The 144,179-nt window shown below is 34.7% G+C and overlaps 5 protein-coding genes and 1 pseudogene across 6 annotated transcripts; all 6 read left to right on the top strand.

Moving 5' to 3' along the window:
• Positions 1-5,972: 5,972 nt before the first annotated feature.
• Positions 5,973-12,154, top strand: LOC132252509 (probable aldo-keto reductase 1). Its single transcript, XM_002273740.4, has 7 exons — positions 5,973-6,324; positions 7,779-7,946; positions 10,630-10,836; positions 10,982-11,154; positions 11,458-11,554; positions 11,717-11,870; positions 11,965-12,154. The coding sequence occupies exons 1-7, from the start codon at positions 6,274-6,276 to the stop codon at positions 12,144-12,146; spliced, it is 1,032 nt and encodes a 343-aa protein (XP_002273776.1). The 5' UTR covers positions 5,973-6,273; the 3' UTR covers positions 12,147-12,154.
• A 17,958-nt stretch (positions 12,155-30,112) lies between these two features.
• On the top strand, positions 30,113-31,091 carry LOC100248762 (peptide chain release factor 1, mitochondrial-like; annotated as a pseudogene).
• Positions 31,092-48,377: 17,286 nt separating this feature from the next.
• Positions 48,378-56,422, top strand: LOC100243526 (perakine reductase). The gene is made up of 7 exons (XM_002278814.4): positions 48,378-48,630; positions 49,992-50,159; positions 54,350-54,556; positions 54,705-54,877; positions 55,173-55,269; positions 55,435-55,588; positions 55,926-56,422. The coding sequence occupies exons 1-7, from the start codon at positions 48,565-48,567 to the stop codon at positions 56,102-56,104; spliced, it is 1,044 nt and encodes a 347-aa protein (XP_002278850.1). The 5' UTR covers positions 48,378-48,564; the 3' UTR covers positions 56,105-56,422.
• Positions 56,423-59,596: 3,174 nt separating this feature from the next.
• Positions 59,597-85,594, top strand: LOC100247019 (perakine reductase). 2 transcript variants are annotated; one of them, XM_010661583.3, is made up of 8 exons: positions 59,597-59,714; positions 60,636-60,803; positions 82,950-83,114; positions 83,895-84,098; positions 84,246-84,418; positions 84,537-84,633; positions 84,740-84,893; positions 85,160-85,594. In XM_010661583.3, the coding sequence occupies exons 1-8, from the start codon at positions 59,649-59,651 to the stop codon at positions 85,354-85,356; spliced, it is 1,224 nt and encodes a 407-aa protein (XP_010659885.1). In that variant the 5' UTR covers positions 59,597-59,648; the 3' UTR covers positions 85,357-85,594. The 2 variants fall into 2 exon arrangements, with proteins under 2 accessions (XP_010659885.1, XP_059598897.1); XM_059742914.1 differs by lacking the exon at positions 85,160-85,594 and having other exon boundaries at positions 84,742-84,855.
• A 31,181-nt stretch (positions 85,595-116,775) lies between these two features.
• On the top strand, positions 116,776-125,112 carry LOC100248669 (probable aldo-keto reductase 1). Its single transcript, XM_002278607.5, has 7 exons — positions 116,776-116,967; positions 118,661-118,828; positions 123,023-123,229; positions 123,378-123,550; positions 123,843-123,939; positions 124,105-124,258; positions 124,618-125,112. The coding sequence occupies exons 1-7, from the start codon at positions 116,917-116,919 to the stop codon at positions 124,794-124,796; spliced, it is 1,029 nt and encodes a 342-aa protein (XP_002278643.1). The 5' UTR covers positions 116,776-116,916; the 3' UTR covers positions 124,797-125,112.
• Positions 125,113-128,077: 2,965 nt separating this feature from the next.
• Positions 128,078-134,599, top strand: LOC100255544 (perakine reductase). Its single transcript, XM_010661584.3, has 7 exons — positions 128,078-128,313; positions 129,224-129,391; positions 132,456-132,662; positions 132,807-132,979; positions 133,308-133,404; positions 133,568-133,721; positions 134,067-134,599. Exons 1-7 carry the CDS (start codon positions 128,248-128,250, stop codon positions 134,243-134,245), a joined length of 1,044 nt encoding a protein of 347 aa, XP_010659886.1. The 5' UTR covers positions 128,078-128,247; the 3' UTR covers positions 134,246-134,599.
• Positions 134,600-144,179: the final 9,580 nt, after the last annotated feature.

Below are 144,179 nucleotides of genomic sequence, written 5' to 3'. Positions count from 1 at the left end.
AATTTAGAGGTGGCTTTTTGAGACTCGAAAAACCTTTTAGGTTTAAACTTTCTTAACAACAATGTATAGAGATATAAAATAAAATAAAATCATGAAGAAATTTGACCACTATGACTACAAGTTTGTGCCCTCCCTTGTCCCATGGCAACTCAGAAACAAAGAAAAACAAAGAAAATGGTTTTAACATTTGGGTATTACAAATCATAGGTAGCCTAATTTAATTACTTGACCAATTAGATTTAGACCTGGCAATGAATATGCATTCAAAATATTGAGTAGGTACATGGTCCTAATCTAGTTCAGTCTAACAGTATACCACTATTCCCTAGAGTAAGGCTTCGGCTCCATTAATGAGCTGGGCGTCAAATCACAGAAAAAGGAAAGGATTTCATAACCCCCAAGGTCATTGGTCATGCACGCGGCATCTACACTTTCGCCTCTAGGGACACTGAGTTACTGGTGATGTTCTTGGACTTCAGTTTCACAACTGGTAAGCTTAATGGAAGCTCTTTCGGTGTGTTTTCGCAGAACCCTGTGACGGAGACTTACAGGAAGCTGGCGGTGGTGGGAGGGAGAGGGAAGTTTAGAATGGCTAGGGGTTTTGCGAAGCTTAAGACCTGTGACTTGAACTTTACTACCGAGTGTTCTTTCATTGAATATAAGGTGACTGTGTTTCATTACTGAGGATAAGCTAGGGTTTCTGGGTGTGAGGAAAGGGTGGATGTTGCTGAAAAATCAAATAACGTATCTATCATCTCAAAGAATTTCCACTTAAAGGAACGTTTAGGAAAGTTCTCTGCCCTCTGAAACTAAAAGAAAATTGATTGATGTTGATAATGGATTCATAAAATTTGCTTTCTTACAAAAATGATTGTATATATTATCCTCTACGTACCTTTAAGCATTACTTTATCCTTTGAATCACCCGAGTAGACATAAGTTTTTTAATTAGTTGAATGAAATTTGTATTTTGTTTTAAAATCAAAAGAGGAAATGATGCATTTGGTTCAAAAGAGTACTAATAAATGTTATTAGAGGTGGATTTAAACACCATGGGAATAAGCTAGAGAGATCAAAATATTGAAGTATCATTGATGTATTTTATTTAATTGGTAATTTTGTTTCATTACTTATTACATGCGACTATCTTTTTTGTTTTTTTATCGGTCTCAAATTGATTTACACTCAACTTCAACCCACTTCAGAATCATTAATTTCAAGGTAAACATGTATCTATGGATGGATAAAACTTCAAAAGAAGATGGAGAAATGCATGAAAATTACAAAAATTGAGAGAGACAAAGGGGTGTCATTCAAACACCCAAAAGGGCATTTAAACACTCCAATTAAGCATTCCAACATTTAAAAGTTTTTTTTTTCCTACTTCAATATTCACTATATTTTAAATTTCAAAATTGTTTTGGAAAGTTTTTAAATTGAAAGTTTATCTCTAAAATTGATGTCTAATTATATAAAAACAAAGAGAAAAATTAAATATTTTAAAATTAGGAAATTCTTCATAATTAAATACCAATATTTTTCACCCCTCCTAGTGGATAAAAGGCTATATACGCTTCTATTCATCTATCCTATGCCTCACATTACTCCTCTATTTGATTTAATTAGTTGATATATAAAAAGACAAATCGAAAATTGATAATAAAGAATTCATTTGGGGACTACCTATTTACCCTCTCTCACGAATGAAAATTTCGCTAAATATCGACGATATAACGCGTATCGGGACATATGGAAACGATATTAAGTGGAGAAATATCGTCTAAGCAAAAGGCGAAATTTTGGGAAATTTGTCTCAAATTGTCGATTTTTCCTGATATTTCGGGTAGTCAATACAGGTCAACACCGCTACAGTGAAAAGCACTACAATGCCACAGTGAAAACGCTTACCTTAAACCCCAAACAAAACACTTATCCACTGCTTAGCCTACCACCGGCGCAAGTGTCCTCCTTGTTTATTGTATTGCACCAAATATATTTATATTCAAAGTCATCATATACACAAAATATTAAAAGAATATTTTAGAAAACAAATTAATTATAATGATTTTATAATTAAATAAAAAATTTTCATTTAATTGATTACCAAAAATATAAAAATTATCATGATAATTTTCTTTATAGTGTTTTTAATATCACTAATAGATTAATTATATATATATATATATATATATATATATATCACAATTTATTTTATATCATTTAATACAATTGAATTAAATGGATCATAATTTTAATATTAAATATATTTTTACATTAGACATATTATAATCAAATATCACAATATTATTATGAAATAATATTTTATGTAATTTAATAATAAATATATACTTACAAAATTCATATTTTTTATCGATGCATACGATATTATTATCAAACATAATAAATCATATCATACATATATCAAATTTTTCAACAAAACAACTTTAAATTTTATATTATACTCCTAATTATATTTTTATAAGGTTTTTCTTATATTTTCATGGATTTTGATCAATTTTTTGTTTATCGATGTTTTTTTCCAAAATATCCATCGATATATCTCCAATATATCCGTAAAATCGAAGTACCAATATATCCGTAATTGTCAATATTTTCATATTTGCCCTCTCTAAATAATTTAATAAGATTATTAAAATTTCTTTCCAATAGAATTTGATTTTCAGGAGTATATTCTTTTATCCCTACTCTTATTTTAATATATAGGACATCCAAATAACAGTTTACTTAATCAGAAAATTTAGAGAAGTAAACAAACCCAATGATGGAGTTATAATGAAAGTTTAATGATCAAAGTGGTAATGAAAGTTTAATGATCAAAGGGTACCACTTTAATGAATAATAGTTAATGCACTTAGTTATTATTATTTATCTAGTATTTGCATTCCTTTCACATACTAGTTAATGCTCTTTTCTATGCTACTATTAGTATATATTATCATGAGCCCTTTCACATGATTCCAAAAGCACATCATTTACATACTATTAGAGTAGAAGTGGGAACTCATATGAAAGAGTTAATGCGCTTGAATAAAGAGCTTTTAACGAGAGAAAATGAATGGTAAATAATTCAATGTAGGTGCTCTTTTTTTTATAAATACAAGAGAGTTCTCCAATTTATAGAAAAACAGTTATTGCACTCAAATTTAAGTGAAAGACCCTTGATCGGTTAAGCTCTAGTTGGACCAATTGGGTAGTCATTGGGACATTTAATACTCTGCAGATGATCGTTGGTGTTTTCAAAATTTGACAAGGCCTCAACTACACCTGATTGGCTAGACACCATCTACAAGAGGAGAAAAAAGATTTTTGAGTAAATTTGACCAATCCTCAACCGTGAAAGTCTAACTGGTTCCCCATTCAATTCAACTAGTTCATGACACCCTTGATCGGTTAAGCAAAAATCAACCTAAAAACATTTCAATTTTAGGTTTAATCTTCCAATTACTTGAGCATTTTATTTAAAAACCTTTATAAGACATTTTTGAACAAATTAACCATAAGGTTTTAAGGTAAAATGCATATTCACCCATTTTTAAGAACTTAAAAGTCACTTTTAAGCTAACAAGGTATGAATGAATTATATTTATAAGTAGATAAAAGGAATTTTATCCTAAGCGCACCTGTTAAATTCATTTTACATTGATTCTTAGACATCTTGAGGCATCAAGGATCCATATTTTCATGACATTAGAATCTTTTCTAGGCCTACTTGAGCTTTTTTTATTATTATTATTTTAATAATAAACCTAAAAAATTACTTGATTTAAAAAGTTAGTGTACTTAACCTTATTTTTTTGTTTCGAAATATATATATAGGAGAACCCATGAGCTAATATTATGAGAGCAAAAAAAAAAAAGTTCAAAATTCACATTTTGCATCTTCCAACAACACTTATATGTTTCAAAATTGATAATTTAATCGTATAATTAACTTTAAGCTAAAAAACAAGTTAAAAACACATTGTCTTTTTAAAACATTCAGCTACTTGTATTTTCTTATTTGAGAGCGGAATTGAACAAATTGGAAGCGCAATTGTGAGAAGTAGAATGAGACAATACGAGAGTGAAATTTAAAATAAAAAAATGTTTACAATTCACATTTTTTTAGCTTCCAACAACACTTAAATATTTCAAAATTGATAAATTAATCATATAATTAACTTTAAGCTTAAATGACTTAAAAACACCTTTTTAAAAAAAATAGAAATAATCTAGGGTACATCCAAATGAGATTTGTGTATAAAGTCATGAGATTACTTATATTGCCTTATTTGAAAGCAAAAAATAAAAGTAAAAATTGTTCAAATGTCATTTTTTAGCTTTCAACAACACTTACATGTTTCAAAATGGATAAATTAATCATGTAATTAACATTAAACTAAAATGTGAGTTAAAAACACTTCAATTTTAAAACAATCAACCAGGGTACAAAATATGAGACAATGTACAAGGAAGTAGGACTTGGGTACAACCCAATGTGGAGGCAGCAGTTTAGTTATGTATATATAAATGATAATAAGGTAAGAGAAAATTCCATAAAAAAAAAAAAAAAAAAAAATGGAAGGCCAAGGGGATTTTGAAAAACTATAATAATTTTTAAAAACATATCTTTAAAATATAGTAATTCAAAATGATTTTAAAATTCATAGCAATTGAAAGGAGTCCAATTGAGAAATAATTTTAATTGAATTTTAAAGTTATTTTTTAAAAAAGACAACTTTGATACTTAAATAGAAGTTATCTCTTTAAAAGATAACTTCTAATTGATGCCTTAAAAAAGCTATATATTTTATTATTTTAAAAATGATTAAATTATGAAATTTATATTATTTTCATTCTTGTAAAGTTATATATTTATATTATTTGCATCATGTAATTTTTATTATTTTCATGATAATATCATTATAAAAATAAATATGAAAGTAAATGGTAATATTTATTTAAGGGTTTCAAATAATGAAAAATTTTGTTGATATGAGGTTAACTAAGTTGGATCCTCTTTATGTTGTGCCACTCAGAGTTTCTACCCAAGAACAAGGGATTGGATGAGCTTTTTCCCTGCACCAAGGATGTTCAGACAAATGGTTCAAGCACGTCCTTCCGAATCTTAAGTCAGATACAGGTAGATCAAACCCTTTAAAAGAAAATAATGAATAGGTCAATTTAAGCGCGTGTACCTGGGTTATGCTTCAGAAGGGCTTTTTATAATGCTCACGAGAAAGTCATTATAGTGCTGAATAGGCACTTTGACCTTCTGTAATGATGGCAGGACAATCATTATAGTTTAGGGCGGTTGACAGGTGTCATTAGAAGTTGTGTCATGATGCAATTACCCATCGTTTCAACTTACTTGAGGTATGGAGTAGTGTGTGATAATCCATTGACGTGGACGTAAGGATTGAAGGAGATCCCATCAGCCACTCCCATATCATATGTAAATGATTACACGTAGCAAAGGTGTGCTTGAAGGCTGGCTAGAAGATGTTGCCCACTTAGGAAGTCTAGTGTCATTTGTCGTATGTCTATGTGGTTCGGATGGAAGGATCCGGACACTGGGACAGTTATCCGGGCGGTACTAAGGGGAGTGACATGTGGACGGACATGTGGAGGGGAGTTCCACAAATTAAAAAAAAAAAAAAAAAATCCATCTATAATTTAGATTTCCATGACTAAAGATAAAAAGAAATCTAATAATTAAGTTCACATATCATGACTTTTTGGAAAAGCAAAGCGATAATTAATTTCACATATCATGACTTTTTGGAAAAGCAAAGCGAATCTGCTGGCAAAGCGGGATTATTTGTTAAGAATACCTAAAGTAGCACCTTGATACTATGATATTTTAATAAATATTTTTTTTCAGAAAATTGGTATTTTATTAAATTCCGGTGTCGGGTGTGTGAAGATGGGAGAGGTGCAGATAATTTTAACCTTTCTTAAATTATTTTTATTTGAAAGAAAAATATTAGACAGATGAAAGAGAGATTAGAGGGGGTGAAGTTTAACAGTTCTCATATTTCGAAAGGATTATGAGATACTGCTGTCTTGTCTTGATTTTGTTGGCAATTGGATTGCTTAGAATTTCATCCCAAAGCTGAGATCACTGCTTTCGTCGGATGGTTGGACAATACTGAAGTGAAGTACCACGGAAAATAAGCAAATCCCCCCACATTCTCTATAAATTTGTTGCTCTGCTAACACCTTTCTACACTCAGAAAGCAAGTCTCTGCTTGAATTCCAAGGAAGGCAAATATGGGTGAGATTCAAATTCCGAGGGTGAAACTGGGAAATCAAGGACTAGAGGTAAAACCCATTTCATTTCCATCAAAAACATCTAAATTTTGTTCCTTAGTTTATTATTCTTTATGGTAATAATATTCCAAGTACTTGAAATTTGTTCATATTCAAGTGTATAAAACTAGGAAATTCACTATTTTGAGGTGCAATCCATATGAATTCCTTGATCATCCATCTTATTAGAATTAGGTAGTGGTAACTAAAAGTAGCCAGGTGTGAGGAGATGTAAGACCTGCTCCAAACCGTGTAAATATTGTCCCTTTTTGACCCAAAGGGGCTTTAAAACGCATCTACGGGTTAAGAGAAGTTCATACTTATATGGCATTAGGAACTTTCCCCCTTATCCGATGTGGGATGTCACAAACACCCCCCATGGGACACAACACCTTCGTTGTGTCCCACGGGATTGCGGGGCCAAACAGACAAACACCCCTACAGGGTCAAACAAACCCCCACATCGAGGTCAGAGATTAGTTTTGATACCATTTGTAACGATCCGCTCCTAACCGTATAGATATTGTTCGCTTTGGACCCAAAGGGGTCTTCACAACTTTAAAACGCGTCTAAAGGGTTAAGAGATGGTCATACTTATGTAGCATTAGGAACTTTCCCCCTATCCGATGTGGGATGTCACAAGAGATGCATTAACCAGAAAGGTTTTTGTACTCAGATCAGAAAGAAGCCTATGAAAGTGGGCTTTGTCTTGTATGTGAATGAGAAAATAGAAATGAGTTTAAGTTGGGCATTATCATGTATGTGTGTAAGAAAACGGAAATGGGCTGATTTGTACATTGCATGTATTCATGCGGCTGTGTTATTAAGCCTTTTTTTGTCTTCTCTATGTTTGGCTGTATGCAGTATCATGTGTCTGTATATGTACCTATGTATGTATGAATGATTTTGCCCTAATGTCGGTTTAGGACATGAGCACCAATACCAATACCTCAAAGTAGCTTACCAGAATGAATTGCAATATCAATACCAATACTAATGCATAATCATACTTTTATTTTACCAATATGAATCCAATGCTTGAGATCCAATCTTTATGGCCATACTTTCTGAAAATCTAAGACTGTAAGCACCATTTTATTTTCCTTCTTGTATTTATTCTTATGATCCTAAATTTGAAGAAATTTTGAACAATCCAGAATCTTCTAGATTCCAAAAACTGTACTCTGATAGAACTCAAAGGGATCTTCTCTTGTTCTTGTGATTTGCAACTTGTAATCAAACATGGATTTTGACCCAGTACTAGAGGCTGATAGTACTAACAGTTAAATATTACATATATATATATATACCTGGTTATACCTTGCCTATCAGCATTGTCAATTATTACTTTTTTCTTGTGCTTCCCATAGTCTAGGTATAAATAAATTCTCTTCATTATGGATTTTGAGATCATGGGAGAGATTTTATTTCTCATTCAGTTTACTGAAATATCTTTTGCCTTACAGGTCTCAAAGCTGGGATTTGGTTGTATGGGACTTACTGGAGAGTACAACCATCCTGTTTCAGAAGATGTTGGCATTTCAATCATCAAGTATGCATTCAGTAAAGGAATCACATTCTTTGATACATCAGATGTTTATGGAGCCAATGCTAATGAAATCTTAGTTGGAAAGGTAACACCACTTTCCCTTGACTTCAACAAAGTGGTATTTATACCTTTGGGCCAACTACAAAAATCTGAATATTTTTCTGATTTAATATAACACAACTTTCTGATTCTTTTATGCTGTACTGAACATTAGTCTCAGGTCTTTGTTGCATAAATAAGTATATCTTTCAGTTTGGAAAATTTTCTGAGCATCAAATTTAGCAATTGATAAAAATCATGTAGGATACATTTGAGTAGCAACACAAGGCACCACCTCCCTTAAAACTTGTTGATTTTCTTGGAGAAATGCAAAGTTTGAGGGCATCTAAAGTCCGGTTAATTCTAAAGAATACCAATAATCATAGGAAATAAAACGAAAGAATAATAGTCTTCTTTGAACAGAATTCTGAAGAGAAATTCTAAAAAACCAATTCTATAGATCAATAATAAGACCAATGTCCCCTAAAATGCAAAATACAGTAAAGTATTTACAGACAATCTAATCATAATTGACTTAGCCAAAGAAACCATATTAGGGTTTAAGAGCATCAATTACAGAATGGGATATTGCTTAAGTTAGTTGATTGACCTCTAGATAAAATCTGAAATGAATATGAATATCCTGTATTTACCACTGGGAGCCCTATCTAGGGACAAGAAAGTCAAGTATGATATTGAGCATACTATTTGGGCTCTATTTGTTTAACCGAAGACAGATCCGGAAAGGAAGGAAAATGCTAATGGTCTAGGCATGTGTCATTGTAGTTTTGATGTCAGTTACCTATGTTTTTGAACTATTAAACCAATATGGAACCAAATCAAAAGGCTAATCTCCAATTCAAAGAAGGAAACCACTTACTAAAAGGCCAACATTGATCACTTATTATTCTAAGATGGATTTTATTTGTCTCTGTGGTTTTGGGGCTCAGGATTAATTTGGAGAAAATTGAGCCCATTCGGGAAGGGGTGGAAAATGTGGAGCTGTTGGCTTTTAGGCTGTGTTATAGAGTGGGCTACCTACTACATAAGGATGCTCTTAGTGCTCAATAAAGCTTTGCTGGGAAAGTGATTGTGACATTTTCTGAAAGAGAGATAATTTATGTAGAAAAGTCATTGCGGGAAAATATGGGGAAATGGAGGAGGATCCCTGTTCAAAGGAGATTAGAAAGGTTTATGGATCGGGTCCTTGAAAAGCCATCAGCAAGGTGCATATTAGATAGCAGATTTCTGTGGGGGAGCAGTGGCCGTTCAACCAATTTTTTAACAAAGAATGATGTGGGGAGAATTCTTTGAAAGACTAATTCCCAATTTTGTTCAACCTGCACAAAGATTCCTGGATGGAGAATGGTGGGGAATGGAAAACAGGCTGAGGTGTGATTGGAATCCTAAATTTAGAATGGTTTATGGAGGTTGTGGTAGCCTTTTCTGAAGCTGTTACATTCAGTATCTATCACTAGCAACTCCAAGAATGAGTTAGTTTTGGAGACTTCTCAGAATGGTGTTTTCTTATTGAACTCCTTCTGTATGGCTTTTGGTCCTTTGAATTGTTTTTCTCTCCCCAGAAAAGAGATTTGGAGCGCCAGTGCACCTTCCAAAGTGGCCTTTTTCATGTACGAGGCAGTCTGAGAGAAAATTCTGACAACTGATCAGCTGATGAGAGAAGAGGCTGGATTTTGGTTAGTGGATGTTGTCTCTGCAAGAAAATGGAAGAATCTACTGGTCACATTTGAAACAATGGCAGTCAGGCTGTCAGTTTATGGAATTTGGTGTTGTCAAGGTATGGGGTGAGTTGGTCTTGGCCATGCAATCAAAGGAGGTGTTACTCAGATGGCATGACAGCTTTGTGGGCAAGAGGAGAGCTAATCTGAAAGATGGCCCCACTTTCATTTATGTTAGACCATCTGGAAAGATAGAACCGAAGAACCTTTACGGCAGGGAGCAATCAAGAGTGGGTACCAAGAACATCTTTATCAAAGGTATTTTTTCATGGTCTAATCTACAAATTAGAGCAGGCAATTTGAGCCCAGGGTAAAGAGTTGTAAATAGTGTTTGTCTATTTGAACTTGGTGCGCCTTATTTAATTGGCCTTGGTGTTTATTTCATAGACGGTCAGAATGTAGTTCTCTATTATGAATAAAACCTAGGTGTAATGAAATACAGAAGTGAAATCTAGAAATGCAGTTACAAATTTCCCTGAGAATTCTCCATAAGTATTCATTTATAAATATACTTATTAGTTTCATCTTGGAGTTTTTTTTTTCTCCACATAAGGCACAGCTTGGGTTTAGGTTAACTTGCAGCTCTATCACATAATTCTCTATTTTGAAGTAGAATTCACAGTTAAGGATTGGAGTATGACAACTTGAAGTTGAGTGCTGCAGTTGGCATCCAGCATGCTTTCATGGGTCAAGAACACAAAACAGGTAGCCACAAAGGGGAAGAGAGAGAGGACAAGAAAAATGAAAATCACTTCCAGAATCATGAATTAGGAAATGGAAAATATCATGCTTAGGTAGGTGATTTCAACAATGTATTTAGTGCTCTGATGTTCAATCAGGTAACTGCTGCTATTTCTCTTACCAAAATGTCAAAACAGATCAACGTCTGCAAATGTGACATTAGTTTTTGATTTTTTATTATTTTCTTGCCACTCGTTTGAGTTCTCTTTGAAAGTGGTTTATGATTTTAATGGATCTTGACTCTTGTAGGCATTGAAGGAGTTGCCTCGAGAAAAGATCCAGTTAGCCACTAAATTTGGTGTTGCTCCTGGTGACTATACTGCTGGTATAATAGTGAAAGGTACTCCTGAGTATGTTCGCTCCTCTTGTGTGGCTAGCTTGAAACGTATTGATGTGGAATATATTGATCTCTACTATCAACACCGGGTTGACAGATCAGTACCCATAGAGGAAACTGTAAGTGTTACATTTTTACTCTTTTTAATGAATTCTTAAATTTTCTTCAACTCCATGTTCAGAATGGACTTTTCTTTTTACTGCTTCAAGTTTACATTATTTTACTAGTACCTTCTTTAAAAGTCTTTTTTGTGCAATAACATAGATGGGGGAGCTTAAGAAGTTGGTTGAAGAGGGAAAAATTAAGTACATTGGATTATCTGAAGCTAGCCCAGACACAATAAGGAGGGCTCATGCTGTTCATCCCATTACTGCTTTACAAATGGAGTGGTCCCTTTGGACCCGTGAAATTGAGGAAGAAATTGTTCCACTTTGCAGGTTTCATATATTCTAGCCAATGTTCTTGCATGACCCTTTGTCCTTAGTTCATCCATGTCTTCTCTATAGTTTATTTACATGTCGGTTTCCATGTTATCCGAAATTTTCACTTACCAAGTTTTTCAGAACTTAAATTCTTTATTCTGGTGGATTGTTTGATTTTATATAATTCTAGTTGCACCGAGTCTTTATTCCTTATATTCTCCAGCTGTCTGCATCTGTCTTTACTATAATTTCAAATTGTTCTCTGTTTTTATTCAATCTCTTTTAACTATAGAAGATGTCTTTGGGTATGTTTTATAGGGAACTTGGGATTGGGATAGTTCCATACAGTCCTCTTGGACGTGGGTTTTTTGGTGGCAAGGCTGTTAGTGAAAATGTGCCTGCAAACAGTTTGCTGGTATGAATGCGGTCCAATTTCTGGCCTTTTGCATACTCTTTTGGATTCCTTAATTTTTAGTCATCATGGTAGTTATGATCCAGGTGCATTTTGATATAGTCCCTCTTTTTCTATGTGAATTAACCATGGCAAATTAATGGCTGACCTCTTGTTTGTTATCAGAGATCAAATCCTAGGTTTCAAGGTGAGAACTTTGAAAAGAACAAGATCATATACACTAAAATGGAGATGTTGGCTGAAAAGCACGGATGCACCGCTGCACAGCTTGCGCTAGCTTGGGTTCTTCGTCAAGGGGATGATGTTGCTCCTATCCCTGGTGAGTGAAATTTTTTCTGCCATACAAGTTATACCCTTGGAGGTTGGGACAAATCCTAAATATGTGCTTTTGATCCTTATTCCATATGATGTAGGAACAACTAAGATTAAAAATCTTGATGATAACATCAGTTCCTTGAGATTGAAGCTTACAAAAGAAGATTTAGAAGAGATTTGTGATGTGGTACCTCAGAATGAAGTGGCAGGGGCTAGAGCAATTGAAACACTGCTTAGCTTCTCATGGCGGTTTGCAGATACACCACCTCCAAGAGTATGAAGACATTGAATTACTATCTGTGGGTGCAATCTGATGTGCACTATTTTGAAACCATCTTAATGTGCTTCTTGGCTAAATAAGACTGATCACAGCCTAGTTGAAGTGGAGATATAATTTCAGTTAGTTTCCAATGTAGCATCACATATATGGCTATGCTGTTGGATGTTAGTGTGTTTTAGTATATATGAAAGTGATTATCTTTGTGCCAAAGCCTTGCAATAACACCGCATGAATATGATGTGGAGAAGCAGATTCATTTCTGAGTATGAATGGCCTGATAACCCTTTTGCTTTTTAGATTCTGTTAGAAGATAAAGTTGAAGCTAAAAGCATGGTTTTATAGAGGTAATTCTGAAATTATAAAATTTTCATTAGGTATAAAACAGCTTCCAGCTTGAGCAAAAATAGAGCTTTCATGGATGGAGGTAATTCGGCAATACCACCCTCCACTTGCCTGAAAAAGCCTACCTGCAAAACTAAGGCAATCCTGGAGTAGCTACCCAAGATAGGCCCTTTGGTGCTTAAAATTAGTCCTCTTCTTATCAATGGGTACCCTATATTTATTCTGATTCATGTGATTTACCATTGGTATTGTCACACCCATGAATATCACTCTAAATTTTTCACGAGTGTGCGGTGCTAAGGACCTTTCCTTAGCCAACCTTTCTTCCCAGCCTTTAGAAAAACACAGTGAAAGCAAAGTAAGAACAAGGTAATAGGGACACAAATGAGATTACGGATACCCTTCCCAACTTGTATTAAACTCACTACAAGATAAAAAATTGTTTCCCTGAGTTAAAGTATGCTTACACCCCCTAAGAATTCAGAGAATCATCCCTCATCTCTCACTCTCTCTGTTTCAAGGATGCAGGAGCCCTTTTAAAAGACCCATCCTGCAAGTTACATTTTGAATTTCAAAATTCAAAATCATGGAGCCAATCTGGTGGTTATGCAACTGGCCATAATCGCCCATAACTGCCTTGCATAACCACCCACCACCCAGATGGTGGCCTACTCGTGAACCACCCACTTGCACCAGCCATCAGCACCTTAGCCAACTACAAGTTAATTGTAGCTAACTGCTTGACTTGATCACTTGTTTGTCCTAGCTAGCTGCCACTAGCTAACTGCATTGGCTAGTTGCCATCTCCTCAAGCCTTTCTCACCAAGTTGCTAGAGAGTCCCCCTAACAAGCTACCTCCTTCCCTGTAAGGTGCCTCTTATGACCGGGTGCCCACCAACGTGTCTTTGATCAAGGCCTTCTGAACCAGGCAGCATGCACCAACCAGCTGACCAAGTGTCTGGTGCATTAGTGTACCTTCCCCACACTGATGTGTGAGCCCATGCCATGTCTAGGTGCCCATGGCCTGGGCGTGTTGCTTGCTTCCACTGTCAGGTCCAACTCTATAGCAACGAGCCATGACATTGCGCCCATGGCTGATCCCTCTTGGTGCACAGGTCATTGCGCCCCTGTGTTGTGCGTAGGCATCATGGGTGTGAGTCAGCTATTGTCTAGTGCCCCATCAGGCCATGGTATTGCGCCCATGGCTTCCTCAGTTGGCTCACTACACAAGGCTTTAGCGCCCTCGTGCCTGCATGGGGAGGAGATAGGCTGCACCAGGCCCCGTGTCATTGCGGCGATAGGGTGCACACCACACATGTCTTGGAGCCCATGTGTGCGTGTTCATGTGTCATCCATGTGTCCTAGCACATCCAAGGCCGTGTCATGGTGCCCCCTTGGTGTGGTCAAGGTTTTCCCTTGGTGCCCTCTTGAGTCGCCTACCCCCCCCCCCCCCCCCCCCTCCCCTAAAGAGCAATACGAACTGTTTTCATAGTTTATGGAGGAAACATCAATATGCTTGAGGAGACATAATAGAATATTTAAATAAATATAAAATAAATTCCAAAATAGCCCTCATAAGCCTGGTACGCGCGCGGTGCCTGTCTAACTCGCTCATGGGCTCGCTCGCGGTGCGCGTCTGGCTCGTCCGCGGTGCGTGTCTAGCTCGCACATGGCCTCCTCACTTAGCTCCTGGGGTTTGAACCACCAAACCTCCAGGCCATCCTTACTCTCTGCCTAGGCTCTCATGGGTGCAAGACCTACCCATGAGGCCCTTTCTTCCATAGTTGAGTCAAGTGACTAAAGGGCTGATAGTAGGACTATAGGAGATCCTTACGACACAGTAACACCCCTCCATTTGCTGCCCCACCTCCTCTCATTGTCACCATTAATGTTTCTATGAAAATGTGAGTGAGAAAAATATGACTATCCATGGGGAAGTACACCATGTTTCCTATTTTGACAACAAAGTTGCCAATTTTAGCAGCCACTAGAAGTAATGCCTCGAAAGTTCATATACTTCACATTCATTAATACTTCAATCACAATATTGATTAATTAAAGTATATTTAAAAAAATAGCTAAATAATATCCAAGTTGAAATATAGCAAACTCTGTCAAAATATTAAGAAATATTTTTTTTTAACATTTGAAATCATTTTAGATTTATAAAAGTACGTTTGATAGTGATTTTAGAAAACATTTATAATATTTCTAACATTAGAATGATAAAAATTTTGAAGTGTTAAAAATATTAAAAACGTTTCCTAAAATCACTACCAAATGGGTTCTGAGTTATGTTTGGTTGACTTGATATAATATAAGATGGAATAAAAAGTGAATATTATATCATATCCTGAATTTGGTTAATAATGGGATAAGATAAATTTTCTCACTAGTTATCTTATATCATATTCAATCAAATATGAAATATGATATGTGATGAAATATATTATATTAGGTTAAGATAAATTTATGATACATAGAATATCCATATCCTATCTCTTAGGTTAAGATTGACATTTTTCATGTACAAAATTTATCTTTTACATGGATATGGATATTTTATGTATCATAAATTTATCTTTTTATCAATTTTTTATTTTTTTTATATTACTTACTTTTCAAAATAAAATTTTATTATTATAAAATTAAATTGTGGTTAAAAAAAATGAAAAAATATTTATAATATATTGTAAAATAATATTAATATATGTTTTTTTTTTTTTTGATAAGTAAATGATAAAATTGTATGAAAAAAAATGGCCAAAGCAATGGCTTAAAGATTACAAAGAAGAAAACACCCCACCACTCCCTAGCTAGATGCCAAGGATGGAGGTGTAGCCTGAATCCCACCCTCAACTGGTTCCCACCCAATCAACAAAATCAGCTAAAGTCGTAAGACCATCTTTTATATAAGTTTCGTCCCCGACCAAAGGAAATATACAAAATAATTTTTAAGTCTTTGGATTAACAACTCTTCTTCCTCAAAAGCAACTTTGTTCGTTGCCTTTCAAACCGTCCAAAAAAGACACAATGGGATTGCTCTCCAAACTCTCTTCTTATTTTTTCCCATGAAAGACCCGTCCTATCCCAGAAATGTCGCCTTAACTGTGGCTGGAAGCACCCACTACGCCCTAAAAAGAGAGCAAAGCAACGCCTAGAAAGTCCTTGCCTTGGCGCAATGGAGAAGAATATGATTTATTGATTCTTCATGCCTTTGACAAAGGTAGCATCTGTTCGCTAAAGGTCATCATCTCTTTTAAAGTTGATCCAAGGTAAAAGCCTTTCCCCACGTTGCTTCCCAAAAAAACTCAATCTATGTTGCACGTAAACTTTCCAAATGGTCGATGAAGGGAAAGAGACTAGAGGGTCTGAGAGGTTGAGACTAATGATTTGTAAAGAGACTTAACATAAAACTTCCCACATTTAGTCTCTCTCCAAATCACCCTATCTTCCACTGTTTATTGAACTCTTTTCCCATCAAGGCCCAAAAAGAACCTACACACCTCATCCATCTCCAAATCATTAAACGGTCTGGAGAAGTACGGGCTCCAACTTCCCCCACCCTCATTGGAACACCACACATCTTTTACCCAAGCATCCTTGAAAACAGCTAAAGCAAATAAAGAGGGAAAAGAAACATAAAGGGGTTCATCCCACACCATCTATTTTTCCAAAATTTCACCCTTTGTCCATTTCCCACTACTAAATAGAGCCTACTGCTTACAACAATCCACTCCTTCCTAAATGTTTTCCACAACCCCACACCATACCCACCCCTCACTTCCTTTGAACACCAATCCATTTGCTCCTTCCCATACTTTCCCGTAATCACTTGATTCCAAAATGTCTCTCTCATTTGTAAATCTTCAGCTCCATTTACAAAAAAAAAAAAAAAAAAAAAACCCTTATTGAGGGTAGAAAGGCACTTTATCCCCAATCCCCATTTGCTTTTATCTAAGCAAACCAAATCCCACTAAACAAGATGAGGTTTCCGCTCAAGGGCCCCATCTCCATACAAAAAATCCCTCTGAATCTACTATATCCTCAATCTAACCTTTCTGGGCATAGAAAGCACAGACATGAAGTCAAAGAGCATACTCGCCAAAGTGCTCCAAATCAAGGTGATCCTTTCTCATTTGGAGATGTATTAGCTCTTCCATCTAGCCAATTTCTTCCGCATTCTCTCCTCCACTCCATCCATGACATGCACAGATCTATGAGGCGCACCTAATGGCAATCCCAAATAAATGGACAGAAGACTTCCAACCTTACACCCAAGATCTGTAGCCAAAGCCTCCGCTTTTTCCACACTACCCATCAGGATTAGCTTACTTTTGTCCAAATTAATTCTCAACCCCGACATGACCTCATACCACATTAGAATCCAATTTAAATACAATAATTGAACCTTAGAAGCCCCTCAAAAAACCAAAGTATTATCAGCGAAAAGTAAGTGAGACACTTAAACCCCCTCACCATCTCTACTCTTTGCCTTACAGGCTAACAAAAAAAACCTCATTTATTGCACTCCTTATGAGTCAACTAAGAGCCTTTATAGTCATCACAAATAGGTACAGAGAGAGAGGATCCCCCTACCTTAAACCCCTAGAACTTTGAAGGAAAGCTAAATAAGACCCATTAACCAGAACAGAAAAGTTGGCTTTAGAAATACACCGTTGCATCCACCGAATCCATTTCTCCCCAAAACTCATCATACTCATGACTGAAAACAAGAAGGACCAGTCCACATGATCATATGCCTTTTCTATATCCAACTTATGTTGGGCTTTGTGGAGCCTAGTTTTGTTTGATCTGGTTTGACGACCCGACCCGAATAATATTGCATGGCCTTTTTAATGGGAGATTTATTGAGGCCTGTTGGGCCCGTTTAGCCCATTATGGAACCACCTTTTGTAATTAGGGTTTTTTTAGTATGGTAGGGTTGTCGTGCTATATATATAGAGAGAATATTGTAGCCGCCAAGTTGTACTCTGTATTCTTCCCTGATAATAGTGATATCCCTGCAACTCCGTGGACGTAGGCAAATTGCCGAACCACGTAAATACTGTCTTGTGCGTGTGATTGTTTTTCTTTGGCGTGTGTTTTTTCTCTAATTTTTGTTTCTCACGGGTTGGGAATTCGGTTTAATTCCCTACAACTGGTATCAGAGCCTAGGGTTAGGTTTGAGTGGGAGCAATGGCAGAGGAAATAGGAAAGGCGTCTGGAATAGAAAAGTTTGATGGCACAGACTTTGCGTATTGGAGGATGCATATTGAAGATTATCTCTATGGGAGGAAATTACATCTGCCTCTTTTGGGGACAAAACCTGAGAGTATGAAGGCTGAGGAATGGGCGCTTCTTGACAGACAGGTTCTAGGAGTTATTAGGTTAACTCTGTCTAGGTCTGTTGCACACAATGTTGTAAAGGAGAAGACCATAGCAGATCTAATGAAGGCTTTGTCCGGTATGTATGAAAAGCCGTCCACAAACAATAAGGTGCATCTGATGAAGAAATTGTTCAATTTGAAGATGGCAGAGAATGCATCAGTAGCACAACATCTGAATGAATTTAATGCAATCACAAATCAATTGTTGTCTGTAGAAATTGATTTTGATGATGAGATTCGTGCTCTGATCGTCTTGGCTTCTTTGCCAAACAGTTGGGAGGCAATGAGGATGGTAGTAAGCAATTCTACGGGAAAGGAAAAACTCAAGTACAATGATATACGAGATTTAATTCTGGCTGAGGAGATTCGCCGAAGAGATGCAGGTGAAACCTCAGGATCTGGTTCTGCCCTAAACCTTGAGACAAGAGGTAGAGGTAATAACAGAAATTCAAATCAAGGTAGATCAAATTCCAGAAATTCTAATCGGAACAGAAGCAAATCTAGATTAGGCCAACAAGTACAATGCTGGAATTGTGGGAAAACAGGTCACTTTAAAAGGCAATGCAAAAGCCCTAAGAAAAAGAATGAAGATGATTCTGCTAATGCTGTAACAGAAGAGGTACAGGATGCATTACTTCTTGCAGTAGACAGTCCACTTGATGATTGGGTTTTGGATTCAGGAGCTTCGTTTCATACCACTCCACACCGAGAAATCATACAGAATTATGTTGCAGGTGATTTTGGTAAGGTATATTTGGCTGATGGTTCAGCCTTGGATGTTGTGGGTCTGGGAGATGTCCGGATATCGTTGCCCAATGGGTCTGTTTGGTTACTGGAGAAGGTTCGACATATTCCTGACCTGAGGAGGAATCTGATTTCTGTTGGACAACTTGATGATGAAGGACATGCAATACTATTTGTTGGTGGTACTTGGAAGGTTACAAAGGGAGCTAGGGTATTGGCTCGTGGAAAGAAGACTGGCACTCTGTATATGACCTCATGTCCAAGAGACACAATTGCAGTTGCTGATGCAAGTACTGATACAAGCCTATGGCACCGCAGACTTGGTCACATGAGTGAGAAAGGGATGAAGATATTGCTGTCAAAAGGAAAACTACCAGAATTGAAGTCCATTGATTTTGACATGTGTGAAAGTTGCATCATAGGAAAGCAAAAAAAGGTGAGCTTCTTGAAAACTGGCAGGACACCGAAGGCTGAAAAATTGGAACTAGTACACACTGATTTGTGGGGACCTTCTCCGGTTGCATCCCTAGGAGGTTCAAGGTACTACATCACCTTTATTGATGACTCAAGTAGAAAGGTATGAGTTTATTTTCTGAAAAATAAATCTGATGTATTTGTAACTTTTAAGAAGTGGAAGGTCATGGTTGAGACAGAAACAGGTTTGAAAGTAAAATGTTTGAGGTCAGATAATGGAGGAGAGTACATAGATGGAGGATTCAGTGAGTATTGTGCTGCACAGGGAATTAGGATGGAGAAGACCATTCCTGGGACACCACAGCAGAATGGTGTGGCTGAGCGCATGAACAGAACTCTCAATGAGCGTGCTAGAAGTATGAGGTTGCATGCTGGACTACCAAAAACTTTTTGGGCTGATGCTGTTAGCACTACTGCTTACCTGATAAACCGAGGACCATCAGTTCCCATGGAGTTCAGAATTCCTAAGGAGGTTTGGAGCGGTAAAGAGGTGAAGTTTTCACATTTAAAAGTTTTTGGTTGTGTTTCTTATGTTCATATTGATTCTGATGCTCGTAGTAAACTTGATGCAAAGTCAAAAATATGTTTTTTCATTGGCTATGGTGATGAGAAATTTGGCTATAGGTTTTGGGATGAACAAAACAGGAAAATCATCAGAAGTAGAAATGTGATATTTAATGAACAGGTTATGTACAAGGACAGGTCATCTGTAGTATCAGATGTTACAGAGATAGATCAAAAGAAATCTAAGTTTGTCAACTTAGATGAATTGACTGAAAGTATTGTCCAAAAAGGAGGTGAAGAAGATAAAGAGAATGTAAATTCACAGGTAGATCTGAGTACACCTGTAGTTGAAGTTCGCAGATCTTCTAGGAACATTAGACCTCCGCAGCGTTATTCACCTGTTTTAAATTATCTCCTGTTGACTGGTGGTGGTGAGCCAGAGTGTTATGATGAAGCCTTGCAAGATGAGAATTCAAGCAAGTGGGAGTTAGCCATGAAGGATGAGATGGATTCCCTGCTGGGGAATCAGACATGGGAACTGACTGAATTGCCAGTAGGAAAGAAGGCTTTGCACAACAAGTGGGTATACAGAATAAAGAATGAGCATGATGGTAGCAAACGTTACAAGGCCAGATTAGTGGTTAAAGGGTTCCAACAGAAGGAGGGCATTGACTACACAGAGATATTTTCTCCAGTTGTAAAGATGTCAACAATTAGACTTGTACTTGGAATGGTGGCTGTAGAAAACTTACATCTTGAGCAGTTAGATGTGAAGACGGCATTCCTTCATGGTGACTTGGAGGAAGACCTTTACATGATTCAGCCAGAAGGGTTCATTGTTCAGGGACAAGAGAATCTAGTCTGCAAACTGAGAAAGAGCTTGTATGGCCTTAAACAAGCTCCTAGACAGTGGTACAAGAAGTTTGACAATTTTATGCATAGAATTGGGTTCAAGAGATGTGAAGTTGATCATTGTTGCTATGTTAAGTCCTTTGACAATTCTTACATCATATTACTGTTGTATGTGGATGATATGCTTATTGCAGGGTCTGACATTGAGAAGATTAATAATCTGAAGAAACAATTGTCCAAACAGTTTGCAATGAAGGATTTGGGAGCTGCAAAGCAAATCCTTGGTATGAGAATCATTAGAGACAAGGCTAATGGTACATTGAAACTTTCACAGTCAGAGTATGTGAAGAAAGTTCTCAGCAGGTTCAACATGAATGAAGCTAAACCAGTGAGCACACCCTTGGGTAGTCATTTCAAACTAAGCAAAGAACAGTCACCGAAGACAGAAGAAGAAAGGGACCATATGAGCAAGGTGCCCTATGCCTCAGCTATTGGCAGCTTGATGTATGCTATGGTGTGTACAAGGCCAGACATTGCACATGCAGTGGGAGTTGTGAGCAGATTCATGAGTAAGCCTGGAAAGCAGCATTGGGAGGCAGTCAAGTGGATTTTAAGATATCTGAAGGGTTCATTAGATACATGTCTTTGCTTCACAGGTGCAAGTTTGAAACTGCAGGGTTATGTAGATGCTGATTTTGCTGGTGATATTGATAGTAGAAAGAGTACTACTGGGTTTGTTTTTACTCTAGGTGGTACAACTATATCATGGACTTCAAATCTATAGAAGATTGTTACTTTGTCTACTACAGAAGCTGAGTATGTTGCAGCAACTGAAGCTGGAAAGGAGATGATTTGGCTACATGGTTTCTTAGATGAATTGGGTAAGAAGCAGGAGATGGGCATTCTACACAGTGACAGTCAGAGTGCAATTTTTCTTGCCAAAAATTCGGCTTTTCATTCAAAGTCGAAACATATACAAATAAAATACCACTTTATCCGTTATCTTGTTGAGGATAAACTGGTAATACTTGAGAAGATTTGTGGATCTAAGAACCCTGCAGACATGTTGACTAAGGGTGTCATTATTGAGAAGTTGAAGCTGTGCGCAGCTTCAATTGGTCTTCTAGCTTGAGGACAGGAGGATGAGTTGTAGGGATGAGGGATCATTTCTTGGAGGATAGCGGTTTGATGTTGGTGATTGGACTAGTCTCCAAGTGGGAGATTTGTTGGGCTTTGTGGAGCCTAGTTTTGTTTGATCCGGTTTGACGACCCGACCCGAATAATATTGCATGGCCTTTTTAATGGGAGATTTATTGAGGCCTGTTGGGCCCGTTTAGCCCATTATGGAACAACCGTTTGTAATTAGGGTTTTTTTAGTATGGTAGGGTTGCCGTGCTATATATATATAGAGAATATTGTAGCCGCCAAGTTGTACTCTGTATTCTTCCCTGATAATAGTGATATCCTTGCAACTCCGTGGACGTAGGCAAATTGTCGAACCACGTAAATACTGTCTTGTGCGTGTGATTGTTTTTCTTTAGCGTGTGTTTTTTCTCTAATTTTTGTTTCTCACGGGTTGGGAATTCGGTTTAATTCCCTACAACTTACACATCACTGCCCCCTTCATTGTTCTTCAATATCGAGTTTATAACTTCATTAGTAACAAGGACAACATCCAATATTTGTCATCCTTCCACAAAAGCATTTTGAGCCTTAAAGACCACCTTACCCACCACCAACTTTAGCCTATTGGCTAAAACTTTAGCCAACCACTTATACAACCCTCCCACCAAACTAATAGGCCCGAAGTCCCTTAAGTCTTTTGTTTCCCCTTTTTTTGGGATAAAAATAAGGAAAGTTGCATTCAGACTTTTAACAAATTGGCCATGGTCATGAAACTCCCTAAAAAACCCCATGACCTCCTCATGTACAAAATCTCAAGCCAAAAGTCATAGGAAAACCATCAGGCCCAAGCTCTTTGTCCCCACAAAAGCCCTTAAGATCTTCCAACACCTCCTACTCCGAAAACGACTCCTTTAGTCTAGCTGTTTCCACAGCCTCCAACCTCTTAAAGGACATCCCACTTATGTTGGGTCTCCATCCTCCTATAGCAGACAACAACAACTTAAACTCATTCACCACCCCATCTCTAATATCATTCTCCTTTGTTAACCAAGAACCATTTATTTTGACATGGGACATCATGTTCCTCCTCCTATGAGCATTAGCCATCTTATGGAAGAAACTAGAGTTCCTATCCCCCTCTCTCAACCAAACTTCCCTTGATTTCTGTCTCCATAAAATTTCTTCCAAAAAAACCCACTTTTTAAAGTCCTCATTTGCTCATCTCCTTGCTTCCAATTCATGAACAATAAGAGGTCGGGTTAACTCTACTTTGTCCCAAAAGTTCACCTAATTCAAAGCCAAAGCCTTATTGACTTCCACTTTACCAAAATCCAACCTATTCCAGTCTCTCAATAATGGCTTCAGAGCTTTCAGTTTAGTTGCCAACACAAAGCTAGTAGACCCACTAAAACTGAGACCTTCCCACCAAACCTGCACCTTATCCTTGAAACATTCCTTCTTCAACCACATATTTTCGAATTTAAAAGACACCGGGCCTCTCCTCACTCTTCTCCCATTTAGAAGAATTGGAAAATGATCTAAAACCTGATTAGGAAGAACACACTGCACAACCCCTGAAAAGTGATCTTCCCACTCCTTCAAGACCAAAAACCGATCAAGCCTAGAATGAGATTGATTATTCAATCCACCTTTTTAAGTGAATGAGCCTCCCTTTAAAGACAAGTCCCTTAACTCTAAATCCTCGATAATTTCCGAGAATCTTCTCATTTAGTAGGTTAGTTTATCTCCCCTACTACTTTCCACAAGAAACCTAACCACATTAAAATCACCTGCCACGCACCAAGGGCCACCCTATAACCCTCTCACTGCACCTAATTCATCCTAGAAATTTTCCCTCTCTTTCTTCAACGTAGGACCATAGACCCTAGTGAAGTTCCAACAAAAATCATCCTCACAACTTTTAAACCAACAAGACACTAAGAAAGTTTCCACTTCCGCCTCCAATAACTATAACACCCTATTATCTTAGAACACCAACACTCCACCAGAGGCTTCCCTTGAGTTGATGGCCCCCCAATCTAAACATCTTCCCACACCTAGGCTCCTGACTATCCCTTTGACATCTCTTACATTTTAGTCTCCTACAAGCACACCAAATCTACCTTTTGATCCTTAATCAACGCCTTGATCACCTTTCTTTTCTCACAATCATTAGCCCCTCTTATGTTCCACAATAATATTCTTAACTTCATCACACAAACATAGAAAAACCCCGCTCACCTCTCAGCACCAACAAGACACCAACTTCAGTTAGCCAACTGAAGTACCCCCGCATTCTTTCCAGCACCACTATAATTCACTGAACACTCGATTTTTTTCAATTCACTCTCTAATCTAGAAACCTTTTGGATTTTCCTTCTTTTTCCGTCCGAATTGCCCTTAATATTTTTCATCTCTTCGATTCTTCTCAAAAGGAACAAAATTTCCCCCTTAAACCCCTCGGTAGGCATACCCAAACAACGGCAGACTTTCACGAAACTACAGTTCATTCACGAACCCAAAACACTCACCTCTTCCTCCTCTAAAACCCTTTCCACGTTTTTTACCGGCAACGCTCTCCCATCATACTCCTTGGCTCCCTCTTCCATATCGATTGAAACTCCTCTCTTACTCCCATATGCACGGATTACTCTCAACGGGTCAATTGACCCCTCTCTGCTCACATAATATGGCCCCTCAAATGCCACAAGGTCCCAATCAGCAACCACCACCTCTTTTTTCTCCCCACAGAAAGAAAAAGAAAAGAACCTCGACCCCCAAGGCCAAGAAAAGAGCAAGTCTCAGAATGGGAGTACTTGGAAGCTTCCTCTAACAAGGACTCATTTGGTCCAAACTTCCCTCTAGCTTCAGCCAATGGCGCAACACCAAGAATTACTTCAACGAGTCTCCTCTCCAAACACAAAGTCTCAACAATAGGAGCCCTAACCCCATTTAAGCCTCCAGTGACATTCATCTGGGCCAGACCTTCTTGACTAACAGTTGGAGAGTTAGATTGGCTCGAGCCCCCAAGCCCATCGACCCCTAAAACCCCTAAAGAATGACCCTTCCTAAGGCCCTCTTGGGTCACAGGCCCAATCTTAACAACAGCCCGCTGATAGGAATCCTAGGTTCCCAATTGCTCATTGTTTTTCACCTTGTCCGACTCGGCCCAAAACACTCTAGGCCCACTTATTTTCCCCCTTAATCCCACTCCATCATTTGAACAAACACCAGTATTCTCAACTACTCTCTTCCCCTTCCCATCATTTCCTACACCTACCTCGGCATCCCCGGTCATACCCCATGCCCTGTAGATCATAAATAACTCCCAACTGCTAAGCTTTGCCTTCACCAACTGGTCCCACTACTCTCTCTCCCCTGTAGTTTGCATTTGCACCCGCGATGGCCCAAAGCTACTCCCCACGTGTGAATCCAAACCTCTTTCATCTCTAATCTTTGACCACCCCTTCCCTTGCGACGACACCACCACCGACACCGAAGGTGCCACTTCCCACCATAGTTGGATTGCAAAACATAAGGAACCCACCACCAGTTGTAATGACCTGGGTAAATCTTTCCCTTCTATCCTCACTAAAAGCTTAACCTATTGAAGCTGCACAAACTTAGTTGTGTCATCATCCACAACAACCAACCCTCCGCAGTTATCCCCTAACTCCCTGAACACTTCATAGTTCCAGAAATTTAAAGGTAGCCCTACCGCCCTCACCCAACAATGATTTGAATAAACTTCGGGCTTAAAATAAGCTACATTGGGTCCCCACGTCTCTAGATTAAACGTCTTATCCTCAAAACGTTGAATCCCCATTTGCAACACTCTTTCAACTTCCTCTGCAACCTCAAATTCCGTAAGAAATAAGCCACCTCCCAAATTCGAAAAACTCACTCCCCCTTTCAAATTCCAAAGACTCATCCCTTATCTCCTTAACCAAGATAAATCCGGACACTGAGTTGCCTCTTCTCTCCATCATCCCACAAGACAACGCCCCAATTGCTCCTCCCTACTCCTCAAGGCTCCGCCTCTAAGTTGAAGCCACATTGCGTCTCCTATTCTTCCCACTTTTGTCTTCGCAACCTCAATAAAAAACCATTTTTTCTCCTCTTTCTCAACCTGAACTTCACCTCTCCTTCCTTCTTTGACACCTGCAATGCCTGAGTCCACCTTGTCTTTAGTAGGGAGAACAATACCAAGAGAACAAAGCTTGTCAGCTAGCAAAACCCATCCCCTTAGAATCCCTCTACCCTCCGGAAATACCAAACATAACCTCTTCGCTTCTAGATCACGAACAGAGTAAAGAATATACCTCATCGCCTTGTTAGCATGTCTTTCCAGTCTAAATTCATTCTCTTCTCTTCCCAACTTTTTACAATTTTCCCAAGCCTCTCCTTCCTGCAACAAACTTCCACTCTCTCCAACAAGCACCTCAAACTAGAATTGCCAAACCTTATCCAGGTGGAGAAGCCTCTACTTCTCTCTAAGATGATACCACAAGGCTTCCCCCCAACAATGTTGATCGAAATCTCAAAAGACTTCAAATCCACAGTGAACCAGCACCTACCACCTCCCATTCTCTCCATAATCCATAGTGAATCCATAATTTTATATATTGAATAAAATAATATGAAATTTTTTATTTATAAAGTTCAAATATTTTAATTATGAATGAAAAACCTAAGATCCAGTAGGGTAACACTAGAAGGGTGAATGTGTGTATTTTAAAGATTTTTAATACAAGAGTTGAAATTTACTATCCAAATAATTCATAAGTATGAAAAATTAATTAACAAGTGACACCAAAGGATTTTACATAGGAAACCCCAATACAAAACATGAAGATAAAAAACTATGGAGTCTAAGACTTTAGATCAATAATCTACTATATAATATTGTAGTACATTGTTTTACCTGACAGACACTATCTAAGACTCACTCTCCCACAATTATACCACAATTCACGTCCACAAGGCAACACCTTGAATACTTCAGTAGATTTATCTCAACTCCAAAGGGGATGCAAGTTTCTTCAACAACCTAAAATTCATTCAACGATTATTTAATAGCTTTTGGGAATATATATATATATATAGGCCTAAGAGCCTCGAAGATCGTAAATGAAATTTTTTTTAACAAATAAAATCTACCAAAATTTGGTAATTTGAGGATCAAGCGCTCAAGCAAACTTAACCACTGCTTAAACACTTAAATAAGTGTTTGGGTGTTAGCTTCAATGCTCGGGCATTTGGTAAGTGCTTAAGCACTCTTACAAATTTTTAAAAACTATTTAGAAAATTTTAGTTCAATTTTAAACTTTTGATCCAATCCCTACCTATTGAAAAACTAACTTTTGTTTACCCAAACTTTTTCAAACTTACACGTGATGTTTCGATTGATTAATCAACAAGTTCGAATCTTCAATGAAGATTAAGTCATCATTTAAAAAGATCCCAGGATAAAAAAGAACAAAATTCCGAATAAACAAAAACCATGCATAATGTCCTAACAATGGATATTGTTAAATGTAAGAGAAATTTCATTTTTTAATAAATAAATATTGGAATGTAATATAATTTTGTTTTAAATATTGAAAAATAATATAATTTCATATTATTTTTTTATTCATTTCAATAATTAAATATAAATATAATATAACATATTTTATTGGATATGATATCTTTCGATATCACAATATTTAAGAATATCATATTTCATTGAAAATCATATCCTAACATATACATTTTCTATTCAAGGAGATTTAATATCTTAGGATATATATATTTTATCATATTATATCTTGCCAATTAATCATACCATGTTAGAAAATATGAGAATATATCGGATTATGAAAACTTGTGGATAATCATCTATATTAATGTATATCTCTTTGTGACTCCCTATAAAAGGGAGATACCTCTAATGAAAATCTATTCTATTCTCTTCCTACATTCTAATTTGTCTTTCTTGTTTTCTTCTCCTTTCACTTTATAATTTTACAACATGTTATCAACACGACTAGTCTTTACAAAAGAAATAGAAGACTTTTCTCTATTAAGAGAAATAGAAAGATGTTCTCATTTTTAGAGAAATAGAAAGACTTTTTTCTCTTCTTTCTCACAAAAAGGTATGTGATAAACTTATATCATGATTTTCTATTTTATTACCCTTTGATCTCTATTTTCATTTATTTTATTTGAATACATAAATATGTATAATCCCTATAACCAGAAGTTATGGGGTAAATTATAAATTATGGGATAAATTCATAACCAAAAGTTATGAAAAATATGTGTAATTCCTATAGCCAGAAGTTATGGGGAAAAATTACAGAATTACAAATAATGATCAGAAATTAAGTATATGATCCATAATTATTTATTTTTAATTATACGGTATAACTGGATGTTATATCAAACAATATTATATAGCCAGAAGTTATAAAATAAATAAATAAATAAATGTTCATAGCCTGAAGCTATGTACAAATTTACATAAAATAATTCATAACTTCAAACTATATATTACTTTGCACATTTTTGTTATGATAAAATAATCATAGCTTGAAGCTATGAAAATATATATATATATATATATATATATATATATATTAAATTTTAATTCTTATTTCATATTTATACATTTTTACCATATTTATAATTGATAAATTTTAGGTCATTATATTTTTAGATATTGTTTACTTGAAATATTGTTAAAGCATTTTATTAATGGTTTATCATAATAATTGAAATATTTGTCTGATTAATATTATATATAGCTTTCAGATAATGTCAAACCTTACAAAGCTTGAATTTATTGCCCTCGATATTTCGGGTAAGAACTACTTATCTTGGGTTCTGGATGCTAAAATTTATCTAGATGCGATGAATCTTGGAAATACCATTAAAGAAGGAAATGACGCATCTCTGTAGGATCACGCCAGAGCTTTGATATTCATTCATTATCACATTGATGAAGGATTAAAAGGTGAATACCTTACGGTTAAAGATCATTTTATCATTGGGAATAATCTAAGGGAACGATATAACCACCAAAATACTGTAATCCTTCCAAAAACACGCTATGATTGGATGCACTTGAGATTACAAGATTTCAAGTCTGTTAGTGACTACAACTCGACCCTATTCAAAATTAGCTCACAATTAAAATTGTGTGGAGAAAAGGTCATTGAAGAAGATATGCTTGAAAAAACATTCACGACTTTTCATGCCTCGAATGTGCTCCTGCAGCAGCAATATCTAGAGTGTCGTTTCACTAAATATTCAGAATTGATCTCATGTCTTCTTGTGGCTGAACAAAATAATGAGCTATTACTGAAAAACCATCAATCTCATCCTACTATGCCTATGTCATTCCCTGAAGCCAATGCTACATCTGTTCAAACCCTTGGACATGGTAAACACAATTCTTCTCATCGTAGTGGTTCTCAAAGTAAAAAGAACAACTCAAACCACCAGAAGTGGAATAATTCAAAGGTACAACCTGAAAAGAGGATAAAACCACAAAGTAAACATGCTCGTGAGAATAAGTGTCATAAATGTGGCATGAAAGGACATTGGTCACGTACTTGTCGTACTCTAAAACATTTTGTTAACCTTTATCAAGCCTTAATAAAAGCAAAAGGAAAGGAAGTTGAAATGAATTTCATTGATAGTGATGGCCTAGTAGATCTAACCCATTTAGATGTTTCAAATTCTTTGAGAATCCTAATGGGAAAATTGACCATCTAATTGGTGATGGAAATGTTTGTTATGATTAAATGTTATGTTCTTATTTAGTTCTTTACAAATAGGTTTATTTTGTTATCATCTTTAAACACATTGTTTATTATTCATCTTTTATAGTTTATTTCACATTTTATTATTTCTTATTTAAATTCTCCTCTTTATTTATACTTGAAGATACATGGATCTTTCTCATACCTTGGTACAGCATACGACATCCAATGTAGATGCATGTCTTGCAGATTGTGCCACAACACACACAATTCTTTGTGATAAAAAATATTTTTCCAACATATCGTTGGTTAAGTCTAATGTTAATACAATCGGTCACCTTTCAAGTATGGTTAAATGGCTTGTATGACTAGCATGTGATTAATTTATTTTATTATTATTATTATTATTATTATTATTATTATTATTATTATTATTATTATTCATTTACTTATTCATTTTTTAGAAAATTGTATGAGAATTGAGATTTTAGTTTTTCCTAATTGCATAAATTGATATTTCATATATATTTATATATTTATTTCACTTTATTCATTTATTTATTTTTGTAGGAAATTGCTTGAGCTTCATGATTTTAATTCTTTTAATGCGATTGATATTTTAGTTTTAATTACATAAATTTAATTTTTAATTTTCAATTACAAGAATTTTTTTATCCTACTTTTTAAGATTTTCAAATTTTACTATTTTATTATTAATATATGGTTACTAACTTTCTATTTTCTTTTGTTTTATAGAGAAGAAGGCAGACATAGGAAAGCAGTGGGGTTTAACATGAGAAGCAGATGAGGGTTTTTTGAAACAAATTGGAACTCTTTACGCATCCTATACAACTTATCAAATTCAAAATGGGTTTTTTCATTCGACTATGGCCAAAACCCCTTTCTCCTTCATCCGCTCATACTCCATGGAATTGCAACCTCAACTTTCCACTAATCTTATTGGGATTATGGAACAAAGGCTGTTAGCGATTGAACACAGGAGTGCTTATCTTCAAGATTTTATAAACCGGACAACCAGAAGCCTCACCAGTGGAGTATGCTAGGGCTAATAAGGAGCTTCAGAAACTCAGAAGTTCAATCGAACATATAACTGAGTTGAGGAATAAATAGAAGGAGATTGATGGTTTGAAGTCGCTCATGGCCGAATGTTCAGAAGATAAAGACATGCTTAACATGGCAGTCGAGAAATTGGGTCAAGCCACAGAGAAAGAGAAAATGTTGCAGAATTTGCTGCTAAAATCATTACTTCCTAATGATGAAGCTTATAAAAGGGACTGCATTTTGGAGGGACCGGAAGAGAAGAAACTTCTTTGTTTGTAATGGACGTATTTAAAATGTATGAGAAATACTCATAGAAGAACGGTTGGAAGTTTGAAGTGGTAGATATAACTGAATCTAATCTTAAAGGATATAAGGAAGCTAGTGGAACGATCTTAGGATCTGGTGTATATGGGAAGCTTAAATTTGAGAGTGGAATTCATCGAGTTCAGCGAGTTCTAGTGACAGATAAGTTAGGGCGTGTTCACACCAATGCTGTGTCAGTTGCTATCCTCACTCAGGCTGATGAGGTAGATGTCCAGTTGAGGAATGAAGATTTGAGAATTGATACCTACAGATCTGGTGGTTCAGGTAGTCAGCATGCGAATACTACAAACAGTGGTATTAGGATAACTCATATTCCATCTGGGATGACAGTCGCCATACAAGATGAATGATCCCAGCATATGATCCACCACGCAACCTAGAAAGGACACACAACATCTTGAGATTTGAAGAGAGAGGGGTTGCCACTCATAGAATGATTTTTTTTAAAGACAAAAAGATTGCAGACACTCTGAGTAAGGACAGGGTGACAGTCCATTATTTGTTCAGTTTCCTGTTATGGTTTCCACTTCCTCAACTGGTCACTGCTCGTAATTTAATTGTTTTCTATTTTGATTCCGTTCTTAGATTCTCACTTTCTTTGTCATTTTCATTCTTTTCCCCATTTTTCTTTTTCTTTTAATTTCACACTTGCATTGAGGATTGAAGAGGAGGAATAGCACACAGATTACCATTCCACGCTCATCTATAACCAAAATGCAATCTCCCTCGCCAGTTTCAGTAAGAGTACTTGTCATCCTATCAATTATTATTTCGAATTTCATGAATGTATCAGTTGTTGATGAAGGGCTTTGTTCAGCGCCTTCGAATTCTGACAGTTATTCGAACTCAAGACCTATGTACTAGAAAGTCACGAATCCTATGCTGGCTCCTTCTCATCTTTGAGACTTTTCATGCTCTACTCGCAGTGTGTATTAAAAAAATATCTTGCCTTAATCATGCTTGAAAGTCATGTATTCAGCTCTTTACCTGAGTGGACCAATACACCAGGAGCATATTTAATCACACCAGCTATGGGATCACACTTTGTAATGTACTTAGCAAATATGCAAGGAAATTCAAGGTCAAGGCTTCCTTCATATGATGTCAAGAGATTGTTGGTTCAACTGTCAAGCAGCCGCTTCTTAAAACTCCCGATGAGGTGTTTTTTTTTAACTCAAAAAGCTTTTTCCCACACCTTATGATATTCATGTCTCGATGGTTTAAGTGGAGCTTAGGATGGCTAAATTTTCAATGGCGAATCTAATGGAATTTGGTGGTCGTTAGTGCTGCACTGAATAGGTTTTGAATAGAGATCCATGGGTGCTTTCCATCTTTGGTGGTCAGATTTTTTATGGAGAATTCATAAGAATCCATGGCTAAATTGAGAAGCTGTAGACCCTCAATTTTGTCCCTTTTTCCAGTGCTCCACAATAGTTCCTTGATGGCCCATAACTACTCATACTACTTACCTTTTTTTGAGCCACCTCGGAGATTCTGGTTGAGGGATTGTCTAACCCCTTATTGTGATCCTTGGCAGTCTTGATTTAGACTTAGACTTTTCTTTTCTTTTTAGGATAGCTTTTAGGCGCACTTTTAGGACAATACACTTAGGCATGTTTAGGTCACTTAGACAATATCTCGATCACTTTAGGACACTTAGATCCATAATAAACAGCTTTTAGCCTACGCACACTCACTTTAGGTCACTTAGGCATATTACACTTCACCTAAATTCACTTAGATACCCTTTTGCTTACCTTAAACACTTTTTAGATCACCCTAGGTCACTTATGTACCTTTTAGGTTCACTTAGGCCCATTGAGGGACAACTAAGCCTGCTTAGGTTCGCCTCAACCCACTTAGGTTTACCTAGTCTTACATAGGGTACCTTTTTGGCACATTTCGTATGTCTCACGTGGCTCGCGTGACTTGCACAAATCGTTTTTGTAAAATCACATGACTTTATTTATTTATTTATTTATTTATCATTATATTTTTTATCATTTTATTTATTATCTTGTCTAATTCCTTATTCATTTATTTTTTTTATTATCTTGTCACTTTTTTTCGTAAGTACTTGTCATTATTTATCTATTTTAATTCAATAATTCCGTTTAAAAGTTTTATTTTTATTTTTATTTGTATTTATATTTTTATTTGTGTTTTTTATTTTACTACTATCATTATTATCATTATGACTTACCCAATGATTTTATTTATTTATTTTTTCATTTGCTTGAGAGTTTTAAAAAAAATAAAAATAAAAACACCAAAGGAAGTCGTGGTTTGTGGGTTAGAAAAGCACTGTGGGGATTCAGCAATCACATCACCGCCAATCATCGCCACCGTCGAATGTCGCCGCTGTCAACGACCAAGGCAATGCACCATGTCTAGAAGTGGACCGAGATTTTCTGGAATGCGGAAGCAAGTCCTAGGCCTGTATAAAGTATTCTTATGGGCAGCACGTCCTAAATCTCCTGAAGATCGGCGACGAATTGAATCATTCGTTTTCAGCTAAATTTCGCTGCAATTCTAAGCTTGTTGATCGAAAGAATTTTCTTTACATTGAATATTTGCTTCGTCGAGGAAAACTCACTGGAAAAAGGAGATTTGCGTTCTCTACGCTGTAAAGTTCCCGTTCTTGTCAATCTAGCGTGATTTTCTTGATTTCTCGTTTCGATGTTTGGTCATGGCGATTTAGACCTTCGTTCGTTAATTTTCGTTGATTCTTGCGATGAAGATGCTCAATTCTTTATGGTGGTGCCTCCGATCTTGGTTTCTTGGATTCTAGAGAACAAAGAGGAAATTGGGGATTTTCCGTTCTTCATCAAAAGGAATGGATTTAGGCAATCGTGATTCCATGGTGTTGTTCCTTCTTGCGTGTTTCTCGTATATAGCTAATGGCTGAATAATTCTTGAATTTCTGGTTACGTATTCATGGGTCCTTAGCATTGTGTTCATTTCTGTTGGTAATGATTGTTTGCGGATGACGACTTCATTCATTGGGACAGTTTGGGATGGCTCTAGATTGGGATTGAGGAGGCTCCCGGGTTTATTCTCATGAGATGGGCAGTTAGGGATGGAATGACTCAACTTCTTGGTTTATGGTTCTTTGGTGAAATTGAAGATCAATATTCATTCTTCAAACTGTTTGTGAGGTTGAAATTGATGCCATTCTCTATCATGTTGCCACGGATTCGGGGATTCGAGAAGGAGATTTATGGGTTTCTATTTATATGGTTTCTTTGGGATATAATGGTATCCTTTATTTTGTTGTGGACGCTTGAATTGCTATAATAAATACAATACGAAGTGGAAGGTTTTATTGAAAGCCTTAGATGATGATATCCCATTCCAACTGAGTGGCACTTCACTGGCAGGCTGTCCAAAAATACTACTATCTTAATGTGAAGAAGACACAGTCTGCATGTATGCACTTTCCTTATCCATGCACATTAAAAAAAAAAAGAAATGGAATGTTTCACAGAAGGAATGTGCTACCATATAAATAAGGGTCAGAGATAAGATTTTAGGGGGGTGCAGAGATCCACACATGGAGGGAGAATATATTTTTTTTCTTTGGGGGGAGATCAAGACACGAGAGGATTTTTTTTTTTAGAGCACGCGAAGAATTTTGGGGAGCAACAGGGAACTTTACACAGGGATCGGGTTGCCATTTTGACACGTCAAGAGGGGATTTTTTTTTTCTACAACACAAATTAGTTTTCAATGGAGCATTTTTTAGATTTTTTTTAGTTCATTGGTTAATTTGATTCTTAGTGATAAATTTCCTTAATCTCAGCTCGTATAATTTCTATTTATCTCCTAGATTAGATGTTTTTTATCATTTTGGTTCATTAGTTTGAATAATTGTAAAAATTTATATTTTTAGTTCCATGTTAGTTTATTTTTAATCTATCTGTTAGTTTAATTCTGTTCGTGATTTTAATTCTTTAACCTAATTAATCCTGTTAGATAAAGTACGTATTTTTAATTTTGATTTAATTTAGTTACAATTTATTCTCTTAGTTTAAATATGTTTATGATGTTAATTTGTTAGTTTAAATAGTTTTGTGAGATAAAGTTTTTTTTTTTAATTAATTTAGTTGCAATTTATTCTCTTAGTTTAAATAGTTTTGTGAGATAAAGTTTATTTTTTTTGGATTAATTTAGTTACAATTTATTCTCTTAGTTTAAATGTGTTTATGATGTTAATTTGTTAAGTTTAAATAGTTTTGTGAGATATAGTTTATTTTTTTCGGATTAACTTAGTTACAATTTATTCTTTTAGTTTAAATGTGTTTATGATGTTAATTTGTTAGTTTAAATAATTTCGTGAGATAAAATTTATATTTTTAATTCCGGATTAATTTAGTTTTAGTTTATTCTCTTAGTTTGAATGTGTTAATGATGTTAATTCTTTAGTTTAAATAATCACGTTAAATAAAGTTTGTGTTTTTAATTCCAATTACTTTGATTTTAATTTGTTTTTTTGTTTAAATGCATTAATTGGTCTTAATTCTTAGTTTAAATAATCACGTTAACTAAAGTTTGCATTTTAAATTCTAGTTAGTTTGGTTTAATATGTTTTTAGTTTAAATGCATTTGTTGATCTTAATTCTTAGTTTAAATAATCACATCAAATAAAGTTTGCATTTTTAATTCCTAGTCAATTTGGTTTTAATCTGTTTTTAGTTTAAATGCATTTGTAAATCTTAATTCTTAGTTTAAATAATCATGTTAAATAAAGTTTGTGTTTTTAATTCTAGTTAGTCTGGTTTTAATATGTGTTTAGTTTAAGTGCATTCGTTGATCTTAATTCTTTAGTTTAAATGATCGTATCAAATAAAGTTTGTGTTTTTTATAATCTGAATGCGTTCATGATTTTAATTCAATTGTTTGATTAACCCTCTTAGACAAATTCCATATTTTTAATTTCGATTTTAGTTTAATTTTATTTTGTTAATTTATTTATTTGCTTTAGTTTAAATATATTAGTGATTTCAATTTGATAGTTTAGCCAATCTTATTAGACGATGTTGATGTTTTTAATTTAATCTAGTATTAATTATTTTTAGTATTGAATGTGTTTGTGTGTTTTTTATTTCATTAATTTCGAATTTAATCCATTTATATCCAATTTTGTAGTTGATTATAATTTTGTTTAATCAATTTAGTTAATCACGTGTTATTATTTTCGTGGCTTATGCATGACAATTTTAATTTTGATCAATCAGTATTTAGTTTTAGTGTTTTTAGAGTTTAAGTTAATTAATTTAGTCAATCACATGTTATTATTTTTTTTCATATTTTTGAGTATGGCATATTTTGGTTTTGATCCATTAATATCTAGTTCGAGTTTTTAGGAATTTTAGATAATCAATCCAGTTAATTGCATGTTATTGTCTTCCTATTTTCAAGATTGTTAAACTTTGGTTTTTGATTTACCATATTTTGTTAGAATGCCAATTTATCTTAATTGATCCCATATTATCATCTCCATATGCTAAGTTTGTTGACTTTAATCTTTGATTGGTTATTTTTTATCTTAATTCTTGCGTTTCTTGAAATCTAAATGTTAGTTTTGGAGAATATTTGTGTTAGTTTGTTTGATTAGGAAGTCATTAGTTTTTTTTTTTTTTTTTTTTGCCTTAATGATTGTTGGTCAAATCCTTTTTTTAAGGCCATTGGAAACCCATGAAGGTTGACCCTATTATCACCACTTTGATTGGCATAATTATCTAAATCTCTATTTTGTGATTTTGTTTTCCTTTGAGTTGCCTTTGTTTAATGCTTGAATATTGTATTTTGAAAATCATCTTTTTCTTATTTTTAAAAGAAACCTTTCCTCAAAATGTTCCTCCTTGAAGTGCATTTAAAAAATTCATTTGGAGTCCTTATAATAAAAAATCTCATTTAAAAAAAAATAATAATATGCAACCATTTTTTTTTTTATCGGTTTGCATCATTCTTAGTTTTCAATAAAAATTCTGGTTTTGAACAAAACATGAATCAAAGCTTGTGGTCCCAAATAAATAGGATAATTATAGGCTAAATTATTGTATATCAATTGGGGAATTGGTGAAACCCCTACATAAGAAAATCTTTTCAAAACTTATTTTTGCTACCACCCTTGCCATTTGTTGTAATCATATCTATCTATTTTTTTTAGGAATTGTATACAAGTTGTGTGTGATAATTGATTATTTCGTATATTCTAATCATTTTTGCTATGCTAATTAGATACTAAGTATGTTAGGATTTCTTATTTTATTATTTATTATTTATTATCTAACCCCGTGTCCTAAGGAATCGTATTATGAGTTATTTATGCTATCCAGGTACGCCCTCTATCACCCACTTTCTAAATTCTGTTAATATGTTTGTCACTGTTAACTATGCCAATGTTTGATAGTGTTTGGGTGTTTTGATATATTTGTCTCATTGTTCGGTTATTTCTAATAAAGTGCATGCTGGGTGATATACTATTTAAACTAACCTTTGATGTTTTATGATAGCGCTTAAAAAGTGGTCCAGGTACTTACCCTAAATCTTCTATATGATTGTGATTGGTTTTCTTGTTAGGCATGTCATTCTTTTGAAATCACCTAGCCTACTTAGGTATCTATAATTAACAAATTAATTGTCAAATTCCCCTTAACTTAGTCAGTAGAGACCTTTATAGGGCTTCGAGGGGTGCTACCTTTTAAAGGTACCTTCCCAGTAGGTAACCTGATCCCCAAACCTAGACTCGGGTTTTTCAAAGACATGTTTTTCTAAACACTATGGAGTAATTTTTTTAGGGTTTTATTTCTTATTTTATTTTCCCTCTAAAATAAAATAAAATAAGTGGCGACTCCGACTTTTCCAAAAATTAATTTTTCACGAAACAAAAGCGAGTCTCGTCGATCGAGTGGGGACGCACGTGAAAAGTGCGGGTCCACAGAAGCTTTAACCTTTGTTCTTTTAATAGAAAAATCCTTGATGGCATAGAAGATGGATTGATTGATTTATGGAAGATTATGTGGTTGTCATATTTAGATAAGGAAGTAGAATATTGTGTTAAGGACATCATGATTATATTCATTTTAAAAGGAAACAGGTAGCCACGTATTGGGGAAAGTGGGGGCTGCAAATTTGATTCTAAAAAGATGCAACCACACCATGGCATTGCATATAGAGATAGTTGAAATCTAAAACAATGAGGATTAAAGACGGTGGGGATTTTTATAGGCTTCAGCGGAGGATTCTAAGAAAAAGAGGCAGCCACATATGGAAGGATGAGGCCACTTTCGAAATAGGGACACGCCAATGCACTCTCTGAGGGAAATCACGGCTGCCATAAAAATATAAGAACAGAGGAGAAAAAAAGAAAGGATTTTTGGGAGGGGGCAGAGAGAACACACGGAGGAATTGATTTCTTTTGGCAAAGATTTTTTGGGAGAGATCCAAACATAAAGTAGAGTTCTTCCGGAGAGAACAGACACGGGATACTTTTTAGGCAGAGAAAACACGCTAAGAGAATTTGTTTTTTTAGAGAGAACACGTGGAATTTTGGAGGAGAGCGAGTGACTTCGGACAGAGATCGGGCTGTCACTTTGATCATCAAGAGAGTATTTTTTTTTTCAGACACAACACATGTTAGCTTTCGTTTTCGATAGAGCATTCTCTTTAGTCTAGATTTTAGTTCGTTAGTTTAATTAATTTTCGTGATAAATTCTTTTGAACGTCAATTCATACAATTTGTTTATTTCATTTTTCTATTTTTCTTAAATTAGATGTCTTCTTTCTTTTGTGATTGCAATTCATTAGTTCCATGCCAATTCATATTAATTTATATGATAGTTTAAATAAAGTTTGTGTTTTTAATTTCAATTAGTTTGATTTTAATTTGTTTTTAGTTTAAATGCATTTGTTAATATTAATTCTCTAGTTTAAATAATCATATTGAATAAATTTTGTCTTTTTAATTCCAATTAGTTTGATTTTTTTTTTTAGTTTAAATAATCATATTAATAAAGTTTGTGTTTTTAATTCCAATTAGTTTGATTTTAATTTGTTTTTAGTCTAAATGCATTTGTTAATCTTAATCCTTTAGTTTAAATAATCATATTGAATAAAGTTTGTGTTTTTAATTCCAATTAGTTTGATTTTAATTAATTTTTAGTCTAAATGCATTCGTTGATCTTAATTCTTTAGTTTAAATAATCACATAGAATAAAATTTGTGGTTTTAATTCGAATTAGTTTGATCTTAATTCGTTTTTAGTTTAAATGCATTTGTTGATCTTAATTCCTTAGTTTAAATAATTTTATTAAATAAAGTTTGCGTTTTTTAAATTCCTATTAGTTTCATTTTAATTTGTTTTTAGTTTAAATGCATCCGTTGATCTTAATTCTTTAGTTCAAACAATCGTGACAAATAAAGTTTGCATTTTTTTATTCTTGTTAGTTTGGTCTTAATTTGTTTTTAGTTTAAATGCATCTAGTGATCTTAATTCTTCAATTCAAATAATCATGTCAAATAAAGTTTGTGTTTTTTTTTTAATATTAGTTAGTTTGATTTTAATCCGTTTTTAGTTTAAATGCATTTGCTGATCTTAATTCTTTAGTTCAAATAATTGTGCCAAATAAAGTTTGTGTTTTTTTTTTTTAAATTCCAGTTAGTTTGGTTTTAATTTGTTTAGGCTTTAATGCATTTGTTAATTTTAATTCATCAATTCAAATAATCTTATTAGATAGAGTTTAATTTCAATTTAGTTCAATTTTAATTTATTCTATAATTTGAATGTGTTCATGATTTTAATTCAATTGTTTGATTAACCTTCCTAGATAAATTCCATATTTTTAATTTCTATTTTAGTTTAATTTTAATTTGCTGATTTATATATTTGTTTTGGTTTAAATGTATTTGCAATTTCAATATAATAGTTTAGCCAATCTTATTAGATGATGTTGATGTTTTCAATTCTAATTTAATCTAGTATTAATTATTCTTTTAGTTCGAATGTGTTTATGCGATTTTGATTTCGTTAATTTTGATTTTAATCCATTTATATCCAATTTCGTAGTTGATTATAATTTTAGTTAATTAATTTAGTTAATCATGTATTATTATTTTCATCTTCTAAGTATGGTAATTTTAATTTTGATCTATCAATATTCAATTTTAGTGTTTTTAGAGTTTTAGTTAATTAATCTAGTCAATCACATGTTATTATTTTCATATACACATTTTAGGTTTTGATCTATTAATATTTAGTTTGAGTTTTTAGGAGTTTTTGGATAGTCAATCTAGTTAATTGCATGTTATTGTTTTCCTATTTTCAAGATTGCTAAACTTTGGTTTTTGATTTATCATATTTTGTTAGAATGCTAATTTACCTTAATTGATCCCACATTATCATCTCCATATGCTAAGTTTGTTGACTTTAATATTTGATTGGTTATTTTTTTACCTTCATTCATGCATTTCTTGAAATCTAAATGTTAGTCTTGGATGATATTTTTGTTAGTTTGTTTGATTAGGAAGTCATTAGTTTGTTGCCTTAGTGATTGTTGGTCAAATCCCTTTTTTTAGGCCACCGGGGGACCCATGAAGGTTGGCCCTACTCTCACCACTTTAATTGGCATGATTGTCTAAATCTTTATTTTGTGATTTTGTTTTTCTTTGGGGTGCCTATGTTTGATGCTTGAATATTGTCCTTTGAAAATCATCATTTTCCTTTTTTTAAAAAAAAGAAACCTTTCCTCAAAATGTTCCTCCCTAAAGCGCATCTCAAAAACTCATTTAGAGTCCTTAGGATAAAAATCTCTTTTTTTAAAAAAATAATATGCAACCATATCTTGATCGGTTTGCATATTTCTTAGTTTTTAATGAAAATTTTGGTTTAAACAAAACATGAATCAAAGCTTGTGGTCCCAAATAAATGGGATAATTCTAAGCTAAATTCATGTATATCAATTGGGGAATTGGTGAAACCCCTATATAAGAAAATCTTTTCAAAACTTATTTTTGCTACCACCCTTGCTATTTGTTATAATTATATCTATCTATTTTTCAGGAATTGTATACAAGATGTGTGTGATACTTGATTATTTCGTATATTCTGAATCATTTTTACTATGATAATTAGACATGCATGTTAGGATTTCTTATTTTATTATTTATTATCTAACCCCCCATGTATTGAGGAAGCATATTATGAATTATCTATGCTATCCAGGTATGTCCCCTAACACCCACTTTCTGAATTCTGTAAATATGATTGTCATTATGAACTATGCTTATGTTTGATAATGCTTGGGTGTCATGATATTTGTTACATTGTTCGATCATTTATGATAAAGTGCATGCTGGGTGATATACTATTTAAACTAACCTTTGATGTTTTATGATAGCGCTTGAGAAGCGGTCCGGGTATGCATCCTAACTCTCCTTTATTGTGATTTGATCTTGTTTGGCATGCTATGTTTTTGGAATCATCTTAGTCAACCAAGGTATCCTCAATTAATCAATTGATTGCCATATTTCCCTCAATTTAGTCAGTGGAGACCTTTGTAGGGCTTAGAGGGGTGCTACCTCTTAGAGGTACCTTCCCAATAAGTAACCTGATATCCGAACCTAGACTCGAGTTTTTCAAAGACACATTTTTCCAAAAACTATGGAGTCATTTTCTACGGTTTTATTTTTTTGTCTTATTTTCCCTTTAAAATAAGATAAAATAAGTGGTGACTTTGAATTTTTTTTTTAAATTAATTTTTCACCAAATCAAAAGCGAGTCTCGCCAATTGAGTGGGGACGCACGTGAAAAATGCGGGTCCACAATAGGGTATTGACATCATTGGGAAGATTTCGCCGAAATCTTCCAATGGTCATGAGTTCATCTTGGTCGTCATCGATTACTTCACCAAGTGGGTGGAGGCTGCCTCATATGCGAGATTGACATTGGTTGGAGTTGTCAGTTTCATCATATCACACATTATATGTTGCTATGGAGTCCCTCATGAGTTGATCTTAGATAGAGGTGTACATTTCAGAGCAGAGGTTAACACTTTAGTGCAGAGATATGGTATCCAGTATCATAGGTCCTCTGCGTACAGGCTGCAGACGAACAAGGTAGTAAAGGCTGCGAATAAAAATATTAAGAGGATCTTGCGAAGGATGGTTGAGACTTCTCGGGATTGGTTAGAGAAGCTCCCTTTCGCATTATGGGCTTATCGGACTTCTTTTTGCACCTCTACAGGAGCCACACCCTACTCCTTGGTGTATGGTATGGAGACAATGCTACTAGTTGAGATTGAGATGGGTTCATTGAGGATAGCATTAGAGTAGTAGATTCCAGAGGTAGAATGGGCTCAGGTCCCGATTAGATCAGCTCAATCTCCTATATGAGAGGAGATTGAAGGCAGCAGACCATGTTTGAGCTTATCAGAGGAAGATGACCCGTGCATTCAAAAAACGGATCAAGCCTAGACCGCTATAGAGAGGTGACTTGGTTCTGAAGGTCATCAGGGGATTGATCAGAGATTCCAAAGGAAAGTTCAAACCCAATTGGAGCGGACCTTACTTCATTAGGGAGCTAACCCCAAAGGGCGCTGCATGGTTGAGGGATCTAGATGGAAACCGATTCTTGGAGCCAACTAACGTAGATTGGTTGAAGAAGTATTATGTTTGAGACCATGGTTGCAAGATGGGTGGCCATCATTTCGACTAGCCATATACCTTGTTATTCTCTTTTGACATATAGACCGTTGCTAGCCCATTGAGCCTCACATGTGCAACAGAGCCTTTCCTTCTTATTACCCTGCTTACATTTGTACACCGGGATAGGGGCCCTTTAGTGTATACATGCTTCATTCAAGAGTTTCATAAGCCTTGGGCCTACGGGCACATCATTCTCTCATTATTTTTCCCACCATCACACTACTGCATTCTTTCATATCTCATTGGTTGTGTTCTTCATCTCTTCTTCTTTATTCTATCTACTACTTATTTTGCTTCATATTCTCTCCACCCTGAGTGGTGATCTTACTTCATAAGGTTAATTTTTTGTTTATTCTTTACCTATTTCATAAGATAAATAAAGTTAAATTTTGTCACATTTATTTATTTAATCATTATTATTTTCGTTATTATTATTATTATTTTATTTATTTATTTATTTTAAAAATTCCATCTTTAAATAATTCTTTAAAATTTCGCTTTCCAAATTTAATTTCCAATTTCTGAAATTCCAATTTTCACATTTATTTATTTAATCATTATTATTTTCGTTATTATTTTATTTATTTACTTATTTATTTTTAAAATTTCAATCTTCAAATAATTCTTCAAAATTCCAATTTTTAAATTCAATTTTCAAAACTTCCATTTTCAAATAATTTTTCAAAATTCCAATTTTCAAAACTTCCATTTTTAAACAATTTCCAATTTCCAATTTTCAGAACTCCAATTCTCAAATAATTTTTCAAAATTCTATTTCTTCAATTTAATTTCTAAAATTCCAATTCTTAAATTCAATTTTCAAAACTCCAATTTTTCAAATAATTTTTGAAGCTCCAATTTCTTTCAAATTTAATTTCCGAAAATTCCAATCTTCAAATTTAATTTTCAAATTTTCAATTTTCAAATAATTTTCAAAATTCTAGTTTTCTTTCATATAATTTGAAGTCCACTCCAGTTCTCAAATATTTTTAATTCTACAACTTTTCATTCTTTATTAGGATTTTATCTTGTTTTTAATAAACTTGCTACCTTTTCTTTCAGGTAAACACTTTCACAAATTTTCTTTGATTTTAAAATAATTTTTCGTTTTCCTTTATTTTTAATAAGCATGAAGATAATTTTCATAATTCCAAAATAATGGAATTTGTGGGATTAATTCATGCAAAATCAATTGGGCTTTGATAGGGGCCCTACATATGAGTTTTTCTCTTCTGATTGTCGACTATCATACTTAATGGATTTGCTTGATCTTTGGATTGTTCTTTGATATATTTGCAATAATTTTGTACTTGAGCTAACCTTGTTTCTATGATAGTGTACTATTACTTGTTGCTAAGGTACGATCTCACTCCCGCTTTGCTTATTCGTATGCATGATTCATTTTATTCTTTGATCATTTCATTGGTATCCATTATTTTCCTTATCAATTACCACATTTGCTTCACCTTATTTAGTAGAGACCTTGTTATAGGGCTTAGAGGGGTGGTATGGTCTTTCACTATACCTTTCTAATAAGTAACCTAACCCCTGGACACAGACTCGATTTTTCATAGACTTGTTTTTTTTTTTTTCCTTCAGAAGTCACACTTAGGGTTTTTTTTTTCTTATTTTGTTTTTTCCTTAAAAAATAAGTGGCGATTTCAAGTCTTTTTGTAAAAATCAAAATTTCACCAAACAATTAAAAAAAAACCAGTTTTACCATCGAGTGAGAACGCATTGAGCGAAATACGGGGTCCACACATGCATAATGTCCTAACAATGAATATTGTTAAATGTAAGAGAAATTTTATTTTTTTTTAATAAAAAAATGTTGGAATGTAATTGTGGACCCCGCATTTTCACTCAATGCGTTCCCACTCAACTGCGAAACTCGTTTTTTTATTTATTTGGTGAAAATTTGATTTTTAGAAAAAATACTTGGAGTCGCCACTTATTTTAATTTTTTTTTAAAGGGAAAACAAAATAAGAAAGAAAATCTGTGTGACTCCTTATTTGGAAAAAACAAGTCTACAAAAATAGAACCTAGGTTTGGGGATCAGGTTACTTATTGGGAAGGTACGATAAAGAACGTATCACCCCTCTAAGTCCCTAAAAATGAGTCTCTACTAAAGAAGGTGAAGCAAATGTGACAATTGATGACGAAAGCAATGAATACCAATGAAATGATCAAATAATAAAGCAAATCATGTATCAGAATGAGCAAAGTAGGAGTGAAATTGTACCTTAGCAACAAATAATAGTATGCTATCATAAAAACAATGTTAGCTGAAATATAAAATTATCGCATACATGTCAAAGATCAGGACAAAAATCAAGCAATATTCATTAGGCATAACAGTGGACAATCAGAAGAGAAAATCCATATGTAAGGTTCCCGCCAAAGCCCAATTGATTTTGTTATGAATTAATTCTTATAAATTCCATTATTTTGGAATTATGAAAATTTATTCATTTTTATATTTAAAATCTTGAAAATGGGAGCTTTGAAAATTAAACTTGAAATTTGGAATTTTGAAAAATTATTTGAAAATGAGAGTTCTAAAAATTAAATTTGAAAATTGGAATTTTGAAAAATTATTTGAAAATGGAAGTTTTGAAAATTAAATTTAAAAATTGGAATTTTGAAGAATTATTTGAAAATTGAGGTTTTAAAAATTGAATTTGGAAATTGGAATTTTGGAAAATTATTTGCAGATTAAAGTTTTGAAATTTGAAATTTGAGAATAGAATTTTTAAAAATTAAATTTGAAAATTGGAATTTTGAAAAATTATTTGAAAATGGAAGTTTTGAAAATTAGATTTAAAAATTGGAATTTTGAAGAATTATTCGAAAATGAAAGTTTTGAAAATTAAGTTTGAGATGAAAATTAGAATTTTGAACAATTATTTGAAAATGGAAGTTTTGAAAATTAAATTTAAAAATTGGGATTTTGAAGAATTATTCGAAAATGAAAGTTTTGAAAATTAAGTTTGAGATGAAAATTAGAATTTTGAACAATTATTTGAAAATGGAAGTTTTGAAAATTAAATTTAAAAATTGGGATTTTGAAGAATTATTTGAAAAATGGAAGTTTAAAAATTAAATTTCGAAATTGAAATTTTGGAAAATTATTTGAAGATTAAAGTTTTAAAAATTGGAATTTTGGAAAATCATTTAAGAATGGAATTTTTAAAAATTAAATTTGAAAATTGGAATTTTGTAAAATTATTTGAAAATTGAAGTTTTGGAAATTGGAATTTTGGAAAATTATTTGAAGATTAAAGTTTTGAAAATTAAATTTAAGAATTGGAATTTTGGAAATTAAATTTGAGAGAAATTGGAATTTTGAAAATTAGTTTTAAGAATTGGAGTTTTGAAAATTAATTTAGAAAGAAATCAAAGTTTTGAAAATTGGAGTTTTAAAAATTAAATTTAAGAATTGGAGTTTTGAAAATTAATTTTGAAAGAAAATGGTGTTTTGGAAATTAGAGTTTTGAAGATTAAATTAATGAATTGAAGTTTCGAAAATTAATTTTGAAAGAAATCGAAGTTTTGAAAATTGGAGTTTAAAAAAAATTAAATTTAAGAATTGGAATTTTGGAAATTAAATTTGAAAGAAATTGAAATTTCGAAAATTATTTGAAAATTGGAGTTCTGAAATTTAAATTTAAGAATTGGAATTTTGGAAATTAAATTTGAAAGAAATTGGAATTTTGAAAATTAATTGAGAATTGGAGTTTTGAAAATTAGTTTTAGGAATTAGAGTTTTGAAAATTAATTTAGAAAGAAAATTAGAGTTTTGGAAATTAAATTTGAAAATTGAAAAGGATGAGATGTGGTAGTGGGTAGGTTTTGTTGGTGGTGATGGTGGAAAGGCTTATGGAATGATTCAGAAACAGAGCAAGTAGAGAAGTAAGGTCCCTAAATCAGACGATGGAAATTGGAGTATGGAATGCAAGGAAATATGGTTTTTCATATCATGGCTGGTTTTTATGGATAAAAAATAGAGAAAAAAAAAATCTGAGTAATGATGAAAACTAGAAATGGAGACTTCTAATAGCATCCTCATTAAATGTTGCCCCATCACAAGACAAACTAAAGTTAGCATTGGCGGCGTTTTATGAGAGAGAAGAGTTCCATGCCTCCAATACGTAAACTTGCTGACATTCTCTCATCTCTACACAACTCCACCAAGTGCCTCCCTATCGCCACTCCGAGCCTCACCGCCAGTAGTTGCACCTAAAGCCCCATCGTCGTGGCCCATAAGAGCAGCCACATCAACGAGTATTCAGCGATGGCGCCGGCCTGCAAACCCCCTTCCGTGTAGATCCAAAAGCTAGAAAAAAGAAAATCTCAAAACGAAACAAGCAACTGCAATAGTTATAAAACCCTATTTTTATCAAATGTAAAACACCATTTCATCAATTTAAACTGTGACCAACCATACGATAATGATGATCAAAATTACAAACCCACAAATGCATTTGGGCGAAACCCATTTTCAGCATCCGATAAATTAGGGAGCAAGAATCAAATAAAAAAAAAAACTCAAATCTATCAACGGCGAAAGAGAGCGACAAATCTAAGCAATGTCTTAAACAAACTTCGATGGGCGACCCACCGCTCCACTCCGATTCTCTGTTTTTGTTATCTCGGGTACTGACCCTCTCTCTCAAGCCCCTATCCTTTCTTCCCGTTCCTCTGTTTTTCCCCCCAAAACGTCCTCTATTCGTTTTTTTCACACCCTCTTCCAAAACACTCTTTGCTCTGTTTTTCTCCAAATATCTTTTTCTCAAGCCCTCCCAAAATCCCCATCAGAAAAGCTCCCTTTGCACGTTTTCTACCCGTTCCACTACTCCTCTGCTCCTTGCTCAGAGATGTCTCTATCCCAAACCACCACCGTGGTAAGGTGGTGGTGTCCTTGGCCATGCGTCCATGTAGCTCTGAGCCCTTGAAGAAGTCGGCACCCCACTCCTCCAAGATGTCGCCAGCTCTCCCGGGGTGATATGAAAATACCCTTTGGTCCAAGAGGGTCTATAGTAATATAATTTTTGTTTTAAATATTAAAAAATAATATAATTTCATATTATTTTTTATTCATTTCAATAATTAAATATAAATATAATATAACATATTTTATTTTATCTTCCGATTTTATAATATTTAAGAATATCATATTTCATTAAAAATCATATCATAACATATACATTTCTTATTTAATGAGATTTAATATCTTAGGATATATATTTTATTCTATCATATCTCTCCAATCAATCATACCCTTTTTTTTTTCCTTTTTTTTATTTTTTTTATTTTGACTAATTCCATTATTATTATATATATATATATATATATATATATATATATATATATATATATATATGCTATCAAATTTTAAATTAATAATGTTTATATGGCAAACACTCAAAATATTAAGAAATTTTTTTTATCCTTTGAAATCATTCTAGATGATAGTAAGAACTTTTCTATTTGTTTGAATATTTTTATTAATTTTTTAATTTAAAGAATAAAATAAATGTAAGAGTGAGGTTATATTATTTAAATTTTAGTATTTATTAAAAAAATTATAATACTAAAAATATTGATAATTATTATTTTAGCTTCCAATTCAACTTTTAGTTTTGAAATAAGGCAAAACATAGTCAAGAGGAACTCCTTTTGGGCCTCAGTCACAGCTCCATTTTTTCAGTCATCTGAAGTGGAGATGGACTGACTAGGAAACAAAATCCCAATGCCGTGATCATTTTGGCCATCTAAAAGTCCAAATGGGTGGATGAAAATTTGATACTTTACCTAACCCCTTTTATTCCACCAACCAAATATATAGTCTAAGTTCTAACACATCATAATTGCAACAAGCCTTACCAAATATATAGACAATTTCAGTATCACTATCAAACAGCCTCTAAGGTGGAGACAAAATGAAAAAGGGCCTTTTATACATCTTGTTTGATTTCCCTAGCAATTGTATGCCTTAGACTATGAGACTTTTGCATGTAGAGTTAATTGACCACTCAAAACATAGAATTGAATTACAAGTCCATTGAGGGGCATTCTCTATAAATTTATTGTTCTATACTGACCCCCCTACAGAGAAACAAATCTCAACTCTAAGGAAGGCAAGAATGGCTGAGGAGCAGAGGGTTGAGGTCCAAATTCCAAGAGTGAAACTGGGAAATCAGGGATTGGAGGTAAACCCCAATTCATTTGATTCAACAAAATCTAAATTTTGTTTCTTAATTTAGTGTTCTTCGTGATGGAAATGTTGCAAGTAGCTTAAATTTGTTAAAATTCCAACTCTCTGTAAAACTGGTAATCATCCACTTGAGATGCAACCCATTCCAATTCCTTGATTATCCATTTGATTAGCCTCTGTTAGTAGTAACTAAAAGGAGCCAGTGTTTCAGATGCGTTCGCCAGAATAGAGTACTCAGATTTAGAGAAGCCAGTGATCTGAATGCAATATGGATGTGGCCATTAATGCATATATGGGTATGAAAGCAGAAATGAGTTGATTTGGGAATTGTCATGTATGTGGGTGTGAAAACAGAAATGGGCTGATCTAGATAGGGTGAATGCTTATGTGTGAGCGTAAATCACCACCAATATATGGTGGCTGTTAACTTCAATATTATGTATTATTTTCTCAGAAACATGGTTTTGGACCATGGTATTTCATCATGCTTGTGTGCTACCAATATGAGCCCTATGCTTGGGATCTAACCTTCATGGCCATATTTGAGAAGCTCAGTACTCGTTGATGTTCTTTCCTGCATTGATGCATGGTTATGGTCCTACATTTAAAGAAATTTTGGGCAAGCTACAATCTTTTAGATTCCGAAAACTGTAGACTGAGAGAACTCACAAAGATCTTCTCCTGTTCTTGTTGTGAGATAAAGTTGGTTGAAGCTTGTAATCAAGCTACAATTTCAACCGAGGTATTGTGGGATGGTAATATAGGAAGTTAAATACTATTAAGGGCAGTACTCTTATGTCAGGCTATGCATGGACACAAGTACAATGCTTTCTGGGGTTTTGAAGAGAACACTGACAGTAACAACTAATATGAAGAAGGAAACTGTTATACCAACCCCTAGCAATGTGTGCCAGGTTATACCTTGCCCATTAGCATAATCCATGACTTAATATCAATGCTTTATACAGTTAAGGAACCAGTTAATTTTCCTTTAGTAATTTTTAAATAATGATAAGGTCATTCCTGTTGCTGAAACTTGTGATTTTGATCATAAATAAGTAGGTTGTACCAATTTAGATTGAATCACAATCCTTGTTACTTAAATGGATGTATATTTTTGGTCTCCATCAAGAATGTCCGCTAAAGCTGAACTAGAGAAGCCGAATTAATGCTGAGAAGCAGTATAAATCTTAAGAAAACTGAAAAAACTTCATATGGTCATTGACATTGCAATTAACCCCCTGTAGATATTCATTGAGAGATCATGGAAGAACATATGTTTATATTAATCTTACCCAATAAATGGAGAGGTTTTTATTTCTTATTCATTTAAATGTAAGATCTATTGTCTTATAGGTCTCGAAGCTGGGATTTGGTTGTATGGGACTGTCTGGAGTCTACAACAATCCTGTCCCTGATGATGTTGGCATTGCAATTATCAAGCATGCATTCAGTAAAGGAATCACGTTCTTTGATACAGCAGATGGTTATGGACCCTTTACTAATGAAGTCTTGATCGGGAAGGTAACTGCAATTTCTCACGGTTCCTTCAAAATGCCACTAATATCTTTGGGCTAACTATGAAAACCTGAAGAATTTATTTATGTATTTATTTATTTATATATATGTCCTAATCTGGAACGAATTTCTGATTCCGTTAAGTTGTGCTGCATATTGGTTTTCAGGTCTTTGCTGCATTAGTAAGTAAATTTTTAGAAATTACATAGTTGGGTCTAATTTATGATTATTTTATTGGGTTATAGAATGAATACTGCTTAAATTGGCTAATCTACCTCTGGATAAAGCCTGGATTGAATATAAACTGTTTTTTATATCTTTGGAAGCTCTGTTTAGGGGAAAGAAAGTCAAATATGATATTGATCATAATATTTAGGCTCCATTTGTTTCAACCAAAGACACGTCAGGGAGAGGAGGACGATGTTATTTATGCCATGGTGTGTCATTATGGTTGATGTCAGTTAGGTATGTTATTTAACTATTTGTCTAATATAACATGAATCAGCAAAGCTAACTCCAAAATTTAAAGAAGGATACCACTTTATATATGGCCAACTGTGAGCAATGTTTATCCAGAGATAGATTTTGTTGGTCTTTACAGCAGTTCTGGGCTCAGGATTAATTTGGAGAAAAGTGAGACTGCTCTAATGGGAAGATGGAGAATGTGGAGCAGTTGGCACTTAGGCTGGGTTGTAGAGTAGCTAGGGTCCTATCTACTAATTATCTAGGCCTGGCTTTGGGAGGGTTTTTCAAGTCCTTACCTGTATGGGACCCTGTGGAGGGTAGGTTTAAGAAGAGGCTTTCCCAAGCCTTCAAGAGTGTTGATATTTCTCTAAGTTTGGTAGAGTTACTCTTTTGGAAAATACTCTATCTAGTCTCTTGATCTAGTTAGTGCTGTTCTTTTTTATCCAAATGAAGGTGCAAATAGACTTGAAAAGATTTGGGAGAGATTTCCTTTGGGGGGAGTTGCTTCAAATGAAAGGACAACTCACATTTGTTAGATATATAGAGGTGGTTGGGTATCACGACGCCCTTGGTGGTCAATAAAGCTTTTGTTGGGAAAGTAGATGTGGCTATTTTATGTGAAGAGGGAGAGGAGGAGATGGAGAGAGAGATAAAGAGAGAGTTCGCATCGAAAATTCATGGGAAAACATGGGGAAAAGGAGGAGGTTTGGCGTTCAAGGGAAATTAGGGAGGCATAAGGATTGGGTCTTTGAAAAACCATCGACAAGGTTGAGGGGTCTTTTATGTTAGATCTCATATTTCTTTAGAAGATGGCATTTTGACCAGGTTTTAAATAAACAAGTAGTGTTTAAGGGTTTTTTTTTTAATGTCAAATTGTGCATTTTTTTTAGGATGACCTTTTAACCAAATTTTGAAAAAAGTAGTTGTGATATCCTACTTCAACTAGGGAGGTAGGTTTCTAATAGGTCTAAACTTTTCTTACTTATGTGGACACATTTTAAAGTCATGCAAGCTTTGACCTAGAGCAGATAATATCTACATGAAATAGAGTATGTTGTTACAAATAATATTAGAATCAAATCCCGACCAAGTATGAGAGTCTGTTTGTCCAGCCCTACAAGGGTGTCTATCCGTTTTGCCTACAATCCCATGAAACTAGACGAAGACGCGGTGCTTGGATGAGGGGTAATTAAGATATCCTATATTGATTATAGATAGAAGTTCTTAGTGCTTTATATGTCATGGGTATCTCTTAATTATATGGATTTGTTTTTAAACCGTGTGGACCTTGACTCTAAGTGGATAACATCTACATAGGAGGGAGTGGGTTAATATAGTATTAGGAGAAATTTTTGAAAGATTAATTCCTAGTTTTGTTCAATGTGACAGTTCAAAAAAAATGTTGAAGTGGCAGAATGTTGAGAGATAGGAAACAGGTTGAGGGTTGGTTAGGATCCTAGATTCAAAAGGGGTTTCTTTGATTGTGAGATGGAGGTTGTGCCTCGTGGTACAGTTCTTAAGTTGTTATAGTCCTAGCAATTCAGGGAATGCGTTAGTTTGGGATGCTCCTAGGAATGGTGCTCAAGGGAGATAAGGGAGGCCTAGAGGTTGGATCTTTGACAAACCACCAGGAAGGTTGATGGTTCTTTTATGTTAGATCATACATTTCTCATCAAATCATGCATTTCATTGGGGGATATCCTTTTGACCAAGTTTTCAATAGATGAGTAGTATAAGGAGTGATCTTTGAAAGACCAATTCCCAGTTTTGTTCAACCTTGCAGTTCACAAAGATGTTTTGGTGAAGGAATGTTAGGAGATGGGAAACAAGTTGAAGATTGGAGATGGAGGTTGTGCTTTGTGGTACCATTAATGGAGCTTATACCAGCAACTTTGGGAATGAGTTTGTTTGGGAAGCTTCTTAGAATGGTGCTTTTTTAAGAGAAATCTTTCCACAAGGTCTTGGTTGTTGAAGTTCCTTTGCCCCCTTAAAGAAGAGATTTGCAGCCCCAAGGCAACTTTGAAGGGTGCTTCTTCCTGTCAGGGGTGGGTGGAGAAAAATTCTAACTAATCAGCTAAGGAGAAGAGAAATCTGACATTGATTATTGGGACTGTCTCTGCAAGAAGCAAATGGGGGACTATGCTTATCACATTTTGATTTGTTGCTATCAAGCTGTCCATTTATGAAGTTTGATGTTTCCCTTGTTTGGAGTTAGTTGGGTCCTTGTGCCTGCAGTAAAGGAGGTGTTACTTGGATTGCATGACCGCATTGTGGGTAAGCGGAGAAAAGCAACCTGAAAGATGGCCCTGCTATGTTTATTTTCTACCATTCGGAGATATAGAAACAGGAGAACCTTTGACAATGTGGAGCTTCACATCTTTCTCAAACTACAGGCTTGTTTGGCATTGTTTCCAAAAATAGTTCTTAAAAATCAGTTTTTGAGAGTAGCCCTTAAAAGCAGTTCTCAATTGTTTCCAAAAGGCAAAATTTTGTTTTGAAACTCAACTATGAAAAACAATTTTCTCTGCCTATTTTTTGACAAGGCACTTTGTACTTATATACAATGTAAAAGCTCCCATCCGATTCTCTATTTTTTCAGTTGTTTCTTAAAACACTCTTTAAAAAACACCTGAAAATACCTCAAATTTGTTCTAAAAAATCACCCGGTTTTTAGAACAAACTTATAAAAAGTTGTTTTCAATCTAAAATTTACCAACCTTGTTTTTGAAATTTTAAAAACTATTTTCTGTTCTAAGAACAGTTTCCAAACAGGCACTATATTTTCATAGTCCACTCTCAGAATGGAAATGGATGATTTTTTTTTTTGGTCAGGTTTTGCAAATAGTTTGGCCTTGTGAAAGTTGTAGATAGTGGCTCTTTATTGGGCTTTGTGTGCCTTCTGTACTTCCTTTGTACTAGGTTATGCTATCTTTTATTTACTGTCTATTTACATATACATTCTTTCTTCCTGATCCACCAAAAAAAAAATCAGTATCTTCATTTGAAACACAGTGGTATCCTATCTTTTCTTGATTTGTCTATTGAGTGTAGTTTTCTGTCTTTTCTTGATTTGTCTCCTGAATGCAGTTCTCTCTACAATGATTAGAGCCTAGATGTTATGAAACAGGAAAAAGAAGCCGGGAAATGTGGTTATACAATCTGATGGAAAGCATTTTTGAAAGAAAGAAAATATGTCCTTCTTGAGCATTCTCTATACAATCTGTGGTTTTGTGTGTATGATACAATTCTTCGATCCTGTGATAATTTAGCATGCCTAAATTTGTTTATTGTCCATAAAACTTGAAGTACAGCATGAGTTTAGGTTAACTTGGAACTCTTTTTCATGATTCACTATTTGGAGATAGAATTCACAGATCTAATAAAAAAAATGTGGAATTCACAGTTATTTCATGTTGTAATTACCATTCTCCAGCATGCTTTCTTGGAGCAAGAACAGAAACAGGAAGCGACAAAATAAATAAATAAATTTCACTTCTAGGATCATAAAATAGGGATTGGAAATAATCATGCTTAGGCAAGTGATATCAACCAAGTATTAATCACTCTGGTACACAGTCAGTTAACTACTGCTATTTCTGTTATCAAAATGCAGAAAAGATCAATCTATGCAAACACCTCCTTAATTTTTGTCTTTCTATGGTTTGTTATCAATTATTTTGATTTTTTCTGTAAAAGTTGTTTGTGATTCTTATGGATATCGGATCTTGAAGGCGTTAAAGGAGTTGCCTAGAGAAAAGATCCAGTTAGCCACCAAATTTGGTATTGTTGGTTTTGACCCTGCCACTGGCATGACAGTGAATGGTACACCTAAGTATGTCCGCTCCTGTTGTGAAGCTAGCCTGAAACGTCTTGATGTGGAATACATTGATCTCTATTATCAACACCGGGTTGACAAGTCAGTACCAATAGAGGAAACTGTGAGTGTTGTATTATATTTTCTTTATTTTTATTTAATTTTTACTTTTTCCAAACCATTTTTGTAATGGTGTGATCTTTTCCTCTACTTGGAAGTTTAAATCATTTCACTAGCACGTTCCTTAAAAATATATATTTGCAATAATGTAGATGGAGGAGCTTAAGAAGTTGGTTGCAGAAGGAAAAATTAAGTACATTGGGTTATCTGAACCTAGCCCAGACACAATAAGGAGGGCTCATGCAGTTCATCCCATTACTGCCTTGCAAATGGAGTGGTCCCTCTGGACCCGCGATATTGAGGAAGAAATAGTCCCTCTTTGCAGGTTTCATATTCCATCCTAAGTTCTAAATCTATCTCTTCACTTAGTCCATCCTTGCCTTTTATCTGTTTACATGTTAGTGTTCATGTAACTTCCAAATTCCATTTATAAAGATACGGTTTCTGAAAGTCAAATTCCTTATTTTGGTTTCATGTTCGAATTTTTCTGGTAAAATATCATACACTTCTCCTCACACTGAGACCTTAATCCTTATAGTCTGCAGTTATCTCAATTTGTCTTTTTACTTAATTTTATATGTTTTTAACTATGAGAGAATTTTATTTTGTATGTTTTGTAGAGAACTTGGAATTGGGATAGTTCCATACAGTCCTCTTGGACGTGGGTTTTTTGGTGGCAAGGTTGTTGATGAAAATGCGCCTGCAAACACTTTCCTGGTGTGGAATCTGACCTATTTCCAGCCTTTTGTGTACTCATTTTTTGTTCCACTAAACTTTCTAGTCAAAAACATTATTATGGACCTGGATGATTTTGATATATTCACCTTTGTCTTACATATGAATAAGCATGGCGAACTGATGACCAACCTTTTGTCTTATCAGAGATTAAATCCTAGGTTTCAAGGTGAGAACTTTGAAAAGAACAAGAACATATACACTAAAATGGAGATGTTGGCTGAAAAGCACAGATGCACCCCTGCACAGCTTGCACTAGCTTGGGTTCTTCATCAAGGGGATGATGTGGCACCTATCCCTGGTGAGTCACGTGTTCTTCCTCTCAACCTAGCACACAAAGAACATGGTTAACATCTATTCTTGTCCTCACAATAACTCATTCATGTCTCTTTTGATGTCGGTATCCTTTTTCTATGCTTTTTTAAATGAATGTTGATTCTCCATTAAACAAACAGCTATAGTTTTTCCACCACATCAGGACTACACTTTTATGCTAAAATAAGTAAACAACAAGAAAGTTACCAAATTGCTAAAATCACAAGAAGTTGCTTTGTATTTTGTTTTTCTTTTGGAAAATGTGCTTTTGAGATTTATGGTTGAGATATACTTATATTGATCCTCATTTGATATACATGTAGGGACCACTAAGATTAAAAATCTTGATGATAATATCAGTTCTTTGAGATTGAATCTCACAAAGGAAGATTTAGAAGAGATATCTGATGCAGCACCACTGACTGAGGTGGCAGGAGCTAGAGCACCTGACGTTTTGATTAGCAGCTCATGGCGGTTTGCAGATACACCAGCAAGGGTATGAAGAAAATGAATTGAGATGTCTGGGTGTGCAATCTGATTCTGAAACCATCATAATTTCATCATCGGCTAAATGAAAGAGTATGGAAACAAGAAATAAATATATCTGTGGTTGAAGCAGATGTCCACATATTCTAGAACCATATGTACTTAAGCCAGTTGAAGCAGAGATATAGTTTCTGTTTGTTTACGTCATGAGATATTGGAAATGTAGGAATGGGCAATGCCGTAGGATGTGTGTTTTAGTATGATTATGATGTAACTGAAAGATTGCATAACATGCTTTGGATGAGATGTGGAGACTTCCATTTCGTTTCCTCCATTTACTTTTTCAATTTTGACAGTAGGAGGGTCTCTTTGGAACCACCTAGTTTTTCATGATATGAAACCAGAAGCATAATTGAAGGGATATGGGTATTTTTATTCTGTCACTCACTGCTTGGCAAGTTTTGGAGAATGTTGCCAGTTCTGATTTGGCATCATCTATGATTCTATGAAAACTAAAGGGTAAAAAATGTCTGGAGGGTCATAGCATTTAGAGAGGATAGAGGAAGGAGAGAAGTTGACAAAAGAAGATTCTTTTATAAGGCTATAAGAGCATCTATGATATTGCTGAGTTCAATTTGATAAAAGGGTGCATTCTCTTATTCAACAAATTGAGATTTTGACAGAATACAATGAGGCTTTCACTCTCACCATTAACTGTTTCAATGCCACCTAGTGCAAAGAGATTGCCAAGAGGATTCATCCCCTTTTTCCAAATAAGATGACTCAGTGAGAAACTCTACTACACATTCTTTTGAAGTTAAAGGGCTTTAAGGAACGATTGGAATGGACTCAATTAAGGGAAGAAATGCCTATTATTAGGCTAGCTATATAGTTCACGGCTTAACCAATAGTATGCTTTCTAGTCATATTGGAAGCTTAACCAATAGTATGCTTTCTAGGAAGCGGATAAAAAGTTTACCACAAGAGAAAGATGCAAAGACGATGTTAATTAATTAATTAGAATCCAAAAGGTTGGATTAAGTGACCCAACTTCAAATTGAGTCAAAGTCACTTAAGCTCCTAAGAGACTTTATATAAGTCCCTTGGTTTTAGGTTTAGATTCTAACAAGATAGACTTAACCATTCAAAATGTGATATTCTAGAAAGCCTCCCTCCCTCCCTCCCTCCCTCCCTCTCTCTCTCTCTCTCTCTCTCTCTCTCTCTCTCTCTCTCTCAAGTGTGTAGTCACTCTACACAAGTGACATGGATCTAAGAAGAAAGCACTTTATGGAAGATTCCAATGTTATTAAGATCCTCATATCAACTAGATTAGGATTTGGGAAAACACCTATATAGTGGATTAAGATTCTATTAGATTAATATGACTTAGGTTTAGAAGCCAAATATTTGATTGGCGCTGAGTTTCTATCTTGTGAAATTTGATTATTCTCAATAATTGATAAAGTGATAATGGAGTGATTTACAAAAGAGGATAATACCTTCCATTAGCATGAACAACCAAGGATAAAAATATCGGTTTTAGAGATATATTAATAGTTGAATTTTATAGATATATCATGATACATCAAGAATAAAAAATATCGATAGGACGGGAACTCAAAACAATAATACACGTATGGAAGTTGTTTTGTTGAAAAAAATAATAATACATGTATAATTTTGTGATATTAAGTAATAGTATATAGAACTTCAAAATATATTTATAGATATTTATTTAATTTGGATGTATTCAAAGATACAAAAGAAATTGTTACATATGTATAAATTTCCAAAAATATTTATAATTTTCTTCTCAAAATTATATTTAATTAATATATAAAAGAAATAAGAAAAGTCTTGTTAAAAAACTATGATAATATTTTATGTATTTTAATATTTGAATATAATATAATTAAATTTATTTTTATTATTAAAATTTTATTTCAATATTTTTTATTTTGTAGGAATGTATTAAAAAGTATATTAACTTCTAGAATTTTCCTTTTTATTAAAATAAGAGAAAACAACTTTAGTATATGTTTTATGTTAGAAAATATTGTTGAAAATCAACAACATGATTAACTTTTCCATTCAAATATCTTTTTGACGGCTAGGAATATTTCAAATTTTCAATTAAATATTGACAAAATTTCCCTAAATTTTCATCCATGTGCACAACTGGCTTTGCGGTTGAAGTTAAAATAGATTGCATTTTCTCTCGTTGAAAACCTTGTGAAGAATTACAAATAGTTTTTAAAAATAAAAAACAAAAAACTTGTTTGAATAAATTGTTTTTGAAAATAATTTTTTTGTTTTGATTTTGTAAAAACATTGTAAATTCAATTTATATAATATAAATTTAAGTTAATTCAAAACTTATTAAAAATGAAAATAGTTTTGCAATTACATATAAATTAAAAATAATGATTCTATACAAAATAGAAACAATAGTCATTCTAAATTAATTTTTGTTCATAAATATTTGGTATTAATTCGTTCACTATTTAAGTTTAAAATACTTTTAAAAATTATTAAACTTGTCATTGAATCTACTTAATTTGGAGTTCATTTACTTAGTGAAAAAAAAAATTAAAAAATAATAATTTTATGTAAAAGAAAAACAATAAATTCGTTCTAATTTAATTTTTATCCATAAATTTTTTGTATTAATTAGTTTACTATTTGAGTTTTGAGTTATTTTTAAAAATTACTAAACTCATTAATAAATCAATTCATTAATTCATATATATATATATATATATATATATATATATAAAGAAAATTAACTTAAACATTTAAAATAAATTTCGGTCTAATTTTTAATATTATTGAGTTCCATGACTTATTAGAATTAATTAAATTGGTTTTTGAGTTTCAAATTATTTTTTAAAATGAATAAATTTTATGTATCAAGTACAAATTTAAAATTTATTTTCTTCATGAAAAATTATAGAAAAGTTAAAATAGATTTAGAAAAACATATGCAATTTAAAAGATTTTTGAAGATTTTTTGTATCAGTATTTCATTATAAAGAGAGAAAAGAAATGATATTATGTTCAATTTTATTTGTTTTCTTATGGTTTTTTTTTAATTTTTTTATTTATTTTTAAAAACCCCATAAAAACAACTTTTACTTATTCTCTAAAAACTGTTCTCTATTTCATTTTATTTTTAAAAATTGTTTAAAGAGTACATCGATTAAATAGTGTGAGAAATTTTTTAAAAAAAATTTTTGTTTTTAGAAACGGAAAATCGGTTTTAAATTGCATGAACAAACAAATTCTTATTTTTTAAAAATAATTTAGAACGGTTTTCATAACTGTTTTTTATAAACGGTTTTTCAAAAACATTTCAATCAGGCCCATGGACTTTCAACCCAAGCTAATATGGTTTTGAGATTTCTGCACGTTGATAGACCTGTCAAATCATACGGCTCCACGTATGAGGCACTGATAAATTAAGCGAGTCCATTTGACTGGCATTCTCTATAACTTTATTGAGCTACTGATCACCCTCTACAGAAAAAAGAAGCTCACCTGAACTCTTTAGGTAGGCGAAAATGGCTGAGCTGCAGATGGTTGGGGTCCTACTTCCAAGAGTGAAACTGGGAAATCAGGGATTAGAGGTAAACCCCATTTCTTTCCTTCATTATCCATTTCGTTTGCTTCAACAAAATCTAAAATTTTGTTTTTCAATTTAGTATTCTTCATATTCCAACTGTGGGTAAAACTGGGAAGGAAGTCACCTGCTTGAGATGCAACCCATTTCAATTTCTCGATTATCCTCTGCTAGTAGTAACTAAAAGGAGCCACGTGTTTCTGATGGCATTCACCAGGAAAGAGTGCTAAGATTAGAGAAACCATTGATCTGAATGCATCTTGCATGATGGATACTACATGATTAGCAATATGGGTTTATCCTTAAATGTGGGTATGAAAGCAGAAATGAGTTGATTTAGGAAGTGTCATGCATGTGGGTGTGAAAACAGAAATGGGTTGATCTGGATAGGGTGAATGCTTATGTGTGAGTAAATGATTTGGGTATATTAGGTTTCGCCTTAAAAGTAAGTAATGATGATCAATACAATGCTCATAGCATCACCAATATGTGGTGGCTTTTAGCTTCAATATTATGTACTATTTTCTCAAAAACATGGTTTTGGACCATGTATTAAAAGCATGCTTGTGTGCTACCAATATGAGTCTTAAATTGAGGTCCAATCTTCATGGCCATATTTGAGAAGCTAAGTACTGGTTAATTTTCTTTTCTGTATTGATGCTTATGGTCATACATTTGAAGAAATTTTGGGCAAGCTACAATCTTGTAGACTCCAATAACTGTAGACTGAGAGAACTCACAAGAATCTGCTCCTGTTCTTGTAATGTTAAGCAAACTAATAGACCTCAAATTGTCATCAACATGTAATCAATTCCCTATAGATAATCATTGAGATCACGGAAGAATAGATCTTTATATAAATCTTCCCAACTAAATGGAGAGGTTTTTATTTCTCATTCATTTAAGTGAAACATCCGTTTTCTTATAGGTCTCAAAGCTGGGGTTTGGTTGTAGGGGACTGTCCGGAGGCTACAACAATCCTGTCCCTGGCGATGTTGCTATTGCAATTATCAAGCATGCATTCAGTAAAGGAATCACGTTCTTTGATACAGCAGATGCTTATGGAGCCCAGGCTAATGAAGTCTTGATTGGGAAGGTAACTACAATTTCTCATGGTTTCATCAGGACACCACTAACATCTTTAGACTAACTATGAAAACCTGTAACAATTATTATTATTATTTTGTCCTAATCTGGAACAAATTTCTGATTCCTTTAAGTTGTGCTGAGAATTGGTTTTCAGGTATTTTCTGCATTAGTAAGTATATTTTTTAGAAATTCTGTAGATGGGTCAAATTTATGAATGTTTTATTGGGTTATAGAATGGATACTTTTTAAATTGGTTTATGTCCCTCTGGATAAAACCTGAATTGAATCCGAACTGTTCTCTATGTTAGGAAGTGTCCCAAATTCCTAATTAGTATAGATTCTTTTTTGTGTAAAGAATATTATATAGAATATTTATAGATTGATATATTATTGTAATATTAGACTTCCTTATAGAATAAGGAAGGTTGTTGGAAATATCTCTATAAATATTCTAGGTCATGAGGGGAAAAAGTTATGAGATGGAGATGGGCCTATAGAGACTATACGAGGTGGATAGAGATGTGAGGAAGAACGGGAGGTACCTGGTGGAGCGAGAGGGCTCGTAGTAAGGTATGGATACAAGGAGTGGGGAAACATGGGATGTTTCGGGAACCCAATAGTTGTATCTGATTTTTATCCTCTGTAATATTCTCTATTGTATAGTGGAATTATTCTCTCTCATCCGTGGACGTAGGCATGGTTGGCCGAACCACGTTAAAACCTCGTGTACCGTATGTGTGATTGTTTTATTTTTGTGTTCTTGAACTAACATTGTTGGCATCAAAGCTTTCGCTGGCACTACAATTGGTATCAGAGCTTGGGTTGAAGATTTCTGGAAGAGTAAAAGATCACAAAGCACACAAGATGAAAACAAAAGGAATTTTCACTGAAGGTGGAGTCAATTGCTCTCTCGTGGTGATATGATACAAAAAGGTTTGTGTCATGAAGAGATTGAAGATTAACTTCATGGAATTTGGTCCAAGGTGGAGATTGTTAGGAAGTGTCCCAAATTCCTAATTAGTATAGATTCTTTTTTGTGTAAAGAATATTATATAGAATATTTATAGATTGATATATTATTGTAATATTAGACTTCCTTATAGAATAAGGAAGGTTGTTAGAAATATCTCTATAAATATTCTAGGTCATGAGGGGAAAAAGTTATGAGATGGAGATGGGCCTATAGAGACTATACGAGGTGGATAGAGATGTGAGGAAGAACAGGAGGTACCTGGTGGAGCGAGAGGGCTCGTAGTAAGGTATGGATACAAGGAGTGGGGAAACATGGGATGTTTCGGGAACCCAATAGTTGTATCTGGTTTTTATCCTCTGTAATATTCTCTATTGTATAGTGGAATTATTCTCTCTCATCCGTGGACGTAGGCATGGTTGGCCGAACCACGTTAAAACCTCGTGTACCGTATGTGTGATTGTTTTATCTTTGTGTTCTTGAACTAACATTGTTGGCATCAAAGCTTTCGCTGGCACTACAATCTATTTATCTTTGGAGGTTCTGTTTAGGGGAAAGCAAGTAAACTATGATATTGATCATAATATTTAGGCTCCATTTGTTTGAACTGAAGACACATCTGGTAAAGGAGGAGGGTGTTATTTGTGTCAGGATGTGTCATTATGGTAATGTCAGTTAGGTATCTTATTCAACTGTTTGTCTAATATGACATGAATCAGAAAAGCTAACTCCAAAATTTAAAGAGGGAAACCAATTTCTACAAGGCCAACTGTGAGCAGTGGTTATCCTGAGATAGATTTTGTTGGTCTTTACAAGGCTCGGGATTAAGTTGGAGAAAAGTGAGACTGTTCTAATGGGAAGATGGAGAATGTGGAAAGATTAGCTCTTAGGCTGGGTTTTAGAGTAGGGTTCTATATACTAATTATCTAGGTCTGCCTTTGGGAGAGCTTTTTAAGTCCTTACTCCCTGTAGAGCAGAGGTTTAAGAAGAGACTTTCCTAAGCATTCAAGAGTGTTCATATTTCTCTTAGTTTGGTAGAGTTACTCATCTGGATTATGCTCTGTCTAATCTCTTGATCTAGTTAATTCCATTCTTCTTTTAGCCAAATGAAGATGCAAAAATAGACTTGAAAAGATTGAGAGAGATTTCCAAGGGGGTGTTGCGTCAATTGAAAGGAAAATTCACATTTGTTAGATTGTTTAAAGGTGGTTTGGGTGTTAGAAGGCCCTTGGTGGTTAATAAAGCTTTGTTGGGAAAGTAGATGTGGCTATTTTATGAGGAGAGAGAGATTGAGGTAGAGAGAGAGAAAGAGAGAGAGAGAGAGAGAGAGAGAGAGAGAGAGAGAGAGAGAGAGAGATTGATATGATGTGGTTATCATGTATCAATTTCTTCAACAAAATAACCTCAATATGTGTATAATTGCTTTTTCTATCATTTTTTTTAGAGTTTTCCCAATCTTTCTAGAAGTTTTGATCAATTTCAGTCCCAATAATATTTTTTGTCTATATTTTCATCGATATTTCTTGATATTTCTTGTTATATCTTGATATATCTGTAAAATCCAACTCCCGATATTTTTGTGAAAACCAATATTTTTATCCTTAGGTGTTACTTGGATTGCATGACTGCATTATGGGTAAGAGGAGAAAGGAAATATGAAAGATGACCCATTTTTTTCCATTTGGAAATATAGAAACAGCATAACCTCTTTGCCAATGTGGAGCTTCAAATCCGTCTCAAAACTGTAGGCCCCATTTGGCAATGTCTTTTAAAACAGTTCTTAAAATCAGTTTTTGAGGGTAGTTCTTAAAAACAGTTCTCCGTTGTTTTCAAGAAGAGAATTCTGTTTTGAAACTCAACCATAAAAATAATTTTCTAGGCCTATTCTATTTGAAGGCATTGTGCACTTATGTACAATGTAGAAGCTCCTGTCCTAAAAAATCACCTTGTTTTCAAAACAATTTTTAAAAAGTTGTTAATCTAAAATTTTAAAAAACATGTTTTTGCAATTAAAAAACTATTTTCTGTACTAAGAACAGTTTTCAAACATGCCCTATATTTTCATAGTCCAATCTTAGAATGGAAGTGGATGATTTTTCTTGGTTAGGTTTGTGAATAGTTTCGGCCTGTGACAGTTGTAGATAGAGGTTCTTTATTTGGCCTTTGTGTGCCTTTTATACTTCTTTTGTACCAAGTTGTGCTTCTTTTAGTAATTTTCTATTTATACTTACATTCTTACTTCCCAATCCATCAAAAAAAAATCCATATCTTTGTTTGAAACACAATGGTATCTTATCTTTTCTTTGATTTTTCTATTGAATGTAGTTTTCTGTCTTTTCTTGATTTGTCTCTTGAATATAGTTCTCTATAATGAATAGAGCCTAGATGTTAAGAAACAGGGAAAAGAAGCCAGGAAATGTGGTTATACAATCTGATGGAGATCATTTTTGAAAGAAAGAAAATATGTCCTTGAGCATTCTCTATGATATTCATGTCTTTATACTTATTGGTTTTGTTTGCATGATATAATCATTCAATACTTTAGGTTGTGCTGGCTCCTAAAAGGTATTAAGGAAAGAAAAAAAAATGTTAAGGAAAATGATTTTCTCATGTTTGATTGTCCCATGGAAAATAGTAAAGAAAATTTAATATAATTAAAATTAAACTTATGTATTTTTAAATTATTTGATCTTTATATGGATGAGTTAAAATAAGTGAAATTAGTTTTAAGTAACAAATAAAAATAATTTATTGATTTTTTTTCATTTTTATTTTTCCTTCTACTTTTCTTTTAAATTTTCTTGCCCTTGCAAGTTTCTTAGATTTTATGGGAACCAAATATAGCCTTAATGTTTTCGCATGCCTATATATATCCATAAAACATGAATTATAGCATGTGTTAAGGTTATTGTAGCTCTTTCTCGTGATTTACTATTTGGAAGTAGAATTCACAGATCTGATACAAAAATTTGCAATTCATAGTTTTGGGTAACAAAGGCTAGAGAAAAATTTAGCAACCTACAGTGGATTAGTTGCTGAGGAGAGAGCTCCTGTAAATTGGATTCCTGCGTGTGAGAGGGATTTAGAATGTGTCAAACATAAACGATAATTAGTTCTAAGAGCATGAGAATGGTTGAGAGGAAGACGGTGAAGGTCTTGATTGAGAGGAAGACCTTCTTGATTAGGTTGGAAGGCGAGCAAGGAGGTGAATGGTGTTCGATGACAGAGATAAGTAGAGGCTCTGTTTTTGCATTAGGTTTTGAAAAGGAAGCAATTGGGTGGTTGGTTGAATACTTGACGAAAGCCTTAGCATTGAAGAGTCATATGGGTTTCAACAAAAAATTCAGGGGAAAATGCAGGGCTCATCTGTTGGAAGTTGTCTTCAACAACCATGGAAGGTTCATAAGGATCTCGGAGTTTGCTACCAACAGAAAACCTTCCGTTCTGATCATTCCTAAGGGCGACAAGGGCAGAGGTTGGGAGAGTATCAAAAAAGCGTTAGCTACAATGCTGGTGGTCCCCTATCCGAATGCAGTAGAAAAAGGAAGGAATATAAGAGGGAAAAGCTGGCCTCACAACAAAGTGGACTCGATGCACAGATCCTATGCGAAGATAGTTAGTGACGAAGGACCACGAGGAGGTGGTCTAGTTCCAGTGGGGAGGTGGGCGCGAGCTGTGGTATGTGAAAGCAAGTTTGACAGGGAGAATTGGGCTGAGGTTGGAAAATTGGTGGCAAGAAGCTTAGGGAAGAATGGCGTTGTAACGATCGTACCCATTTCAGCTGGAAAGGGTGTATTTTTCGTTGAAACAACCGAGGAAGCCAATATTTCTCCATGATTTGAGGAAGTTAAGGGTTGGGGAAAGGAGCATTATTCAGTTGCGAAGATGGTCGCCGAAGGAAAATGCGGAAATAGATGGGAAATTTAGAGAAGGATGGATCGAATGAAGGGGGTTGCCATTTCACCTATGGTCGAAGGTTCACCTGAAGAAGATTGTGGAGCAATGGGGGTCTGTAAATGAAATCGATTGGCGTACGCTAAAGTTATTCGATCTCAGCAGGGCGAGGTTAAAGATCGTAATGAAGGATAGGGCAATCCTTCTAGCTATGTTAGAGGTGACTGATGGGGATTGGGTGTTCACAGTCGTCGTCGTAGTGGTCGGAGACGAAGAAAGACGGAGAGGTAGCGAAAAGGGTGAGTCAACTCGGGTGGCTGTCGCTTCTCACACGGGGACAGGTGGAGGAAGACGAGGGGAGTGCGGCAGATCAACGACGGAGGGAAGGTACCGTGTCGGGGAAGATAACAGACATAGGAAGGAGGGAGAAAGGGGTAAGGGCTGCCAGCTCCCGTCGCAGTCTCGTTTGAAATCAACAGATGGCATGGACGGGATTGGAAAAGCAGGAGGAGATTGGGCCGGAGAAGATGAGGCTATTGCCAATGTGGGCTGTCGGGCCCGCGAGAGGAAGGCCCAGTCATTGGCAAAGACTGATCCAAGTACAGCTGTAATGGGCTGCAAGATTAAAGGCCCGTTGGGCTTAGGCCTAAGCCCAGAAGAGGTTACCCCAGTTGTGACTGTGGCGTCGTCACGCAAGGAAGAAGAAGACTCATCTTCTGCAATTGAAAAGGGGAAATCATCTCCTAGACTCCTCGAGTTTCAGTCGAGCAGGTTAGCGGAGAAGAAGCTGTTGTACGGTTCAAGGAAGCTGTGGTCAACCTTCTTTCCCCCAAGCTCAGAGCACCGACAAGGTATCCGGTGCAGTAGCGAGCCCATTTCGCGCGGAAAAATCAAGGTGGACAGCGAAGAGGACCCAAAGACAGACGATTTAGGCGCCGAATCTCAGGCGAACAGAGGATTAAATGCAAGCCCTCTCTTTTCTCCGTGTTTTCCAAGGCTTCGCAAGAAGAGTTTAGGGGAAAGGGACTCGTTGCCGAGAAAGGAAGCGGATCTGAACATTTTTTCATCCAACGAAGATATGAAAGGTTTTTTGGGCCAAGTGGGGTTTGATTCTCGTGACTCAGTAGTCATGGTTAAGCCTTCTTCGCCAGAAACTAGAGGTAAATGGCCTAGCTTGATGGGGAACTGTGATTCGATGGTTGCGGAAATTCTGGAGGTAACGCCTTCACTTTTTAATTCCACCCATCCATATATACCCCCTTCTAGTGGCTTCACTAAATCCCTCTTGAATCCTCCCGTCCACATTCTGAGTCCCTCTAACCCCATGTTTCCCGACTCATCTTCTCAATCTCTGGCACCCATGGAAAACCGAGTAAACTCTGAATTTTTTTTCAAAAAAGTCAACGATGAAGGTCAAATTCCTGTTGATATCCCTAATTTAGAAATGGAAACGGAGGTGATCCAGCCTGCTTGTCCTTACCAGATGTCTGAGAGTGTCAATTCTCTCTCAGCTAATTTAAGATCACCTTTCAAGGAGTCCAGTAAGGTTACAGTTAACTTGGGAGGTATTGCGGGCTCTCCTTCGGGCGAGTTCCAAATAGAAGGACCGTCCCCTAGGAAAATGGCAAAAGTACGTGAGGTTTTAAAGACTCTGGATATCAAGGTATATTCCAGGAGGAAGAGTAGATGCTCCACAGGATTGTGAGACTAATTGGTTTTGGTTCGGAGATTAGGGTCACAGAGTTTCACATGAAGATAATCAGTTGGAATACCAGGGGTTTGGGTTCAAAGAAAAAGAGAAGGGTGGTTAAGGATTTTCTGAGATCAGAAAAGCCGGATGTAGTGATGATTCAGGAAACAAAAAAAGAGGAGTGTGATAGAAGATTCGTGGGTAGTGTTTGGACAGCAAGAAATAAGGATTGGGCAGCCCTTCTGGCATGTGGGGCTTCAGGTGGGATTTTGATCATATGGGACGCTAAAAAATTGTGCAGGGAGGAGGTAGTGTTAGGTTCTGTTTCGGTCTCAATCAAGTTCGCATTGGACGGTTGCGAATCTTTGTGGCTATCTGCAGTTTATGGCCCAAACAACTCAGCTCTCAGGAAGGATTTTTGGGTGGAGCTTTCAGACATTATTGGGCTTGCTTATCCGCGTTGGTGTGTGGGCGATGACTTTAATGTCATAAGGAGAAGTTCAGAAAAATTGGGCGGTTCTAGATTAACCCCAAGCATGAAGGATTTTGATGATTTCATAAGAGATTGCGAATTGATAGATTTACCTTTAAGGAGTGCATCATTTACTTGGTCAAACATGCAAGAGAATCCAGTTTGCAAGAGATTAGATCGTTTCCTGTACTCAAATGAGTGGGAACAAGCATATCCTCAAAGTATTCAAGGAGTACTGCCAAGATGGACATCGGATCATTGGCCGATTGTCTTGGAAACTAATCCGTTCAAGTGGGGTCCAACGCCGTTCAGGTTTGAAAATATGTGGTTGCAACATCCTAGTTTTAAGGAGAGTTTTGGAAGATGGTGGAGGGAGTTTCAAGGAAATGGGTGGGAAGGGCACAAGTTCATGAGGAAATTACAGTTCGTTAAAGCCAAATTGAAAGAGTGGAATAAGGCTTCTTTTGGAGAGCTAAGTAAAAGGAAAAAAGATATCTTATCTGATTTAGTTAACTTTGATTCCTTGGAGCAAGAAGGGGGCCTATCCCATGAACTTTTAGCCCAAAGAGCTTTAAGAAAAGGGGAGCTAGAGGAGTTGATTTTGAGGGAAGAAATACATTAGAGACAAAAAGCTAGGGTGAAATGGGTAAAAGAAGGGGATTGTAACTCAAAATTTTTTCATAAGGTGGCCAATGGCAGGCGAAATAGGAAATTTATTAAGGAGTTGGAGAATGAAAATGGCCTAATGATGAATAATTCAGAGAGCATAAAAGAGGAGATTTTAAGGTATTTCGAAAAGCTCTACACGAGTCCTTCTGGAGAGCCTTGGAGAGTGGAAGGCTTAGATTGGTCCCCTATATCTGGTGAGAGTGCGTTTAGGTTGGAATCCCCCTTTACTGAAGAAGAGATTTTTAAGGCTATTTTTCAGATGGACAGGGATAAGGCTCCGGGGCCAGATGGCTTTACCATTGCAGTGTTTCAAGATTGTTGGGAAGTGATAAAGGAGGATCTAGTGAAAGTGTTTGCAGAATTTCATAGGAGCGGAATTATTAATCAAAGCACCAATGCTTCCTTTATAGTTCTGTTACCCAAAAAAAACATGTCAAGGAGAATCTCAGACTTTAGACCTATTAGCTTGATCACTAGTCTTTACAAGATAATAGCCAAAGTGTTAGCAGGGCGCATAAGAGGGGTACTTCACGAGACCATCCATTCTACTCAAGGAGCCTTCGTTCAAGGGAGACAAATTTTGGATGCAGTTCTCATAGCCAATGAGATAGTGGATGAGAAAAGAAGATCAGGGGAGGAAGGAGTTGTATTCAAAATTGACTTTGAAAAGGCCTATGATCATGTGAGTTAGGATTTTTTGGATCATGTGTTGGAGATGAAAGGGTTTGGTCTTAGATGGAGGAAATGGATGAGAGGTTGCTTGTCCTCGGTTTCTTTTGCAGTCCTGGTGAACGATAATGCGAAAGGGTGGGTTAAGGCATCTAGAGGTTTAAGACAAGGAGACCCTTTATCACCGTTCTTGTTCACTATAGTGGCAGATGTATTGAGTAGGATGTTATTGAAAGCTGAGGAGAGAAACGTCTTGGAGGGTTTCAGGGTGGGTAGGAACAGAACAAGGGTTTCCCACTTACAATTTGCAGATGATACCATTTTCTTTTCCAGCTCTCGGGAGGAGGATATGATGACCCTTAAGAATGTCTTGCTAGTGTTTGGGCATATTTCCGATTTGAAAGTTAATCTTGACAAAAGCAATATCTATGGTATTAATCTTGAGCAGAATCACCTTTCTAGGTTGGCCGAGATGCTTGACTGCAAGGCTTCTGGGTGGCCTATACTTTACCTGGGTCTTCCTCTGGGAGGGAATCCTAAGGCGAGTGGCTTTTGGGATCCTGTGATTGAGAGGATATCAAGGAGATTAGATGGGTGGCAGAAGGCATATTTATCTTTTGGATGCAGAATAACCCTCATTCAATCTTGTCTCACCCATATGCCATGTTACTTTCTTTCCTTGTTTAAGATTCCCGCCTCTGTGGCAGCAAAAATTGAGAGAATGCAAAGAAATTTTTTATGGTCAGGCGTAGGGGAAGGCAAAAGAGACCATTTGGTTAATTGGGACGTAGTGTGTAAGCCGAAATCGAGAGGGGAATTGGGTTTTGGAAAAATATTTATAAGGAATGTCGCTCTTTTAGGGAAGTGGTTGTGGAGATATCCTAGGGAGTGTTCAGCTCTGTGGCATCAGGTTATTTTAAGCATTTATGGATCACACTCCAATGGCTGGGATGTCAACAACATAGTTAGATGGTCTCATCGTTGTCCTTGGAAGGCCATTGCACTAGTCTACCAAGAGTTTTCCAAGTTTACTCGGTTTGTGGTAGGTAATGGGGATAGAATTCGGTTCTGGGATGACTTGTGTTGAGGGGAACAACCTTTGGGTGTCTAATATCCAAGATTACTTAGCGTAGTCACAGATAAAAATGCTCCTATTTCATCAATTCTTGGATATACCCGCCCCTTCTCTTGGAATTTCAATTTTCGCCGAAATCTTTCTAATTCTGAGATAAAAGATTTAGAGGGCCTTATGCGGTCTTTTGATCATCTACACATATCACCTTCGTTTCTAGATAAGAGATCTTGGTCCTTATGTCCTTCAGGTCTTTTCACAGTCAAATCTTTCTTTCTAGCCTTATCCCAATATTCTGAGTCGCCTCCAGTTTTCCCTACCAAGTTTGTCTGGAATGCTCAAGTCCCTTTCAAAGTCAAGTCCTTTGTCTGGTTGGTGGCTCATAAGAAGGTTAATACTAATGACTTGCTACAATTGAGAAGACCCTACAAAGCACTTAGCCTTGACATATGTAAGTTGTGCATGAAGCATGGAGAAACAGTAGATCACCTTTTCCTACATTGCTCTTTGACGATAGGGTTGTGGCACAGATTATTTCAATCAGCAAAGATGGATTGGGTTTCCCCAAGGAGCATCTCTGACATGTTATCTAGTAATTTTAATGGTTTTGGATCTTCCAAGAGAGGGATTGTTTTATGGCAAAACGCGTGCATCGCGTTAATGTGGGTGGTGTGGCGGGAAAGAAATGCAAGGATTTTTTAGGACAAAGCAAGGAATTCTGAGCATCTTTGGGATTCTATTTGTTTTCTTACCTCTTTTTGGGCTTTTTGTTCTAAGGTTTTTAAGGGGATTCCTCTTAACATATTACAACTCGATTGGTTAGCGGCGTGTAACTAGAGTGTCTACTTTTCTCTTTTTGTACTTTCTTATATTTGATTACTTGTAGTCTTGTTTTTCTTTGTTGGGAGGATTCCTCATCCTTCTAATTGTTCCTTCTTTTTATCAATATATTCTTATGTCGTTTCCTATCAAGAAAAAAAATATATATATATAATTTTGGGTAACAACAACTTGATGTTGAATATTATTTGTTCTCCAACATGCTTTCTTGGAGCAAGAACAGAAACAGGAAGCCACAAAATAAATAAATAGACAATGAATAAATAAATAAATTTCACTTCCAGAATCATAAAATAGAGATTGAAAATTATCATGCTTAGGCAAGTGATTTCAACTATGTATTAAATACTCTGATACACAATCAAGTAACTACTGCTATTTCTGTTATCAAAATGTTGAACAGATCATTGTGTGGTTTTGTTATCAATTCTTTTGATTTCTTCCATAAAAGTAGTTTGTAATTTTAATAGATATCGGATCTTGAAGGCATTAAAGGAGTTACCTCAAGAAAAGATCCATTTGGCCACCAAATTTGGTCACGCTGGTTTTGACCCTGCCTGTGGCTTGATAGTGAAATATTATCCTCACATATAAGTCTTATAATTTTATCCTCTCATATAAATATTATCTTACTATTTATTTAAAGGAAAAAGGCCACTATAGTTGTTGAATAGAGAAGAGTGGGTGGACTTCAACATTAATGGAGTGTTTTCGCTTGAAGTTGAAATCGAAGTGCATGACAACATTCCAGAGATGATGGTGTTTTCACTTCACTACCCCATTTTTTTGAGGTGTGCTAGTACAAGAATGCTGAAAAAATGTGTTATAATCATTAAAAAAATGAACGCATGGATGTGAGTTCATTCCTATTGTCATAATGAATTTAATCTCACAGTAGATTGAGTTTTAACCCAAGAAAAAAAAAATATTTCAACTAAGATTGTGTCTCAAATTTAGAACTCATAAGATGAATCCATGTAAAATTAGAAGAACCATCTACAATGGTAAGAAATATCTTGCTCCAATATGAGAATTAACTCTGTGAAGTCCTCAAATATCATGATGAATTAAATCAAAAAGTTCAACTGGTGAAATAGAACAATAAGAAAAAGATAAACACACTTGTTTGGCAAAGGGACAAATACCACAAACATGTTGAGAATCAAAAAGCATTTTTGGAATGTTCTTTGATAATTTTTGAAGAGGAGCGGATGAAAGATGCCTTAGAGGTGCAATTAACATTGTGTACAAGGTGTGAATTCTAGCTAGGTTTGAGATAGTACAACCCATTATATTGCTTAACTAGGCCAATTGTCTTCTTTGTAATCATGTCCTATACCACATAAAAATTAGGATAAAATATTAAATTATATCTCAATGCTTCAGTAAGTTTGCTAATTGATAACAAGTCAACTCAAAATTTTGGAACATGTAATATCTTATCAAGAATCAAATCAGAAAATAGTTTGATAGATCATGTTGACTTAATCTTCGTTTTTCCATTGTCAGGTAAATAAAAAAAAACCAATATAAGTGTTTAATTTACCATGTGTTGGTGGGGATTTGGATATATGATCTATCTCATTGTCATCCAAGTCCAATATAATGTTGAAAATAGATCATGTTGAGTAGTATTACAAGTGGGTGTAAGTGCAACTTAACATTTGTAAAGACCTAATCATTACCATTTTCTTTACGAAGTAAGGCCATGAGTTGATTATATTTCTCGGTGGTGAATGTTGTCATTTCCATAGTTGGTCCTCTAGGTGGTTTAATGGTGTTGGTTTGAATATTGTGAATAGGAAGCCTCTTCCCTATTAGCTTCACTTTATTTCCATACAATTTGTCGTCTACTAGGAATCCCTGCAAATAGAAACGATTGTTAATTAAGCGGTCATCTTAGTCACAATGGCTACACTTAAGTTACCTTCTCGAAGTCCCATTTTCTTGTGCCATGGGAAGTCAATTCATTTGGAATACATGAGAGGATTACATTGCATGGTGGTCAACATTTGTTTCACATTTGATAGTTATATCAGTCTATTGTTCTTGTTGGAGCATAAGAGCATGAATCTTGCGAGTATCTTGTAAAGGTCTCATCACCAAGATTGATTCAGGGATGGTTGCATATGATTCATTTAGTCCAATAAGAAGTTATATAACTCTTTCATTTTCTTCTCATTTAGCAAGGGCTTTCAATCCTCTACAATTGTAGCATAGAGGCTTATGGTATGAAGCCAATTCATCCTAAAGAGTCATTTTAATGTAGTAAATAAGGACAGATTGCTGTCATTATCGATGATTGTCATTTCTTGTCAAATTTGAAAAATTTTAGAATTGTCTTCTTATGAAAACCTCTCTTTGAGATCTTCCAAAACTTTGGCTATTGTTGAAGCATAGATGACAGTACTTTGCTATAGCAAGATGAATTGTGTTTATTATCTATGACAAGAACATATCATTGTATCGTTACCATATATGGAATTTTGGATTTGTAGATGCTAGAGCCTTAATGGATTCATTTACAAATCTAATCTTGTTTTTTGTGCTAAGATTGATATGCATAGCACAACTCCATCGCTCATAGTTGTATCATTAAAGTGGCTTAAAGATTATAACCATCCTCGAATGATCTGAGTGGTCCAAAATAAGGGGTTCTGAAACATCAATTGATGTCTTTATAGTTTTCATGTCAGGATGAATTGCATTTAAGATCCATGACAAGACCATATCATTGTATCATTGCCATATATGGAATTTCGAATTTGTGGATGCTAGAGCCTTAATAGATCCATTTGCAAATCCAATCTTGTTTTTTGTGCTAAGACTAATGTGCATAGCACAATTCCGTCACCTAATAGTTGTATCCTTGAAGTGGTTTAAAGTTTAAAACCATCCCCGGATGATTTGAGTGGTACAAAACATGGTGTTTTAGAAACATCAATTGATGTCTCTATTGTTTTCGTTTCAAGATGAATTACGTTTAGAATCCATGACAAGACCATATCATTATATTGTTGCCATTTGTGGAATTTTGGATTTGCAAATGCTAGAGCCTTAATGGATCCATTTACAAATCCAATCTTGTTTTTTACACCAAGACTGATATGCATAACACAACTTTATCGCCCATAGTTGTATCCTTAAAGTGGTTTAGTGATTAGAATCATCCTTAAATGATTTGAATGGTGCAAAACAAGGGATTCAAGAACATCAATTGATGTCTCTATGGTCTTTATTTCACTCATGATGTTGTGTTTGTGGAGCAAGGTGTTTTGATTTTGGGCCACCAATATCGAGTTCTTTGATATCATGTGAAAAATAGTAAGAAAGAGAGACAAATATGAAGAATTTCTCATTGTATACAGTTAAGAATCAGTCACATAAGTTTTATACATAGAGAGAAAAAACTATTCTAGGTATATGTTCTATGATTAATTTCTAATTACAACAAGAATCCTTATAATTATTCCAAGCCATAAATACAAGAAATTATACCTACAATCACTCCTAATCATTGTTGTACACAAATTATACGATCAAAAGTCAAAGTAGTTTTTTTTTTTCCTTTAATATTAATTCTACAAATAGAGGGTTCCTCTTAATTCAAAGCACATAAAAAAAAAATAAAAAAAATTCAAAGAAACTTTGGAGAGCTCTTGAAAATTTTCCTTGAAGACTTAAAATTTCTTGAAAACTTCAAGAAAATTCAAAGATTTCTTAAAGAATAAAAGAATATTTGAAAATTTCTTAAAGAAATTTAGACTTCAAGATTTCTTTTTATTGGAAGAATTCATGATTTATTGTTTGAAACCTCTTTTGATCTAAATTAAGTACAAAATTGTTTAAAAGGGCGTTTCTATCTTTGTAAGAAGAATTAGGGGATAATGAATATTGTCCCCTCAAATTATCAAATTTATAATTTTACACATAATCTCTTTATTTGATAAAATTTATGTGCACAAGAGTATTTAAGTTTATCCACATCCTTACCACATGGGTGTCCAATTGGGATGTCAAGGTTGCATTTTGTGACCTTGTTAAGCTGATTAGGTAAGGCCAAGATTCCTAGGCCTATCCAAATATCTGATTGATGATTCATTAGTACATATTTTTACAACATAAATTAATATAACTTTGATATATGTTATATTTAGTCAATGTTAAATTCTTTTTCTTTTTTTCTTTTTTTGCTCTTTTAGACCCTCATTTAGGTTGAAAATATATGACCCGCGGTCAAACCAAGATAGGCAAGCACATCTCCTAGCTATTAATTATAATACATTTTGAGCATCTACCCTATCCCATGCTCTCTCCTACCCACAAGCCTCTAACCCAAAGTTTGTTCAAAATTCCACCGGAACGTGAAGAAGTTTCATTGAAGTATGAATCACACTAAACTTACAGCAAAGTTTAAACTAGTTTGTTATGAATTCCATATCAATCAAGACAAGCTCTTTAAATTTATTTAAAATTTTGAAATAAAAATAAGGAAAAAAATAGAATAAATAAAAAACAAACCCTCAAGTTGGGTTTGTAATTAGGTGAATGTGGCTCACTAAAATTTGTTAGGAAAAGACAATATTTTTCATATAGATTGATGCTAAAGAAGCAAAAGGACAAGAAATTTCCAAGTTGCAAAATGTTCTACATGAAATGCAAGTATAACTATAAAAAGCCTATACAACAATTATCAAAGAGAAAGAAGCAACAAGGATTGCAATTGAACAAGCTTTACCAATTATCAGAGAGTTTATATATCATAACCATACAATGAAGCATGTTCATTAGTCCTTATGGCATGTAGAGGCATAATATCAACACAACAAATTGAGTTAGTCCAATAAGATACTGTTTGTTTGAAATGTCTAAAAATTGTCAAGTACAATTTTTTTTTTTGGTTCCTAATTACCAAGAAAACCATGATGTACTAAAAAAGTGTCTCATGGAAGACAAGCAATTTGCTTGTATTGTGTACAAAGCACTTCTTCAATGGAGATCCTTTGAAGCAGAGAAGACAAATATATTTGATAGGATTATCCACACAATCTATTCATCTATAGAGGTGGTATTCTTATACCATTTCACATTTGATTAGTTAGTGACTAGTTGTGCAAATCCTCACAAGAGATTAATTCAATTCGAAATGTGAATTAAATTTGCCTCATTCTACCTTGAAAAAGTCAAGAAATCATCAATAATCTAGCATATTTGCTGTCAACAACTTCAACCCTTCTATTCCTTGTACAAAGTATACTCAAAGCAAGCAATACACCTAATATGGCTTCACTTTGTAGCCAAAATTCACCCACCACCTTGTTTAGTAGAATGGCATAAGTAAAATTTTTTACATCTAAAGGTCCTTATAAAAAAATACTAAAACTACATTATCAGGGTCTCTGGTCATCTTCAATTCCAGTGGAAGTTTCAAGTGGGTATAGTGGAATGGTCGGAAAGCCAAACACACAATCAAAAGTGGAACCTAAGTATGTTGCCTTATTGTTTCAGAACATCTAACTACATATCCTAAGAAAATATATGGGATGATAAGTGATAGCTTAAAGAAAAATATTAGTCCATTTTTGAACTTGTGCATATAAGTAAGCATTTTATTCAAGCATTATACAAAGATGAATTTTACATTTTTAACAAAAACAACATATCTTGCACCTAACACTAACAATACCTTCAAAAATGTCATTCGTAGGCACCTAGATCCACAAGGGTCAGATCAATAAAAGGGTCATCTAAAAATATCCATTCAAATATAGTTGCAAAACAGCAAGCATTAAACATACACTGACAAAGTATTGTCAATGGCCTAAATCATACCTTAGGAATAATGTCTGAGAACCATGTGAGCATAAATTTTCTTTCCTTTCTACTTTGTGTTGATTAATGTTTGAATGAAGAGATCACAATGTTTGTGGGCTAGCTTCTGCAATCTTTAGGTCCCTTCCATGATAACAAGGAAAATATTTAGTTAGGTATTCTCATTCATAAATAACTGTTATTTTATTAGAGAACAAAGAACAAAGAACAAAGAATAGAACTAGGCCAGGGTGGTGGGTTCCCCATTGCTACACTGTGTTTGTATAGCTAAAATTCATTATTGTATAAAATGACTAAAGATCTCCTATACAATTCCACACTTGGAAGTAAATGAGGGGTGTTGGGTTTGATCCTAAACCTACTGCTATCCTAGATGAAAGTGAAATGACCAAGAAAGATGCAGACTGAAGCATTGTTGATTCAAATTCAAAGGAGATGATTGAAATTGTGAATCAGAATGGAAAACAACATGGCAAAATAACGCATCAAAAAATATTAAGATGAAAAATTAAGACAAAAATTTGTTTAAGGCACTCATAACAAGTTCAATTTTTCAATTTGTTGTTAATGCCTTACAAATTTTGTTTTGATGTGTTTGTAAGATTTTTGCATAATTAAGGCATGTTTGGCTCATCTTCATCATTGACGAAAATGGGAGTACCTAAGTGGGGAACACTATCACTTATAGCACACTTCATTTTGAGCATAACCCCTAATAGTGCACTAGGTAAAGACCATTGTAGATAGCACACCTTGGGAGCATCAATCCAAATTGCACACTTAGAGAAGTGCACTTGAGATTTCTGCACTTTTAAGTGATAGTTTGGATTGTTTGGATTGTGCGCTTAAGGATTTGATCAACACTTGGCACTTCATATAGTACATTAAAGGACTCTACTCAGATTACACACTTCTTAAGTGCACTCTTTCTTTCCTCCATCAATGAAGCGCACCCCAAATAACTTTCTACCTTAATGCATTGCCTTGATTGTCCCACTTTACACTCGTGCAACATCTTTTGATCATTGTGCACTCGTCAAGGCTACACAACAATTAGTGCCCTTAAAGTTTGTCGACATCTCATGACAAATGGTTGCATTAACACACTTAGATCACCAACATAGACAGGATGCACAACTAAATAGGGACAACTTTGGAGTAGTAGGGAATGAGGGAAATTTTTGCTTGTAAATACAAGAACTATAAATAAACAAGTAGATGGAGATAATAGAGAAATAAGTTAAATTGTTATTAGAAATAGGAGTAGACTAGTTGCATTCTTGTATTTCTTTTTATTTTTGTAATCTGTTTTAATTTAATTTAATAAATCTTTCTTTTTAGTTTTATGTTTGAATTTTTTATTCTGTGTTTCCATTTTAGTTATGTGTTTTCTACTCTAAGGGGTGAAAGAAACTGAAATCCTAATATTTTAATTCAATTCACCATTGGTTTAGTTATGAATGGTTGAAAGGGAGCTAATTTAGGTTATTGGTTGCAATGATGAAAAGAAATAATCATGGGGAGAAAAGGCTATGATGCTTTGAGTTTGAAGTCCACAAGTCAAGCAACCTTGGCCTCATACCTATGTTTCACCGCAATAGGTCTCATAAACCAAACACAAGCCTTTTGACATGAGGAATCCACTTAAATTATTTGATTGCAAAGACTAAAAAATGAGCAATTAGATTGACTTAATCTTTTGTTGAGGCAATTAATGCCCATGTCAACTAGAACCCTTTTGGTGTAAACCCTTGGCCTAGTCCTAAAGTCGCAAACCCTTTTAGAGCCTTGTTGATGAGTTGAGCCTGAGAAAAGGAATTTAAGTCAGTTTTTACGTTTGAATTTCGTTTTCCTTTAATTTTCCAATATCTAGGTACCATTTCTTTCTCAAATTTAAAAACCAATTTTTTTTACTTCCAACTAGCACTCACACCCCATAAACTCATACCTCTAGATGTTGTGTTTGTGGAGCAAGGTGTTTTGATTTTGGGTCACCAATATCAAGTTCTTTGATATCATGTGAAAAATAGTTAGAAAGAGAGACAAATATGAAGAATTTCTCATTGTATATAGTTAAGAATCAGTCACATACTCATTGTATATAGTTAAGAATGAGTCACATAAGTTTTATACATAGTTAAGAATGATTCACATAAGTTTTATACATAGTGAGAAAAAAACTATTCTAGGTACATGTTTTATGATTCATTGTTAATTACAACAAGAATTCTTATAATTACTCCAAGCCATAAATACAAGAAATTATACTTACAATCACTCCTAATCATTGTTATACACGAATTACACGATCAAAATACAAAGTATTTTTTTTTTCCTTTAATGTTAATTCTATAAATAGAGGGTTCTTTTTAGTTCAAAGCACATAAAAAAAAAATATCAAAGAAACTTTGGAGAGCTTTTGAAAATTTTCCTTGAAGACTTAAAATTTCTTGAAAACTTCAAGAAAATTCAAAGAATTAAATTTGCCTTATTCTACCTTGAAAAAGTTAGGAAATAACCAATAATCTATCATATTTGCTCTCAACAACTTCAACCCTTCTATTCCTTGTACAAAGTACACTCAAAGCAAGCAATACACCTAATATGGCTTCACTTTGTAGCCAAAATTCACCCATCGCCTTGTTTAGCAGAATGACATAAGTAAAATTTTTTACATCTAAAGGTCCATGTAAAACAAATACTAAAACTACATTTTAGGGTCTCCGCTTATCTTCAATTCCTATGGAAGTTTCAAGTGGGTATAGTGGAATGGTCGGAAAGCCAAACACAATCAAAAGTGGAACCTAAGTATCTTGTCTTATTGTTTTAGAACATTTAACTACATATCCTAAGAAAATATATGGGATGATACATGATAGCTTAAAGAAAAATATTAGTCCATTTTTTAACTTATGCATATAAATAAGCATTTTATTCAAGCATTATACAAAGATCAATTTTACTTTTTTAACAAAAACAACATATCTTGCACCTAACACTAACAATACCTTCAAAATGTCATTAGGAGGCACCTAGATCCACAAGGGTCAGGTCAATAAGAGGGTCAATATCCATTCAAATATAGTTGCAAAACAGCAAGCATTAAACATACACTGACAAAGTATTGTCAATGGCCCATATCATACCTTAGGAATAATGTTTGAGAACCATGTGAGCATAAATTTTCTTTCCTCTCTACTTTGTATTGATTAATGTTTGAATGAAGAGATCACAATGTTTGTGGGCTAGCTTCTGCAATCTTTAGGTCCCTTCCATGATAACAGGGAAAATATTTAGTTAGGTATTCTCATTCATAAATAACCATTATTTTATTAGAGAACAAAGAACAAAGAATAGAATTAGGCCAGGGTGGAGGGTTTCTCATTGTTACACTGTGTTTGTATAGCTAAAATTCGTTATTGTATAAAATGACTAAAGATCTCCTATACAATTCCACACTTGGAAGTAAACGAGGGGTGTTGGGTTTGATCCTGAACTTGTTGTTATCCTTAGATGAAAGTGAAAAAACTAAAAGAGATGCAAACTAAAGCATTATTGATTCAACTTCAGAGAAGATGACTGAAATTGTGAATCAGAACGAGGGGTGTTGTATAGCTATGTTTGTATAGCTAAAATTCGTTATTGTATAAAATGACTAAAGATCTCCTATACAACTCCACACTTGGAAGTAAACGAGGGGTGTTGGGTTTGATCCTAAACTTGCTGTTATCCTTAAATGAAAGTGAAACAACTAAAAGAGATGCAAACTAAAGCATTATTGATTCAACTTCAGAGGAGATGACTGAAATTATGAATCAGAACAGAAAACGACAATGCAAAATAACACATAAAAAAATATTGAGATGAAAAATTAAGACAAAAATTTGTAATAAAAGGAAAACAAACAATAATATAATAGACATAATTTATTTCAATTTAAAATATTGTTTTTATTATATTTATAAATATTGAAAGAATATCTATCCTTTTTTAGTTTTATATATTTCTTTATCAATTCTAGTTTTTTATATTTGAATTAAACTTATTAAAGGTAATTAAATCGATGCAAGTACATCACTTTAAAACAAAATTTCAGCATTAGTAGTAATTATTTATAATTTTAAAATTTTATATTATATTTAATCATTGAGATAAAAGAACTATATATGTTCTCAAAACCTAATCACCTAATCATTTGACTGTGATTCTAGAAAACAATTTTTATATAAAAAGTAATGTTGAGAAAAAAATTAATTGTTTGACAAATTTTAAGAAACACTTTTAAAAATATGAAAAATCACTTATAACATTTTCTAAAGAAACATTAATAAGTGATTCTCTTAAAAATATTTTCAGAGAAAATACTTCTATTAAAAACACGGTCAAACTCATGCGGTTTCAAACCATACAAGTATAGCACAATTCTATTATTTAAAAAACAAAGAGTTCACACAAGAATTATTGAATGTCACCCACATATAACTTGATGACTAATATGATAGACCAAGAGTATGTGATTAATGAGAAGGTATTAAAATAAGATTTTCTTTCTAAAAAGGCTAAAAAAAACAAAAAATTAGAATACGCTTAAAGTGTTTTTATTCAAAGTATTTTTAATCAAAGTGTTTTCTCAAGAAATATTTTTATAAGAATCACTTATCAAGTATTTTTTTTATAAGAAACATTTTAAGTGATTTTTCAATATTATAAATGATTTTTTAGATTTTTGAAAGTATTTTTTAAATTTTGTGACATACCTAACTTTTTTTAAAAAAATATTTTTTAAACTAAAAATGTTTTCTATGCGTGAGCTACTCTATATCTGTGATGCATCCGACGGTTTAAAATATATAATTGTAATAATTATTAATAGAATGCATAAGCTTTAGGCACGTGGCTCAAATGTCGAAACGACCCAAATATCAGTGAGAATTAATTAATTTTTTTATTTTTTTATTTTTTGAATGTCAAATAATATATAGAAGTGTGTATACAGTGCATATATAAGGCGGTGGAGAGAGTATAATATAGAAGAAAACAAGACTCGTGGGTCATTTTTAATTTGAAGTAGCCTATGCTCCTCTTCAGTGAAACTCCACTACAGAGGAGCAGATGCCACTGATGTTCTATATAATCTAGTTGCTGTACTAGCCTCTCTACACAGAGAAGTCCCTTCTGAATCCTGAGATAAGGTTAAGGAAGACAAAAATGGGTGAGGAGCATATGGTTCAGATTCAAGTTCCACGAGTCAAACTAGGAAACCAGGGACTAGAGGTACACCCCATTTTCATTCCTTCAGTACCTCTGCTCATTTCATTTACATCATCTAGGTTTTGTTTGTTGATTTTTAGAATTCTTCATACTGAAAGTTCCATATCCTTAAAACTGGGGAAATCAGAGACTTGAGGTGCAACCCATTTCATTTCCTCCATTGTATATTCATTTGATCAGCATCAGCTAGTAGTCACTAAATGGAGCCAAGTCTTCCAAATACTTTCTCAAAAAAGGATTCAAAGAAGCTCTGATGCATTCTCCATGATTCATCTTAGATAAGTAGCTATTAGGATGTGAGGGTTGTAATTTAAGTGTGTCTGTGCATTTGTCATGTATACAAGTCCAATGGTACTTGAGATATTTGATTTATTTATGGCCATTTTTCAACTGGTTATCTATGGGTTGATTTCTTTTCTGTACTGATGTTGAGCATCCGGAATTCGGAGAAACTTTAAACAAAACTTCTATAGATTCTGAAATTTGTAGAATCTGACGGGAATCACAAAAATATGCTCTTATTATGAGAACAAAGTTGTTTCAAGTCAGGTATTGCAGGTTGGTTGGTAGTAAGTTGTGAATGAAGACATGGTTCCTGCTGAAACTGGTTGATTTGATAATAAATGAGTAGAATAGAAGTAACTTTTGTTGAATTGCAAGCCCCCACTTAAGCCGGAAATAGAGAAGAAACTCAATGCAGGAAGGATTTGTCCAAACGGGCTCAAATTGTTGTAGACATTGTACTGACTCATTCTAGTATCTTTTGTGTTACAGGTCTCGAAGCTGGGATTTGGTTGTGCAGGATTGTTTGGAGTCTACGACAACCCTGTCTCTGAAGAACTCGCTGTTTCAATCATCAAGTATGCATTCAGCAAAGGAATCACATTTCTTGATACATCAGACTTTTACGGACCCAATGCTGAGCTTTTGGTTGGAAAGGTACTGCATTTTCACTTGGTTTCATCAAGGACTGTCTAATTCAATTTAATTTATGGGTAGCCTAAAAGGGATTTTCTGATTTGGTTATGTTGTAATGAACATTAGTGTTGGGCTCTTTGGTTGCATAAGTCAGGCAAGAATTAGGAGTATAGGATTTAACAATTTGCAGAAATTGTAAATAGGATCTAATTTATGATTATTCTACTGGGTTCTAGAAAGGGATGTTGTTCAAATTGGTTCATCTACCTCTAGATGAGGCCTGAAATGAATGTTAACTGTCTGGTATTTTACCACTGGATGCTCTGTTGGTTATATAACTTAGGTTGCTTTTGATTGAGTGCTGAAGAAAAACCTCATAAAGGCGGATGATGCTATTGGAACTGGCTTGTATGATAATGATTATGATTTTGATGTCAATCTATTATGTTATCAATCTATGTAATACGAGATGGACAGGAAAAGCTAGGCACCAAATTTAGAGTAGGGCATCAGTCTCTTTTATTTTTGATAATTATATCATACGTTACTCATTATCAGCATTGATGATCAACATCTGTGTCTGCAAGCACAATGGTGTCTTGATTGTTTCTTGAATCATCTCCTGAATGTAGTTCTCTATAATGAACAGAGCCAATATGTAATGGAATAGGGAAAAAAGTTCGGAATGCTGCTTGAGAATCTGATGGTTAGGGAATGAAAATTATAATGCTTAAGCAAGTAATTCAACTTTGTTTTGGTTTTCTTGTAAATTATTTTGAGTGCCAAAATAAAATGTTACAGGTATTGAAGGAGCTACCTCGAGAAAAGATCCAGTTAGCCACCAAATTTGGTCTTGTTAGAGCTGAACCTACTCATATGGTAGTGAATGGTACCCCTGAGTATGTCCGCTCCTGTTGTGAGGCTACTCTTAAACATCTCGATGTGGGATACATTGATCTCTACTATCAACACCGAATTGACACTTCAATACCTATCGAGGAAACTGTTAAGTGTTACAATTTTCGTTCTTCTAATCTATTTTTTAATTTTCTTCAAATCTGTTTCCATAATGGAGTTATCCTTTTGCTGATTGAAGTTCAAATTATTTTACTAATACCTTCTTTAAGAAAATATTTTTTGAAATTAAGGTAGATGGGGGAGCTTAAGAAGTTGGTTGAAGAGGGAAAGATTAAGTACATCGGGCTATGTGAAGCTAGCTCAGACACAATAAGGAGGGCTCATGCAGTTCATCCCATTACTGCCATAGAAATGGAGTGGTCCCTTTGGACTCGAGAAATTGAAGAAGAAATTCTCCCACTTTGCAGGTTTCGTATTTCCTATCCTTAACGATTGATTTTCTATCATAAAACATTCTATAGTTCTTGCATTAGATCCTTAATCCTTAATGGAGGACTTGGTTACACTTGGGATATATTTTTATAGGGAACTTGGAATTGGGATAGTTCCATACAGTCCTCTCGGCCGCGGGTTTTTTGGTGGCAAGGCTGCAGGGGAAAATTTGCCTGCAAACAGTTTTCTGGTATGGGATGGAATATGTTTGGCCTAGTGATTTTGATACCTTCCCCTTTTCTTCTTACATGAATAATCACAGTGATCTAACGAGAAACCTTTTGTTTTATCATCAGAGATCAAATCCTAGGTTTCAAGGTGAGAATTTTGAAAAGAACAAGCTCCTCTATGCTAAAATAGAGATGTTGGCAGAAAAGCACAGATGCACTCCTGCACAACTTGCCCTTGCTTGGCTTTTTCATCAAGGGGATTATGTGGTGCCTATACCCGGTGCGTAAAAAATTTCCAGTCTTACATATCATAATATTTACCATCATCATATGTGTTTGCTGCTAATTGATTTAGGAGTTACAGATTGGGATTGGCCCTTGATGAAATACATGTGATAGAACAAACTAGACCCCATGTTCCATTCTTCTTAAATTGCTAAATTTCAACTAGAAATTTGCTTTGTTATATTGTATGTAGTTATTGCTGAATATTTGTAGTTGAAAATTACAGTGCATAACATTGATCTTTACTTCATATGCATGTAGGAACGACCAAGATTAAAAATATTGATAACAATATCGGTTCCTTGAGATTAAAGTTCACACAAGAAGAATTAGAAGAGATTTCTGCTGGAGTGACACCAGAAGAGGTGGCAGGAGCTAGAGTAGCTGATAATTTGATTCGTTGCTCGTGGCGGTTTGCAAATACACCCGCAAGGGAGACCAAGAGTTCAAATCTGTGAGTGCAGTAGGATAATTTGCGGACATATTCATATTCTGAGACTATTTTGAAACTAGATTCTCCATTAATATGTCCCAATTGAACTGAAGACATAATTTATGTTTCTTAGAATAACATTAATGTTGTTGGTTTTAGTGTATCAAAGCATATTTTTCATGCTTTCATGCTCCTTAACCAAAAGATTAATGCATAACATCTCATGAATAAGATGGGGGAAAAGAGCCCTTCGGTTCTTTTGTGTATCCAAGTAGGGATCTACTGATCTTTGGTTCTTGTAGCTGATAACTAATCCATCTCTTTTTAAGTTTAATGAATTGTTATTTGGGGAGAAACACCTCTAATCAACCTGTCCGATCGCCGATTGGTCACGGTTCTAGTCTAGTCCAACCAATTGGACCGGGAAGCCATCGAACCGAAATTGAGCCGTTTGAATCGACAATTCGACTGGCGAACAGGCTGGTTCCCTCCGACCCCAACAATTCATTTTCCTTCCCCTTTCCCCATGCAACTGGTACACCCACTGTCACTTGGAGCATCATCCGGCCGACAACTGTACCTCCACTATTGCTTGGAGCATCATCCGCTGGCAGCACCCCCAGTGCTGGGAACCCCGCCCCACCTCCTCCATTGTGAGCTGAAAAGCCCTCCCAACCTCGGCAGCACCCAGCGCAAATCCTGTCACCCCATCCCCGACAGCAGACTGGAAAGATATAATATTTCAGTACCTATGTATATAGGTTTATCCTTCATCCTTTCTGGTTCTGGAGTTTTGATGGAAGTATTCGTTTAACACCCTCCCCTGCAACGACAAAGAGCCCTCCCTGTAGACCCTCAATTTTGTCCCTTTAGCACATGTCTTTAAGTTCGTTTTCAGTGCTCCACAGTAGTTCCTTGCTGGCCCATTACTACTCGTACAACTTAACTTTTTCTAAGTCACCTCGGAGACTTTGGTTGAGAGATTATCTGACCCCTTATTGTGACCCTTGGTAGCCCTATTCTAGGCTTAGGTTTTTTTTCATTCATTTTTAGGATAGCTTTTAGGGTAGTCTACTTGGCCCATTTAGACACCCTAGGTCCATTTAGGCACCCTTGTCCCAATCTTAGTCTCATCTTAGGCCCGTTTAGGCACACTTGGCCCATTCAGACATTTTTAGCGTGACTTGTATGACTTGCATGGTTACATAGCTTTTGGGCTCGGCTTTTGTTTATTGGTTTATTTTTATTTTTATTTTTATTTTTTTTAGTTTTAGTTTTATGATTATCATTCACTTTTTATTGGTTATCTTCCTCTTTATATTATTTTCCTTAACTTATTTATTTATTTATTATTTATTTTTTACCGTTTCCTAATTTATTTACTTACTTATCTATTCATTCAATTATTTAACTTCAAAAATTTCATGTTTTTGCAAGGAAACTTACTATTGGAGTTTAAGGAAGGTGGGACTCTCCTTGGAAGGTTTTGGAGAGGAATTTGAAATTGGGAAGATTGCTTTTGAATTGGAAGATTTTAAAAAGGATAAGGAGAAAATAGGAGAATTTGCCTTTTTTTTTAGGGAGATTTAGGTTTTAGGGGGGTAAGATATATATGTGAGAAGAGGAAAAGAAGAAGGGCAGGACGCATTGGAGAAAGAAGAGGGAAGTGCATGAGAGGATCGTCTGAAAGGGAACATAGAGGAGAGGGACTTGGAATACGTATAGGGAGAAGATTGGTGGACGGAAAAGTTTTGGGGAGCAGATTTTTCAGTCGGGAAAAGGTGCAGCAGCCTGGAACCAAGCGATTGGAGAGGAGAACGTGCAGGTATGCTTCCAGATTTTTGCTATATCGCCATTTAGTTTCAATCTTTCCTGACTTCTTAGTTTTCTGAAGATTCATTCTTGTCGTTTGGTGTGGACGCAAGGGCCACAATTTGATTAGTTGAGACTGGTTTGCGTGCATGTTTATGCTATTTTAATATTCCTTTCAATGTCCTTGGTTCCATCCGAAAGCAATCTGAATATAAGTTTACCTTTGAATTTGATGCTATGGGTCTTGCCCCCATTTATGCCCCAATCTGGCTTTAAAATACCCACCGACTATCTTCTTTTCCCCTATTTTCTTTTCTTTTCTTTCTTGGTCTTTTTGCGTGCTTCTGTATCTACGTTTCTTCCCTTTCTTTACCTTGGTATTCTCGGATATGGAGACCATGAGCATTCCGAGAAAGTTGGGAACTTGATAAAGGCTGTATAAAACAGGCTTTCTTGGAGTTAAACAGATGCAGAGGTTACCATAGTTCCTGAGGATTCTTAGTTTATGGCATCGCTTGTCCCACCCGGACGGAAATTCTCACCACTCCACCCAGATGTCTCACAGCCGCCATTCTATCCGGCCGATATCCCATTCCACCCGGATGTCTCATAGCCGCCATTTTATCCGGCCGACATCCCACTATCTCCGGATGTCTCACAGCTGCCATTCTATTCGGATGGAAATTCTCACCAATTCCACCCGGATGTCTCACAACCGCAATTCTATCCGGCCAACATCCCACTTTCTTCGGATGTCTCACAGCCGCCATTCTATCCGGACGGAAATTTTCACCAATTCCACCCGGTTGTCTCACAGCCGCAATTCTATCCGGCCGACATCCCACTTTCTCCGGATGTCTCACAGCCGCCATTCTATACGGACGACATCCCACTCTCTCCGGATGTCTCATAGCCGCAATTCTATCCGGCTAACATCCCACTCTCTCCGGATGTCTCACAGCCGCAATTCTATCCGGTCGATATCCCACTTTCTCCTGATGTCTCATAGCCGCCATTCTATCCGGCCGATATCCCATTTTCTCCGGATGTCTCACAGCCGCCATTTTATCCGGCCGATATCCCATTCCATTCGGATGTCTCACAGCCGCAATTCTATCCGGCCAACATCCCACTCTCTCCGGATATCTCACAGTCGCAATTCCATTCGACCGACGTTCCACCTTCTCCTCTATTCGCTTCTTTGATTAGGAACTTATTGTTTTAAATTGAATTTTTGAACCATTGTTCAACTAAACATTCTCAACTTTGAAAAATTCATCTTTAGACCTTCTCTAGGCAATAAAATCCAGACTTCAACACCCTTTTGCTGCCATTTTCCTTCCGACACGCATTTTTACTATTTTATTTGATTTTCAACTGATTTTCTTGATTTTCCCAAGCATGAACAAACTTCATGATTCCAAACAATGGAATTCATTGAATCAATACGTGCAAAAGTAATATGAACTTTGGTGGGTGGTCCTACATTCCTGATATCTTCACTAATATTGATTTTAAAGATGTTTTTTTGGTATTCAATTGATTTTGATTCTTCTTGGAGATATGCTTGAATTTGTTATTGGGCTAACCTTGTTTCCCATAAAGGCACTCTAGCTTGCTATCCAGGTACGCTCATTTTCATCCTTTTTTTTTAGAATTCTATGGACTTGTATGCCATTGATGACCATATCCATATTTGACGTGATTCTTGGATGTCTTGATATATGCCTGATTTGCTTGAATAAAACAAATGTTGTGTGCCACATTTCTACACTAACTTTTATGTTTTATGATAGCGCTTGGAGAGTGGTTCAGGTACGCACCCTAACTCTCCTTTATTGCAATTTGATTGTGTTTGGCATGCCACCCTTTGAAATCACCTAGCCTACTTATGTATCTATAATTAACTGATTAATTGCCACACTTTCCTTAACTTTGTCAATAGAGACCTTTATAGGGCTTAGAGGGGTGCTATCTTTTAAAGGTACCTTCCCAATAAGTAACCTGATCCCTGGATTTAGACTCGGGTTTTTCAAAGACACGCTTTTCCAAAAATTATGGAGTCATTTTTTAGGGTTTTATTTCTTGTTTTATTTTCTCTTTAAAAAAAATAAAATAAAATAAGTGGCGACTCCGACTTTTCTAAAAATTAATTTTTCAATAATAAAAAGCGAGTCTCGCCGATTGAGTGGGGGCGCAAGTGAAAAATGCGGGTCCACACTCCCACTGGAAGTTCCCCCCACCTTTAGAAATCTCCCATCTCTCTCTCTCCTCCCATCCCCCCACGACTGGAAACCCCTCTTACTCTCTTCTTCCCTCCCTACCTCCCCCCCGCCCCTTTCCCTCTCCTTCTCCACCCATGACTGGAAAAGTTGCCTTCCATTTTAGTTTTTTTTTAATTTAATTTTCTATCTCTTTCCTCCCCCCATCCCCCACGACTGGAACCTTCCATTTTAGTTTTTTAAAATTTTATATTTAATTTTATATTTTTGTTTTATTTATTACATATTGATATTTTAATTTATTGAAATTATTGAAAATATTGGGTTGATTGACAACTATATATGAAAAATTTTGTGAAAAAAATTAATAAACATGATAGATATTGTCAAAATTTATATAGAATTTATTATTTTTATTTATTAATTTTTTTTAAAATTTAATAATATATAAAAAATATATATATTAATGACGTCACCGGTTCGACCATCGGTCCGACCAGTGAACCGGTAACTTTTCTAATTCGATGATCGGTTCGATTCTGAAAACATTAGGAAAAACAAAATAAGAAATAAAAACCCTAAGTGTGACTCCTGAAGGAAAATCAGGTCTGTGAAAAACCGAGTCTGGGTCCGGGGATCAAGTTACTTATTGGGAAGGTACTGTGGTGAACCATAACACCCCTCTAAGTCCGTATACGCACGACCTCTGCTAAACGAATTAAGGGAATTGTGGTAATTAATTGATTAATTATGGATACCAAGAAAACTAATCAATGTACAAGTCATGATGAAAATCAATATTCGCAGAAATAATGATGAAATCTAATTACAATAATACATAAAATAAATAACAAGAGAATTATGCAAAATGATTTATTGAACTAAATAAAAATAAATAAATAAAAGTTTTCAAAAAATTTCAAAGGATTTTTTTAAAAATGATTTTGATTTAATGATTTTAATTTATTTAAAAAAAATGAATTTATTTCTCAATTTCATTTGTATTCAATTTTTTTTAAAAAAAGTTATTTACACTTAATACTGTTAAAAGAATTTATTTAAAATAATATATATATATAAAGAGAAAATAAAAAGAATTTGATTTCATTTTAAAAAATGATTTTTATTTACCTTTGTTAGGAAAAAAAAGAAAAGAGTTTTTACAACTTTATTTACAAAGTATTTCTAGTTTAATCCTCATTTAGGAAAAATGTTTTTTTTTATATAAATTAAAAAGAAATAAACTATAACTTTATCAATGAAAAATGTTTCAATTAAAAAAAGACCAAGACTTTTACACTTTTATTTTTATTTTTTAAAAAATGAACATTCAATCCAATTTTATTAATACAAAAAAATTAATAGAAACACAAATTTTTCCAAAATTAATTACAAAAATGTTTCGATCCTTTTTTTTTTTATCTACCACAAATGATTTATTGTTTGATTTTATTTAAAAATTAAAATTATTAAAAAAATGGTTTATTCAATTTTATTAAGACTAAAAGTAAAAAAATAAAAAAAAATAAACAGAAAGTTTAACTGATTTTATTTAAAGATGATTTTTCAAATGTTATTCACAAAAGCATTTCAATTCAATTTTTGATTTAAACAAGAACTTCAAAATTTTATTTTTGGTTCAAAGAAGTAATTTTACATTTTCACTATTTTATTTAAAATGAAAGAATTTTACTTGATTTTTATCATAAAAAAAAAATCATAGAAAATACAAAGAAGATTAGAAAAAGTCTCTAGAGTCGTTCTTCCCCCTCTAGCTTTCTGCTCATTTTTTTCCTTTTTAATCCAAAAATTCTGGTCCTCAGTCAGCTCAACCCATGCCCTGTCTTCACCTGCCCCAATTGCTTCCATGTTTCTCCATTCTCAGCATAGTGCCAAAACACCTGTCCAAACACCAAGAAAAACAAAAATAAAAGAGATTCAAATAAGCCCAATAACAATATCCAATAATATGTAAGCCCAAATCACACAAATCTACAGCCCAAATCAACAACCATGTAAGCCCAACATCCTTAAAGCCCATAAACACAATCCAAAGCCCAAACAAACAAAACCCAAATCTCCAAACAAAGCATTATAGAAATCAAAAGGAAGAAAGAAAGGGTTACCTCCAAAATGAAAGTGGAAAGAATGAGTGTCAGGGTGGAGAGAAAAGAAAGATAGAGAGAGAAATAGAGAAATATAGAGACATGGAAGACATGGCTGGAGTGGGGGGCAATCGTCAGCGGTGGAGGAGACTGTCGGTCGACGGTGGCGTTGCCAGCAATGGTATAGCTGTAGTGGCATCGCTGGTAGCAGTGGTGAGATGGGCAACCATCATGGGGATGAGGGAGAGAGAGAGAGAGAGATGGAAAGAGAGAGAGAGAAGAAGAAAAATGAAAAAATAAACAATAGGGTGGCCGACGCAAGATGGTTGTTGTCGGCGTCATGGAGCCCACCAGAAGTGGCACGATTGGCAGTGATATGAAGGGTGAATGAGAGAGAAAGAGGGAAAATGGGGAGAAAATAAAGGATATGGGTGTGGGGAAAAATGAAAGAAGAAAGAAAATGGAAAATGAGGAAAGAAATAGGAAGAAAATAAAGAAAATGGGAAGAAAAAGAAAAGGTAAGTGAGAATTGTTATGGGGATGAAAGAGAGAAGGTGAAGAAAGAGAAAATAAATAAAATAAAATAAAATAAAATAATAAATAAAAAAATAAGATAAAATAAATAATAATAATAATAATAATAATAATAAAATTAAAGTTGAAAATTAAAAATTAAAATAAAATGGGTTTAAAATATTAGGTTAAAAAGACAATAATAAATAAATAAATTAAATGAGACAAATTTTGGGGTCTACAAATATGCCCCTCTTCGGTAGAGTCTACAAGTAAAGTAAGTGTATACATAAATGAAACATAGTGGGCTCTACAGAAGAAAAAAAAAAGACCATCAAATTTGTCCCAATATGACATGAGCTCTTTTAAACCAAAACAAGAACAAAGAGGCTCTAAAACCCTACAAAAATGAAATGGCAAGAATGGAAACTCCTAAGGTGCTGCTAAAGTTACACTATGGATCCAGAACTCTTGAAAAGTCTCCAAAAGTGACTCGAAAATCGATATTGAAGTCAAGTAGCAATTGAACCACTGAAAAGCATAGGAATGAGTACAAAGGGAAAAAAAAACCATACGTGTACAAAACAAGGACACAAGGCATAGGGTATCCAACAATATAATCAAGACACATGCTACGAGCTCGAAAGACTATGTCATGTGCCATAGAGGAGAGGAAACTCTAGGATAGCATGATAACGAAATGATAAGCATAATGTAACGAAGTGAAGAAAAAAACGACAAGTGCAAAGCTGTGAAGATAAGGTGCACATTGCTAATGAATATGAAATGAACAACATCGAGCTATGATGCAATGAATAGCTCAGGGTTGTAGAATAATGAACAAGTCAAGGATGTAGGCACTGAATGCCTAAAGGTCGGCTAAAAGAGAGAATGTCATACGCAAACTCTAGGTCAAATAACTCAAGGATGTTTAAAGATGATGAACAACTCAAGGTTGTAATGAAATGAACAGCTCAGGGCTATGGATGTAATGAACAACTTAGGGTTGTGGATGCAATGAATAGCTCGGGGTTGTGAATGTCATGAACAACTCAAGAAAAGGGGCACTGTACGCCCAAAATGGGAGATCGCGGTCTGCAACTCCAAGTCGAACCACTAAAGGATGACCAAGATGAGGGTGATCAACTCACTAAAAATGAAGATCTAAATGTCTCAAGGAAATGGGATGCCTCAGATGAAACTCAAAGAAAGCGAGTAGGGCTAATGAAACTAAAAAAAAATTAAAAAAATGTCACGATTGAAACTGAAAAGATAACAAACTTAGAACTAAAGTGCAATGAACAGATCTGGGTTGTGGATGCAATGAACAACACTGGGCTGTAATGAAATGAACAACTCTAAGATGTGGGCACTGTACGCCTAAAGAGGGAGATCATGGTCTACGAATCTAAGTCAAACCACTGAAGAATGACTAAGATGAGGAAAAAATCAACTCACTAACAAAAAGGATCGAAATGAGTAAAGAATGGGGGTATGCCCCAAATGAAACTCAACGATAAAAGGATGACACAAATGAAACTAAAACAAGAGGATGCCATAAATGAAACTGAAAAGATAACAAACTCATAACTAAAGTGCAATGAATAGCCAGGCTGTAACGAAATGAACAACTTTAAGATGTGGGCATTGTACGCCTAAAGAGGGAGATCGCGGTCTACGGCTCCAAGTCAAATCACCAACGGGTGACCAAGATGAGAAAAATATCAACTCACTAACAAGAAAGATCAAAATGACTAAAGGATGGGGGTATGCCCCAAATGAAACTCAAAGATAAAAGGATGACACAAATGAAACTAAAACGAGAGGATGCCACAAATGAAACTGAAGCGATAACAACTCAGAACTAAGATAAAATGAACAGCTCTGGGTTGTGGGTGCAATGAACAACTCTAAGATGTAGGCACTGTATGCCTAAAGAAGGAGATTGTGGTTTGCAACTCCAAGTCAAACCACTAAATGGTGACTAAGATCAGGAAAATATCAACTCACTAACAAGGAGGATCGAAATGACTCAAGGATGGAGATATGTTCTAGATGATGCTCAAGAAAAGAGTGATAATTTATCAAACTAAATGAAGAAGAAACATGAGGTCTACAACCAAGAACACTTGAAACAAAAATGAGAACAAAGGAATATGATCTATAGCTAAAACAACTAAAATGGACTCAGAAGGAAGGAATGACTGGGATAATGAACTCAATGAGAAATGGTACACGCCCAAGATGATAACTCATAAAGATCAGCAAATGGAATGAGTGGACATGAAGTCAACAAATATCTGACAATCTCAATGAATGGGGTATGCCCTAGTATGATGACTCATAAGGATTAACAGATGGATCGAGCATCTATGAAGTCAACAAAAGACCTAATAATCTCGATGAAGGGGGTATGCCCCAGTGTTATAAGGATCAATCGCGTCTTCGAGTCTATCTGACACAACACCCTGATATAAATGTGCGAGCACGTAGGGCCAATAGAATGTCACACAAATGTCACTGAAAGATTTCTATATCACAAATACTCAACTAAACAATGGCTATGGGCCCATGTCTACTATCATTTAAAAAGATCAATTATCAATGAGTCTATGATAACGAATCCAAAATATGGCCCAATACTAAAGAAAATCACTATCACTCAGAACTCTATCATAAAAGCATGAACTGTACCAAAACTCTGTCCAACACTTAAACTACAACTGCCAACACGGCATATGAGATGCCCAACTAAGAAAAATAGGATGCTTGTCAAATACTCTGATAAAGATGACATCAAACTGAACACTTTGATGAAATATCGATATACTGTCCAAGAAGATCTACAGATGAGAAAAACTAAACTGATCCACTCTACTGAAAAGGATAAACATCATCGTGCAATTGACTAGCTCGAAATACTCCTTGAGGAATTGTGGTAATCAAAGATGACTCCAACTCAACGATAATCCACTAAGAAATCAAAATGATAAATCTATCAATGTCCCAAGGAAAATACCCTAAATCGAATCTCAAAAGGACAACCCAAAATGACAAGAGGTCTGATAATCTCAAGAATAGAAATGTGTCTCTGATATAGCCCAACTAAATCTAACGTAGATATGATAACCTTAAAGTGTGGGAAATATGCCCCAGTATACAAGATCTGCCCACTGCTCTAAGAACTATCTCCAACTCAACAACAATCCAAATGGATGATCCATCTCAAAAGTGCTCTACATGAAGAACTCGAAATGATGAAAACTGTCAATAAACCCAACAATACACCACTGAGGAGTCACATCCATCTCATCAACACAACTCCATTGGGAATCATGGTGATATCAAGAAAGTATGGGCACGACTCACTAGCTCAAGAGAGGTTCTACTAGGGAATCATGATAAAATCAAGCTGTCAAATCAATGAAAGATTGACTATCTCAACGAAGAGGAGGTATGCACCAGTGTAACATCTAACGTGTGGTAGATCAGAAAATTGGACAACCTCAAATCATCCATCATCAAATGCGTGATCCCAATCATCCAAATCCACAACTAAATCTAATCCACAGGTCAAAAAGCGTATCTCAAAAGAAAAAACATGGGGACATCTAAATATTAAAAATGAATGGCCCAAGAAAGGCTCCACTAAGGGATCATGATAAGATAACAAACAAGTCATCATCTCGGTGTGTATCTCGTAAGTGGAGATGATCATGCAACTCCATGCAGATCAATAAATCTCAACCGAAAGGGAAATATGCCCCAATATGACATCAGATGTATGGTATATCGAAAAATCAGACAACATCAGATCATCTATCATCAAATGTGCAATCCCAGTCATCCAAATCCACAACTGAATCGAATCCAAAGGTCAAAGAGACGTCTCTCAGAAGAAGAAGCATGATGATATCTAAATATCAACCAAATCTTAAACACTTGTCCAAGTAGGGGTTGTCGAAGACAACATCTGATCCCATGGCCTTAGAGTGGTCTTAAAACACGGGATGTAACATAGGCTAGGGTGATAAGGTAATAGAAATGAAGGGAAACTAGGCCCAAATACTCAATGATAAAAAAAAACCATGTCATCGTGTATAAAATGCAACATGTAGAGAAAAGCTCATGAGCCATGGACCTAAGGGCGCCCAAAGTGAATATAATATTAATAATGAGACAATGAAACCAATCAATCTAATAATGAGATAAGCAAGAATGATGCAAATGTAATATCAAACTTGGAATAGGTCAATGTAAGGGATGAATAAGGGGGTGAAGCAAATGGGATGAATCACAAGCAATGACAAGTAATATAGTGAAACAATGAATATACGAAGAAAAGTGATGATCAACTCAAATCAAACATGGAGTGAAGTCACATCAACAATGAATGTAATGATGGAAAAGACAATGACCCAAAGCTCCATGGAGAAGGTCACTCATCTCACTCTCAAAGAGATATGATAAAGTGAATACAAAGAAAAAATGATCTCAGAAAGCTCACATACAAACTCTCACCAACAATCATACTCAATAAAGTGACCCTCGGATATCAATATGCACGCCCAACGATGGAGAATACTATGCACATACACACATGTGCTTATTTTTATTTTTATTTTTTTCATTTCATCCTCTTTTTTCTTCATTTTTTTTTTTTACAAATATACAAATGAACATACCCTGACCATGAACAAAATAAGCTCCAAAGATGATATCAATAATAGATAGACACGCTCTCAAGTGCTAAATTAGCATAAACTCTCTCTAATGAGATGACCTTCTCAAACCAAGGGTCTTCGCATCAATGTCCGTGTGATAGATGGTGGAAATGATGTGACTATCCTCCATGTAATGAACTGAGAAGGATCACCACTCAGGGTGGAAAGAATATGGAACAAAACAAGTAGTAGATAGAATAAAGAAGAAAATATGAAGAACACAACCAATGAGATGTGATGAAATGCAGTAGTGTGATGGTAGGAAAAATAGTGAGAGAAAGATGTGCCCGTAGGCCTAAGGCTTATGAAACTCCTGAATGAAGCATGCATATACTAAAGGGCCCCTATCCCGATGTAGAGATGTAAGCAAGGTAATAAGAAAGAAAGGCTCTGATGCACATGCGAGGCTCAATGGGCTAGCAACGGTCTGTATGCCAAAAAGAGATAACAAGGTATATGGCTAACCGAAATGGTGGCCACCCATCCTGTGACCACGATCTCAAACATAATACTTCTTCAGCTGATCTACATCGATCAGGTCTAAGAAATTATTTCTATCTAGATATGTCAATCATGTTGGCACCTTTAGGGTCAACACTCTAATAACGTGGGGTCCATCCCAAATGGGTCTGAATGTCCCCGAGGATCTCCTAGAATAGATGAATCTGAATGAACTGTGAGGTGAGATGAACAAGATGTGCAAGAAGAAAGTTATCACAAGAGCCACACAAGTACTAAAAAAATACTCAAATCCATATGTAAAAAAAATAGGAACATCCTCAAAACAAGAGACAAAAATCCAATAACACGTCTATGAAAATGGTGAGCCCACAAGGTCGGATTCTACCATAACCGGGCTAGCAATGCCCTCAAACACATCATTCAAATAAGCAAGAAATCTATATCAGCTCTGAAGCAGGTGAAGCTGAATCTCCTCTAAACTCCTGATAACGAAGACCCCAAACATATATAAAAAAAAATATGGATCGTCTCTGGCTAATCAATGCTAACCATTTAACTAACGTCTAATGCATCCACCTCAAACTCATCATAAAGAACTGCCATGTTTGCCATGTCTCTAGTCTCAGAGAAAACACTAGTATCCTCCATGAGATCTCTCATCCAATATGATAGGCTTTGACTCAGTATCCTTTGATCTCATCATCTGTACACCGTCATCATCAACATGATCAATGGAAGGAATACTAATTGTAGAAAGAGGAACCACATGAGTAGAATGAACAATCACAAGGTTGGAAGTCACACCTAACTGATCCAAGCTAATCGAACCCCAATCAATAACATCTTGGATGGCATGTCGAAGAACAGTGCATCAATTTGTGTCATGTCCCTGTCTCTGGTGGTAGGAACACTATAGGTCCATCCTAAACTGTGGTGAGATGGGCTGAGGGAGAGGCTTAAGCTCCAACAGGGTTAATAATCTAACATCCATTAGCTTCCGAAGAGCCTGGCTCAATGGCATCCTTAACTAAGAGAAGCATCGTGATATCCTCGGAGTAAAAGAAGTGCGAGACTGTGGAGGTTTGGCTCTAGGAATGGAAGTAGAAGGTCTCCCTATGAACTGATTAGCATAGCCTGTTTGTGGGGGAGTAAAATATGAGTATGTCCAATCAAAAGGTTGGGGTTGAACCGACTGTCTATACTAATATTGAGAGTAGGAAGAATAACCTCTGGCAGCATGTGAGGTTGACTAGTGACGTTTGAAGGTCCTCTGTCTAGTAGGAGAAATAGTATTGACATCTAGCCTCTACTCTCCCGATGGCTTCTTCCTCTTAGAATCAATAAGGAAATAATCCGGTTATAATCCTCTCGCAAGACCGTCCTCTACACTGAAAAAGGCCATGACCAAAGATCCAAAATTTATAAAAGGTACTCCAATCACATGTCTGGCAATCTTGGGTTGTAATATTCTCACAACCATCTGTATCTACTCTCTCTTAGTAGGTTGGTCAATAACCTGGACAAACTTCTCCCTCCAATAAGAGCTAAAAGAATAAACTGACTGATCAGACCCCTGTCTCAATGTCTCTAACTCCCTCCTCGATATATCTACGCCAGTATTAAAAGCGAACTGTCGTATAAACTCCTGAGCTAAGTTCTCCCAAGTCCTGCAGCGAAAGGAATCTAATGATGCATACCAACGCTGAGTTACGCCACTCAAAGATAATGGGAATAGAACAATCAACTAGGTCTCATCCAATCCGTAGGCCCTCATAATGGTGCTATAAAGTATGAGATGAATGCAAAGACAACCGATGTTGGTGTATCTGTTTATCTCGGGCATCCTGAACTCAACTGGTAAATTGGCCACTGGTATCCCATCAGAATCATCCCAAGCAACTTAACTATCTAACATCCTGATCTGCTTGATTTGTTGCTCGAGACGATCCATGCGAGCATGTACATTCTTAGAGATTGTGGTCTGTGCTATAACAGGTGGAGCAACCTCAGACTAACCATGTAGCATGAAAGGCGAGGCCTGTGGCATTGATGGTCCGAGAGATGGGGATGGGTGTATACCCTACTGACTGTCGAGCTTCTGATTGAGACTATCTATGACCTCCTGAACAGAAGCCATAGTGGTTGTGAACTGATCAACTATGATGGTCTGCGGATCCATATCTATCTGATCAATGATGCAAAACAGTCTATTGTCAACTCTGACTCAAGATGGCAAACTCAAATTGAGAAGAAGAGCAAATCCTATAAAGTATGGGAAAACGAGATAAAGCATGACGCGAGAGAAATATAAAAGGGAGGCTAGACTAAACTAGAAGAAACAAGTCAACACAATGCAGAAAAGTGGTCCAACTGAAACTCAAGCTCGCACTAATCTTTGAGCACTCTCTATTGGAGATCAAAAAATGGATTATTGGATCCGAACTATAACTAAAGAGGCTCTAAAGGCCCTCAGATGCACCCACGTGTAGGAGAGAAAATCTTGATTGAATGATCTAAGGCTTAACCTACAAGGTCAAGGTGGCTCTAAAAAGAATAGGGGTGGACTTTAAAGAATCCCTAGCAGAAGCAATCATACCCTCCAGTGGTACGCAACCCTCTGCACGCCTTCAAAGAGACGGGGCACTTCCATGTAAGGTGGTCATCACCTCCACACATACACTACCTCGACATCCCAGGGGGTTTCCTATGGTGAAAACACTCGCAACTCTCAACACTCAGTAGTCGACTAAAGTGCATAGTGAGTGGTGTGGGTGCATCCGAAAATCCTATCAAACTAAGTAGAGAGAAAACACACTGGTCACACAAATATCCTGAAATCTAGCTCTAGGTTGAACAAGTCTTCAAAGATCGGACTCCAATCAACATCAATGTGTCGACTTCCTCCAGAATGCTCCCGAACATAGATATAGCCCATCACTAAACCCTATTCTGAATCACTAGCTCGATCGAAGAGCAAACAAAGTAACAAGTCTCATATCAAATATGAGATCAAGGGAAACAAGGTCGACCAAGACTAAGGAGTTTGAGGTAAGGGGATAGATATGTGTCCCACGTAGACAAGCAATACATGCATCACATAGAAGAAGAGCAGTCATACAAATAACAGGTATATCATCCATATATACACACAAGCTAAACAAAAAATAGGATAAACAAGATAGGTATATAACAAGGATAAACAATATGTTTAGATAAACAAGATAATATACAATAAAGAGAATCAATCCTGTCAATATGAATGAGATATACAAAAATGAGAATATACATATGAAGGAGAACAAGATAATTATACAACAAGAAGAGTCACTATGCAAAAGTAGGTAAGAAAATCAATCAATGTAGTCAACATGTGAACATCTCAAATGAACATAACAACCAAACATGTATCACATATAAACATATCAAAGCTCTCAACGTGTAATCAACAACCAATCATACCAAGACACATAGAGAGGAGTATCCACTGATCGACCAATCAAATGCCACATTTTCCTCAACTCGAGTTCACGTTTGACTCTCTAAACTATCCCCAGTGGAGTCACCATTTTGTGAACCCCGCATTTTCGCACAATGCGTTCCCACTCGATGGTGAAACTCGCTTTTATTTATTTGTGAAATTTTGATTTAAAAAAAAAAAAAACTTGGAGTCGCCATTTATTTTTGTTTTATTTTTTTAAGGGAAAAACAAAATAACAAATAAGAACCCTAAGTGTGACTCTTGAAGGAAAAACAGGTCTGTAAAAAATCAAGTCTGGGTCCGAGGGTCAGGTTACTTATTCGGAAGGTACGATGGTGAGCCGTAGCACCCCTCTAAGCCTGTATACGCACGACTTTTACTAAACGAATTAAGGGAATTGTGGTAATTAATTGATTAATTATGGATACCAAGAAAAATAATCAATGCACAAGTCATGATGAGAATCAATATTCAAAGAAATAATGATGAAATCTAATTACAAGAATACATAAAATAAATAACAAGAGAATTATGCAAAATGATTTATTGAGCTAAATAAAAATAAATAAATAAAAGTTTTCAAAAAATTTCAAAGGATTTTATTAAAAATGATTTTGATTTAATGATTTTAATTTATTTTTAAAAAACAAGTTAATTTATTTTCTCAATTTCATTTGTATTCAATTTTCAAAAAAAAAAAAAAAAGTTATTTACACTTTATATGTTAAAAGAATTTATTAAAAATAATATATATGTTAAGAGAAAATAAAAAGAATTTGATTTCATTTTAAAAAATGATTTTTATTTACCTTTGTTAGGAAAAAAAAATGAATTTTTACAACTTTATTTACAAAGTATTTCAAGTTTAATCCTTATTTAGGAAAAAAAAAAGTTTATAAATTAAAAAGAAATAAATTATAACTTTATCAATGAAAAATGTTTCAATTAAAAAAAGACCAAGACTTTTACACTTTTATTTAAAAAAAAAAAAAATTAACATTCAATCCAATTTTATTAATACAAAAAAATTAATAGAAACACAAATTTTTTCAAAATTAATTACAAAAATGTTTCGATCCTTTTTTTTTTATCTACCACAAATTATATATTGTTTGATTTTATTAAAAAAATTAAAATTATAAAAAAATGGTATATTCAATTTTATTAAGACTAAAAGTAAAAAAATAAAAAAACTAAAAAGAAAGTTTAACTGATTTTATTTAAAGATGATTTTTCAAATGTTATTCACAAAAGGATTCAATTCGATTTTTGATTTAAATAGGAACTTCAAAATTTTATTTTTGGTTCAAAGAAATAATTTTACATTTTCACTGTTTTATTTAAAAGGAAAGAATTTTACTTGATTTTTATCATAAAATAAAAATGTTAATTCAATTTTATTTAAAAAAAAATTGTTTACAATTTTATTTATGAATAATAATAATAATAGTAATAAAAGTGTTTTGCAAATTTGATTTAAAAGAGGTGATTTTTCAAAATTTTAGTTTAGATAAGGGAATTTGTTTAACTTTTATTAAGAAAAAGAAAAAATAAAGATTTTTTTTATAAGTTTATCTAAAAATAAAATTTAATTCATCTTTTATTTCAAAACAAAGACCTTTTCCACAATTTTATTTACAAAAGAATTCCTTTCAAAAAAAATTTTAATATTTTTTTTCCAAATATTTTCAAAAAAAAAATTATTGACAAAAACCAACTTCTATTTGAATTAGAAAGTAATTAAAATATATATATACTTTACAAAAAAAAACTCTCAAATTTATTTTAAAAAGCTTTACAATTTTTTTTTATATAAAGGAAAGTTACCCCCATTTTATTCTAAAAAATTATTTTAAATTAATTATTAAAAAAAGAAAAGAAAAAAAAGAGTTCAAATTTATTTTTTTTTTAAAACGTGATATCAAATTAAAAAAAATATTTATTCAAAAAAATATTTTTAAAAAATCTCAATTTATTTTAAAGGGAAATTCAATTTTATTAAATAAAAAATATATTCTTTTCCTTTTCAATTTTATTCTAAAACATGTTTCTTTTTTTCTTATGTTTTTTTTAAAAAAAAAAAACGTACGTTTTTCAATTTTTGAAGAGTTTTTATTTTATTTTATTTTTTATTTTTAAAAAAAGGTTTCTGATATGATTTTAAGAAAATGGTTTTTTATATTTATTAACATAAAAAGAAGTCTTTCAAAAACCAGATTATTAAACAAAACATTTATTAAAAAGAGCTAACTATTTATTTTGAAAAGAATTTTCGTTCATTAAAGATAAGAAAAAAAAAATGAAATAAAATATTTTTCAAACAAAAACATTATCCCATTATTAGATTATTCCCTCAACAGAAAAATAAAACTCAAATAAATATACTCCTTCTCAAAACAAAGGCTAATAGAGCATATTAAATAAGGATAACAAATAAATGGAAATAAAAATTAATTTATGAATAACAAATTAAACATACATATACAATAAAAATCTAAACACTAGTAATAGATCTACATGTACACAAGAAGAAAACTGAAATGAATATATACAACAAAACTTGGAGCAAAAGGATGTAGGAGTAACCTTAGAAGTGCAGTCCTAATAACAACAATGACCCTCCAAAAGCTTCCAAAATGAAGCTAAAAAATACAAAAAAAAACTCTCAACCCTCTCACAAAAATCATAGAAAATACATAGAAGATTAGAAAAAGTCTCTAGAGTCGTCCTTCCCCCTCTGGATTTCTGCTCATTTTTTTCCTTTTAAATCCAAAAATTATGGTCCTCAATTAGCTCAACCCATGCCTTGTCTTCACCTACCCCAACAGTTTCCATGTTTCTCCACTCTTAGCATAGTGCTAAAACACCAGTCCAAACACCAAGAAAAACAAAAATCAAAGAAATTCAAATAAGCCCAATAACAATATCTAATAATATGTAAGCCCAAATCACATAAATTTGCAGCCCAAATCAATAACCATGTAAGCCCAATATTCTTAAAGCCCATAAACATAATCCAAATCCCAAACAAACAAAACCTAAATCTCCAAACAAAGCACTGTAGAAATCAAAAGGAAAAAAGAAAGGGTTACCTCCAAAATGAAAGTGGAAAGAATGAGTGTCGAGGTGGAGAGAAAAGAGAGACAGAGAGAGATAGAGAAATATAGAGACATGGAAGATATGGCCGGAGATGGGGGGCAGTCACCGGCGGTGGAAGAGACTGTCGATCGGTGGTGGCTTTGCCAGCAATGGTGTTGCTGTAGTGGCATCGTCGGTAGCAATGGTGAGATGGGCAGTCATCATGGGGATGAGGGAGAGAGAAATGAGAGGAGGGAAAGAGAGATAGAAAGAGAGAGAGAAAGAGAGAGAGAGAGAGAAAAAAAAAAATAAGAAAAACGAAAAAGAAACAAGGGAGTGGCCGACGCAAGATGGTCGTTATCAGCGTCGTGGAGACCACCGATAGTGGCATGACCGACAGTGATATGAAGGGTGAGTGAGAGAGAAAGAGTGAGAAATGGGGAGAAAATAAAGGATGAGTGTGGGGAAAAAGGAAAGAAGAAATAAAAATGGAAAATGATGAAAGAAATAGGAATAAAAGAAAGAAGATAGGAAAAAAAAGAAAAGGTAAGTGAGAGTTGCTTGGGGGATGAGAGAGAGAAGAGGAAGAAAGAAAAAATAAATAAAATAAAATAAAATAAATAAATAATAATAATAATAATAATAATAATAATAATAATAATAATAATAACAATAAAATTAAAGTTGAAAATTAAAAATTAAAATAAAATGGGTTTAAAATATTAGGTTAAAAAGACAATAATAAATAAATAAATTAAATGGGCCAAATTTTGGGGTCTACATATATCTTTTCAAATTTCGTATTGGGATTCATGGATATATTTCGATATATCAATGATGTATTCGGATATTTGAAACCTGGAATGTAATTAGTGATAGGATGAACACAAATCTAGAAGGAAAATCTGGAAGGATCCAGGGCTTTAAAAGTTGGATATCGTTCCTACTTCCAAAGCTACAAACCACCAAAATTCACATTCAATTAGGTGTCAGAACCTTTGACAGTTGCTTGAACTCCAATCAAGCAAACATTTTCACTGGGGAATAACACGTAGCACCAGGAATAATGCCATATAAAATCCTAGTGGTAATCCTATGGAGGCATGTAAAACAAAAGCTCTAAACAAAGGGAAAATGGAGGGAAGACTGGTTTTAGTCTGCATTGTGATGATCCTTTACATTTGTGTCATTCCAATCCATTCAAAATACTATTCAGAGAGCATAGCCAATCCAAAGATGAAAGAGAAGATGACCCATCCTCACTTCTTCCACAATGACACTATCACTAGAAAAAAACCCCAGTGCATTCATGGTAGCCCATGCAAACCTCCCCCACGGTCTTAAAAACACCTCAACTCTTTTCAATAGCGTCTTTGTTATGGATGATCCTCTCCAAGAAGCCGCTGAGCCAACCTCCAAGGTCATTGGTCATGCACGCGACATCTAAACTTTCGCCTCTAGGGATATAGAGTTACTGGTGATGCTCTTGGACTTCAGTTTTGCAAAGCTTAAGACTTGTGACTTCAACTTTACTACCGAGGGTTCTTTTATTGAATATAAGGTGACTGTGTTTCATTACTAGAGGTGAATTTAAATACCATGGGAATAAGAGAAACCAAATATTGATACAATTACCATAGATATATTTTATTTAATTGACAATTTTGTTTCATTACTTTTTACATGCTGACTATATTTTTTGTGTTTTATCGGTCTCCAAATAATTAACACTTGACTTCAAACTGTGAGTGTCGAGCCAATTGGAATTAGGTTCATCTAGCTTAACTAGAGTCAGGCGAACTTCTTCCCTGCACAGAAAGATGTCCGGACAGGTGATCAGGGCACACCCCTCTGAAACTCAAGTCAGAAATCAATGAGGATAGCTCTAACTATTTTCGTGGGAGAGAATAAGTGTGCATACCTTGTTCGTGTTTCTTGAGGGGTTTATATAGGGTTGATGGCACTGTCATTATTGCATCGCCTCCTTTCTTGTAATGATGATTGCCCGATGGAAATTGAGCCTTGATAGGATAGTCAACGTCGTCGCCGTTGGATTGGACAACCACATCAAGTAAGGGCAGTTGGTTGGTGCCATTTGCCGACTATAGTGCCAAAATCTCGGACCGTGTAACTGACTGTCCATTTAGCTTGCCAATGTCTGGGATTATGTGTAACAATCGAGTGACATTAACTTTAGGGTGCAAATGGCGTCTAGCCCGCCGCTCAGACCTCAAACGTCTAGTCCGCTGCACAGACAACAGACGTTCAGTTTGTAGCACAAACGTTAGGCGTCCAGTCTGCCGCACAAACTTCAGGCATCCAATCCGTCACATAGACATCAGACGTCTAGTTCGATGCTTAGACATCAAGCGTGGTTAACCACGCATGTTAGAAATCCTAAGGACTTGACTGGATTGATTTGCCTATCGAAAAAGTCAATCGGTTTGGTCTGTCTATTTCGTCTAGCATTATAAAAGAAAGAAAACTTCTCACTTCAGATGCCAGATGGAGCTTATCTTGGTCTAGACGGAGTGATCCCAAATGGGTTACTTTTGGTGCCAAACGGAGTGATCCTAGACGGGTTTTTTTTCTGGTGTTAAACCAAGCTTATCTTGGTACAGACAGAGTGATCCCAGGCAGGTTATACATTTTCCTTGGTTAGCTAAAGGGTCTTGAGTCTAGGAAAGACACGTGGAGTGAAGCCTTCTACAATGCCCTCTAATTCGTCTGTCCTTATCTGGTAGGGTAGCTGTCGGGGTTAAGACAAGACGGATTATCCATTTTCAAGTTTTTGGGCGCCAATGGGTAGCTTTTAAGACAACAAAAGTGGTAGGTCGTCTCCCCATTTTCCTCTTACTTTGCCTTAGTCTTCCCATTTAATAACGATTTCTTTGTTACCCCCCAGGTGGTAGTCAGAGTCTGAAACCTTACACGGCAGCGTGCTCACCTTTTCCACTGGCTGGAAGTAGCCGAGATCATGAGGGCATATGTTGCCCATAACGTGGATGGAAATGAGAATCTCATTGTCAACTTGGAGATGACGATGAGTCAAGCTGTTGCTGCTTAGAAGATGGTTGAAGAATGAGCCGATCTGTTGAGGAAAAGACGACTATGGCAGCCAGGAAAGAGAAGGCTGAACAAGAGGTTGTCCGGCTGAGACAGGAACTGTAAGATCCTCGGGCAGGGTTTGATTCTTTGTATTTATTTACTCTAGCCAACTGAAGCCTAGTCTTCCATAGTTGTAATAAGAAATTTTATTGATAATATTAATTTAGGTTGGTCACATTCCATGGGCGGAGCAGGAGTACTCCGTCTAGAGTTTGGAGGTGGTATGCCCCTAAGTCTCTTACCTTAGTTACAACATATGGCCCTTCCCAATTAGACTATAGCTTTCTGGCTCGTACTTCAGCTATTCTCTCATAGACTCTTTTGAGGACTAAAGATCCTAGACGAAAAAACGATGGTCGTGCCTTTTTGTTGTACTGAGCAATTGCCCTCTGATGGTATGAAGCTATCCAGATAGTCGCGTTTTCTCACAATTCGTATGCCTAATCCAGTTGTCTTATGAGTTCTTCATCATTGTCCATTTAGTCTTATACAACAGTTTTGACAGTAGGCATGTCAATCTCAGTTGGAATAATGGCCTTCATCCCTTAAGCAAGGGCGAAAGGCGTGGCCCCCATTGGCTGTTTGAATATTGTCCAGTAAGCCCATAAGACTTTGAGTAGCTCGTTCACCTACTTTTCCTTTTGCCCTTTCCAACATTTTCTTCAATTCACTCAATAAAGTTTTGTTTATCGTCTCCGCTTGTCCGTTGCTTTGTGGATAGTGAGGTGTTGAGTATAGGTTCTTGATGTTTAACTCCAAGCAGAATGTTCAGAAGACAATACTGTCAAACTGTGGCCCATTATCCATAACAATCGCTTATGGAACTCTGAACCGGCATACGATGTTTTTCCAGAAAAACTTGGAGACATCTTTATCCTTGATGTTAGCATAGGGTCCTACTTTCACCCACTTGCTAAAATAGTTGGTTGCAACGAGTAAAAACTTCTTTTGTGCTGGTGCAATGGGCAAAGGCCCGACTAGGTCCATCCTTCACTATGCAAACGACCAATGACTTGTGACTAGGTTGAGAGCTTCAGAAAGTACACAGGGAATAGGAGCGTGTCTTTGACACCGATCACATCTCTTAACATAGTTTTCAACATCCTATTTCATGGTGGGCCAATAATACATTTGCATGTAAACGCGATGTGCCAAAGTTCATCCAATTGGGTGATTGCCACATATTTCTTCATGGAGTTCGGCCAGAACATATTTGGCCTCTAGCTCGTTCAAACACCTTAGGTATGGACCTTCAAATGACCGTTTATACAGTTGGCCATTAATTAGAGTGAAGTGTGTTGCTTGTATGCGAAGTTTGTGCGTTTGCCTCTTGTATCCTGGTACCTCTCCTATTTGAAGGTATTTCACAATGTTAAGCATCTAACCTAAGTCTGTTTGACTAGTATTGCATACTAGCTCAAGTGTGATTGAGGAAGCAGCTTTGAGGTAAACGGGTAACATCACCGCTTTTTTCAAGGGAAGAATGACAACTATTCCGGCTAGTGCGTTTGTCTTCCCGTTCTCCTCACACGACACCGTCTAATGACCCACTCATCCAGCTTTTCCAGGCGGCTTTCCACTATAGCGAGGTAGTGAATCATGCGTTCATTCTTTGCTTCATATTCTCGTTGAATCTATCCGACAATTAGTTGAGAGTCATTTATGATTTCCAACTTGGTTGTTGTTAATACTAGGGCAAAATCTAGCCTGACTAAGACAACTTCATATTCTGCTTCGTTATAGGAGGCAAAAAAATTGAGACAGATAGCTTGTTTCATTAGTTTCCCGATTGGTGATTGTAGGATCAAACCTACTCCAAATCCGAACACTTTAGATGTTTTGTCTACATAAAGTGTCCACCATTTCTCTCTAAGGCGATCAGCCGGATGTGCTTATTTTTTAGAAAGTTCAGCTATAAAGTCGGTCATAACTTATCTCTTTAATGGTAACCTTGGCTGATACTTGATTTTGTACTCGCTCAACTCAATGGCCCATTTCAACATTCGTTCGGATAGGTCCAGTTTGTGCAGGGTAACTTGAAGTGACTCGTTTGTGAGTACGATCACTTGATAAGCCTGGAATTATGGACGGAGCTTCTGAGCGGCATTCTTTAGGACTAAAGTCGTCTGCTCCATTTTGAAGTACCGAGTCTTAGCGTCTACCATTGCTTTGTTCTCATAGTAGACGGACCTCTACTCTTTGTCTTGTATGTGCTGAAACAAGACGACACTAACAACATAGTCAGATACAACCAAATACATAGAAAGTTGTTCGCCGGACTTGGGGTTGTTTAGAATGAGCGGTTCAATAAGGTAGCGCTTGACTACTTCAAATGTGTACCTGCATTCATCCGTCCAGCCGAATGTGCTTGCTTCCCTGAGCGTGAGGAAGAAATGTCTCATCTTGTCTGTGAATCGGGCTATGAAACGCCCTAAAACTGCTAGACGACTTATGAGGCGCTACAATTCCTCTTTGCTGCTTAAGGCGGGTGTTTTGATGACAACTTTTATTTGAGCCAAATTACCTTCAATTCCTCTTTGGTTCACCATAAACCTTATAAACTTTCCTGCACTAACGCCAAATGCACACTTAGCTGAATTGAGCTTCATGTTGTATGCCCACATCAAATAGAATGTTTCTTCCAAGTGTTAGACGTGCTCAATTCGGGTTTCGCTTTTTACAACAATGTCGTCAATCTAGACTTCCACGGTTCGAATGATCAGGGGCTTGAAGATTTTCATCATTAGTCTCTGATAATTAGCACCAGCATTCTTAAGCCCGAACAACATGACTTTGTAGTAGTACAACCCATGAGGTGTAACAAAAGCTGTCTTTTTCTCACCCGGTTGGAATATAAGGATTTAATGATATCCGAAGAAGGCATTTAGGAAGGAGAGCATCCCATGCTCGGTAGTGGAATCAACTATCTAATCTATCCGAGGTAAGGGAAAGCTATTCTTTGGGTAGACGTCATTCAGGTTGGTATAATCAACACAGACTCGTCACTTCTCATCCTTCTTTAAAACGACCACCACATTTGCCAACCAGTCCCGATATTTGACTTTTCTGATAAATCCAACTGCCAACAGTTTGTCTATTTCCATTTGGATGATTTTGTCTATCCAAATGAAAATGCTGGATCTTTTGTCGAGCAGAACACGAGAAGGGCGTGACGTTAAGTTTGTGGGAAGCCATAGATGGATGAATTCCCAACATATCTGAGTGAGTGTAGGCGAAGATGTCCTTGTTTCGTTGAAGCACACTTCCTAGTAGTTCTAGCTCATCTTGCATAAGTAGGGAGCTGGTATAGGTGGTTTGATCTATGCCATGTGAGAGGCATAATGGATGGAGTGGATCAGCTACAGACGAATCTTTCTCCGCCAGGCTTAGTAATTGTTATTCCTCTCTTATATTTGATGATTCCGAACGTGTCTCCTCATCGGTTGGATGTCAGGAATCTAGCGCCACATCATAGCATTGGCGCATAACCAGTTGGCTGCCAAGGAGATCGACTTGTCCCTCCTCCGTGAGGCAGCTCACCATCTGATGGTACGTAGAGGGAACGATTTTCATTTTATGAAGCCATGCGCATCCCATAATGGCATTGTATGGGAACAAATCGTTGACCATTGAGAATTGTATGTTCAGGGTGACTGGGTCAGCTTGAACGGGCAGCACAACGTCACCTAGAGAAATTGTCATAGCTCCATTGAATCTGGACAGCAAACGCCTAGGGTTCTTTAGGGCGGATGGTGAGTAGCCCATCTGCTTGTAGGCTGACATTTGCAAAAGATCAACTGAGCTACCCAAATTAACTAGAACCCTTCTCACGTCGAATCCGCCTACCCTTAGTGTTAGGACTAGGGCATCTTCATGCGGTTGCAATACTCGATTAGCACCTACTAGAGGAAAGGTAACTGTGTCGTCAATGGGTGCACATTTTTTTCGGAAAGATTGGGTTGAACGGAATTAACCCACTCTCTTACAAAGGTTGCGTTGAGCAATCTTTGCCTTTATCGCTTAGAATTGTGTCTATTGTCTATGAGGCCTCCATGTATATAGTTGATGACAGCTTTAGGAGCTGTCGAAGATGAAGGGGCTTGGACGGCTAGCTCTTGCGCCGTCTCTCTTTACCTGCCAGTTGTGCGGACATTCTGTTTTAGGTGCCCTACTTTGATTAGTTTATCCACCTAGTAATGGAGACTCTTGCATTGCTCGGTGGTATGGTCGTGATCCTTATGATAAAAACACCTTCTATTCTGATCTTGTTTAGCTGGATCTGTCTTGATTGGCTTTGGCCATCTGAAGTTTGACAGATTATGGATCATTGGAAAAAGTCTCTCATATGGGATACTGAAGGGGGTCAGTCTGGCCTAATTCTGCTGATGTTAACCAACCTACCTCTTACGATCTTGTCTTGATTGGTTTGAGGGCTTAAAACTTCATGCCTCGTAGTCCTTGGTCGGACGATTGGTGACCAAGACCTGTTGAGTAGCTGCCCGAACATTGTCTTCGAGCATGGAGTATTTGTCTACTCGCCTAAACAGGTCATCCATCGTTGCATGAGACTTTTTTGCAAGAGACTTAAAAAATGGTGTGTTCAGGCTGATGCTTCGCTTGAAGATCTACAAGATGACATTCATACTGCAAAACTCCACTTGGAGCACAACTTGCCCGAACCACTTCATGTAGTTTCTAAGCAATTCGTTCTCCTACAACTTGATTTTCTGTAGGGTGCTTATATCTTGCTTATGGCGAGTGGAACATAAGTAGTGGCCCACAAAGGCTTATGATATATCTAGGAAAGTGTTCATGAAATTCTGCGGGAGATGATGGAACCAAGAAAGAGCTTGGTCGTGTAGGCTGGTCAGAAAGACTTTACACAACAGTGCATCATTCCCTGTATCAAGTGTCATGAGTTGCCTGAAGTGCATGATGTGATTGAACGAATCACTTGTTTCGTCGTACATCGTGAATTTTGGCACTATGAACCCCCTAGATGGCTCATAGTTAATAATATAAGGGTCGAACGGCATGGAGAGTATGTCATCCAATCATCGGCTAATAGAGTCGGGTAGAGCTCGGGTCATCGGGGCCCCAGCTTGTAGCCTTGGCGGCTAAAAGGGTCATTCCAACATAACTACTGCAGCTGGGAGACCTAGACAAGCCTTTAAGGTTTTTGATATGCATGGTTGCTCCTCTAAGCTCGATGTCTGAGGTCCCAATTGAGCTCTCATCGCATCTAAAAAACGCGACCTTTTATCGCGCCTCCTCTTCATTGACGTTCGAGTAGAGTCGACGCCTTTGTCCAACTACGTTTGGCGAGCCAGCAAAACCTCCTTCTCAGACCATCTCGTGTAGCTGCCAGAGGAAAACTCTGTGTTCCCGAGGAAAGATGCCTCATCAGTTCGTCTTGTGGTTGTTTGTTAACTTTGAGGGTGTCGACTTTGAAAGGGGTCTGATGCTGACATTTGTGTCCGCAACTCTTCATTCTCTTGTTTGAGTCGTTTCCTTTGACGAAGTAGAGATTGCATCTGCCAATCATTCTCTTGTTAGCATCTCTCCATCATTTCACGCCAAACATAGTAGTTTTCACCACCTATAGTCGATGATCGGCTCTTGGAGGGCATTGACATCCTTAGTTGTTCCCACAGACGATGCCAATGTTGGTGTTGAGCCAACTAGAATTAGGTCAGTCCAACTTCACTGGAGTCAAGCGGACTTTTTCCCTACATTGAAGGATGTCTGAACAGGTGGTCCGGGCATGCCCCTTTGAAGCTCAAGTCAGAAATCAATGAGGATAGCTTTAACTATTTTCATGGGAGAGAATAAGTGTGTGTACCTTGTTCGTGCTTCTTGAGGGGTTTATATAGGGTTGATGGCATTGTCATTATTGCATCGCCTCCTTTCTTGTAATGATGATTACCTGATGGAAATCGAGTCTTAATAAGACAATCAACATCATCACTACTGGACTGGGTAATCACATCAAGTAAGGGTTGCTGACTGTCGCCATTTGCCGACTATTGTGCCAAAATCTCGGACCGTGTAGCTGACTGTCCAATTAGCTTGCCAATGTTTGGGATTGCGTGTAACAATCAAGTGACATTGACTTTTGAGTGCAAATGACATCTAGTCTGTCGCTCAAACGTCAGACATCTAGTCCGCTGCATAGACGTAAGGCGTCCAATCCATCGTACAGACGTCGACCGTCTAGTCCGGCGCTTAGACATTAGGTGTGGTTAACCACGCATGTCAGAAATCTTAAGGACTTGATTGGATTGATTTGTCTGTCTGAAAGGTTAGCCAACTTGGTCTGTCCATTTCGTCTGGCATTGTGGAAAAAGGAAAACTTCTCACTTTAGGTGCCAAACGGAGCTTATCTTGGTCCAAGCGAAGTGATCCTAGACGGGTTACTTTTGGTGCTAAACGAAGCTCATCTTGGGCCAAATGGAGTGATCCCAAATAGGTTTCTTCTGGTGCTTGACAGAGCTTATCTTAATCAAGACGGAGTGATCCTAAACGGGTTATACATTTGCCTTGGTCGGCCAAAGGATCTTGAGTTTAGGAAAGACACGTGGAGGGAAGCCTCCTACACAAACCACTTCAGAATCATTAATTTCAACATTAACATGTATCTATGGATAGACAAAACTTCGAAAAAGAAGATGGAGAAATGCATGAAGATTGCAAATTTTGAGAAAGACAAAGGAGTGTCATTCAAACAACCTAAAGGGCATTTAAACATTCCAAGCATTCCAACATCCAAAAGGTTTTTTTGTTGTTTCCTACTTCAATATTCACTATATTCTAAATTTCGAATTTTTTTTGGAAAGATTTAAAATTAAGTGTTCATCTCTAAAATTGATGTTTATTATATATATAAAAAAAATATAGAATGTTTTAACATTAGGAAAATCTTCATAATTAAATACTAAGGTTTTTCATCCCTTCTAGTGGATAAAGGCTATGCTCTTATTCATATATCCTATCCCTGGCATTACTCCTCTAATTGATTTGATCAACCAGTACATAAAAATACAACCCGAAAATTGATAATAAAGAATTAATTTGTCTAGATACATAGTTTTATATATAATATTATTAAAAAAATCAATAGAATTTGGTTTTCTTGAGTACGGTCTTTTATTCCTACTCTTATTTTAATAGGACATCCAAATAAGAGTTTGTTTACTTAAGACATATGCAGGAATAAAGGGTACCACTTTAATGAATGATAGTTAATGCACTTAGTTATTATTATTTATGTAGTATCTATATTCCTTTCACATACTAGTTGGTGTTCTTTTCCATACCACTATTAGTATAATTGTATTATCATGAGCCCTTTCATATGATTCCAAAAGCACATCATTTACATACTATTAGAGTCAAAAGTGGAAACTCATATGAAAGAGTTAATGTGCTTGAATAGAGAGTTTTGAATGAGAGAAAATGAATGGTAAATAATTTAATGTAGGTGCTCTTTTGTCGATAAATACAAGAGAACTCTCCAATTTAAAGAAAAATAGTTTGTTCACTCAAATCTAAGTAAAAGACCCGTGATCGATTAAACTTTGGTTGGATTGATTGGGTAGTCATTGGCACATTTAATACTCTGCAGATGATCGTTGATGTTTTTAAAACTCGATGAGGCTTCAACTACACCTAGTTGGCTAAACACCAACTACTAGAAGAGAGGAAAGATTTTTTAGCAAATTTGACTGATCCTCGACCGAAAAAGCCTACCTAATTCCCTATTCAGTTCAACTAGTTCATGGCACCCTTAATCGATTGAGCAAAAATCAACCTAAAAATCTTTCAATTTTAGTTTTAATCTTCCCAATAACTTGACCATTTCATTTAAAAACCTTTCTAAGACATTTTTGAAAGAATTAAACATAAGGTTTTAAGGTAAAATGCATATTCAGTCATTTTTAAGAACTTAAAGTCACTTTTAAGCTAACAAGGTATGAATGAATTACATTTATAAGTAGATAAAAGAAATTTTATCCTAAGTGCACTCGTGAGATTCATTTTACATTGATTCTTAAACATGTTAAGGCTTCAAGGATCCAAATCTTTATGACATTAGAATCTTTTATAAGCCTACTTGACCTTTTTTTTATTATTATTTTAATAATAAAACCTGAAACTGTACTTGATTTAAACAAGTTACTATATATAACCTTATTTTTTTGTTATCAAAATATACATAGGAGAACCTAATAGTATGAGAGCGAAATAAAAAATTGTTCAAAATTCACATTTGGCAACTTCCAACAACACTTATATGTTTCAAAATCGATAATTTAATCTTATAATTAATTTTAACCTAAAAAATGAGTTTAAAACACCTTGTGTTTTTTAAACATTCAGCCTAAGGTACAACCAAAGGGGACCTAAGTAAACAACCATGAGACTGCTTGTATTTCATTATTTGAGAGTGGAATTGAACAAATTGGAAGCACAATTATGAGACATGGGAGTGGGATGAGACAATATGAGAGTGAAATAAAAAAAAAATGTTCACATTTCACTTTTTTTTTTTAGCTTCCAACAACACTTGTATGTTTCAAAATTGATAAATTAATCATATAATTAACTTTAAGCTTAAAATGACTTAAAACGCCTTTTTAAAAATAATAATAATAATAATTTAAGGTATAACCAAAGAAGATTTGGATATAAAGCCATGAGACTACTTGTACTGCCTTATTTAAGAGCAGAATTGAATAAATTGGGATCACAATTGGGAGACATGGGAGTGGAATAGGATAACATGGAAGCAAAAAGGCAAAATTGTTCAAATGTCATTTTTTAGCTTTCAACATCACTTGCATGTTTCAAAATGGATAAATTAATCATGTAATTAACATTAAGCTAAGATGTGAGTTAAAAACACTTTGATTTTAAAACAATCATCCATGATACAAAGATATGAGACAATGTACAAGTGGGACTTGGGTACAACCCAATGCAGTGGAAGTAGCAGTTTAATTATATATATATGAGATAAGAAAGGGAAGAAAAAAATCCATAAAAAATAAATAAATAAATAAATAAAGGAAAAAAAAAAAAAGAATGGAAGGACACGGGAAAGGAAGGGATTTTGAAAAAAATACACTAATTTTAAAAAAATATATCTTTAAAGTATAGTAATTCAAAAATATTTTTAAATCTATGACAATGGGAAGGAATCCAATTGAGAGTTGTTTTTTTTAAAAGACAACTTTGATACTTAAATAGAACCTATCTCATTAAAAGATAACTTCAAATTGATGCCTTAAAATTTGAGAAATAAATTTTAACTACAATATATAAATTCATTTAAAAAAGGAAAATTGTGTCTTTGTCAAAATCCTGCCAAAAGAGAAGGTTACGTTTGGTTCCGGGAAAATGCAAAGGAAAGAAAATAAAGAGGAAAAGTAAAAGGAAATAAAAAATGAAGGAAAAATAAAAAATAGAGTTAAAGATGATAAATTATTTTTATTTTCTACTTCAAACTCATTTTATTTATTTTAACTTATCAATATAAAGATTAAATAATTTTAAAATATATAAGTTTCTTATTAATTTTAATTATATTTAATTTTCTTTGGAATATTTCATAAGACAACCAAACATGAGAAAATCATTTTCCTTAACATTTTTTTTCTTTCTTTTTCTTCGCATTTTTAAAAAGTATCTTAAAAGTGGTAATTCAAAAAATGTTTCCATATTGAAGGGACAATTCCAATTGATGCTTTAGAATGTGCTTGAATTTGGAAATAATTTTGAACAATGTTTTAAATATTAAAATTAGACCCAAAAAAATGGTTATCAACTCACAGTTAAATATTTGGACTCATGATTAACATGATCTAATCAATGATATTATAAATATCTAATTTATATATTATATAAAATTAAAAATAATTATAAGAAATTGAAAATATCTAATTCATCCCAAAGCTGAGATCACTGCTTTCGTCGGATGGTTCTACTCGTCAAATTTATACATTCTCTATAAATTTGTTGCTCTGCTAACACCTCTCTACACTCAGAAAGCAAGTCTCTGCCTGAATTCCAAGGAAGGCAAATATGGGTGAGATTCAAATTCCGAGGGTGAAACTGGGAAATCAAGGACTAGAGGTAAAACCCATTTCATTTCCATCAAAAACATCTAAATTTTGTTCCTTAGTTTATTATTCTTTATGATAATAATATTCCAAGTACTTGAAATTTGTTCATATTCAAGTGTATAAAACTAGGAAATTCACTATTTTGAGGTGCAATCCAATGAATTCCTTGATCATCCATCTTATTAGAATCAGGTAGTGGTAACTAAAAGTAGCCAGGTGTGAGGAGATGTAAGTTGGGCATTATCATGTATGTGTGTAAGAAAACGGAAATGGGCTGATTTGTACATTGCATGTATTCATACGGCTGTGTTATTAAGCCTTTTTTTGTCTTCTCTATGTTTGGCTGTATGCAGTATCATGTGTCTGTATATGTACCTATGTATGTATGAATGATTTTGCCCTAATGTCGGTTTAGGCGATGACCACCAATACCAATACCTCAAAGTAGGTTACCACAATGAATTGCAATATCAATAGCAATACTAATACATAATCACATTTTTATTTTACCAATATGAATCCAATACTTGAGATCCAATCTTTATGGCCATACTTTCTGACAATCTAAGACTGTAAGCACCATTTTATTTTCCTTCTTGTATTGATTCTTATGATCCTAAATTTGAAGAAATTTTGAACAATCCAGAATCTTCTAGATTCCAAAAATTGCACTCTGATAGAATTCAAAGGGATCTTCTCTTGTTCTTGTGATTTGCAACTTGTAATCAAACATGGATTTTAACCCAGTATTAGAGGCTGATTGTACTAACAGTTAACTTCAATATTATGTATTATTTTCTCAGAAACATGGTTTTGGACCATGGTATTTCATCATGCTTGTGTGCTACCAATATGAGCCCTATGCTTGGGATCTAACCTTCATGACCATATTTGAGAAGCTCAGTACTCGTTGATGTTCTTTCCTGCATTGATGCATGGTTATGGTCCTACATTTAAAGAAATTTTGGGCAAGCTACAATCTTTTAGATTCCGAAAACTGTAGACTGAGAGAACTCACAAAGATCTTCTCCTGTTCTTGTTGTGAGATAAAGTTGGTTGAAGCTTGTAATCAAGCTACAATTTCAACCGAGGTATTGTGGGATGGTAATATAGGAAGTTAAATACTATTAAGGGCAGTACTCTTATGTCGGGCTATGCATGGACACAAGTACAATGCTTTCAGGGGTTTTGAAGAAAACACAGAGTAACAACTAATATGAAGAAGGAAACTGTTACACCAACCTCTAGCAATGTGTGCCAGGTTATACCTTGCCCATTAGCATAATCCATGACTTAATATCAATGCTTTATACAGTTAAGGAACCAGTTAATTTTCCTTTAGTAATTTTTAAATAATGATGAGGTCATTCCTGTTGCTGAAACTTGTGATTTTGATCATAAATAAGTAGGTTGTACCAATTTAGATTGAATCACAATCCTTGTTACTTAAACGGATGTATATTTTTGGTCTCCATCAAGAATGTCCGCTAAGGCTGAACTAGAGAAGCCAAATTAATGCTGGAGAAGCAGTATAAATCTTAAGAAAACTGAAAAACTTCATATGGTCATTGACATTGCAATTAACCCCCTGTAGATATTCATTGAGAGATCATGGAAGAACATATGTTTATATTAATCTTACCCAATAAATGGAGAGGTTTTTATTTCTTATTCATTTAAATGTAAGATCTATTGTCTTATAGGTCTCGAAGCTGGGATTTGGTTGTATGGGACTGTCTGGAGTCTACAACAATCCTGTCCCTGATGATGTTGGCATTGCAATTATCAAGCATGCATTCAGTAAAGGAATCACGTTCTTTGATACAGCAGATGTTTATGGACCCTTTACTAATGAAGTCTTGATCGGGAAGGTAACTGCAATTTCTCACGGTTCCTTCAAAATGCCACTAATATCTTTGGGCTAACTATGAAAACCTGAAGAATTTATTTATGTATTTATTTATTTATTTATATATATGTCCTAATCTGGAATGAATTTCTGATTCTGTTAAGTTGTGCTGAATATTGGTTTTCAGGTCTTTGCTGCATTAGTAAGTAAATTTTTAGAAATTACATAGTTGGGTCTAATTTATGATTATTTTATTGGGTTATAGAATGAATACTGCTTAAATTGGCTAATCTACCTCTGGATAAAGCCTGGATTGAATATAAACTGTTTTTTATATCTTTAGAAGCTCTGTTTAGGGGAAAGAAAGTCAAATATGATATTGATCATAATATTTAGGCTCCATTTGTTTCAACCAAAGACACGTCAGGGAGAGGAGGACGATTTTATTTATGCCATGGTGTGTTATTATGGTTGATGTCAGTTAGGTATGTTATTTAACTATTTGTCTAATATAACATGAATCAGCAAAGCTAACTCCAAAATTTAAAGAAGGATACCACTTTATATATGGCCAATTGTGAGCAATGTTTATCCAGAGATAGATTTTGTTGGTCTTTACAGCAGTTCTGGGCTCAGGATTAATTTGGAGAAAAGTGAGACTGCTCTAATGGGAAGATGGAGAATGTGGAGCAGTTGGCACTTAGGCTGGGTTGTAGAGTAGCTAGGGTCCTATCTACTAATTATCTAGGCCTGGCTTTGGGAGGGTTTTTCAAGTCCTTACCTGTATGGGACCCTGTGGAGGATAGGTTTAAGAAGAGGCTTTCCCAAGCCTTCAAGAGTGTTGATATTTCTCTAAGTTAGGTAGAGTTACTCTTTTGGAAAATACTCTATCTAGTCTCTTGATCTAGTTAGTGCTGTTCTTTTTTATCCAAATGAAGGTGCAAATAGACTTGAAAAGATTTGGGAGAGATTTCCTTTGGGGGGAGTTGCTTCAAATGAAAGGACAACTCACATTTGTTAGATATATAGAGGTGGTTGGGTATCACGACGCCCTTGGTGGTCAATAAAGCTTTTGTTGGGAAAGTAGATGTGGCTATTTTATGTGAAGAGGGAGAGGAGGAGATGGAGAGAGAGATAAAGAGAGAGTTCGCATCGAAAATTCATGGGAAAACATGGGGAAAAGGAGGAGGTTTGGCGTTCAAGGGAAATTAGGGAGGCATAAGGATTGGGTCTTTGAAAAACCATCGACAAGGTTGAGGGGTCTTTTATGTTAGATCTCATATTTCTTTAGAAGATGGCATTTTGACCAGGTTTTAAATAAACAAGTAGTGTTTAAGGGTTTTTTTTTTTAATGTCAAATTGTGCATTTTTTTTAGGATGACCTTTTAACCAAATTTTGAAAAAAGTAGTTGTGATATCCTACTTCAACTAGGGAGGTAGGTTTCTAATAGGTCTAAACTTTTCTTACTTATGTGGACACATTTTAAAGTCATGCAAGCTTTGACCTAGAGCAGATAATATCTACATGAAATAGAGTATGTTGTTACAAATAATATTAGAATCAAATCCCGACCAAGTATGAGAGTCTGTTTGTCCAGCCCTACAAGGGTGTCTATCCGTTTTGCCTACAATCCCATGAAACTAGACGAAGACGCGGTGCTTGGATGAGGGGTAATTAAGATATCCTATATTGATTATAGATAGAAGTTCTTAGTGCTTTATATGTCATGGGTATCTCTTAATTATATGGATTTGTTTTTAAACCGTGTGGACCTTGACTCTAAGTGGATAACATCTACATAGGAGGGAGTGGGTTAATATAGTATTAGGAGAAATTTTTGAAAGATTAATTCCTAGTTTTGTTCAATGTGACAGTTCAAAAAAAATGTTGAAGTGGCAGAATGTTGAGAGATAGGAAACAGGTTGAGGGTTGGTTAGGATCCTAGATTCAAAAGGGGTTTCTTTGATTGTGAGATGGAGGTTGTGCCTCGTGGTACAGTTCTTAAGTTGTTATAGTCCTAGCAATTCAGGGAATGCGTTAGTTTGGGATGCTCCTAGGAATGGTGCTCAAGGGAGATAAGGGAGGCCTAGAGGTTGGATCTTTGACAAACCACCAGGAAGGTTGATGGTTCTTTTATGTTAGATCATACATTTCTCATCAAATCATGCATTTCATTGGGGGATATCCTTTTGACCAAGTTTTCAATAGATGAGTAGTATAAGGAGTGATCTTTGAAAGACCAATTCCCAGTTTTGTTCAACCTTGCAGTTCACAAAGATGTTTTGGTGAAGGAATGTTAGGAGATGGGAAACAAGTTGAAGATTGGAGATGGAGGTTGTGCTTTGTGGTACCATTAATGGAGCTTATACCAGCAACTTTGGGAATGAGTTTGTTTGGGAAGCTTCTTAGAATGGTGCTTTTTTAAGAGAAATCTTTCCACAAGGTCTTGGTTGTTGAAGTTCCTTTGCCCCCTTAAAGAAGAGATTTGCAGCCCCAAGGCAACTTTGAAGGGTGCTTCTTCCTGTCAGGGGTGGGTGGAGAAAAATTCTAACTAATCAGCTAAGGAGAAGAGAAATCTGACATTGATTATTGGGACTGTCTCTGCAAGAAGCAAATGGGGGACTATGCTTATCACATTTTGATTTGTTGCTATCAAGCTGTCCATTTATGAAGTTTGATGTTTCCCTTGTTTGGAGTTAGTTGGGTCCTTGTGCCTGCAGTAAAGGAGGTGTTACTTGGATTGCATGACCGCATTGTGGGTAAGCGGAGAAAAGCAACCTGAAAGATGGCCCTGCTATGTTTATTTTCTACCATTCGGAGATATAGAAACAGGAGAACCTTTGACAATGTGGAGCTTCACATCTTTCTCAAACTACAGGCTTGTTTGGCATTGTTTCCAAAAATAGTTCTTAAAAATCAGTTTTTGAGAGTAGCCCTTAAAAGCAGTTCTCAATTGTTTCCAAAGGCCAAAATTTTGTTTTGAAACTCAACTATGAAAAACAATTTTCTCTGCCTATTTTTTGACAAGGCACTTTGTACTTATATACAATGCAAAAGCTCCCATCCGATTCTCTATTTTTTCAGTTGTTTCTTAAAACACTCTTTAAAAAACACCTGAAAATACCTCAAATTTGTTCTAAAAAATCACCCGGTTTTTAGAACAAACTTATAAAAAGTTGTTTTCAATCTAAAATTTACCAACCTTGTTTTTGAAATTTTAAAAACTATTTTCTGTTCTAAGAACAGTTTCCAAACAGGCACTATATTTTCATAGTCCACTCTCAGAATGGAAATGGATGATTTTTTTTTTGGTCAGGTTTTGCAAATAGTTTGGCCTTGTGAAAGTTGTAGATAGTGGCTCTTTATTGGGCTTTGTGTGCCTTCTGTACTTCCTTTGTACTAGGTTATGCTATCTTTTATTTACTGTCTATTTACATATACATTCTTTCTTCCTGATCCACCAAAAAAAAAATCAGTATCTTCATTTGAAACACAGTGGTATCCTATCTTTTCTTGATTTGTCTATTGAGTGTAGTTTTCTGTCTTTTCTTGATTTGTCTCCTGAATGCAGTTCTCTCTACAATGATTAGAGCCTAGATGTTATGAAACAGGAAAAAGAAGCCCGGAAATGTGGTTATACAATCTGATGGAAAGCATTTTTGAAAGAAAGAAAATATGTCCTTCTTGAGCATTCTCTATACGATCTGTGGTTTTGTGTGTATGATACAATTCTTTGATCCTGTGATAATTTAGCATGCCTAAATTTGTTTATTGTCCATAAAACTTGAAGTATAGCATGAGTTTAGGTTAACCTGGAACTCTTTTTCATGATTCACTATTTGGAGATAGAATTCACAGATCTAATAAAAAAAATGTGGAATTCACATTTATTTCATGTCGTAATTACCATTCTCCAGCATGCTTTCTTGGAGCAAGAACAGAAACAGGAAGCGACAAAATAAATAAATAAATTTCACTTCTAGGATCATAAAATAGGGATTGGAAATAATCATGCTTAGGCAAGTGATATCAATCAAGTATTAATCACTCTGGTACACAGTCAGTTAACTACTGCTATTTCTGTTATCAAAATGCAGAAAAGATCAATCTATGCAAACACCTCCTTAATTTTTGTCTTTCTATGGTTTGTTATCAATTATTTTGATTTTTTCTGTAAAAGTTGTTTGTGATTCTTATGGATATCGGATCTTGAAGGCGTTAAAGGAGTTGCCTAGAGAAAAGATCCAGTTAGCCACCAAATTTGGTATTGCTGGTTTTGACCCTGCCACTGGCATGACAGTGAATGGTACACCTAAGTATGTCCGCTCCTGTTGTGAAGCTAGCCTGAAACGTCTTGATGTGGAATACATTGATCTCTATTATCAACACCGGGTTGACAAGTCAGTACCAATAGAGGAAACTGTGAGTGTTGTATTATATTTTCTTTATTTTTATTTAATTTTTACTTTTTCCAAACCATTTTTGTAATGGTGTGATCTTTTCCTCTACTTGGAAGTTTAAATCATTTCACTAGCACGTTCCTTAAAAATATATATTTGCAATAATGTAGATGGAGGAGCTTAAGAAGTTGGTTGCAGAAGGGAAAATTAAGTACATTGGGTTATCTGAACCTAGCCCAGACACAATAAGGAGGGCTCATGCAGTTCATCCCATTACTGCCTTACAAATGGAGTGGTCCCTCTGGACCCGCGATATTGAGGAAGAAATAGTCCCTCTTTGCAGGTTTCATATTCCATCCTAAGTTCTAAATCTATCTCTTCACTTAGTCCATCCTTGCCTTTTATCTGTTTACATGTTGGTGTTCATGTAACTTCCAAATTCCATTTATAAAGATAAGGTTTCTGAAAGTCAAATTCCTTATTTTGGTTTCATGTTCGAATTTTTCTGGTAAAATATCATACACTTCTCACACTGAGACCTTAATCCTTATAGTCTGCAGTTATCTCAATTTGTCTTTTTACTTAATTTTATATGTTTTTAACTATGAGAGAATTTTATTTTGTATGTTTTGTAGAGAACTTGGAATTGGGATAGTTCCATACAGTCCTCTTGGACGTGGGTTTTTTGGCGGCAAGGTTGTTGATGAAAATGCGCCTGCAAACACTTTCCTGGTGTGGAATCTGACCTATTTCCAGCCTTTTGTGTACTCATTTTTTGTTCCACTAAACTTTCTAGTCAAAAACATTATTATGGACCTGGATGATTTTGATATATTCACCTTTGTCTTACATATGAATAAGCATGGCGAACTGATGACCAACCTTTTGTCTTATCAGAGATTAAATCCTAGGTTTCAAGGTGAGAACTTTGAAAAGAACAAGAACATATACACTAAAATGGAGATGTTGGCTGAAAAGCACAGATGCACCCCTGCACAGCTTGCACTAGCTTGGGTTCTTCATCAAGGGGATGATGTGGCACCTATCCCTGGTGAGTCACGTGTTCTTCCTCTCAACCTAGCATGCAAAGAACATGCTTAACATCTGTTCTTGTCCTCACAATAACATCATTCATATCTCTTTTGATTGTCGGTATCCTTTTTCTATGTTTTTTTAAATGAATGTTGATTCTCCATTAAACAAACAGCTATAGTTTTTTCCGCCACACAGATAAATCTGTGGACATCAGGACGACACTTTTATGCTAAAATAAGTAAACAACAAGAAACTTACCAAATTGCTAAAATCATAAGAAGTTGCTTTGTATTTTTTTTTTTCTTTTGGAAAATGTGCTTTTGAGATTTATGGTTGAGATATACTTATATGGATCCTCATTTGATTTACATGTAGGGACCACTAAGATCAAAAATCTTGATGATAATATCAGTTCCTTGAGATTGAATCTCACAAAGGAAGATTTAGAAGAGATATCTAATGCAGCACCACTGACTGAGGTGGCAGGAGCTAGAGTACCTGACCTTTTTAATAGCACCTCATGGCAATTTGCAGATACACCAGTAAGGGTATGAAGAAAATGAATTGAGATATCTGGGCGTGCAATCTGATTCTGAAATCATCGTAATTTCGTCGTCAACTAAATGAAAGAGTATGGAAACATGAAATAAAGATCTGTGGTTGAAGCAGATGTCCACATATTCTAGAACCATATGAACTTAAGCCAGTTGAAGCAGAGATATAGTTTCTGTTTGTTTACATCATGAGATATTGGAAATGTAGGAATGGGCAATGCCATAGGATGTGTGTTTTAGTATGATTATGATGTAACTGAAAGATTGCATAACATGCTATGGATGAGATGTGGAGACTTCCATTTCGTTTCCTCCATTTACTTTTTCAATTTTGACAGTAGGAGGGTCTCTTTGGAACCACCTAGTTTTTCATGATATGAAACCAGAAGCATAATTAAAGGGATATGGGTATTTTTATTCTGTCACTCACTGCATGGCAAGTTTTGGAGAATGTTGCCAGTTCTGATTTGGCATCATCTATGATTCTATGAAAACCAAAGGGTAAAAAATGTCTTGAGGGTCATAGCATTTAGAGAGGATAGAGGAAGGAGAGAAGTTGACAAAAGAAGATTCTTTTATAAGAGCATCTATGATATTGCTGAGTTCAATTTGATAAAAGGGTGCATTCTCTTATTCAACAAATTGAGATTTTGACAGAATACAATGAGGCTTTCACTCTTACCATTAACTGTTTCAATGCCACCTAATGCAAAGAGATTGCATCAAGAGGATTCATCCCCTTTTTCCAAATAAGATGACTCAGTGAGAAACTCTACTACACATTCTTTTGAAGTTAAAGGGCTTTAAGGAACGATTGGAATGGACTCAATTAAGGGAAGAAATGCCTATTATTTGGCTAGCTATATAGTTCACGGCTTAACCAATAGTATGCTTTCTAGTCATATTGGAAGCTTAACCAATAGTATGCTTTCTAGGAAGCGGATAAAAAGTTTACCACAAGAGAAAGATGCAAAGACAATGTTAATTAATTAATTAGAATCCAAAAGGTTAGATTAAGTGACCCAACTTCAAATTGAGTCAAAGTCACTTAAGCTCCTAAGAGACTTTATATAAGTCCCTTGGTTTTAGGTTTAGATTCTAACAAGATAGACTTAACCATTCAAAATGTGATATTCTAAAAAGCCTCCCTCCCTCCCTCCCTCCCTCTCTCTCTCTCTCTCTCTCTCAAGTGTGTAGTCACTCTACACAAGTAACGTGGATCTAAGAAGAAAGCATTTTATGGAAGATTCCAATGTTATTAAGATTCTCATATCAACTAGATTAGGATTTGGGAAAACACCTATGTAGTGGATTAAGATCCTATTAAATTAATATGACTTAGGTTTAGAAGCCAAATATTTGATTGGCGCTGAGTTTCTATCTTGTGAAATTTGATTATTCTCAATAATTGATAAAGTGATAATGGAGTGATTTACAAAAGAGGATAATACCTTCCATTAGCATGAACAACCAAGGATAAAAATATCGGTTTTAGAGATATATTGATAGTTGAATTTTATAGATATATCATGATATATCAAGAATAAAAAATATCGATTGGACAGAAACTCAAAACAATAATACACGTATGGAAGTTGTTTTGTTGAAAATAATAATAATACATATATAATTTTGTGATATTAAGTAATAGTATATAGAACTTCAAAATATATTTATAGATATTTATTTAATTTGGGTGTATTCAAAGATACAAAAGAAATTGTTACATGTGTATAAATTTCCAAAATATTTATAATTTTCTTCTCAAAATTATATTTAATTAATATGTAAAAGAAATAAGAAAAGTCTTGTTAAAAAACTATGATAATATTTTATGTATTTTAATATTTGAATATAATATAATTAAATTTATTTTTATTATTAAAATTTCATTTGGATATTTTTTATTTTGTAAGAATGTATTAAAAAGTATATTAACTTCTAGAATTTTCCTTTTTATTAAAATAAGAGAAAGCGGCTTTAGTATATGTTTTATGTTAGCAAATATTGTTGAAAATCAACAACATGATTAACTTTTCCATTCAAATATCTTTTTTATGGTTAGGAATATTTCAAATTTTCGACTAAATATTGACAAAATTTCCTTGAATTTTCATCCATGTGCACAACTAACTTTGCAGTTGAAGTTAAGATAGACTGCATTTTCTCTTGTTGAAAACCTTGTGAAGAATTACAAATAGTTTTTAAAAATAAAAAACAAAAAACTTGTTTGAATAAATTGTTTTTGAAAATAATTTTTTTGTTTTGATTTTGTAAAAACATTGTAAATTCAATATATATATATATATATATAATATAAATTTAATTTAATTCAAGTCTTATTAAAAATGAAAATAGTTTTATAATTACATATAAATTAAAAATAATGATTCAATGCAAAATAAAAACAATAGTCATTCTAAATTAATTTTTGTTCATAAATATTTGGTTTTAATTCGTTCACTATTTAAGTTTCAAAATACTTTTAAAAATTATTAGACTTGTCAATGAATCTACTTAATTTGGAGTTCATTTACCTAGTGAAAATTACTAAACTTATTAATAAATCAATGCATTAAGTCTTATATATATATAAAGAAAATTAACTTAAACATTTAAAATAAATTTTCGTCTATGACTTTTTAATATTATTGAGTTCCATGACTTATTAGAATTAATTAAATCGGTTTTTGAGTTTCAAATTATTTTTTAAAATGAATAAATTTTATGTATCAAGTACAAATTTAAAATTTATTTTCTTAATGAAAAATTTTAGAGAAGTTAAAATAGATTTAGAAAAACATATGTAATTTAAAATAATATTATATTTGAAGATTTTTTGTATCATTATTAAATCATAGAGAGAGAAAAGAAATGATATCATGTTCAATTTTATTTGTTTTTTATGGTTTTTTTAATATTCTATTTATTTTTAAAAATTCAGTGAAATAACTTCTATTTATTCTTCAAAAATTATTCTCTATTTCACTTTATTTTAAAAAACTGTTTCAAGAGTACACCAGTCAAATAGTGTAAGAAATTTTAAAAAACTGTTTTTTTGTTTTTAAAAACAAAAAATCGGTTTTAAATTGCATGACCCAATAAACTCTTATTTTTTAAAGTAAATTTTAAAGAAAGAAAACTATTTTTTGTATTTACTTTTTTAAATAAAATTTTATTCTTAAAAATAATTTAGAATGGTTTTCATATGTGTTTTTTAATAACTGTTTTTCAAAAACATTTCAATCAGGCTCATGGACTTTCAACCAAGCTAATGTGGTTTTGAGATTTCTGCACGTTGATAGACCTGTCAAATCATACGGCTCCACGTATGAGGCACTGATAAATTAAGCGAGAGTCCATTTGACTGGCATTCTCTATAAATTTATTGAGCTACTGATCACCCTCTACAGAAAAAAGAAGCTCACCTGAACTCTTTAGGAAGGCGAAAATGGCTGAGCTGCAGATGGTTGGGGTCCAACTTCCAAGAGTGAAACTGGGAAATCAGGGATTAGAGGTAAACCCCATTTCTTTCCTTCATTATCCATTTCGTTTGCTTCAACAAAATCTAAAATTTTGTTTTTCAATTTAGTATTCTTCATATTCCAACCGTGGGTAAAACTGGGAAGTCACCTGCTTGAGATGCAACCCATTTCAATTTCTCGATTATCCTCTGCTAGTAGTAACTAAAAGGAGCCACGTGTTTCTGATGGCATTCACCAGGAAAGAGTGCTAAGATTAGAGAAGCCATTGATCTGAATGCATCTTACATGATGGATACTGCATGATTAGCAATGTGGGTTTATCCATAAATGTGGGTATGAAAGCAGAAATGAGTTGATTTGGGAAGTGTCATGTATGTGGGTGTGAAAACAGAAATGGGTTGATCAGGATAGGGTGAATGCTTATGTGTGAGTATATGATTTGGGTATATTAGGTTTTGCCTTAAATAGGTGATGATGATCAATACAATGCTCATAGCATCACCAATATATGGTGGCTTTTAACTTCAATATTATGTACTATTTTCTCAAAAACATGGTTTTGGACCATGTATTTTATCATGCTTGTGTGCTACCAATATGAGTCTTAAATTGATGTCCAATCTTCATGGCCATATTTGAGAAGCTAAGTACTGGTTAATTTTCTTTTCTGTATTGATGCTTATGGTCATACATTTGAAGAAATTTTGGGCAAGCTACAATCTTGTATACTCCAATAACTGTAGACTGAGAGAACTCACAAGAATCTGCTCCTGTTCTAGTAATGTTAAGCAAACTAATAGACCTCAAATTGTCATCAACATGTAATCAATTCCCTATAGATAATCATTGAGATCATGGAAGAATAGATGTTTATATAAATCTTCCCAAATGGAGAGGTTTTTATTTCTCATTCATTTAAATGAAACATCCGTTTTCTTATAGGTCTCAAAGCTGGGGTTGGGTTGTAGGGGACTGTCCGGAGGCTACAACAATCCTGTCCCTGACGATGTTGGTATTGCAATTATCAAGCATGCATTCAGTAAAGGAATCACGTTCTTTGATACAGCAGATGCTTATGGAGCCCAGGCTAATGAAGTCTTGATTGGGAAGGTAACTACAATTTCTCATGGTTTCATCAGGACACCACTAACATCTTTAGACTAACTATGAAAACCTGTAACAATTATTATTATTATTATTTTGTCCTTATCTGGAACAAATTTCTGATTCCTTTAAGTTGTGCTGAGAATTGGTTTTCAGGTATTTTCTTCATTAGTAAGTATATTTTTTAGAAATTCTTTAGATGGGTCTAATATATGGTTGTTTTATCGGGTTATAGAATGGATACTCTTTAAATTGGTTTATGTCTTTCCGGATAAAGCCTGAATTGAATCCGAACTGTTCTCTATTTATCTTTGGAAACTCTGTTTAGGGGAAAGAAAGTAAACTATGATATTGATCATAATATTTAGGCTCCATTTGTTTGAACCAAAGACACATCTGGTAAAGGAGGATGTTATTTGTGTCAGGATGTGTCATTATGGTAATGTCAGTTAGGTATGTTATTCAACTATTTGTCTAATATGACATGAATCAGAAAAGCTAACTCCAAAATTTTAAGAGGGGAACCAATTTCTACGCGGCCAACTGTGAGCAATGGTTATCCTGAGATAGATTTTGTTGGTCTTTACTGCAGTTACAAGGCTCGGGATTAATTTGGAGAAAAGTAAGACTGTTCTAATGGGAAGATGGAGAATGCGGAAAGGTTAGCTCTTAGGCTGGGTTTTAGAGTAGGGTTCTATCTACTAATTATCTAGGTCTACCTTTGGGAGAGCTTTTTAAGTCCTTACTCCCTGTAGAGCAGAGGTTTAAGAAGAGACTTTCCTAAGCATTCAAGAGTGTTCATATTTCTCTTAGTTTGGTAGAGTTACTCATCTAGATTATGCTCTGTCTAATCTCTTGATCTAGTTAATGCCATTCTGCTTTTAGCCAAATGAAGATGCAAAAATAGACTTGAAAAGATTGAGAGAGATTTCCAAGGGGGAGTTGTGTCAACTGAAAGGAAAATTCACATTTCTTAGATCGTTTAAAGGTGGTTTGGGTGTTAGAAGGCCCTTGGTGGTAAATAAAGCTCTGTTGGGAAAGTAGATGTGGCTATTTTATGAGGAGAGAGAGAGATTGAGATCGAGAGAGAGAGAGAGAGAGAGAGAGATTGATATGATGTGGTTATCATATATCAATTTCTTCAACAAAATAACTTCAATATGTGTATAATTGCTTTTTCTATCATTTTTTTTAGAGTTTTCCCAATCTTTCTAGAAGTTTTGATCAATTTCAGTCCCAATAATATTTTTTGTCTATATTTTCATCAATATTTCTTGATATATCTTGATATATCCGTAAAATCCAACTCCCGATATTTTTGTGAAAACCTATATTTTTATCCTTAGGTGTTACTTGGATTGCATGACTGCATTATGGGTAAGAGGAGAAAGGAAATCTGAAAGATGACCCATTTTTTTCCATTTGGAAATATAGAAACAGCAGAACCTCTCTGCCAGTGTGGAGCTTCAAATCCATCTCAAAACTGTAGGCCCCATTTGGCAATGTTTTTTAAAACAGTTCTTAAAATAAGTTTTTGAGGGTAGTTCTTAAAAACAGTTCTCAGTTGTTTTTAAGAAGAAAATTCTGTTTTGAAACTCAACCATAAAAATAATTTTCTAGGCTTATTATTTTTTTAGGCATTGTGCACTTATGTACAATGCAGAAGCTCCTGTCCTATTTTCCGTGTTTCCAATTGTTTCTTAAAACATTATACAAACAACTGAAAAATACCTCAAATTTTTTTTTCTAAAAAATCACCTTGTTTTCAAAACAATTTTTAAAAAGTTGTTAATCTAAAATTTAAAAAACATGTTTTTGCAATTAAAAAACTATTTTCTGTACTAAGAACAGTTTTCAAACATGCCCTATATTTTCATAGTCCAATCTCAGAATGGAAGTGGATGATTTTTCTTGGTTAGGTTTGTGAATAGTTTAGGCCTGTGACAGTTGTAGATAGAGGTTCTTTATTTGGCCTTCGCATGCCTTTTATACTTCTTTTGTGCCAAGTTGTGCTTCTTTTAGTAATTTTCTATTTATACTTACATTCTTACTTCCCAATCCATCAAAAAAAAAAAAAATCCATATCTTTGTTTGAAACACAATGGTATCTTATCTTTTCTTTGATTTTTCTATTGAATGTAGTTTTCTGTCTATTCTTGATTTGTCTCTTGAATATAGTTCTCTATAATGAATAGAGCCTAGATGTTATGAAACAGGGAAAAGAAGCCAGGAATGTGGTTATACAATCTGATGGAGATCATTTTTGAAAGAAAGAAAATATGACCTTGAGCATTCTCTATGATATTCATGTCTTTATACTTATTGGTTTTGTCTGCATGATATAATCATTCAATACTTTAGGTTATGCTGGCTCCTGAAAGGTAATGTTAAGGAAAATGATTTTCTCATGTTTGGTTGTCCCATGGAAAATAGTAAAGAAAATTAAATATAATTAAAACTAGTTAGAAACTTATGCATTTTTAAATTATTTGATCTTTATATGGATGAGTTAAAATAAGTGAAATTAGTTTGAAGTAACAAATAAAAATAATTTATTGATTTTTTTTCCTTCTACTTTTCCTCTCAATTTGCTTTCCCTTATAGGTTACCTTAGATTTTCTGGGAATCAAATATAGCCTTAATGTTTTCGCATGCCTTAATATATCCATAAAACATGAATTATAGCATGTGTTTAGGTTACTTGTAGCTCTTTCTCGTGATTTACTATTTGGAAGTAGAATTCACAGATCTGATATTGATGTTGAATATTATTTGTTCTCCAACATGCTTTCTTGGAGCAAGAACAGAAACAGGAAGCCACAAAATAAATAAATAGACAATGAATAAATAAATAAATTTCACTTCCAGAATCATAAAATAGAGATTGAAAATCATCATGCTTAGGCAAGTGATTTCAACTATGTATTAAATACTCTGATACACAATCAGGTAACTACTGCTATTTCTGTTATCAAAATGTTGAACAGATCATTGTATGGTTTTGTTATCAATTCTTTTGATTTCTTCCATAAAAGTAGTTTGTAATTTTAATAGATATCGGATCTTGAAGGCATTAAAGGAGTTACCTCGAGAAAAGATCCAGCTGGCCACCAAATTTGGTCATGCTGGTTTTGACCCTGCCACTGGCTTGATAGTGAATGGTACCCCTAAGTATGTTCGCTCCTGTTGTGAGGCTAGCCTGAAATGTCTTGATGTGGAATACATTGATCTCTATTATCAACACAGGATTGACAAGTCAGTACCTATAGAGGAAACTGTGAGTGTTATATTATATTTTCTTTTTTTATTTAATTTTTGTTTTTTCAAACCATTTTTGTAATGTTATGATCTTTTGTTCTGCTTGAAGTTTTAATCATTTCACTAGCACATGCCTTAAAAATATACATCCACAATAATGTAGATGGGGGAGCTTAAAAAGTTGGTTGAAGAGGAGAAAATTAAGTACATTGGGTTATCTGAAGCCAGCCCAGACACAATAAGGAGGGCGTATGCAGTTCATCCAGTTACTGCCTTACAAATGGAGTGGTCCCTCTGGACCCGTGATATTGAGGAAGAAATAGTCCCTCTTTGCAGGTTTCATATTCTATCCTAAGTTCTAGACCTGTCTCTTCCCTATGTCCATCCTTGGCTTTCTTTTGTCTATTTACATGTTCGTGTCCATGTTACAAAAATCCATTTATAAAAACAAGTTTCTAGAAGTCCAATTCCTTATTTTGGTTTCATGTTCAAAATTTTATGGTAAAATATCACATATTTCTCCTCGCACTCAGACCTTAATCCTTATAGTCTGCAGTTATCTGAATTTATCTTTTCCTCTGCTGTATTTCCGATTTGTCTTTTCTTTTCACTCAATTTTATATGTTTTTAACTATGAGAGACTTATATTCTGTATGTTTTGTAGAGAACTTGGAATTGGGATAGTTCCATACAGTCCTCTTGGACGTGGGTTTTTTGGTGGCAAGGCTGTTGATGAAAATGTTCCTGCAAACAGTTTCCTGGTGTGGAACCAGACCTATTTCCAGTCTTTTGTGTACTCTTTTTTGTTGCACTAATTTTTCCGTCAAAAACATTATTATGGGCCTGGTTGGTTTTGATAGATTTCCCTTTGTGCTACATCTGAATAAGCATGGTGAACTGATGGCCAACCTTTTGTCTTATCAGAGATCAATTCCTAGGTTTCAAGGTGAGAACTTTGAAAAGAACAAGATCATATACACTAAAATGGAGATGTTGGCAGAAAAGTACAGATGCACCCCTGCACAGCTTGCACTAGCTTGGGTTCTTTGTCGAGGGGATAATGTGGCACCTATCCCTGGTGAGTCACTTAGTTCTTCCTCATCAACCTAGCACCTAAAGAACATACTGGACATCTGTTCTTGTCCTCACAATAACATCGATCATTCATGTCTCTTGATTGTTGATATGCTTTTTCTATTTTTTTAAAATGAAATCTGATTCTCCATTGAACAACAGCTATAGGTTTTTTCTGCTGCAGATAGATATATCTGTGGACTTCAGGACTATCCTGTTATACCAAATAAGTAAATAACAATAAACTTACCAAATTGCTAAAATCACTAGAAGTTGCTTTTGGAAAACATGCTTCTGAGATGTATGGCTAAGAAATATTTATATTGATCCTCATTTGATATGCATGTAGGAACCACTAAGATTAAAAATCTTGATGATAATATTGGTTCCTTGAGATTGAATCTCACAAAGGAAGATTTAGAAGAGATATCTGATGCAGTACCACTGACTGAGGTGGCGGGAGCTAGAGCACCTGACGTTTTGACTAGCACCTTATGGCAGTTTGCAAATACACGTGCAAGAGTATGAAGACAATGAATTGAGGTATCTGGGTATGCAATCTGATTCTGAAATCATAATTTCCTCACTGACTAAATAAATGAGTATGAAAACAGGAATTAAGATATCTTTGGTTGAACCTGATGTGGAACAACATTGGCTTCCTCTTTGACCAAGAGTGAAAATCATAGTCAAAGCCATATCAGCATAAGCCAGATGAAGAGAGATATAGTTTCTGTTTGTTTATCTGTCTGTTTATATCATGAGATATTGGAAATGTAGGACTGGGCAATGCTGTTGGATGTTGTCTGTTTTGCTATGATTGTGATGTAACTGAAAGATTGCATAACATGCTATAGATGAGATCAGGAGACTTGCATTTCATTTCCTCTATCTGGCAGTAGGAGGATCAACCACTTAGTTTTTCATGGTATGAAACCAGCAACATGGTGAAAGGGATATGGGTATTTCTATTCTGCAACTGCTTGACAAGTTTTGGAGAATGCTCTGTTCTGGTTTGATGTTGTGTTCCTTGCCATAAAAAATAAAAAAAAGGGTTCTTCCTATTGAGTTTGATTTAACAATTCTCAAAAAGTTGTCTTTAAGAATAGTTTTCAAAAGCAACTTTTTGATGTTTTATAGAATAAAAGTATGTTTGGAAATTTGAAATATTCTTAACTTGTTTTTTGTGTTTTCAAATATTTCTTAAAACTAACTAAACATCGATATATTTCTTGTTTTTGTCTTAAAAATAGAAAATAGTAATGAATTCTATATAAAAAGTGGAACCCCCTTATACAAAATATATAGACTTACTTTGGAAATATTTATTTATTTTTCTGGTAAGTAATTCTGCAAATATTTTTAACAACATCTAAGTAACTTCTACGTGAATGTTCTCATCTTTAATTTCAGAAGTTCTAATCCAACTCTTAAGTTCTTACATTTAGCTCTTATACTTTGGTCTCACATGTGGAAATGGAGGAAAAAAGAAGGGTAAAAAAATGTTTCGAGGGTTGAAACATTTAGAGAGGATAGAGGATAGAGGATAGAGCATCTACAATATTAGCAAGCTCAATTTGATAAAAGAGTGCATTCTCTAATTCAACGGATTGAGGTTTTGAAAAAAAATAAAGGCCCTTAAGAGAATCTATTAATGGTGAAGGGAAGCTAACTTTACTTAGAATTTGTTTGATAATAATTTTTGGAAGCGCTTTTAACTTAAAAAATGTTTTCAAAAAAATATCAAGGTTTTTGACAAAAAATTAGAAAATACTTTCAAAATTTTGTAAAACCATTTTTTTGAATAAATATTTGATAAGTAATTCTCTTAAAAATATTTTCTGATGAAATACTTTTACGAAAAATACTTAAAAGACTTCCACTCATATGTTATTTTGTTAAGTGTTAGTAAAGTAGGACTAGTGCTCTTCTCTAATGGAGTAATTAGTTTTTGCTTTGATAATGACATCCAAGAATCTAAAACCATACTTCCAAGTGTAAAAGGTTATAATATTAATAAACTACCACTATAAGAAAAATGACTTGACAAGAGTTTTAGTCATATTTCAAATCTCACCTCCAAAACCCTATTTTTATTAATATAAATATATTGTTATCACTAAAAGTATTTTTATAACTATATTCAATGACAACACAAATATTGGAAAAAAGTTTTGCCACTAATTCATTAGTGTCAAAGTTCGATCTCCAACAATTTGGAAGGAAAATGATTTAATAACAACTATTATTTGATAATCACTAATGTTACATAGATTTTTTTTTTTTTTTTTTGTGATAGTAATGTTGTTGTCACTAATTATCAAAATACCGATAAATATTAATATTATGTGGCAAAATTATAATGTTGTCATTAAAAATATTCTATTCACCTTGATACTTTTAGTGACAAAAAAATGATTATTCAATGACACTATTAATATTAGAACAAAAAAATATTTATTAATTTGTTGATGTATGAAATATATGAAAATGAATTATTGATAAATATAATTTATTTTTGCTAATATTTTATTTTGGCGACAATTATTGCAAACACAACTTATAACTTATCATTAAAAAATTTACTTTGAAGTTTTTCTAGTAATAACTTTGAGATCTTGTTAAATACTTATATTTTATGACAAAAAAAAAATAATGATTCCAATAATAGACACTAAGAGATGTTATTATTTTAAGTGAAAAATACAATGTCATCACTAAAAACAATACAATGTTATTATTTTTAACAAAGTTATAACAAAATAATTTTATAAACATTGTCAAACTTTTAGTCGAATTTTATTGTTAAAGATTTAATTCTAAATATTTAGGATAAATGTTGAAGCGATAATATATATAATCTCTATATTTATTTATGTGTTAAACTAGTAATAAAATATATTAACCAAAATTTATATTCAAAATAAAATTTTATAATTCTTATAAAATTTTATCAAAGATGAAAAATAATCCATATATATATTGAATTTGTAAAAGAAGAATTTTATAAACATTATATTTAGGATAATTTTTTATAATTCTTATAAAATTTAAGTTAATTCATTTATTTTAAAATATATTTTTTGAAATACTTAGAATAAAACTTGAAGCAAATAAGTAAATTATCTTCATTTTTTTTTGTTATATATATCATATTGAATTAGGGACAATCATGAACCAACCAATAGAATGTACTTCTTCGAGACCATCAAAAGGTTACAAATTTTTCTTAGTAGTGACATATAATTGTAGTTAAAGTTTAGTTTGATATATAAATAAAATTAAATATATTCAATTAATGACAATCATTATAGTAATCAGAAGTACATTTTTACCACTAATATATAATTAAGATTAAAAATAAATTTTTAATTATAAGAGATAATTATAACTCAAATTATAAATGTATTGTCAAAATATTGTTGATAAATACATACTTATAGTAGTGATAAATTGTTGATACACTTAGTGGTGATATTTTATAGTAACTAAATGTATAATTTTAGTGGTGACATATTATTAATACAGAAGGTTCATGTTAATTAATAACAATAAATATCATCACTAAATTCTACATTTTTGAGGCAATTTTATACCTTTTATGACAATAGTATTTTAAATTTGTGACAATAAATACTATGACTAAATACTTGTTATTTACTTGCTAAGACGATATTACAGTTAAAACGACAATAATTAGTTGTGTGTTTTTAAAATTGCAATGAAATTATTTTGTAGCAATTTCTAAACTATTAGCTAAATTTGCAACTAAATATGTGATTTATTGTAGTATTCAACATCTTTTATGCATTTGTGAACCTACATTTTTCACAATGTGTTCCTACTCAATGGCATGACTCATTTTTTATTTGTGAAAATTTTATTTTTGATTTTTAGAAATTTTTTGAAGTCGCCACTTATTTTTGTTTTATTTTTAAAGAGAAAACAAAATAAGAAAGAAAAACTTTAAATGTGATGTGACTCCTAAAGGAAAAACAGGTTTACAAGAAACCGAGTTGGGTCCGGGGGTCTGGTTACTTGATTGATAAGTCGTAGCACCCCTCTAAGCCCCTAAAAAAATGGGTCTCTACTAAATAAGTTAAGACAAGTGTGACAATTGATTGATTAATTGTAGATACCAAAGAATGATCAAAGATGTTCTATGACTAAAGTACGCAATGGAAAGTGAGTAAACAAATGAGAAAAAATAAGATGTGTACCTGAGTAGCGAATTAATAATGTGCTATCATGGAAGCAAGGGTAGTGAACTAATACAAAATAATTGCATGAATGTCATGGAGTAGGGCAAAGTCAATCAAGCAAAACAATCAATCAACAAACAAGAAAATCTCATATGTTAGGCCCCATCAAAGCCCAATTTTTATTTTTGCATGAATTAATTTCATAAATCCTATCATCTTTGGGGTTATAGAATTTGTTTATGTTTGCTTAAAAATTGAGAAAATAAAAAATTTATTAAAAAAAAAAAAACAAGAAAATTTGTGAAAGATGCTTGCTAGAGAGAAAATAGAAGCAAATTTATTAAAATAAAATAAAATAAGAAAAGATGCATGCCGAGAGGAAAATGGTAGCAAAAGCCTTTTTAAAATTAGGTTTTTGAGACCTAAAGATGGCTAAGGAAGAATAAAAAAAAAATGTTGAAGAGTTAAAATTATTTGAAAATTGAACTTTTGAATCAATTTTTGGAAGCAAGGATAAAAAATTAAGGAGATGAGACAAAAGGGTTTTAAAAAGATGCATAAGAGAATGGCCATGCACGTAGGGATTTTCATCCATGAAATCTTTCATGCACATACACTTTGCCCCACAAATGCCTTGAATATTCAACCTTGAATTTCAAAAAACCAAAGAAAAAAACACCAACTACCCACCACATGCACCCATTTGATCTATAAATTTCCATATAAATATCCAGCCAATGAAAGTTCCATTACACAGTCACTTAAACCCCATGGAAATCACTTGGAATTTTCAGCCATTAACTTCTCCATATACAACCATTTGAACTTATTGATTTATTTTTAAAATATTCAACCATAGAACAGCCACAAAACCCATCCCCATGCAACCACTAAAACACCATTAATCTCATCATATACTTAGCCACCAAAACTTCAACCCATTTCCATTAAAATTTCAACAATAAACCCAATTCAATGGCATTGAATTCCTTGCATTAATCCCTTGAAATTTTAGATGCAATTCTTGTATTAACAAACACATGTGAGTTCTCTCATTAAAAAAAAAAAAAATTAAAAAACATAAATTGATTTCTCCATTAAGGCGCACCAAAATCAAAGGCACTGAGTTCCATGGCTGCATCTTACACATTTGCTCTCATTTTTTGTCATTCAACTGTGTAACCTATTCTCTTCACAAATCCCATGGTTCTCACAATTGCTGTTTTCTTCCATTAGTACCTTCCTTCTCCTTTCAGTTTCTCAAACCTTACTACCCAAAAGAAATTCCACTGTCTTCCACGAGCACAGAAACCAAAAACTCCCATGAAGCAAAATAGAGCAATTTGAAGAAAGTGTTAGGTTTATAGAAAGAATAGGAAAATAAGAGCTTGTTTATTCCTTTGTGATTCATTGTATTATATACAGGCTACAAGAGGTATGTGTGAGTTATAAATTACCACCAAGATTGGTAGTAGAAGATTGATAGAGAATATGGATATTACAGCAAGATTGGTAGGAGATTGATAGAGAATATGGGTAGTGTTTGCTACCAAAAATTTATAGGTCAACGGGTTTTCCTTTCATGCCCCCGCAAGATTGAGCTTCCATCTTGGATGTCAATCTTGGAACAATGATTTAAAAACTGAAAGCGAGGTAGGGGCTTTGTGAGAGAGTCAGCGAGTTGGTCAGAAGTATGAATATGAGAAACATGTAGCAACTTCTTGGACACTTGATCACGAACAAAGGGGAAATCAATGGCAATGTGTTTCATGCGAGAATGAAATACAGTATTGGTACACACATATGTAGCACCCACATTGTCGTAGTAAATTGTTGGAGTAGAGGGAGATTGGGCTTGAAGTTCATAAAGTAGGTTCTGCACCCAATTGATTTCAACTGTGGTGGTAGCAACAACCCGATATTCCACTTCAGTGTAGGATTGAGCCACTATTTTTTGTTTCTTAAAGCTCCAACTAATTGGGTTACACCCAAGAAACACGACATATGTTGATGTGGAAGTGCAATCATCAAAGTTTCCCGTCCAATCAGCGTCTATAAAGGCATGGAGAGTGAGTGGTGAGTGTTTTTAAAGCAATAGCCAAGATGAATAGTGCCTTTGAGATACCGAAAAACCCTCTTAACTACAGACCAATGAGTAGTGGATGGGCAGTGCATGAACTAAGATATCTTGTTCATTGCAAAAGAGATATTAGGTTGAGTGAGTGAGAGAGAGATACTGCATAGAACCAATGACTTGACGGTATTTAATGGGATCAGCTAGAGGGGCCCCATCATGCAACTTAAGGGGCATAGTGGAAGAGATCGGAGTGGAAATTGCATTAGCACCAAGCATATTATGTTTCTCTAGTAGGTCACAAATGTACTTGTACTGAGAAAGGAAAAGGTTGGAGGAAGTATGTATGGCTTCAACTCTAAAGAAGTATGCCAAATGATCGAGATCTTTTAGGCAAAAACGATGAGTCGGGGTGGTAATAAATCGTTGGACCTGTTGAAAGGAGGTGCCAGTGATGATGATGTCATCAACATAAACAAGAAGGAACACAGTCAACTCTTTTTGGCGAGGGATGAAGAGTGAGCTGTCAGACTTGGAGATGATGAACCCAATCGATAGTAAGAAATTTTGGAGTTTTGTGTACCATGCACGTGGTGCCTGAAGAAGACCATAGATAGTTTTCTGCAATTTGAAAACATGCTGTGGGAATCAAGGATCACAAAATCCTTGTGGTTGCTGCATAAAAACATCTTCAGTTAAAGTCCCCTGCAAAATTGCATTGTTTACATCCAATTGACGTAAAACCCAACCATAAGTGGCAGCTAAGTGAAGAAGGATTCGAATTGTTGTTGGCTTGACCACTGGACTAAAAGTGTCTGAGAAATCGATTCTAGGTCTTTGATGAAAGCCTTTAGCAACAAGGCGAGTTTATATCGCATTACTGAGCCATCAGGGTTCTGTTTAATACGAAAAATCCACTTGCACCCAACAATTTTTTGTGTGGGGTTAGGAGGAACAAGGGTCCATGTAGAGTTACTAACTAGGGCATCAAATTCCTCACTCATTGCTTGTCACCAATAAGAAATTTTTAGGGCTTGGGAGACAGTTTTGGGTTCAAAGGACTCATTGGATGATGGGGTGGTGGCACTCAAATTGAGAATTTGTTTGGGTTTAAAAATATTATTTTTGGCTTTGGTAATCATGTTGTGACCATGGTGTGAGAAGGAGTTGTTTTGGTGAGAGGGATATAATAAAGGAGAATTGGGGGACTGACTTACCTGTGAGGAGTCATGCAAGTGGCCAACATTGGTACGAGACAAAAAAGTGGAGTTTGAGTGAACCAAGTCATTAGTTGGATAGTGAGTTATGTGTGGTGGGTATGTGTTTGGTGAATGAGATGAGGATATATGGGTATGCAAAATTGGAAAGTGGGTGGGTTGGTCAAGGAGAGACCAACGGGAGAGGCTTGTGTTTGCAACCCTATCTACCTTTAATGAGATATTATGGAAAGGGAATTATGATTCCACAAATTCAACATGATGGGAGACAAAGAGTTTATGGGACACATGATCAAATCAAAGATAAGCATTATGTTCTAAAGAGTAACCAATGAACACACAAGGACGAGAATGAGGATCAAGTTTGTGAGACGTGTAGGGACGAAGCTAGGGATAACACAAGCATCCAAATACTTGCAATTTTGTGTAGTTGGGATGTTTCTTGAAAAGTTTTCAAAAGGAGATTAGTGACCCAAAATTGGAGTTGGCAGCCTATTAATAAGATAGGTTGCTGTTTGGAATGCAAAAGTCCAAAAGTAAAGTGGTATTGACGCATGATGGAGAAGAACAAGTCCAGTTTTAACCACATGACGATGTTTACGTTTTGTTGTACCAACGACTTAGGGTGTATGAGGTAGTGACTTAAGATGTTGAATACCAAAATGAGAAAGGACATGACTGAGACTTTGATACTCTCCACCACCATCAAAATAAATTGTTTGTATGGTGGTTGCAAAGTAATTTTCTACAATAGTTTTGAAACATTCAAAGATAGAAGTGACATCAGATTTATGTTTAAGTGGATAGAGCCATGTATATTTTGTAAAATAGTCCACAAAAATCACATAATAACGATAATGATCATATGAAATTATTGGTGCAAAACCCCAAACATCTGTGTAAATAATATCTAATGGCCTAGTATACAAAATTGATGAGGCGCCAAAAGGCAATTTGTGACTTTTATTACTAAGGCAAGAGTCACAATGAGAAAAGAAGATACGAGGTGCAGACACAAGTAGAGCTTGAGTAGAAACTAGCTTGGTCAGGACTTGAGATGAGAGGTGACCAAGACAACAATGTCAAGACTTCATGGTGGGTTTGTTGGTGAGAAAGACATGTGGTTTGGTTGTGGATGACGTTGGCCACTCGTAGACATTTCCTTTATTCTAGCCTCGCACCAAGGATGCCCCTGTGCTCAAATCCTTCACAGTAAAACAATCAGGAAAAAATTCAATAGATGTGTTATTTTGATGGAAAAATTGAGAAACATAAAGAAGTTTTTTTTAATTAAGGGTGCACACAAAACATTGTCAAGTGAAAAAGTGGTTGTGGGTGCTTCGATTGTGATGGAATCGACATGAGTTATAGGAATGCCATTACCATCGCCAATCATAATGTCCTCATTACCACCATAATCAGAGTGTAGTGAAAGATTTTGAAGATCCAAAGTGATGTGATGAGAGGCACCCGAGTCAACTATCCAAGTGTCACTGTCGTTGGCTTGATCCCTAGCCATGTAGTTGGCTTGAGGTGAGAAGTGTGGTGGTGGTCGGGAACGAAAAACCTTGGCACTGTGGCCAGCTTTGTCACATAGTTGACAAATAATTCAGCATTGATTGGTACCATTGTTGGGACGCCAATAATATTGAGAAGAATTGAAATGCTATTAGGGATGGTGATTTCCTTGATTGGAGAATTTCTTATTACCTTGAACAATATTTTTTTCTCTAACTATCAAAGATATTTCTATTGTCGAAGTTACTGGTTGATCATTTGTTGTTGAAATTGTCTCTCGGATGTCCACCAGATTTTTCACTATTTCCTTTATGATTAGAGAATTTGTGATGAAACTGAGCAGTGATTGGTGGAGTTTCCATGTTGGTGTCATCTTGCTTCAAAAGAGTTTCTTGATCCTGCAATTTGTTATGAAGTTCTTCGAATGTCATTGGTGAGTCTCTGGCTTGAATGGTAGCACTAATTTCTTTAAAATCATTGCCCAACCCATTGAGAACATGGAGGATAATTTCATCTTCACTGAGAGGATAGCCCATGAGAACAAGATCATCGGTAATGATTTTGATGGTCTGCATGTATTTAGCAATGGATTGAGAACCCTTTGTTGTCTTCATCAGAATATTACATAAACTAAGCATTCTGGTTCGTGATCGGTTTACAAAGGTGGTCTCCAGTTTCTTCCATGCTTCATGAGAAGTTGTTGCAGAGGAGACAAGTGGGGCAACAACCTATGTGACTGATGCAAGAATGGCATGGAGAATGAGATGATCCTGTCGTTTCCATAACTTGCAGTCGGGATTGGAGATAGGTGCTATAAAACCATATTGTAGGATGGTTTCAAGAGGACAAGGAGTTGTGCCATCGAGGAAGCCCAACAGATCATATCCAAATAGAAGATTAGTGAATTGGGCTCTCCAAGATGCATAATTCATTTTGCTGAGTTTAAATGGCATTTGTGTGGCAACATTGATGGAGATGAGGGTGGTTGGTTGAGATGAGAGAGTGTTTCCTATAGTGAGAACTATAGGATTTGCAGATAATGAAGAAAATTCATCAGCCATGATTCACAACTATGAATAGAGAGAAAAAAAAAATGGAATGATGATGAAGGTTGTTGGACATGCTGTGCAAAGATTGCTTATAGCAAGTATGGCTCCGATACCGTGTTAGGTTTATAGAAAGAATAGGAAAATAAGAGCCTATTTATTTCTTTGTGATTCATTGTATTATATACAGGTTACAAGAGGTATGTGTGAGGTGTAAATTACCACTGAGATTGGTAGTAGAAGATTGATAGAGAATATGGATATTACAGCAAGATTGGTAGGAGACTGATAGAGAATATGGGTAGTGTTTGCTACCAAAAATATATAGGTCAACGGGTTTTCCTTTCAAAAAGCACGGTAAATGATAATGAACAAAGATGAAAATGAAATGTCTCAAGAAAAACA

This window comes from Vitis vinifera, chromosome 14, assembly GCF_030704535.1.
Source record: "Vitis vinifera cultivar Pinot Noir 40024 chromosome 14, ASM3070453v1".
NCBI classification, from domain to species: domain Eukaryota; kingdom Viridiplantae; phylum Streptophyta; class Magnoliopsida; order Vitales; family Vitaceae; genus Vitis; species Vitis vinifera.
This window is presented reverse-complemented; position numbering and strand designations above follow the sequence as displayed.

Bases quoted from the DNA above. Each gene is read 5' to 3' on its own strand.
- LOC100248669 (XM_002278607.5), top strand. From the start codon at position 116,917: ATGGGTGAGATTCAAATTCCGAGGGTGAAACTGGGAAATCAAGGACTA. The intron at 118,829-123,022 runs GTAACTGCAATT...CGGATCTTGAAG, and splicing joins ATGAAGTCTTGATCGGGAAG to GCGTTAAAGGAGTTGCCTAG. The intron at 123,940-124,104 runs GTGTGGAATCTG...TTGTCTTATCAG, and splicing joins CGCCTGCAAACACTTTCCTG to AGATTAAATCCTAGGTTTCA.
- LOC100255544 (XM_010661584.3), top strand. From the start codon at position 128,248: ATGGCTGAGCTGCAGATGGTTGGGGTCCAACTTCCAAGAGTGAAACTG. The intron at 132,663-132,806 runs GTGAGTGTTATA...ACAATAATGTAG, and splicing joins CAGTACCTATAGAGGAAACT to ATGGGGGAGCTTAAAAAGTT. The intron at 133,722-134,066 runs GTGAGTCACTTA...ATATGCATGTAG, and splicing joins TAATGTGGCACCTATCCCTG to GAACCACTAAGATTAAAAAT.
- LOC100247019 (XM_010661583.3), top strand. From the start codon at position 59,649: ATGGCTGAGCTGCAGATGGTTGGGGTCCTACTTCCAAGAGTGAAACTG. The intron at 60,804-82,949 runs GTAACTACAATT...TTTGTGTTACAG, and splicing joins ATGAAGTCTTGATTGGGAAG to GTCTCGAAGCTGGGATTTGG. The intron at 84,419-84,536 runs GTTTCGTATTTC...ATATTTTTATAG, and splicing joins GAAATTCTCCCACTTTGCAG to GGAACTTGGAATTGGGATAG.
- LOC132252509 (XM_002273740.4), top strand. From the start codon at position 6,274: ATGGGTGAGATTCAAATTCCGAGGGTGAAACTGGGAAATCAAGGACTA. The intron at 10,837-10,981 runs GTAAGTGTTACA...GCAATAACATAG, and splicing joins CAGTACCCATAGAGGAAACT to ATGGGGGAGCTTAAGAAGTT. The intron at 11,155-11,457 runs GTTTCATATATT...TATGTTTTATAG, and splicing joins GAAATTGTTCCACTTTGCAG to GGAACTTGGGATTGGGATAG.
- LOC100243526 (XM_002278814.4), top strand. From the start codon at position 48,565: ATGGCTGAGGAGCAGAGGGTTGAGGTCCAAATTCCAAGAGTGAAACTG. The intron at 48,631-49,991 runs GTAAACCCCAAT...ATTGTCTTATAG, and splicing joins TGGGAAATCAGGGATTGGAG to GTCTCGAAGCTGGGATTTGG. The intron at 55,589-55,925 runs GTGAGTCACGTG...ATATACATGTAG, and splicing joins TGATGTGGCACCTATCCCTG to GGACCACTAAGATTAAAAAT.